We start from the raw sequence: 122,258 nt of genomic DNA, 5'->3' as shown, positions 1-122,258 counted from the left end.
ATCATATATGGTTTTCATATCATTGAAATGCTCTAAAGTGCTGAAAATGAGGTCTGAATGTTTTGTTATTAATATGAAATAAATAAGGAATTGAATTGGTAGAATGTAACCTGTTTCGTTTGGGACCAAAACTAGAAATTGCGATTTTTGTAGATATATTAAATACATGTACATAAAAAATGCACGACACTGTTACAACTTTTGGTCTCTTTAATCAGAACAATTCGTCAATTATGAACAGTTTCGGCCCTACGGCTTTTATGTACAGTGTCCCAACCCGACGATATCATAACGAAATCCCACCGAGGATACGCTCACGACGAGCTACATGCGGTAAGAGAAGTTTTAAAAAGGCTGTAGGATTTTCAAATGAATACACATCCAGTGTTTTGCGAAAGATTCAAGCATTCTGGCTTTTGTTAATACGGGCCTTATGGTTTGTGTTATATGTGTGCTTTTGCGACAAACTGTTTCATCTTCAAGCACATTTTAAGAAGATTCGACATGCGCGAAATAATGAATCCGACTCAAAGTGGACAGTCGGATGGACTTTTAGAATTATGGATCACTCGTAGGCAAATGCTAAATGTCAGATAGTTTATGCAAAATGTCAGATACTGACTGTCAAACGATAGTCGTGAAATGATAAATGCTAATTTGCTGAATGCTTATTCAAATAAAGAGCAGAATACTACTATACCAGCGGATGAATACATCCCGAAAGTTTATTACCTTCTTTACATAACTTTTCGCTGTTATTTTTTTTTCTTGTGTAAACATTTCAGACGAGTAAATTGCTTCGGTCCCATGTTCCCATAACCGGTAGCTGATATCATTACTTCTGTCAGACAGGTAGAACAATAAATATATTCAAATAATTAAAAGGAACATTTACTATTTTAGAGATACAGATCATTAACTCATATGGTTACTAGCATTTATCATTTAACATTAAGCATTAGCTATAATGGCATTTAACATTTGACGTCATAAGTTACCAATTTTGGTATGAAGCATTTAGCATTAAGTTATTGGCATTTAGTATTTAATATTTGTCATTAAACATTTCGAAATTAGCAGAAAAGGCTTGACCTCACCGATAAAAAGCGTAAAGAACAACCTTTCAAGTCTCAATGGGGTAACAGAAGTCGTTAAAGATACTTACTAGTATTGTATTGAAAGTTAAAGAAAAATGAAGTGTTTGCATATATAAGTTCACAATTATTCAATTAATTAATGTACAACATGTACCTCGTACTTTTCACAATTTTAAGCGTTGTTTCAAGGGGAATAACTATGTTACTTGTGCTTCACGGTAAGTTGCAACATAGAGCAATGTACAGATGTGTTGCAAACCTGAATTCTAATGAAAATGCTTTACTGAATATGCAAGCCCTGCGCCAAAAAATGCTGAAGTACGGAAAAGAAAGTGATCCCCTTTTCCTCTCCTTTATTCAGGATATTTCTTATTTTATATACATTTCGACGAACATTAAATGTGATTTTTAAATTACTTGCTCCTCACCCATGAGGATTTGGAACACTTTGTAGAATTCTTAAAGTGAGGAAGCGATCCCGCTGACCTATAGAAGGTCGGTGGTTCTACCAAGGTGCCCACATACGCCGGAAACAATGCCTCGAGGGGCACCTGGGATCCCCCCTCACCCCCCACCCCCCTCCCACACACACACAAAAGCTGAAAAAGTTGCCATGAAAGAACATTACATGATATAACAATGAACCGTCGATGATATCACATATTCGGCCAAGACAATTGGGTAAGCTCTTTTAATAAGTTCTATATAACATTTCTTTCATTTTTACATCCTTAAACAAAGTAAACTTTTCCTACAAAATAAATAAGATCCGTTTGTGGCATCTTGTAAAACCTACATATATTACATGAAAAGCTAACATACGATCATTGTAACAATACTGCTATGACATGGCAATGCTCGCTAGCTTTTTTGTTATATTATCATGTAAAGAAGTTGCCATTGGTCAAGCATTTCGAAACTTTAATTTATCACAGGTGAAATATGTTATGTATGGTGGCTGATTTCTGCCATTTCGTGTTTTTGCCCCGCGACCCCGCCGAACAAAAACACGTGAATTAACAAGTTAAAATGGCGGGGACGCGGGGCGAAAACTCGCTATCATGAAAATTGATAGGGAGGTTGGTCATGACTAGCAGCTGAACCCTATTGATTTTGAAGCTAGTAGGTCAAAGGTCAAGGTCACAGTGGTCCGGAACAGTTAAACAGTTTCCGAACACTTGGGCCTAGGATCATGAACGTGGATATGGATGTTGGCCATGGCCAGCAGATGACCCCTATTGATTCTGAGGTCAGTAGGTCAAAGGTCAAGGTCACATTGACGCAGAACAGTAGAACTTTCTTTGCCAAATAACTAGAGAATGCTTTGGTTTAAAATCACATTTGATACAGAGGTCACTTATGACTGGTAAATGACCCATAATTATTGATTTGAGGTCAGTATGTCAAATGTCCAGTGCACAGTGACCAAGTAATTTCTGTTCCTTGTGCAGTTACTGAATACATCAGGGGTGGGGGTGCATTTCGTGTTCTACGAGCTCTTGTTACAGTTTACTGTGTTTAAACACTGTAATGTTAGTACGATGTGAGATGCGGATAATGCCTTGCCAGGGTAGAACCAGTAACATCTAAATTCATTAAATGGCATTATAAAGGTAAAATGCAATTTACTGTTTTCTTTCTGAAATAAGCACTAATTATATACTCGTATGTTAATATATTTTAATTTCATTACATAATGTATCGCACACAATGTACAACATATATGTAGAGCTAAGAACAAAAACTACAATTATATCATCAATATTTAACAAAATCTTTGCGATATAGCTGATGATATCTTGAAACATCATTAGCACCAATAGCTTGCTGATACCAAGTTAAACAAACTTTCCAAATGTACTTTTGCGTGTTTCATTTCCACAAACAAATTCATTTGCCACTTCCATCATGTCAATTTTGTCCGTCATCCTCCTATGCACGTAGAATGTCATGAAATGGTTTAACCTTTTCTGTGTCATAGTGGTACGCAAATAAGTCTTAACTCAGAGCCGAGAAAGTACGTTGACTAGTCGCATTCGTCGCTGGCAGCACTTGCACAAGTTTTAAAACAGTCACAAAAAAAAAACAAAAAAAAAAAAAAAAAAAAAAAACAACACACACACACACACACACACACACACACACAATTTGTGTCGCTGATTGCACTTTCCGCATTCACTTAAAGAGTTTTCAGCTTGGTGAGTAGAGATGTCTGATCGATGTCATCCGACGTAGTTCATGTCATCGACAAAACAGTTCACCAGTCACACATTTCGAGTTGTCTGTAGGTCTTGTACACGGGTTGGTCGAACCAGCTCTGCACGCAGTTTATAGTTAGGTCGAGCACCTCATAATACTTAGTTTTGGCTGTACAAGTCCTTCACTGTGGCAGGCCGATTTTCATTGGGTGCGCATCCACTCAAATCGTTTTGGCACTTTTCGTCGGCGCGTCATAGTCGGTTCATTGACATCGAGAGTGTTGAGCTGATCATTCGCTTGGTCCTAGAATTTAGCTCTTACGCCCTTGCATTAACATCCTTTTTAGCTCACCTGAGGAATGCTGCTCAGGTGAGTTATTGTGATCGCTCGATGTACGACGTCCGACGTCTGTCTGTCTGTCTGTCGTCTATCAACATTAACTTGTGAATGCAATAGAGGCTGTATTTTTCAACTGATCTTCATGAAATTTGGTCAAAATAGTTACCTTGATGAAATCTAGGTCGAGTTCAAAAATGGGTTACCTGGGATCAAAAACTAGGTCACTAGGTCAAATAAAATAAAACCTTGTGTGTGCGATAGAGGCTGTATTTTTCAATTGGTCTTCATGAAATTTGGTCACAATGATTGCCTTGATAAAATCTAGGTCGAGTTTGAATATGGGTCATCTGGGGTCAAAAATTAGGTCACTAGGTCAAATCAAAGAAAAACCTTGTGTATGCGATAGAGGCTGTATTTTTCAATTGATCTTCATGAAGTTTGGTCAGACTGATTGCCTTAATGAAATCTAGGACAAGTTTGAATATGGGTCATTTGGAGTCAAAAAGTAGGTCACTAAGTTGAATCAAAGAAAAACCGTGTGTATGCGATAGAAGCTGTATTTTTCAATTGATCTTCATAAAATTTGGTCAGAATGATTGCCTTGATAAAATATAGATTGATTTTGAATATGGATCATCTGGGGTTAAAAAGTAGGTCACTAGGTCAAATCAAAGAAAAACCTTGTGTATGCGATAGAAGCTGTGTTTTTCAACAGATCTTCATACAATTTGGTCAGAATGATTGCCTTGATGAAATCTAGGTCGATTCGAATATGGATCATCTGGGGTTAAAAAGTAGGTCACTAAGTCAAATCAAAGAAAAACCTTGTGTATGCGATAGAAGCTGTATTTTTCAATGATTTCATAAATTTGGTCAGAATGATTGCCTTGATGAAATCTAGGTCGATTGAATATGGATCATCTGGGGTCAAAAAGTAGTCACTAAGTCAAATCAAAGAAAATACTTGTTATCAAGAGGCTGTATTTTTCAATTGATTTTCATGAAATTTGGTCAGAATGATTGCCTTGATGAAATCTAGGTCAAATTTGAATATGGGTCATCTGGCGTCAAAAACTACGTCACTAAGTCATATCAAAGAAAATACTTGTTTAAACTCAAGAGACCACATTTTTGGTCCAATCCTAATGGAAATTTACCAGAATATTTGTTTCCATGAAATCGCTAGGTCAAACATGTTTACACTGTTATGGTGTGTTTCTCAGGTGAGCGACCTAGGGTAATCTTGTCCCTCTTGTTTTTAATCGGATACAATAGATAATTAATTAAGCATGTTTTACTCGAATGACTAAAAAATAAAACCTTTTCTCGCATGCCGGACAGAATTTTCCTGTGTTTTGGTGGATGTAAGATGACTCTCGTGAATGAATGCATGTAGTCATACGTTACTATAATAACGTGAAAGAAACGCCTTTTATCGTTTATTTTGGTTATTTGAAGAATACGGCATGCAATTAAGAAATTTATGTAATAGATACCGACTGAAGTGGAGGTATGCATCGCTATATTAACATGAGCCCATGCGATGCGTGAATACCGAGCCACGAGGACCCAGACCCCTAGCTCCAAGGTCAATGTCACACTTAGACGTCAAAGGTTAACATGGTATGTTTCTTTTCTGGGCCATAACTCTGCCATTTATCAAGGGATTTGAAAATAATTTGACACAAATGTTAACCGTCGCGCTTATGACCAGGGTCTCAAGGTCAAGATCACAAAATGACATACCTAAACTATTCTGGCATATTTTGCGCAGACAACTGTAGCATTCATGTAAAATTCACCAAATCACTTAGCCTTATTTTATTTTTTTAAATTTACAAGCAAACAAAACTAGTATAAATATGTAATTTCTGAAGATTTTTCGAAGAAATCGGAACCTACCTAAATTTATATTACAATGTTTGTTTGATTGTTTGTTTTACTGGGTTTTAAGGAGGTTTTCAATACTATTCTAAATAGAAAACTATTGTCAGTTAACCTAACCGCTTTTTGTGGATTCTGCACCAGTAGTAGTACTCATGCACTTGGTCTCCGTAAATAAGTAACAATTGGCGCGGTTGACTTCGAATCACTAATACCCTCTGAGTTTGAAATCTCGCTTAAGAACTCTTTCACCGAGCTGGTTGGCGGAATGTCGATGGTTTTACTCAGGTGCCAGCCCGTGATGAAATAATGCTCGTATGGGAGCCTGGGGTCTTCCTCTACCATTAAATGCCGAAACGCCGCAACATGATCTATAAATATGTCAATGTGACGTTAAACCCAACAGAAAGTAGGTTACAACTGCATATGACTCGGATGTGGAGGACACTGTCCTGTGTAAAATTGTTAAGGAAAACATACAGCGATCCTGAGGGTCGAGGGCACGACCTCTTGATGCAAACTATTTTTCTATACTTTCTAAGCTAAGCAAGAGGGCCTACATAAAAAACGCACTATTGTGACCTATACGAAAACTAGAGAAAAGAAAAGAAAAAAAGATTAGTAAATTTCCAACACTTATTTCGTCAATGTACCTCTGCATTCACCCATTTTCTCTACTTATTTGTATTTAATGACTTGGAAATCATAAAAAGAATGTTTCAGCGTACTTGTGATTGGAAGAAGCAATTTTGATTTTGTGTACATGTATTATGTGTACGTTGCTTGCAAAACACAAGCGTAGATTGGTATTCAAATAATACCCTACGAGTCAAGTTAGTATTTGTTTACCAACCTGTGCTCGTGTGCTTTCATATGGGAAAATTAGACCCATCGTGAAAATCACCACAAAAACCGATAATACATTGGCCAGGTAAATCGGCTGTCGAGACTGTTCGCTAGTTTTCGGCCTACTCCGTATTTCAGGCCGATGTCTAACCCTTCTTCGCCAATGTACCGTTACATTAATACTTTTGATCATATGGATTTAGGGATATTGTTAAGTCTAATTTACAGTGATTGCAAAGATAGATTAGAAAATAGAAACCTAAATGGCTGTTGGTGGTTTAATCAGAATACCATTTGTAACGGTATTCTCAACAAACACATTATTATAAAACCAAACAATGACTTTCCAAAAGTAATTTCTACTTTCTTACAATCAGATGGAAACTCGCTTTTATAATACTTTTTTTGATGTTCATGATTATGAAATAAAGATTTCAAGTAGTTTTTTTATGTAATCAAATAACTGCACATTTATTATTATGTCGATAGCGGTGTCCAACTAGCTTAGAATTTTATGCCAGCTTGAAGATCGAAATTCAACTTCATAACTTATCGAATTTTAATCCTAAGTATAAGTACAACTGAAGATTGAAAAACGTGAAATTGCAAAATAGCTTTTAATTTCGGGCCAGCTCAATGATCGAAATTTATAATATTCCAAAAGCCAAATTTCGATCTCGTATCGAATGAACAGCCTGTTCCAAGATTAATATTGAAATGAAAAAGTCAAATATCGAGCAAACAATTAGTGTCGAGCCATCTCGAAAATCGTACTTATACTCAGTATAATACTGAAACTGCGATCTGCTAAAGATTCAAAGATTAAAAATCGTGCAAGATCGGATATATCGAAATTCAAGATTTTATGCCCCCGGCATCTACTGATGCGGGAGGCATATAGTGATTGTCCTGTCCGTCCGTTCGTTCGTCCGTCCGTCCGTCCGTCCGTCCATCCGTACGAGGTTAACCAAATGGGACCGTTTCGTCTAGCATCAATACCCCTTACTAGAATGACTTGATACTAATGCAGATGTAACCTGTGACCATTCCTCATCTTCAGACATCACCTGACCTCAGTTTGACCTTGACCTTGAACTTGACCTCGTTTTGGACTGAGGTTGCTTTGTATCGACAAGGATGCCACCGGGGGCATCAAGCGTTCATTGAACACAGCTCCTTGTTAAAGATCTAAATAGATTATTCTCGGTAATATATTTTAAGCATGCTCGAATTTTCAAAGCAATCGAATTTAAAACTGGTATTGAATGTGAAACTATCTTTTAAACAGCCAGCTTCCGGGAAAACCCAGTACTGGTTTCATATGAGAAGTCATGGTCGTGACCCCTTTCACGGATGCTCGAACCCACGACCCCTGGGTTGAGCGGCCGACACATTATTCACTGGACGACCGCTTCCCTCAAAATATTTGAATTTCTGTCATCCTTCTGGATCTAATTTCAATTCTACCTCGAAATTCGAAGATTTTTTTTTATTTTAATTTCGATTTCCTAGTCTGTGCGAAATTCAATGTAAGCGAAATTCAACATCATCCTTTCAAAATTTGAATTTTGATTTTCTACTTCTAACTTGCCCAAAATATGCCGCCTAAATTTTAACGTTTCTTTTTCAAATTTTGAACTTCGATCCTCAAGCTGTTTAAAATTGACTATTGGCTGTAAACAAATCATATTACGGAGCGTCCACTAATTTATAAATCCGTACATGTGTGCTGTTTAGCGGGTGAGAAGATATCAGCCTTTACCGTTAAGGAGCTTAAATTCCGTAAGAATTGACGGAAACATACGAGAATGTTCGAGTCTTTCCGATAAGGAAAATAAAAATAAACTAATCTGCAAAATGCTTAAAAAAGACCATTTTCTTCTTCACCTAGAAAACTGAAATTAGTATGAAACAATAGCTAAATGAATATATATTACTAAGTCGTTTGCAAAGGTCTTTAAGCACACATAAGAATCTATTTATTCTTTGTTAAACAGAAGAAATTTCAGCAAATTATCCATATTTTACTATATTTCTAATTGTAGATAGACAGACATAAAGTATACGCAGAAAAGACCATTTTCTTTTAAATTCATTTTTAAAATAAAATGTTCATAAGAAAGACAATGCATTGAATATTATCACATCGTTTGCAAAGCTAAAATATCTATAATACTTTTTCCATGAATTTAAATAAAGTAAAGGGTTCCTTCTTTGCGCTATATAAAATATTTTCACTCGTGTGAAAAATCGATGGGTCTAATTTTCCCATATGTCGGGTTGATACGCCGAATAACAACCCTATTAAACAAAGGAGCCATGCGGTAACGAAAAAAACGAAAGCGAGGCTCGCAAGAATGGCCGCCTAATTTTGAAAACTGACCAAATTGTTCAAATAAAAAGTGTATACAAAAAATCTGGGACTTATTTTGATCTTCGAAAAGTGGATTTGGTAGATAAATGTGGCTGGGATTAAATATAAATTAAATATAAACGGTAATTTGTGGATTTATTGTGTGATTTTGTGTCAACATGTCTCATTCTCAATCAGACTCAAACGGTAACAACAATGACAGACAAGTTCAACAGAACAATACAACAATGGACAACGTACAAAGTGGGCCAGGGTCAGTATGTATACCCCCCTACAGTGGACCCTCTTTCCTTGCACCACCATTTCCAGGATATCCTATGCCACCAGGTTTTCAAACATCACTCGCGAACTCTATGCAAAATGCCATGCTAAATCCAATGACTGACAATAATGTTAGCAGTTCAAAGGTAAATGTTGTTTCGCTTTTACAAGATATGAATGGTCGCCTAAAATCTATTGAACAAAGTGTATCTAAAATTGAACCTCTAGAAAGGTATATTACAAAACTATCAGCACAAATGGTTGAAATTCGAGAAGAGAGTAAATCCATGAACAAACGAGTGCGTGATGTTGAAGAATATTGTCAAACATTTCATGAATTCACTAATATAATTAGATGTGACAACGAAACAGAAACAACACATTTAAAACAAAGAGCTTCTGATCTTGAACGCCAGGTTGAGCATTTATACACACAATTCAGTGAACTCAATACACAATATGAAAATCTGAATTCACGCTCACTTGACCAACAGTGTAGGCTCATGGAAAATAACCTGATTATTTTCGGTATTGACGAGGCCCGGCCCGAAAATCCAAACTCTGACCAAAATGATAAAAGTGACAAAAGTCAAACAACCCGTGAAAACGTTGAACACACATTCAGAAAATTTTTAAACGACAAAATTCAGGGTGACGATGAAATTCAAGAAGAGATCCCAACAAGTGTTTCCGACATCAAATTTAAGCGTGTACAACGAGTTGGTAATCCCGCAAGGGCTGCTGAAACGAAACGTCCACGCCCAATTATAGCCCAATTTGACAGCGCATGTGATCGTGAAATTATTCGAAAGGCTGGTTTCGTTCTAAACAAAAAACTAACAAAAATTAAAATTCATGAGCACTTCCCGAAGGAAATTGAGGACAAACGCAAGATGCTTTATCCTGTCGTACGTAAATTGTCCGAACAAGGTGAAAAATGTGTTCTGGTTAGAGATCGCCTCTATGTGAACAATAAACTATATAACCCAGCTGATAGGAGATACATTGACAAAGTTGGGACATCACATACGTTATATCGTCCTGAAAATCCACCCAAATACGGAGAACAAAAGGCCTCCTACTCACTAAGATCTCAACGACAGGACACCGGACCCCCAAGACCACCCCGCCATGAAGGAACCAGTGTTTACCCTCGTGATAACGCTGCTGGTGCAGTTTCGTATCAACGTACAATTAACTTTACGACGCCAAATCGTTATGCTTGTTTGAGTGACGTAAACCGTAGTGAACAAATCAAGAGAAAAGACCGCTCCCCTCTTGATAATGAAACATCGAGTAAGCGATTTACTGATGAAGATTGTTATATTGAACCCCCGAAAAATGTTCCCAAAGACAAAATTGTATGTGACAATCGCATCATAGACAAAGATGCAAGCTATAGTGATGACATGGTAGATAACCCGTGGAAAAATATGACCCCAGTAGAAACCTCAGCAGAACCTCATTCGAAACATTTAACATGACAATGTCCTTAAGTAGGACAGGTGTGGAAGGTCACATAATACCGACAGTGACACAGAATTTGTATATCCGGTGACCAATCAGTACGAAAATTATTTTGAACTTTTTCATCATTATTATGATTATAACGGTAAATGGTTTTTATATAACGCAAGTATTGACCCTTATACGGTGTATAGACCAGGTTTGCTTTATAAATCAAATTATGTCAATCAGAATACAATGAATGACGGATTTATTAGTAGTAGTAGAGTTTCGCCAATTTTGTATTCGCACAATCTTTTAGATATTGACAATAATTGTAACACTCTGTCTATTGAAACTAATTTTCATCGGGATAATTCTCCATTTTGTTATAGAATACCGAACAATTATTTGACCATTTATAGTAGGACGTATAAAACCATTTTTGATGCGATGATCTGTAACGGTATTTATTGAACTATTCGTGCATGAGCACGTATTTAATGACCCTGTATAGTTATGATGTATCGTATAATGTCCAGATTTATTGTACATGTGTTTGTAAATACTATTATTTGTTAGCATTTTCGTATGCAATGTCTCATTATCTAGGTAATATTGCTATGCTGTTGTACTCATATATGTATGTATTGAATGCCGTAGTCATACATTTGGATAAAAATGTACATATTAGTAATTACCAATGCTGCTCGAAAGTTATATAATCCGAAACCCTGAAACATTATAGCTCTCGTACATGTAATAATAATGTCTCAGACTGTAAAATACCATTTGAAACTGCGAACCAATGCAAACCTCGTATATGCACAAATGACGTCATATATGCTAGAACAAACGAAGCCAGTGCATTGGGCACTCACATTTCTAATAAACAGTCGAATAATATAAGTTATCACCGTGATTCCGTAAATTTGGACGATAAAGCCGATCCTGATAGTAGTTCATCACCTCGCAACAGTGACTATAACATGGGCTCTCTCACTCATACAGAAAATCAAATTAAAATGTTATCTTTAAATGTCTGCGGTCTCCAAAGTAAACTATATTGCCCGGAATTTCTAGATTTAATTAACCAATACAGTTTGGTAGGAATACAAGAATCAAAACTTAATGATTTAGACTCAGTAGAGGTTAAAAATTTTGTTATACATGTTAAAAACCGTAAATCAATCTCCAGACGAAAGTCAGGGGGACTAGCGCTACTAATAAAGAATGAACTGTCCAATATATAACTATTTTGAATACAGAGAGTACACTCGTGCTATGGTTTACAATATCAAAACTGTTAACGAAAACTGAAACAGATTTACTCTGCGGTGTAGTATATATACCACCAGAAAATTCTGAATATGCATCTTCTGACCCTTTTCTGGAAATTCAAACCGATTTTAATAGTTTTGTTAACAAATACTCTGCTTATTGTATTTTTGGAGACTTTAACTCGAGGACTAAATCCCTTAATGACTATATTATATTCGACAATGAATTAAGTGAGATATTGCATTTAGATGAAATTTCCGATGAATATAATTTAGAAATGTCGAAATTTGATATCGCGCCAAACATAAATAAAATACGATGCAATAGCGACAATTCAGTTAATAATTACGGATATCGATTAATAGAATTTCTGCAAACTAATAATTTGTATATAATGAATGGAAGAATAAACGGTGACAAGAATGGCTTAACAACATGTAAAAGTGTAAGTACGATAGACTATGTCATTTGTAATTCACTTCTTTTTAAAGATATTTGTTCAGTTAGTGTACTCGACTTTTGTCCGCTCTTTTCTGATGCCCACAACCCGGTTGAGTTTTGTTTTAGTTTTGAAAATAGTCCGGCAGTGAAACCCAAAATAAATAAAAATCCATCAATAAAGCTGTGGGATAAATCTAAACAAAACGACTACATTAATACATTAGATAATAACAAAATACGTGAAATCAATGAAAAACTTTTAACATTCACACTTGTAAATGACTTTAATCAAACTGAAGCTGATGAGATCGTTAACGATATAGCTTCTTTATTCATAGACACTTCTGTCAAGGTATTTGGATATCGAAATGAATCAATAACTGAAAATAAGCAAAATAATAACCAAAACGCACCGAAATGGTTCGGATTCAAATGCAAAAAGGCTAGAAGAGATTTCCATCGAGCCAAATACCTATATAAACTAAGAAAATCAGAAGTAAACAAAACTAATCTGAAAACAAAAAGCAAAACATATAAAGATACATTAAAATTATTTCATAACAAATCAAAATCTAAAAATATTAGAAAACTGAAACGACTTAAAACTAATGATCCCAGACAATTTTGGAAAATTTTGAATGAGAAGAAAGCAACTGCTACTGAAGCACCCATCGACGATTTATATAATTTCTTTAGAGATGTGAACTACGCTGACAATATTGAAAATAATGATTTAAATATGCATTCAGATAATACAAATAACCATGAAACTGAAGAGATATTAAATGTAGAAATAAATAGAATAATTACAGAAGATGAAATTGAAAAATCAATAAAGACTCTTAAATCAAACAAAGCTAGCGGATATGATAAAATAGTCAATGAACACATTAAACATACGTATTCCCAAATGAAAAATATTTATGTAAAATTATTTAATCTCGTTTTAGATACCGGTGTTATTCCAGAATCATGGACCATTGGAATTATCAATCCTATTTACAAAAATAAAGGTGATATAAGTAAACCAGAAAATTACAGACCCATTACATTACTGAGTTGTTTAGGAAAACTTTTTACGTGTATATTGAACGAAAGAATCACAAAATATGTTGAAAGCAATAATCTTTTGCATAACACACAAGCAGGATTCCGGAAAGGCTACTCTACATCAGATAACATGTTTATTCTACATCAACTTATACAGTCACTAAATAATAACAAAAAGAAACTGTTTTGTGCTTTTATAGACCTAAAACAAGCTTTTGATACAGTTTGGAGAGATGGATTATGGTTCAAAATTGCAAATTTAAATATAAATGGAAAATGTCTTAACTTAATTAAAAATTTGTATAAGAATATAAAGTCTTGCGTAAGGGTAAATTCTGAACTATCAATTTTTTTCCCAAGTAACATCGGCGTACGTCAAGGCGAAAATTTATCGCCCTTATTATTTTCTATGTTTCTAAACGACTTACATGAATACTTTAGTACTAATGGAAGTACTAACGGCGTAAATATACCAATAGCACATGAAGATGGAACAATAGATCTAATAAAATTATTTATACTTTTATACGCCGATGATACAGTCATTATGTCTGATTCAGAAACTGAACTGCAAAATGCACTTAACACATATGCAGAATACTGTAACCATTGGAAACTTACTGTAAATACTTCGAAGTCAAAAGTTCTTATATTCTCAAAAGGTCGACAGCGAAACTTTAATTTTACTTATCATAATCAACCAATTGAAATCGTTAATGAATATAAATACCTAGGTATATATTTCAGTAGAAGCGGGTCTTTCTATAAATGTAAGAAACATATTGCATCGCAAGCAACAAGAGCTATGTACAGTCTATTGAGAAATTCAAATCGTTTACAACTGCCAATAGATATGCAAATTGAACTATTCCAAAAAACAATCAAGCCAGTTCTACTGTATGGTTCTGAAATTTGGGGATTTGGGAACATAGATGTTATAGAAAGGGTTCAGTTAAAATTTTTGAAACACATTCTTAAAATGAAACAGTCAACTCCGAGTTATATGGTCTATGGTGAAACTGGATGCCCCCCGTTACGTTTAGATATTGAAGAACGAATAATTAGTTTTTGGGCGCGAATATGTAACAGTGACAACAATAACCCAATGTCCAAGTTATCTTCAAAAGTATACCAAGGTATTATATCAACATCAAAAACACTAAATGATGACAATTTCAAAAAACAATACCCATGGTTATATAATATTAAGCAAATCTTTATAAAGTGTGGTACATTTAATATATGGAACGATCACACATTCCCGAACATTAAATGGCTTAAATTGACAATAAGACAAAAGCTTAAAGATCTTTTTATAAACGAATGGCACTCCAGCATTGAAAATTCATCCAAAAGTTCATTTTATAGAATATTCAAGACAGAATTTGGATTTGAAAAGTACCTAGCAAAATACTCAATTTCTTCATGTTTAACCTTTGCAAAGTTTAGAACTAGGAACCACCGAATGCCAATAGAAACAGGTAACTGGGCAAGAATTCCCTTAAGTGACAGAAAGTGTATATCATGTGATAAAATAGGAGATGAATTTCATTATTTGCTAGAATGTCAAGATCTTAGACAAGAACGAATTAGATATATTAAACCTTACTATTACAGAAGACCAAATACTCTTAAACTGTCCCAACTAATGACATCTGAAAACAAATCTGAACAAACGAAACTGAGTAAGTTTATGAAATGCATCCTTTCTAAGTTTGTACGTTGATTAAATTATATCTTCTATGTAAGTTATAGACTATACTTTTACTTGTTTTTGTCCATTAATTTAATGAATTGCATTTGATTCAGTCTTCTGTTTCGTTTCGTGGGCTTTTAAATAATGATCTATCTGAAATTCCACTTTATTTCCCAATTTCAATCCGAATCATATTACAAATAGTTTGACCACACATGCCACCTATATCAATTAATTTGACTTACTTATACCATACTGTCAAACTTAACAGACTATCAAATGCTGACAGATGTTTTGTTTGTTTATTTTTCTGTGTGGCCCTCCACAATTATATTATATTTTACTATTTTATTTAAAAAAAAAAATGATATCAAGGTATTTCATCATGCCTGATATAAATTATACTTCGATAAAGTAGATCGTTGGAAACCAATTTATAGATGTAGATTTTGTTTAGTGAGTATAATCATTGTTGTAGTGAATATTTTCTTTACTTAAATACACATAAATATAACTGTTTATATAAAGAGCCTCGATTATAAAATGTTATATGTTTTACCTCATGTTTTCATGTATGCCATGAATTGAGAGAATAAAAGAGTTTGAGTTTGAGTTTGAGTAACACTGGTTGTAGGTACGGATGGAAATATCCGGCACTCGGGTAATTATTTTGCGTTAACTCTGCAGAACCTCGTTACCATCTAAACAGATACACTCAAGCCGGATATGCCCACAGTGAAATAGTCTTATAATTTAGCATCAGGAAAAAACATACAAAGGAAAAACGACAACAAACTTGATTATAGTAACTACAGGTCACTGTTCTTCGCAGGAATAAAATAAAGAAATGTAACTAAAAGGACGTTCACATGGTAATATGTGTGCATTAAGGGTAAATATAGTGTAAAACTTCGTCATGGACGACTTTTTATGAGAAATAACGCTCGGCAAGTGTATCCACTTGATTGCGTTGCGTAGCGAAACACTCGAAACTACGTTGCTTGAGGTTTTGGGTCAATTGTTCAGAAACAAAACCGAATAATTCTATGAAAATATGCATGGGCATGGGTTGTCTTAAGAAGTAGCAGTTTAAATATCATTACCTTATCCCAACAAGCACTGCATATGTTGCGATATTCTCAAAAAGTGACAAAACTCAGATTACCCGCCGGACTGTACAAAAGCGTTTGAATAAACAGCACAAATCTCAGCTAAATGAAAACGGACACATTTGCGCTAACACATTTGCGCTCCAGGTGCACCCATTGTTTTCATTTAATTCAGTACATAACGGGTAGAAATTACGAAAACCGGAAATTTGTAATTTCGTCTTTTTTTCTCCATTTGTTCTGCGTAAAAATCACCATTCAAACAGCGGTGGAACCAGATAGGATGAACATTTTTAAGGGTACATCCTTTTCTTACTATTTATTCCATGTTCAAACTGTTCATTTATTCAAAGCTTTCTCGGAAACGACGATTTTTTTACTGAAAACTTCGATTTTTGTTTGTGTTCATTTCAGATTTTAATCAAATTATTTCAACTGGCGATAGTTTCATTCCTGGAAATGTTTTTTTAGCTGCGAAAAAAATGACGTTAATTTATAATTTACGTTGTGACTAAAGACATTTTCCCGACTTGTCAAACAATATTCATCAAATTTATTAATCTTTTTAATCCTGTACATGATGACCACCTACTTTTTCTTAAAAGTTGAAAAAAAAAACGACCTCGCGTTTTTCTCAGCATTGTCCGTATTTTTCGTTTGCAACATTCATGAAACAGAAGCGACATCAGCACTACCGAGCATCAAAAGATTTTGTCGTCTTGCATGGTCGCAGCGGCAAGTCTATGAAGTGCCGCGAAGGCGGAGCTTCGCTTTTTGATTGGCACCGCCGAAAAAATGTAGCTCTCAGCCTCCCATGTAGATAACTCAGACGTGCTTCATACATACAGGAGGGTGTTAGGTTTGGAATAAAATGGCTTCTTTAGCGTTGGATAATCCTGCTTTGTATCAAAATGCCCAGTTATTAAACTGGGTTTATATGGGCGATCAGACTCAACAAAATGGGGCGTCTCTTTACACAACAAGTGACCCTTGGACCAACCAGCCCGTCAACTCAAACGTGAGTACGGTCTCGTCTATGTTCAAGTACCAACGACAGCCGGATCCTTGGTCAACCAGCACTGTGAACACCATCAACGCTGTTGCTCCGGTAAATATTGTTTCTTTTCCACAACATTGTATATTATATTTCATCAGTAAATGTAAAATGTGCACTAATGTACATGCGTACAAGTTTCGTCCACTTAACTTGTTTTAAGAGTTAATTAAGAGCTCTTGAAAGTAATACATTTAACAAGTAATAAATTCCGTTAGTCCTTTGTTGGATTGCACAGCTTGTTACGAATGAATTCCGCACAAACTTTGTAAAAAAATAAAATGTAGTTTTTGTTCTACGAACTTTAGAAATGGTGGAGGGGATTTGGAAATATTTATGGTAATCTGATGAAGTCTGGAAATTAGAAAAAGTTACTTTAGAGGCTCGAAGCGGTGGCAGCTTAGTTGAAACAATAAATAGCATTGTTGTAAAAAATTACAATGCATGTACCAAATGGCATTTTTATCGAAATTTTACGTTTTGGAATTCAAACTATATCTTTTTTTCTCTCAGAAATTTGGTAAGGGCATTCTGGTAATGAAAATTCTTATCTCTGGGAAAATCAACATAGATCATGTTTCTGACACTGAAATTAATGATAACAGCCCCTAACAGAGCGTGACCCCCACGTGTGTGTGCTCTTCCAGGCTTTGTTTATAGGGGTCAGAGATAAAAACCACAGGGGACCAATTTGATGTTTATTGATATAAGTTATTTGTAGGAACATGAACATGTGTATTGTTGCACATCGCAAACTTGAAAGTAGGTCATGTTAGTTACCAGCAGTCAGGGTCTTTCAAAAATGAATTCTATTTAGAGTGGCCCTGTAGTTATTAACTGTAAAATTGGTATAACAAAGCTGTGTGTACAGTGCAACCACAATTAAGCAATTAACTGCCCATTAATGTTAAAAATTGATCTTGTTTTAGAGAGACTGTTAAAAATTGATCTTGTTTTAGACAGACTGTTAAAAAAATATCTAGTTTAAAGGCACTGACCTCTAGATTTTCCCTAGAAATTATCTTTTTTTTTAAATTGAAGTTTGGTCATATTATGAACATCAGAACATGAGTTTTTGTTACAAAACTGTCTTAAAAATGCCATATTAAGAAAAAAACATGCCTGAGTTGGGAATCAAACCTGTGCCACCTCAGCAATAAAAAAAATCTTGCATTCTTGACCAATACACCATCGAGGAACACATACATACATACTTAACACCTAATAAGTATATAAAGCTAAATAATTAAGGCAGTTTACCTGCAGTATCCCGTTACCAAAATTTAATGCTTTTTAATTTTGAATGGAAAAATGAGTAGAAACAATGAATTCTTGTGTTTCCATATATATATAATCTTTTAAAGCCTTCTTCAGAAATGCACTAGTATTATTATTCTTTATTATTTCCCTTATTATTATTTTTTTCATTAAAATAAAATAGAGTGAAAACTACAGTCTTTGAAACTTTGGTAAAAACAGTGATCTAGTCTAGTTTAGTTTAGATAATTGGAATGAAAATATTTTTGTCCTGGTTTTGCTGTGTGATGTTATAGTGTACTGTAGAAGAAATTTTGGCATTAATTTTATTAATATTGTACAGGAGATTCTACAATGATTGCAACACACATCTCTCAGGATTGTTCAAACTGCAGGGTTAAACGAAGGAAGAAAAATATAGCTATTTGAACACAACATTTTTTCATTGTTATCAAGTATGTAAAAAGGGAAGGAGCTAACTTCATGAAAATTTCAAGGTCACTTCAGGATGAATTTATAGTTAAAACAATGCTCTAGTTTTTTTCTTTTTTTTTACACATAAATCTCATACCAAAACTTGTGTGAGATATACATTGAAATTAATAATTTACATTATTTATTAAGAGTTTATGTATTGTTTTTCAGTATACATGCAGGAATTAATTTGAAAAAGTTAAATTGTACCAGGAATAAGTAGAAATAGAATGGTTAAATGTAGGTTAATATTTTGAGATGTTCCCCAAAATGTTATCAGCTGATACAATGTTATATTACACCAGTGTGTTCTAAGCATGTGTTGTAGGATTGCCAGATGTTTCTCATCAGATCTTGTGGATAAATTCTCCTCACATATGCAGCTTATGCATGCACTTATGTTTTATTATAAACCTACGAAGATACTCCATTTTGAGATAAGTCAAGAAACTTAGAATATGAGTCAAGTTAGCTGACATTTTTTAATTTCTATAAAAATGGTGGTGCCATTGAAAAATCACATTATATTAAAGAATATTTTTTGTGTTGAAAAAATAGTGTTTCCTGGAAACATACATTTTAATACAGGTAGGGTCAAATTCCTGTGAACCTGTAACATCAACTTAGAACAACTACAGATTTTTCCATAATTTGCAAAAGTTACACATTTAAAAATGTGTTCAACAAATTAATTTGTATATTCTAATGTGATGTAATATAATTTTTGTCAAATAAATAACCTTCGTTTAATGTAAATCGAACAGGATATTCTTTCAAAGTACCAAAAAATCATTCTTTAAATGCACTGACCCCCAGATTTTGGCTAAAATGATCTTTCTTTAAAATTGAAGTTTGGCCATATTATGAATGTTACAATTTGAGTTTTTGTTTCTAAACTATCTTAAAAATGCCAAATTAAGAAAAAAATAAAATAAAAAAAGATGCCCAAATCGGGGAATGGAAGCAGGACCGCCGCGGCAATACAAAAACTTTCATGCTCACAGTCTTGACCAATACACCAATGAGGACTATGTACTTAATGCCGTTAAATACAGATATTTATATAAATTAAGGCAGTTTACCTTGAGTAATTTGAGCATTACACTTTCCAATTTTCAATGTAAATTAGTAAAAACATAGTTTTATCATCAGTCAGTAATTAGTTTTAAACCTTTCTCAAGAATATAGCAGTATACTTTCCTGATACCTAATTTTGTTCTCTTTTTTGTTGTTTTTGTATGATCTTAGTGCCTTAAAACCAAATACAGCAGGAATGCAGTTTTTCTCATCCGTGAATTCTGCAACTTCAGCTTAGAGGCTGTGTTTCATTGCATTACCACATTCAATATGTCAGAAAATATAATGAACAAAAGCTGTCTGTAAAATACATGGCCTGTAGGAGGTAACTGTGTGTAAGTTTTCAATTTAAGGTATACTGTGTCCTTGACCTTTTGACCCCCAAAAATTTGAGAATTCCTCCAATTAACATAAATAAATATGCTATGAAGTTCATTTTAAAAACATTATAGACTCGAGGACACTTGTTACCTCGACTTCTTCAAAACCTCCAAAGCAATAGGGCAGACAATCATGCTATAAAGCATTATAGTAATGTAGGCTCTAGCATGTCAGATTTTGGTGTTTTGCTCATGGAGAAATTGCTTGATTCAGGTCAATTTTTACTTAATATAATTTTCTTATTACTTGACCGATCATAATATTATAAATATAAAAAGTGTTGAAGACAGGAAAACGAATGCACGAGTGCTTTCCTTGACACAAAACTTCTTCCAGACATTCTAAACACTTTGCCCAGATGTTTTTTCACAGACCAAGTATGAAGGTAACATGCACACTGAGCTCTTTGGGTGAAGTGTTCGAAGGAAGTATTGAGAATTTGTGACATACCAGCTGTGCCTAGGAAAGCACTCATTTGTTGTTATATTGTTAAAATCTGTTGAGGAAATTACAACCTGAATCAAATAACTTTTCCGTTGTGTACAATACCAAAAAGCCACATGGGTTGGTCACCCTGGCATTCTCCTGCTGTTGGTAAGAAACCATTGTAAGTCCCAGTGTTAGTGCATTATTGACCTTGACCTACTGAACTCCTGAAACAATCATCTACTAGCCATCTTAATTATGTACATTCAATATACCAAATTTAAAACATTTTCCAGTTACTGATTGGGAACGTTTCCAGTCTCCAGGTCAAAGTGACCTTGATCTTTGATCTACTGATCCGAAATACAAAAGGGGTCACCTACTGGCCATAGACAATAATGCTACGAAATTTGATGGTCATAGTCACAAGCTTTCTCAAGTTATTGAACAGAAGTTATCTACTGACTACTAAAACAACAAGTGTCATCTACTGACCACAGGAAGTCATGCCATGAGTTTTGACAGTTCTAGGTTAAAACATTGTTATAGTTATTTATTTGAAACTGTTTTCAATCTGTAGGTCATTTCACCTTTGACCTGTTGACTCCCAAAACAATAGGGGTAATTAGTGACCAGCAGGCAATCATCCTATGAAATTTGACTGCTGTTTGCCCAAGCAATCTCTGGTATTGAATGGAAACTGTTTTCAGTTTCGGGGGTCATTGTGACTTTGATCCTTGAACATCTGACCCTAAACAGTAGGGATTGTCTATTGACTGCAGGCATTCTATGAAGTACGCAGACATCCAATGTAGTACGACCTCTGTAGCCATAAGTTTCCTATAGTTTCAGATGACTGCTGGCCAGCAGACCAACAATGAGCAAAATATAAACCCCTAAAAATGTGGCACAATAAAATTGTTTGTTTTAAAAAAGCAATTTTTTTATTTATGGAATGCATCTTGTAGCGGGGTCAAAATGTTGTTAGAGGACCTCTTGTTATGTAAATACAGGGTTTTATACGATTTACTATATGTTTGGGCGATAGAATTGTCATGTTTTTCTGTATTATTTCAGAACCCATTCCAAGTGTCACCATATGGCAGTGTGAATGACCTTGCGGACCAGTTTAGTGACCTTTGCCTAACATTACCTAAGCCAAGCAAGCGCCCTCCATCAACTTATCTATGCCATCTTTGTTTTACAAAGGGACATTTTATAAAGGACTGTCCACAGGTATGCTATTGTAGTTTTTTCTGTAGGTGGCATGTAGCTTTGAGCTTTTCTGTCAGTCTGTTTGTTGTATGTCAGTTTTTGCGGTTTACCATTTATAGTCTGTTCATGGGTATTTTACAACTTCTCATTTGCCAAAAGGACAAATATTGCTCATTTCCCCTGCCTGTACCTATACCCTCAAAATTGTCTATCCAAATTTTTTTTCATCACAGATATTTTTTTAGAAGGTATAGCTCTTATTCTAAAAGAATCTTATTTACTAATCAAACTGATGATAAAGATTTAATACAGAGCTATTTATTATAATATTTTAATATGCAGGAGGCATTGACCATTTATTAATTACACATTATATTTCAAACGTTTGTTACATATTTATCTAAGACAAAAAAGAAATTTTTGAAACCTTATCATGCTACCTAACCATTCACAAGAGGGGAAATAAGGGCTTTATTTTAAAGTTGGCCTAGGAGGGCCCATATTTCAAGAGATAATTTATATTGACCCCTGTATTGACTATTCAGTTACTTAACAGCCAAATGACACATTAAAGAATACATGTTATAAAGTAAGACATTGTATTTTAATGAATAAATAGATATTAAATGAACATGGGTAGAGATAAGAGTACTTCTCGGTACATCCTGTAGTCAAAGATGTCGATAACTTAAAGATATTCAGAATGGTTCTTTCGCTAAAATAGTTTATTTCTATTAAAGGGTACGGAAAGCCTGACAATAAGTTAGTTCTATATTAAAGACATCTTCAAGCCATTCATAACGCTGAAAGAATTTTTAAAATCGGACCACTATTGAAAAAGATATGGCAGTTTGAAATTTAAGAAAATGGCTGATCATGGAGGCAGTTATGATGTCATTTACACACTGCTGAATTTTTATTTAACATTTTGAATAGATCTATTTTATTTGTTTCTGGAGTGTAAGGTGTAAAAGATGATAATTTCTTTCATTGTAGCTGGAAAAAGTGGAGAAACTGTTTTACAGAAAAAAGTAAATACAGTTCAAATGTGTATCTAAAATTTTAATAAATCCGCCATTTTGTTTTTTAATGTTAACTGTTTGTAGCTATAAAATACATTAATTCCCTATCTATTCTGGATACACAGCCAGGATATGCAAAGGGAGGTAATTTTACAAACTTGCACTTCAAATGAATATTGATTAAATATGTAATAATTGTCAATGAAAATATTTGAGAAATATAATACAACAGTTCTTATATCTTAAATTTCACAAGGCTATTAAAGAATGTTTATCAAGTTTATACTCTTGTGCTAAAATAACTCTTCATTTAAATCTTCATTTTAATTTTAGGCACGTCCTAAAGGTGAGGGTCTGACCCCTTACCAAGGGAAGAAAAGGTGTTTCGGAGAATACAAGTGTCCCAAATGTAAAAGAAAGTGGATGTCTGGGAACTCCTGGGCAAACATGGGGCAAGAGTGTATAAAGTGTCACATCAATGTCTTCCCTCATAAACAGGTAAACAAATAATTATACAGCAATATGATTCATGTCTGTATGTACATTTGAATCTAAATTCTACTTGGAATTGCAAAAAAAAAAGAAAAAAAAAAAAAAGAATGGGTATGCCGTTATAAAATTTGTATAACAGATAGCATTTTCTATAAAATACACAAAAAGTCTATTAAAAGACTTCGTTTGAAATAGGTAGAGCATTTTCATTGGATATTCAGTGAGTACCTGAAAAGGTGCTGTGTCGTCAAAAATCTAAGGAACTGTTATATGATGTAGATAAGGGAGTGATAGTTGATATTCTAAAATCTAATTTTCGTTGGTCAAATAATAAGTGAATACTAGCATGCCAATGTCATTTGACAACATCCAGCAGTATATTGTCTCAGACGAAAACATAACTTGCCACTTATAACTTGTTTTCAAAGCTACATTTTGCTAAAGCACTGGTTAATTTTGAGGTGAAACTGTTATGTCAGTAATACCAAATTAAAAATTTGACACGCAGGCATGTTGATTTTAGCTTTTGTGACCTCTCAATGTCCGTCGTGCATCGTCCGTCGTGTGTCTGTCAACATATTTTCTAAAAAAATCTTCTTGAAAACCACTTGGTAGAATTACACCAAAATTCACAAGAATGATCCTTGGATGGTCTCCTTTCAAAATTATTCAAAGAATTTAATTCCATGCAGAAATCTGGTTGCCGTGGCAACTGAAAGGAAAAACTTTTAAAATCTTCTTGTCCAAAACCGCAAGGAAAACAGCCTTGATGTTTGGCATGTGACATCATCTAATGGTCTTCTACCAAAATTGTTAAAAATGTGCCCTGGGGTGAAAAGAGGCCCCATCCTGGGTGTCCCGATTTTTACATAGACTTAATAGGAAAAAAATTTAAAAATCTTCTTGTCTAAAACCACAAGACCAAGGCCTTTGATATTTGGTATTTAGCATTGCCTTGTGGTCCTCTTCCAAAATTGTTCAAATTAATATTCTGAGGTGAAAAGAGGCTCCGCCCCGGGGGTCTCAAGTTTTACATCTTCTTGTCTGAAACTGCAAGACCTAGGCCTTTGATATTTTGTATTTAGCATTGCCTTGTGGTCCTCTGTGAAGGTTGTTCAAATTGTGCCCCTAGGGTGAAAAGAGGCCCCACCCCTGGGGTCCAAAGTTTTACCTAGACCTGTATAGGAAAATAATAAAAATCTTCTTGTCTAAAAGTTGAAGGCCTAGGCCTTTGATATTTGGTATGCTAAGCATTGCCTAGTGGACCTGTAACAGGATTGTTCAAATCATGCCCCTAGGGTAAAGAGAGTCCCCACCCTGGGGGTCATTTGTTATATGAGTTATATAGGAAAAAATACTTCAAAAAGTATCAGCTCATATTTCCTAGACTGTTTATATTTATTTACCTGATGTACCCAAGTGATTACAGGTCACTTTACTTTGACCTTGACCTACTGACCTAGTTTCTTGTTTTTTAAGATACAACCTTGAAATTTGGATGACATGTACAGTTTTGCATACGATATCCTAAAAACTGACTTTCAGTGACCATGAATATGACCTAATGACCTACTTTCTTAATATTTTAGTATCAGTTTGCCATTTGAAACATGTGGTTCATATTACTCAGGTGAGCAATTCAGGGTCATCATGACCCTCTTGTTCTTGTTGCCCGAGTATTAGTATTGAAGGAAGATCAGCGAAAACATTGTGTGTTCTGTATATAAGTTAAAGGAAAGAGACAGTTGCTTGTGCCTTAAAGAAAGCATTTTATCAGTGGTATATGAGAGATTTAAAGGTGATTAGGAATGTATCGCTGATGGCTCAAAGATCCTGGATGTTAGAAGACAAAATGCCAGTTAATGTTCTGATAATTAAAGAAGTTTTTGATACCGATGGAACACCACGGCTTATTGTCAAATTTCCTCAGTATCACAGGAATATCATGTGAATTGTTTTTACTTGTTTACAGGCAGGTGTGTATAAAATGCAGTTGATGTCATGATACATTGAACCATTGGTAAAACACCAGTTGTATTGATTTTAATTTTTTTTAAATATTTGATGCTGTCACATGTGATATAAATATTATAATACAGGTCAGCGAGGGTGATATGGGATATTGTCTACCTGAGAAAAGTTAGTATTGCAGATCTTGAGGCACCAGCCAAGGGTGTTAATTTGGTTTTTCAAAGGTTGAATAATATCCCACATCACCTGAGGCAGGCCTTAAAGATTATTTAAAAATTCATCTTATTTTATGGAAAATCAAATCTAGACTAAACGAAGAAGTAAGCATTAACAATCTTCCAATTCCAACATTGTTTTGTTTTCTTTGAAGTAGAAGGGCATGTTACTTTTTGGTGGTATGTTTATATGCATCTCAGTTGCATGATCAATTCATTAGAATGCTTTACGGCACAGGGTTCTGGATAAATTTGTCACTAACAACCGGCTGGGTGATTTTCAAAACATTACACACCTTGATAGTTTTCGAAATGTAGTATTCAAAACTAATTCCTGTTGGGTCTATGGTAATTTTACATTTAGTGTTTACACAAGGTGAAATGAATCAAAATGATGTTGGACTGGTTTAGCAGTAAAGACATTGCCTTAGAAATGATGCATAATATAGGGTCAGAAATAAAGATTTTAGAAGACATTTCAGGGTGCTTTTTTTTAGAATCATTCCTATTTTAGGTCAAACTTTTAATAGGTACTTAACACTATGGAGGATTTTCCTACATGTTGTACAGACTACATGAATGTTTTTTTTATATCACTTCTGTAGAATCACTTTCGATTTTATATTTTATCTACAACAACAGTGAAAGACTGCTCACTCTAGCACTGTAGAGCTGACTTGAGCAATTCATACAGTCCCTTGCATTTTTTCCGCCAGCAGAATCGATACATTTGACGTTACATGGTAGAATATGACTCAAACATATGGTAAATTATAACAGAGTGCACATGAATGCAGAAACTGTATGCATTGTATGCAGTGAACATCTTGAACTCATTAAAAACACAGTAAATTCCTAACTATCAGAACTACCGTATGTCTATGTTTTATAATTCATATTGTCTGAAACTTTATAGTATGTAGGAGTGCATCTGTCACCAGATTTTTCAAGTTACCATCTCTGTTCCTAGACTGTTTTAAAAATGGCTGCAGGATGAAATATGTTTTTTTCCCCTTGTCTGTTTTATTTTCGTTAAGCTAAATGCTTCCTGTTTTGTGACTTTTCTATGGTGAAAAATATATATTGTAAACAAGTATAAATTTTCCTGTCAGTCTGTGAATATTTGAGGAGTCTGAAAATGTTCACTTAATTTATCAAACATGTAAATATGTAGCTTGAAAGTGGCACGATTCCAGATTTATGTCAACTTTTTCAGAAGATACCCAGTTCTAACTGTTAATCTTTAGCCTGCAGGTGGCAAGTGATTCTGCCTTTGTGACCAGCACAGTTCGCTCATAATTCAGACAGTAAATTTATAGTGAAAACCCCTTTGAATAATAAATGGTTTTACCCAACTTGAATGATGGACCAGTCCATTTTAGAAATTTAGCAGGGTAAGGGTTAATATTTATATCAGAAATTCGGAATTGAATTGGAAAGCTAGTTTTGGGCATTGGTAATTTATATATTAAAATGTCTGTGTTGTCAGAAGAAGGTGTAAAATGGTCTAGACTGGGTTAGTAGCACAGAAAAGCAAGACGTTAAATCTGCTTTGAAAAGTTAAATATAACTGACAGCCAGTTAAATATTAACTGACAGCCATCAACAGTGGGAAAGTCATTATATGCCCGAAGGGACGTATTATGTTAAACCCCCGGTGTGCGTCTGTCCGTCCGTCCGTTAGCAATTTCGTGTCCGCTCTGTAACTCTTGAACCCCTTGAAGGATTTCAAAGAAACTTGACATAAATGTTCACCACACAGAGACGATGTGCAGAGCGCATGTTTTGGATGTCTCGCTTCAAGGTCAAGGTCACACTTAGGAGTCAAAGGTCATATCAGTTTGTTTCATGTCCGCTCTGTAACTCTTTAACTGCTTGAAGGATTTCAAAGAAACTTGGCACAAATGTTCACCACACTGAGACGACGTGCAGAGCGCATGTTTCGGAAGACTCGCTTCAAGGTCAAGGTCACACTTAGGGGTCAAAGGTCATATATGACTGCTTTGTGTTTATTGCTCTGCATTGCAGTGCTCTTGTTTTTATTTGGCAGATCCATTTTTTGTTCACTTGGAATAAAAAAATTTTGAATTACTTCCTTTATGTTACTATAAATAGCTTATTTTCAAACTTTTTTATTATTGGCCTTAGGGAAAAACCGAGACCATTTTTCTGTGGTACAACATGGATGGTACCTCCAATATGTAGGTGTTTTTTGACATACCGGTACCTGGTAAGTATTTTTTTGTGGACTTAAGAATTTTTTTTGGAATTTCTTCCCTTTGTTGTTCCTGTCTTTTGGGCTTCAACAGTCAAGTTCTTTAAATTTTGCACCCATCCTCTGGTGTAACCCTTCGGGCGTATATTGCCCCGCTTGGCAGTGCTCTTGTAAAACTTTTGAAATATATTGACATAAATCATTGATTTCTATACCAGTTGAATAGTCCAAGATGAATGCTACAGGTTTTCTAAACTGATGCAAAATATATTATTTATATTTTAACATTTTCAGCGCCCTCTCGAGAAGCCAGATGGTTTGGATGTATCTGATCAGAGTAAAGTTCATCCCCAGCATCTCTGTGGCAAGTGCAAGATGCTTGGCTATTACTGCCGTCGAATGGATTAGAGTTAACGTTTCGTAGGATGGACAACTTTCGCACAACTGATACACCCACAACTGTCTGAAGCGTCTAAATGAGCAACTGTCTGAAGCAACAACTAGATATATTGTCTACACCAACTGTTTGAAGTGTTAATTCATTGGAAAAAAGCTTGCAAGAAGGGCTTTTAATGGCAGAAAAATATAATTTTGAAAATTTTCGATCATAGACTAATGTACGATAGTTGTAGAACTACGAACATTTGTGCCTTGACTGAAATGGTGCTTAAAAACAACACATGTGTGATAGCCATTACCGGTAGTGCTTTTTGTTCCACTTCCATATTTTACCCATAGAAGTTAATTTAGATTAGAGATTAACTAAAATATTTGTAGAATGAAGAAATGTCTTTTTTTAAAAACCCAAATGTTTATTCAGTAATAGTTGGTATTACTAGTTGGCATTACTTCTGTTGTAAAGTGTTGAGCATAGTTTTATATCTTTCATGTCTTAGGAATTTGCAAAGAATGAAAACTTGAGCATTTAGAACAAACTGTATGAAGATAAAATATGTTTTCTTTGATGACACTATCTGACATGATCAGTATGTATTTCTAGATTTTTTTACCAGGAAATCTCCACATGGAATTCCATTTTATTAATTGTTGGCATCCTCTAGCTCTTGGCTATTTACTTTACACAATTAATAAACATGAGATGCTTACCGTAGATAAATTCTATGTCAGGGGGGAAACTCTACACTATGTAATGTTTCTTTATATCTCTTTAAGATCTTATTTATCATGGATATAAAAATGAAATCAAAATCTTTATCTTTGGTGCATGTGTTGCTAATCAAATGTCTTACATAAATGGTAGATTGTAAATAGATTTTAATAATATAGGTATGGCTTATCCAACTAAAGTTTTTTTTTAACCCTTACTCTGCTAAATTTCTATAATGACCTTGTCCATGTTTTAATTTGGACAGGATATTAACTGTTAAAAAAGGGTGCATACCAAAAAGATAGTGACTGAATGGCAAACAGTGCAGATCATGATCAGACTGCATGGATGTGAAGGCTAATCATGATCTACACTGGTGGCAAAAGCAGAGTCAGTCGAGTCCAGCATGATAAGGGTTAAGATAGCACCATATAATGTTTTAAATAAGTAATTATTACAAATTTGAAGGAAAAAGAGGGTGTAATCATATCTTGGGTAAGATGTCTATGGATAAATATGTCTTAAGGATGACTACCCGTAATAGGCCTCAATTTCACCAAAAGTGTACATACAACTTGATAATGTAAGCTTTAGAAATATCAAACAATAGAAATAAGGTGCATATTGACAAGTTATATAGTGACAGAAGTTCTCAAAATTTCCCTTTAGATTACCTCCCCTGATAATTATGGTTTTTCATGAGTTATCTCCCCTAAAAACTAGAAAAAAATAATTTTCTCCTTTTCCCTACGGGGAATTTTAAATTTCTTTTTGTTATTTGTATCAGAATCATATAATGCAACTTTCTACCGCAAAATTTTCTCGAAACTCAAGTTCAAATTCTCATAATCAAAGAAATTATATATTTCCCATAGGCATCAGTGTTAACTTCAATACCGATTATCTCCCCCAAAAATAATAAAATTTGAAACATCTCTCGGTGAAACGTTTTTAATTTTGAATGTCTTTAAAGTGACAAAATTTCTTTGAAATATTACCATCCAGTTACAAGATATGAAATATGGCTATTACACCATGTTATCCTTAAGGTAAATGATAATTTTTGGCAGAAAAGTTGCTCCTTAACTGTATGATACCATAATTTTAGTTTAAGTTATATAGTTTCCTTCATATTACTGGTACTTAAATTTTTGTTATATTCTGTTATATTACCATGAAATCACTTAATTTTGTGAGTATGAAATTTATAGGTTTTGATAAAAATAACTATTTAATGGGGTGATGAATTTGTGGAAATTTTGAAACATATTAAAATAAATGGGATTTTTCTTGGGTTTAAATTTCAAGGATTGAAACAACCATAAAATCCATGAAAAATAGTCCCCCTTGAATATTGATGATTTCACAGTTTTGTGTTATTAAAATTCTGCTAGATTGTTTTCCTTTGTAATTTAATAGGAGTTCCTACACATCTATGTATATTTTCTCCAAGTTTATAGTTCCTGTTCGTTTCATCATTTTTTATAAACATTGAGAGTGTTGAAAACACATTTTGATAGATGTCATATTCCAGCATACATTTTGATGTCTGGCATTTGACATATTATAGGTTGATCTGTAGCAAATGACAGGTGAGGGGCTTTTGGTATATTTTGGAAACCCAGATTTGTTTATATCAAACAAGGCGGAAGGAATAAACAGCTTCATTCATTTAAACACCTTCACAAAATTTCAACATTTTTTTCAATAATTCTAAGTTTTTTGTTTGGGAAATGGTATTTTTGAAACATACCCATTTTGAAAATTTCTTTTTGTTAAGGTATCCGACTACAACTGAATGTTAAGTATCTGACCACAACCAAATGTCGGGTGTCTGACCACAACTGAATGGTGGTTATCTGACCACAACTGAGTGTTAGCAATACTGGTTCATACAGGCTCAAGAATATCATATTTCATTACAGAAGGAATGGAGGTCAATCTTCATTGATACATGATCATATTTGGGAAAATAAAAGCATTATATTTGGATTGATTTGTAATTGTTGCCATGGTAACACACTTAAGGACCAGATTTTGAATAGTATTCCTATTTTGGCAGAATGATTCCTTTGTAAAATTTTGCAGTATCTTTTATTTTTTTGTATAAAATTTACCATAAAATGTTGGTATACTTGTGAGACAAGTGATTATCATAGGCTGAAGGCCGTAAGATTGGACCTTAGTTGGTAGTCCGTCCAGGGATGTTTGAATTTCTTAGTTAAAAACACAAGTGAGTTTGTATACAGTTAGTTAATTGATGAAAGGTTTTTCAATCAATTACACAGAGGTGTTTATTAATCTGTAAATTTTTGGGATGTGATATAAGTCTATTAGCAAGATTTTTATACAAGAAAGATACTTTTGACATTCGATTATTTTGGTAGCATGTTTTTTCTTTTCTTTTTTAAGCAAGGGAAGCAAGTGGTCATAGTATTTATTTGATAAAACTTGAAATGTATATATCCTGCTTTTAAAGTACTGATGGAAATTATATGAGACACATTTCCACGTTTTTTATTTGATCACTGTTCGGAACTTTTTTTATCGAAGGGATATGTATATATGTATATATTGTAGTTTCTATAAAAAGTGCATGCTTATATATTTGATGTGATTTTGAGATTTTGCTTTGGTATACTTTATAGTGTTCTTTCCAATTTTTATTGTTTTTATATAAATATAGAAAAAATGCTAGTCATAAAAAATATATTCCACTTTTGACCTTTACGCATTACATTTTGACAGGAGGTATTTCACATGTTTGACAGCTGAAAGAGTGTTGGGTTTTGGCATTTTGTTTGTGTTGTGAAAGTTAACCATTCTGTTTATTAATAAGTTTTTGTTTTTTTTTTGTTGAAAATAACAGATTCATTAGTTTTAAGTTCTTAATTTAAGATCTCTTGTTGAAACAATAGTTTGAACATTCTTCCATTTTATGAAAATTGGTGAATGTTTTAGGGTCCTTCATCAGTGATGTGCAATTAGGTTTCACATTATATTTATATCTACATGAGAAAATATGTAATTAATTTCATCACACTTTAAAAACTTCTGTTGAAGAAATTGATTACAGCGAGGAGTGTTCTTTAGAAACCAGTACTAAATAATTTAGTAAATTATGTTATTTTCCTTAAAGTTTCCTATTTTTGAAGGAGTTATTTTTAGTTGCATGTGTATATATTATACATGTATAGTTCATAATGGTTGTAGTATATTAGTTTATGTCTATTTAAATATATTTTAATTTATATATTTTTATCTTTCCATTATTATGTTCTTCCATTGTAGAAAGAAATTTGAAATGTTTCCGAGCAAGGTTGCCAAAATTTAACTCCAGTCTTTGAGAAAATGAGAAAAGCAGCAGATTTTCTTTGAAATAAATACAATAAAGAATTCAGGCTTCCATTCCTAGATTTTATAATCTATATAATTGAATCACATACTAAAAGGTAAATAGCCACACCTTGATTAATGACTTGAAAATATTTTGCTGAGTGAATTCTTGAATATTTTGCAAGAATTTGATTAAATTTGATGACTTGAAAATATTTCGCGGAATGCGACTTTGTTAAGATGTTTAACAGAACTCACCAGTTAAGAGAATAAATTATATAGATAAAGTTTGGCATTAAAACATCAAAGATATATTGACAGAAAACTTTTAATAGGCCAAATAAACTGTGTTAACAGAAGACTTCCGCTGTTCTCTAAATGCTTGAGACTGGAGTTCTGATGTATGTAATACATTTATGTGTAAGATAATAACGAGTGATGTACTTCGGCTGTATATGTAGCGATGTATGTACATGTGTATCATAGTGTTTTCAGTATTCGCTATTTTGTGATGATTGCTTGTCTATGCCAGTGTCATTGTGATTATTTGCATTTATTTTTTTTTTTCCTTTCAATATATAAAATGTACATTTTATAAGCATATATACAGTTAACTTGAATATTTACAGTGCTATTGAGTATTGAATTTGTATTAACAAAATAGAAACTTGACTTTTGGCCATTTATTTATAATATTTGAAATGGTATGAATTAGGTTTGACAGTTCTAGTAGGGCTTAACATTGAAACATAAAATGTGAATGTAACTAATATTGTACTATGTTAGCCCATGATCTAGATTTAAATAAATTGTATTATTGTTTTTATAAAATGTATCTTGATATATTACAAATAAATTATTCAAAATTCTGAAAAAAGAAATATTGTCACTTACCCATCAGCTGAAATACAAGTTCCGAGTACTTGAGTGTAATACCTAGATGTATTATGTCTTCTTCAACATATTATGACGGATCAGGCTGACTGTATTTTGTACAAAAATCTATTTGGCTAAACACATAGTGAACAGTTTGGTCCCCAATTCTCCCATTTCAACTTTGCCCAGAACTTTTATTGAGAAATTTTTTGTTTCTTTTGGTTAAAGTCACATCAACACAATTACAGGATCTACATGTATTTTCAATTTTCCAGCTTTTGATGCTGGAGGAAGACCCATGTTATTTCAGGCACGGGTGAGCTCCTAACCTTTTGTAAGCAAGCCGAGTGACATCCTCGCATGAAAAATTTTATACCAGTATCAAGATTTCAAACCAACAGCAGTGACGGGCAAGTGGTTTGAAGACATCAACCATAGCCATTTAACCATGGATGTCCCTAAAACATGAAGTCTGTTAAAAATAAACAATTACCAGTATCTGATGCCCAGACGTTTCTAAGCAAATGTTTCAAAAATTACATTGTTGGGGGAAAAAAAAACTGAGAAATATATATTTAATTTTAACGTACCAGGTAGACTCCTCCCATAATCTACAATGATTATATTGTTTGAAAGCAACCAGTTTCCCCACTAAATATACTTGATCTATCACAACAGATTTAATTTGAGATAAAACATGAAATTCTATTTTAAGCTCATTGGTGCACCACCCAAGTGTAATACTTCACTCCATTGTTAATTTTTGTACATTCACTGGAGATCTCGAAGATTTAGTCAAAGCAACATTCTATTGCGTCCACATTTTTACACCCTCTCCCCCTTTGCAAAGAATGTGCATATTGTTTTGCTCATCGGTCAGTTGGTTGGTCAGTTTGTCTGTCTGTCGGTCAGTAGACCGTTAATTTTGGTTTCAAATAAATAACTAGAAAATGCTTGTCTTGCCAGTGGTCCAACTTCATAGGATGACTAGTTAACCCTGTGTTTTTTTTGGGGGGTGGGGGGGGGGGTCAGTAAGACAAAGGTCAGTCATTGACCTCAAGACTGAAAAGTGTACGCTTCCAACTTCAGGATGACTGCCTGTGGTCAGTAGATGACACCGATTATTTTGGGGGTCATCAGGTCATCATTATGACCTTGAGACTGAAAACAACTTCCACCCAATAAATAAAGAATACTTTGGATTTTGGGTCATGGAGAACGTTACATTTTACTAAAGTTGAAACCCGCTTTTCAATAGCAGGTGCTAGAGGACTAGGTGGATGTCACACATTTCATTATCCATGGACAAACAAGTCTCAATTAAACAAAGTCTGCTTGGTTGTGTTCTATGCTTCCAAAGAATCTCTTCACAGATTTAACATGTTGTATATCAGTTGTCAAATTTCACAGGATGATTGCCTGTGGTCAGTAGATGACCCCTATTGTTTCGAGGGTCAGTAATCAAAAGTCAAGGTCACAGCACAGGTGCTTGAAGCTCTATCAATAAATATATGCATTATCATATTCCACCCACCTAATACTAATATACTACTTCAAGACATCTAGCCTGCATACACTTTTTTATTGACTGAGCTTCAAACACCTGTGGTCACAGATACTTCTACTGAACAGTTTCTGCTCAATGACTGAAGAGGACTTTGGCATACAATTGTCAGTCTTCATAGAATGATTGCCTGTGGTCAGTAGATGACCCCTATTGTCTTGAGGGTCAGTAATCAAAGGTCAAGGTCACAGATTCTTCTACCTGGCAGTTTCTGCTCAATAAGTAAAGAGCAATGCGACCAACAGTCATCAGTCTTCACAGGATGATTGCCTGTGGTCAGTAGATGACACCTATTGTTTTGGGGGTCTGTATGTCAAAGGTCAATGTCACAGTGATCTGTAGACTGAAAATGGTTTCTGTTCATTATAATGTTATGACTGTCAATCTTCATAAAATGGATGCATGTAGTCCATAGATATGATTAAATGTCAAGGTCATGGCATACAAAATTGCACCCACGCATTTGGCTAGACAGGCCATCATGAAGGGGGGTAGCATGGGTTTTATAAACAGCTCTGTTTATGCATTCGTTTCATGGATTGTCAAGCTGGCTTTGTACAATACATTTCATGAGGAAACCTCCTAAATTCCTGCACGATTATCAAACCCGCTTTTTGTTCTACAATGAATAGTTTTACATTAAGCTCTATAATGTTGTATGACTAAAACAAAACAAAAACAGCATTTCCCTTGTTAGACTGGATGCTCTGAATTGTTCAACTGTTACTTTTGGTAATAAAATGCAATACAAAGATAGAAGACATGCCTACAGTCTCATTTGAATTAGACAGAAACTGCAGGAGCTGAGTTAGACTAGTCACTCAACTGAAAATAATATGGAAAAAAACAAAAACAAAAACAAACCTTTTTCAATGTGGAATCAAAAGCCAGTATATTCTGGAGATTTTCTCAGAGAAATGAGGAAACAGTTGAAATACTGGCTCCATTTTGCTAGAACTGAATATAAACTGAAAAATATATCATGGTCTTAGAGCTAGTCTAGAGATGAGCTGTAAGTGAAATAAGCCTGAAAAGTGGGGAATACTCAAGAAAACGAGGGCCCTGAAGGCCCAGTATCGCTCACCTGACCTGTTGACCTAAAGATCAGATCATCAAAATTAACATTCTGACCAAGTTTCATTAAGATACAGTCATAAATGTGGCCTCTGGAGTGTTAACTAGCTTTTCCTTTGATTTGACCTAGTGACCTAGTTTTTGACCCACATGATCAAGATTAGAACTTGACCTAAAGATAATAATTTTAAAGATTAACGTTGTGATCAAATTTCATGAAGATACAGTCATAAATGTGGCCACTACAGTGTTAACAAGCTGTATGTTTGATTTGACCTGGTGACCTAGTTTTTGACCCCACCTAACCCAGATTGGAACTTGACCTTTAGATCATTAAGATTAACATTTTGACCAAGTTTCATTAAGATATGGTCATAAATGTGGCCTCTAGAGAGTTAATTAGCTTTTCCTTTGATTTGACCTGGTGACCTGGTTTTTGACCCCACCTAACCCAGATTGGAACTTGACCTTTAGATCATTAAGATTAACATTTTGACCAAGTTTCATTAAGATACGGTCATAAATGTGGCCTATAGAGAGTTAATTAGCTTTTCCTTTGATCTGACCTGGTGACCTAGTTTTGAACTTGGCCTTAAGATCATCAAGGTTAACACTCTGACCAAGATTCATGAAGATACAGTCATAAAAGTGACCTCTAGAGTGTTAACAAGATTTTCCTTTGATTTTTTGACCTGGTGACCTAGTTTTTGATCCCACATGATCCAGATTCGAACTTGACCTAGAGGCCATCAAGACAAACATTCTGATAAGGTTCATAGAGATATTGCCATGAATGTGTCCTCCAGAGTGTTAACTAGCTTTTCCTTTGATTTGACCTAGTGACCTAGTTTTTGACCCCCAATGACACAATATCAAACGCGTCCAAGATTTTATTGAGGGTAACATTCTGACCAAGATTGATTAAAATTGGGCCAAAATTGTGACCTCTAGAGTGTTAACAAGCTTTTCCTTTGATTTGACCTGGTGACCAAGTTTTTGAGCCCAGATGACCTGATATCAAACTCGCCCAAGATTTTATTAGCCCACCATCATCAGATGGTAGGCTATTAAAATCACTCTGCGTCCGTGGTCCGTCCGTCCGTCATTCCGTTAACAATTTCTCGTTATCGCATCTCCTCAGAAACTACTGGGGGGATTTTGACCACTTTGTCAGAATGATGTATTGGTACCCTAGTTGTGTCTCCCTGAAAATCAGACTGGTTCAACAATTTATGAGTGAGTTATGGCCCTTTGTTTATTTCTATATTTTACATAGATTTATATAGGGAAAAACTTTGAAAACCTTCTTATCCAAAACCACAGAGCCTAGGGCTTTGATATTTGGTTTGAAGCATCATCTAGTGGTCCTCTACCAAGATGATTCAAATTATTTCTCTGGGGTCAAATATGGCCCCGCCCTAGGGGTCACATAGTTTATAATGACTTATATAGGGAAAAACTTTGAATAACCCCTTGTCCAAAACCACAGGGCCTAGGGCTTTTATATTTTGTATGTGACATCATCTAGTGGTCTTCAACTAAGATTGTTCATATTATACCCCTAGGGTCAAATATGGCCCCGCCCTGGGGGTCATGGTTTACATAGACTTACATAAGGAAAAACTTTGAAAATCTTCTTGTCCAAACCACAAAGCCTAAGGCTTTGATACTTGTAATGTAGCATCATCTAGTGGTTCTCTACCAAGTTTGTTCAAATTATCGCCCTAGGGTCAAAAATGGCCCCGCCCCAGGGGTCACATGGTTCATATAGACTTATATAGGGAAAAGCTTTTAAAATGTTCTTGTCAATAACTACAACTTTGAAATTTGGACCACATGTATATTTTTGAGTGGCAAGATGAACCTTGACATGAGTTGACCTTGATTTTGACCTAGTGACCTACTTTCACATTTCTGTAGTTACAGCCTTCAAATTTGGACCACTTGTATATTTTTGAGTGGCAAGATGAACCTTGACATGAGTTGACCTTGATTTTGACCTAGTGACCTACTTTCACATTTCTGTAGCTACAGCCTTCAGATTTGGACCACATGCATAGTTTTGTGCACTGGAAAAAGCTTTGACCTTGATTTTGACCTAGTGACCTACTTCCACATTTTTGAAGGTACATGCGTCAAATTTGGACCATATGCATAGTTCCGTGTTTCAAAATGAAATTTGACATTGATTTTGACCTAGTGACCTACTTTCACATTTCTCAAGCTACAGCCTTCAAATTTGGACCACATGCATAGTTTTGTGTACCGAAAAAAACTTTGACCTTCACATTGACCTAGTGACCTACTTTCACATTTTTAAGGTAGAGGCTTCAAATTTGGACCACATGCATAGTTTTGTATTCCGAAATAAAATTTGACCATGATTTTGACCTAGTGACCTACTTTTACATTTCTCAAGCTACAGCCTTCATATTTGGACCACTTGCATAGTTTTGTGTACCGAAATGAACTTTGACCTTTACATTGACCTAGTGACCTACTTTCACATTTTTAAGGTACAAGTTTCAAATTTGGACCACATGCATTCCGTAATAAAATTTGACCTTGATTTTGACCTGGTGACCTACTTTTACATTTCTCAAGCTATAGCCTTCAAATTTGGACCACATGCATAGTTTTGTGTACCGAAATGAACTTTGACCTTTACATTGACCTAGTGACCTACTTTCACATTTTTGAAGGAACAGGCTTCAAATTTGGACCACATGCATAGTCTTGTGTACCGAAATGAACTTTGACCTTAAGATTGACCTAGGGACCTACTTTCACATTTCTGTAGCTAATGGCTTCAAATTTAGACCACATGCATAGGATTGTGTACCGAAACAAACTTTGACCTTGACATTGACCTAGTGACCTACTTTCACATTTCTCAAGCTACAGCTTTCGAATTTGGACCACATGCACAGTGTTGTGTATGGAAATGAAATTTGACCTTGAGGTAGTCAGTAAGTCTTGAAATTTGGAACACTCAAAAATTGCACATTGGTGGGCGCCAAGATCACTCTGTGATCTCTTGTTGAGGGTAACATTCTGACCAAGTTTCATTAAGATTGGGCCAAAATTGTGACCTTTAAGAGTGTAAACAGTCAAACTGTTGACGACGGACAACTGACAACGGACACAGGGCGATCACAAAAGCTTGAGTACAGGTGAGCTAAAAATGACTGGACATGAAAGCCTGATAATGCTTGCATGTTGAGTTCATGCTTGGACTGAAACTTTAGAAATTGAGTGCACAACATAGTGCAACTGACAGATGGACACTTCAAACACTAGAATCTCTTCCAACCAAAGGGGTGGGGACATAAAAATAGTAACAAAACAAACTAAAATACTTTCAAAAATATATATGAATTTATTTATTTTCCACAAAACAGTGTGAATGAAGACTTTCTTCATAAATGTATTGATAATTTAATGCAAAACTATTTTTGCTTCAAAACACACCATGAAATGTTCAAATTTCTGAATGTATCTTGCTGGATTTCCAAAGAAATTCTGAACAGACGTATCCAATAAAAGTCTGAAAAAAAATCTAAGATTTTACAAAGTCTAAAAATACAATCTTGGCACATTTACTGACAAGGGAAATTGCACAAAAAACGTAGAACTGTACATGTAAAGTACCAAAATATCAACATTTCAACAAAGGTGCAACTGGAGTATGATTCATCTAAAAATACAACAGTGTATGTATTTCCTGCACCTGCATAACATGTTTGGCACATCAAGTACTCTAACAATAAATATTTCCACGAGATTAAAAATTTGCTATTTTCAAAATTAGAAATTCATCCAAAGAATATTTGTGATATATTAATTGCCAGTCTGTGACTATTAATTTTATATAAAAATAAAAACAACTTCAGAATAAATTTTTGCTAAAAACAGTGAATATAGCAAAAATAAATCCCTTGTGAGAATTTCTAATTATACAGTACTAACATTTAAACAAGAGCTGTCTCCATAGGATGACACATGCCCCCGATGGCACTTTGAATGAATAGTTATGGCCGAAGTTAGAGTTTAGGACCTTTGACCTACGGACCTGCGTCTTGCGCGCGACACGTTGTCTTACTGTGGTACATATTCATGCCCAATAATTTTAAAATCCATGCATGAATGACAAAAATATGGACCAGACACGCCCATCAATGCACTATCATGAAATATGACCTTTAACGTCTAAGTGTGACCTTGACCTTTGAGCTACGGACCTGTGTCTTGCACGCGACACATCGTCTTACTGTGGTACACATTCATGCCAAGTTATTTGAAAATCCATCCATGGATGACAAAGATATGGACCTGACACGAATGCACTATCACCAAAAATGACCTTTAACGTCTAAGTGTGACCTTGACCTTTGAGCTACGGACCTGGGTCTTGCGCTCGACACGTCGTCTTACTGTGGTACACATTCATGCCAAGTTATTTGAAAATCCACCAATCGATGACAAAAATATGGACCGTACCCGAAAATTGCAGACAGACTGACAGACGGACAGACTGACAGACGGTTCAAAAACTATATGCCTCCCTTCGGGGGCATAAAAAAACAACACCTGATATGATTATCTTGCAATGTTTGATTAAAATTACTTCTTCATTGAGCAAAAGTAAGATATTACAGTTACAACAAAAAATAAATACTTGCATATTCATTCACATGACAGAATGATATAATTTTATGTAAATTCTTTTTAGAAATCTGAATTCATAAATATTACAAGGATCTTACATGTCTGTCTGTGAAAGACAAGGTTTTCCCAACCGTAGGGACAAACCAGAATGAAAATCTAGGCCCGGATCCAGAAATATTTGCCCTTCGGCCCAGCCCTGGATCTGGGCCTGCAATGCAAAACTTGTAAATTATAAAATTTTGCATTGTAGTTTATGATGTCATAATTATATTGTGACAATGTGCATGTGTGCCTTGGGAAACAATAACATGTTCTACTACAGGGGAGTCACTGTCTTTCCCTGTTTTAGATAGGCAAGAATTAAACAACCTACTACACAATATTAACTGCATTTAAACATCAAAAAGACAAAATGTGGTGTGTTTTTTTCATAATGACAGACAGCAATATGACATATTTGAATAGCATGACAGTCACTGTGTACTGTAAATTATTCTAAATTTTTAACAATGAGACAGTAAAAAAGGAAGTTTAGCTCTTGTTTTAGTACAAGGCTAAATTTTAGCTAGAGTATTTGTATAAAACTTGATTGCACTGAACATGAACAAATAAACAAGAGGACCATGATGGTCCTGAATCGCTCACCTATCCCCATATGACCCAGTGTTGAACTGAGTATGACGTCGTTATTTCTATTATTTGACATAGTGACCTAGTTTTTGAGCACATGTGACCTAGATATCATCAAGATAAAAAATTCTGACCAATTTTCATGAAGATTCATTGAAAAATATGGCCTCTAGAGAGGTCACAAGGTTTTTCTATTATTTGACCTAATGACCTAGTTTTTGAAGGCACGTGACCCACTTATAAACTTGACCTAGATATCATCAAGGTGAACATTCTCACCAATTTTCATGAAGATCCCGTGAAAAATATGGCCTCTAGAGAGGTCACAAGGTTTTTCTATTTTTCGACCTACTGATCTAGTTTTTGACCGCACATGACCCAATTTCGAACCTGACCTAGATATCATCAAGCTGAACATTCTCACCAATTTTCATGAAGATCCATTGAGAAATATGGCCTCTAGAGAGGTCACAAGGTTTTTCTATTTTTAGACCTACTGGCCTTGTTTTTGACCCCACGTGACCCAGTTTCGAACTTGACCTAGATATCATCAAGGTGAACATTCTGACCAATATTCATGAAGATCTCATGAAAAATATGGCCTCTAGAGAGGTCACAAGGTTTTTCTATTTTTAGATCTACTGACCTAGTTTTTAACCCCACGTGACCCAGTTTCGAACTTGACCTAGATATCATCAAGGTGAACATTCTGACCAATTTTCATGAAGATCCATTGAGAAATATGGCCTCTAGAGAGGTCACAAGGTTTTTCTATTTTTAGATCTACTGACCTAGTTTTTAACCCCACGTGACCCAGTTTCGAACTTGACCTAGATATCATCAAGGTGAACATTCTGACCAATTTTCATGAAGATCCATTGAGAAATATGGCCTCTAGAGAGGTCACAAGGTTTTTCTATTTTTAAACCTAATGACCTAGTTTTTGACCCCACGTGACCCAGTTTCGAACTTGACCTAGATATCATCAAGGTGAACATTCTGACCAATTTTCGTGAAGATCTTGTGAAATATATGGCCTCTAGAGAGGTCACAAGGTTTTTCTATTTTTAGACCTAATGACCTAGTTTTTGACTGCACGTGACCCAGTTTCGAACTTGACCTAGATATCATCAAGGGGAACATTCTGACCAATTTTCATAAAGATCCCATGAAAAACGTGACCTCTAGAGTGGTCACAAGCAAAAGTTTACGCACGCACGCACGGACGGACGCACGCACGGACGACGGACGCTGCGCGATCACAAAAGCTCACCTTGTCACTTTGTGACAGGTGAGCTAAAAATACTGTACTAAAACAATCCATGACAATGATGAGTTGAACACTAGTAAACATGTAGTGGTTGTCATTTCTGAACTTTAACACTTGAAAAACAAAATGTAGCATAAACAGCCCAAGTATAAACATTGATTAACAAAATTAATGCTTAAATTTTTATTGCACTGCAAAAGCACCAAATTTCAAAATACACAACATTTTTTAACTGAACAATTTATGGCAATGACTTCTTTGATATTGGTAAACATGGTTACAATTGTAAACATGATTTTTATGATATCACTTTCATAATCCCACCTAACTTAATAAACAATACATGGCATTTCAACATACATTATTAACCCTTAGCCTGCTGCAGGCGAATTTAACAGCCTTTGCAAACAGCTTGGAACCAGATCAGACGCCGATTAAATCGGCGTCTGATCAGGTTCCAAGCTGTTTGCTACTCTGACAATATTTCTTCCAATTTTGGAGCAAATTGAATGAACTTTACAATTTTAGCAGACGACATTTCCAGCAGACGACAATTTATCTAGCATGCTAAAGGTTAAAGTATCAACAGACTAAAAAGGACTATATTGTGACTAGGTAATTTCATTGTACAAAACAGAACAATTGACAGGATAATCACACTGAATTAAAGGCTGTAAGCCAATCATTAATGCAGGTCTTCGATGAATCTGAATGAGATCAATCTATGTGTCATGGAATAAATAACATGAAAGGCATCAATGTAATACGTCAATGTAATACTGGTAATAAACTTGTGCACTTAAAGCCAGAGAATTTAAGAATAGAATCTGCATGGTTATTCCTCTGCAATTCCTGCATGTCCTGGTTTCATTTTTGTATCAAACTGTATGCACGAAGATTATGAATTTCAATCATTTTTCTTCTGAATAAGTCACAGCCCATATTCATCAACATTTAAGTCTGGAACTTAGGCTTTCACTTTGAAATGCATAAAATTACTGTTTTAAACGGATGTCCATGAAATTTAGCATGAACGAAGTATATGCTACAGCAAAACGTTATGCAAAGTTTCAGCTAAAATAGCTATATATATAGAGATAGGAAATTTGACTCTTTAGTGAATACAAGCCTAGATTTTGTATCATTCAATAGCAGAGCTTTACTAATGTGAGTATCAAAGGTGGCAGCATTTTTTTGTAATTGTTTTATGCAAGATTAATGTCTGTAATTGTATTTGGACAGAAATAAGATCACAAATTTTTGTTCTGTAACAATTCAAGCATGATTATTTAAGATAAAAAAAGTTTATACATGTAGCACCAAGTCTGTAATGCATAATGAAGGCTCTAGTTTTTGTGAAGAAGTGTGTAGACATATCAAATATATGAAACTGTTCGATGAGGCACTAGTTTTTGGAATGACAAGGTATCCTCTGAAAATAGAAAAAAAATACATAAAGGTTTATGACTGGGATAAATCAACTTGCTCTCACCATACACTGAAAATGAAACTAACATGCATAATAACTCACAAATTAAGATGGATTTTCAGCCAAGTGAAATTGTTAAAAACACTCCCCCCACCCAACCACGAAATACAAATATCAAATACATGTACATTTTTCTGCATATTATATTTTTATATAATAATGTGCTAAGTTAAATTAACATCTATTGACAGTATGGAAACTGTATAGACATATGAGGCTCATCAGCTGTTACCTTCTATCAAGGTTTATCAGCTGAATATTTGTGATAAAACAGTACACTGTACTAGAATATTAATCTGCTATTTGACCCTTGTTATCAACACAACAATTTTTCTAATTTGAGGCTGACCACACCTCATATGACAGCAGTACTACATTCTTTTTACAGGAGCATTTAAAAGCATTGAAGCTAGGGCAGAGGTAGAATAAACTAACTCCAGTCTTTTTTACATTTATTTTTATCAGTTTACCAGAATGTGACAATCCACTGTGCTCTATCAACAAAACCAAAATATGATAAAAGTACAGTAAATTCTCCTAATTTGTAACTGGAGACATCCCTGATAAGCCAGTGATCTGGGTTTTGTATTTATTATCCAGCTATTCTACCCTAACACACAGAGGCTTCATTCACAAATAGTTCTCCTTGAAAAGCATTCATGCTGATTAATAGAATCACCTGGAAAAATGCATGCATTGATAAACAAAGGCTGGTGCATAACATTTTACTGAAATAACTCTATTGTAGTAACTGTTTATTCTTTTTCACAAATCCACATTCGTTTAAGAATTCATATTCCTCTGTCACAGAACTGGGGATCGAACTTGAGACCCATCTATTTACAGTCCTGTGCTTAACCCACCATGCTAAAAGGACCATTACCAAAAATTTATTATGAATTGAATCTGTTGTACCATACAGACAAAACTCAGAAACTTTATCCTGAAATGGCACATAAATGTACAACAATTTGTGCCTAGTATGCCTTTAAACATTAATAATAAAATCATTAAACTTTTTTTTAAGACCAGGACACTGGTGCCCCTACTTCCTGTCACTGTACAGTTACGCTACTTGTAAGTAACTTTTCATGTTACCTTGGTTTGTGGGTATGATTCACCAGGCAGGGGATATGTCCACAACAAAATTTCATCAAGGAAGACAAGATATAAAATCCCATATGCTAAACTTCACATGCTGAACAACATCCCTATAAAGTTTCAGGACTCCAGGAGGCCCTTAATGCATATTTCTGACTTAGTCAAGGCCCATAACTCTTGTCCTGCAAAGTGAAAACCTAAAGAAAACTCCAGTGGCACAACTTCACATCCTGATTAACAATTTTCTGAAGTCTGATAACTCTAGGTCAAATAATTTTTTAGATTTGCATGACACAAATTTGGACAGACAGATGTATGGACAAGGGCAAATCCAACAAGTGAACTTACTCTTTGCATTTTTATTTTCTGATTAATTTTCCATAATTTTAAAATTGTTATAGCTTTTTCATATTTTCTTCATTACCATTATTTCTCATTTGGAATACCTGCACAGCTGTAAAACCTCACTCTGCATAGACATCAACTTTGATTTCTTCATATTAAGAAAAGTTTTAAAACCTTACTTGGAAACTGAAATAATGCAAGACATTTATATTACTTGTTTGGAAACAAATAATTGGAAGTTGAAACAGTGCCATGCTTACTGAAACCCAGCAAAATAATATTTTCATAACCTGTACAGATCACTATGAAAAACCCTGCAATCTATCAAAAACAGTCATCTAAAGCACCCAACTACTACAGCACTAAAATCATGTCAGTCTAGAATTTGCAAGTTTTTAAACATCTAAAAGTCACTTTTTATAAATTATTTCCACCAGAATTATGTAGGTAAGAGGGTCAAACATTAGGTTTGTATAAATCACAGCAATCTGTGAACAGAGAGATAAATTAGTTACCATGGGAACAGTGTCTCACTTTCTCTCAAACAGCTGGTACAGAATGTAAGTTACAAGGACATCAATACACAACTCACTACAGATTATTTCTGGCTTGGCTTATCAGTTACCTGTCTGTAATGTGGTAGACTAGCAATATATACCACCTTTATTCTTTATATAAAACTCAGGGAGATTAAATACAATTACTACATAAATTGGTAGATTTTTTTTATTTGCAATGAGGGAGGCGGTTTGTTAGCTTTAACACTATTTGTATTTCTTAAAACCACTTACGGTAGGTACAAGTTATGTAACAGTTGTCAGTTTTCTTTACCAAATATAAGAGGTGGAGTAAAAACACTTTTTAAATAAAAACAGCACTGATGATGGCCATATTTTTCAACTTTGTAATTTCCTGTCATTTAAAATGTTCTTACTGCACAATGCAATACGAAGTTTGATAACATGACATTTGGGATAATGTGATAACATATTAAATGATTATCATTTAATTCCAAATATGGACATTTTATCATGACCCAGGCCCAGATCCAGGGGCTTAAATGGGTGGATTGGTGGGTGGTGGTTAGTGGGGGTCGGAGCAGGGCATGTTCCCCAATAGGCTGGGAAAAGTCTTTTAATCATTAAAGCAAAGTATAGACCCAGAAATGCACCAGAGACCTCAAACTCATACCTATATTCAAAACCTTTCCTGACCCCGCCCCCCATACCCCCCCCCCATCCCCTCCCACCCTACAGGAGAGGTAACTACACCCACAGGTTGAACAGCACTGGGGCTTTATAAAAATGATGTCTGCACTGAGGTTATTGTATGTCTCTGTCTCATCCTGCATCTACAGTATAGGGCCTCCGTGGCCGAGTGGTTAAGGTCGCTGACTTCAAATCACTTGCCCCTCACCGATGTGGGTTCGAGCCCCACTCGGGACGTAGAAGTTTTCATGTAGCTTACGGAAGGTTGGTGGTTCTACCTAGGCTCATGATGAAATAATGCATGGAGGGGTACCTGGGGTCTTCTCCACATCAAAGCTGGAAGGTCGCCATATGACCTATAATTGTGTCGGTGTGACGTTAACCCAACAAAATAAAATAAATAAATGCATCTTAACTAATCATATTTCAACGACCAAAAAGATCCACCAGAAAAAACTATTCCATATAATGATATGTAATTAATTTTCCAGGTTGAGACTCCCTGACTCCTGACATGAGGCAATACCCTCTCACATACTGTACAGCATTGAATTTCTGTCACAATGACATCTGCAGTGATGTCATATTACTCAGGAAGTTCTTATCGGTGGCCTGGGTAAAATAATTGACATTTATCTGCAGATGGACAGATGCAATCATATTCTGTCCCCACCTCCATGCATTTTACCTGTTAATTGATCTACAGTAGCAGTATATGAGGATATTCTTAAAATGTTAATCAACTGGTTTATTAAATTAGGTTTAATAAAGATCAGTCATTATTATTCATGTGGACAATGTGATTACAGAAAAAAACAAAGGTTTAGGTACTTTTCAACAGTACTTCATTCAATTCCGTCTTTTCCCAGTGATAACTGGAATCAGTAAAATTAAATGACTGTTGATACATATGTAACTAATAATTCTCCTAGACATTAAAGGCCAGGCATGCAAGAATTTGTCTGTTTGACCTGTAGTGACTTTTAAATGCAGACAAACATGCTGCAGTTTTATCCTGAAATGTCTGGAATATGAGCAGTTTACAGCCATTATGTATTTATAAAACATGCTTTTTCGAGGTTTCGCGGATGGGGGTGAAAATAGATATTTGTATATGTTAATATTTTGCAAAATCTGACTTTGCCTGGCCTGGCCCGACCTTGTCAAAAATGGAAATTTGGGCTCATCAGGCCAGGCTAGAGTTTAGAACATGCCATTATTCTGCCTTCAGAACTCAGAATCCATGCAAAAAAAATGCTCCAAGTCATATTTCTTAACTGTATTTCTAATATTTTCAGGAGATTCTCCTGTTGCCCTTACAAGAGGGTGTACCCCCTGAAGTACCTACCCCCAACTGAAGCTATACTCCTCACTGCTGAGGCCTCCACTTTCAACTTGTGCTCCCCAGTAAAACATTTCTCAACCCAGGCCTGTGATGTGTGCTATAACTTTTGCATTTGGAATTTAAAATCCTGAACAAAGGATGTCCAAATTTAAAACAATCTCTAAAAGGCTTTTTCCAGCAATTTCTTCCTGTTTCTCTAATGGTGTTATAAGTATGAACATTTACATGTGCTCTGCTGTTAAAGAAAGCATTAATATTGATAAACTCCAATAAACTGTAGACACCTGCAATTTAAGATTTATTACAATGTAAAATGTAATTCCCAAGGTTCATGAAAATGGCTGACCTCTATTAGGGGAATGTCACAGCCCATAGAGATTTCTATTAATCATGGCTGGTGCCAGACACTTGACATTTAATTGGCGGCAGATTGTTGTTTATATAGTCAGTGAAAGACACTTTCAATATGCAATGAAACAATATAAAGCTAATCTGTCAACATGTCATTTAATATAGAAAGTTTTATTCTATAGACTGGCTTTTGAGGCACAAAAATATTGAATGGGAGCTCTTCGTAAACTACATATTCTGTCACAGGTAAAGAACATATATAGCTAGAATACTAGGGCATTTTTAGTACGATACTTACATAAAAATAAGAAAAAATTCATAGAAATGGCCGAATTTTGATAAAATCAACTGTTAAATTTCATACAGCGCGATCATAAATATCTTTTCTATATAATGTGTAAAGTAATTAATACCAATATAATCATTAAATTTAGACTTTAGGCTAGAAAGTGCAAAAAACAGATCTGAAAAACATTAAAAAATGACAAAATGACAGCAATTTAAAAACATAGAGTAAAATGGTATCGTTAAAGTACATTGAATGTTTTAGATTATATGGAGTAAGCACATTTATCGATATGACACAATTATGCAGTAGGCGTGGCGTGTAATCTATAAATAACCTGTGTACTGACAACAATCGGACGTATATAAATGGTTCTTTTTAAAGGTGTTTTTAAAGTTTTTAAATTTTTAATGTTAATAAAATTAAGCTTAGAGTATAGATAGAGTTCATGGTTAGTGGCAGTTCTTCTCTGGCGTTTCATGTGTGTAAGTAAGAAAGGTAATCGCAGCTGTTACTCTGGATGATAATGTTTAATAAATTTAATTATATATCTCATAATCTATTCAATATTTTGGCAATTTAGACAAATTTAGGGGGATACAACAATTAATACATTGCAAAAACAACAAGAGATCACAGAGTGATCTTGGCGCCCACCAATGTGCCATTTTTGAGTGTTCCAAATTTCAAGACTTACTGACTAGCTCAAGGTCAAATTTCATTTCCGTACACAACACTGTGCATGTGTTCCAAATTCGAAAGCTGTAGCTTGTGAAATGTGAAAGAAGGTCACTAGATCAATCTTAAGGTCAAAGTTTAATTCGGTACACAAAACTATGCAAGTGGTCCAATTTGAAGGCTGAAGCTTGAGAAATGTGAAAGTAGGTCACTAAGTCAAAATCAAGGTCAAATTTCACATCAGAAACAAATCTATGCATGTAGTCCAAAATTGAAGCCTGTACCTTCAAAAATGTGAAAGTAGGTCACTAGGTCAATGTCAAGGTCAAAGTTTGTTTCGGTACACAATCCTATTCATGTGGTCTAAATCTGAAGCCTGTAGCCACAGAATTGTGAAAGTAGGTCACTAGGTCAATCTTAAGGTCAAAGTTCATTTCGGTACACAAAACCATGCATGTGGTCTAAATTTGAAGCCTGTAGCTACAGAAATGTGAAAGTAGGTCACTAGGTCAATCTTAAGGTTAAAGTTCATTTTGGTACACAAAACTACGCAAGTGGTCCAAATTTGAAGGCTGTAGCTTGAGAAATGTGAAAGTAGGTCACTAGGTCAAAATCAAGGTCAAATTTTATTTTGGAATACAGAACTATGCATGTGGTCCAAATTTGAAGCCTGTACCTTCAAAAATGTGAAAGTAGGTCACTAGGTCAATGTAAAGGTTAAAGTTTGTTTCGGTACATAAAACCATGCATGTGGTCCAAATTTGAAGGCTGTAGCTTGAGAAATGTGAAAGTAGGTCACAAGGTCAAAATCAAGGTCAAATTTCATTTCGGAACACGAAATTATGCATGTGGTCCAAATTTGAAGCCTGTACCTTCAAAAATATGAAAGTAGGTCACTAGGTCAATGTCAAGGTCAAAGTTTATTTCAGTGCACAAAACTATGCATGTGGTCCAAATTTGAAGGTTGTAGCTACAGAATGTGAAAGTAGGTCACTAGGTCAAAATCAAGGTCAACTCATGTCAAGGTTCATCTTGCCACTCAAAACCATACATGTGGTCCAAATTTGAATGTTGTAGGTTATTGACAAGAAGTTTTTAAAAGCTTTTCCCTATATAAGTCTATATGAACCATGTGACCCCAGGGCGGGGCCATATTTGACCCTAGGGGGATAATTTTAACAAACCTGGTAGAGAACCACCAGGCGATGCTACATTACAATATCAAAGCCCTAGGCTTTGTGGTTTGGACAAGAAGATTTTCAAAGTTTTTCCCTATATAAGTCTTTGTAAACCATGTGACCCCCGGGGTGGGGCCATATTTGACCCTAGGGGGATAATTTGAACAATCTTAGTAGAAGACCACTAGATGATGTCACATACAAAATATCAAAGCCCTAGGCCCTGTGGTTTTGGACAAGACTGAAGAGGTTTTTCAAAGTTTTTCCCTATATAAGTCTATATAAACCATGTGACCCCCGGGGCGGGGCCATATTAGACCCCAGGGAAATAATTTCAATCATCTTGGTAGAGGACCACTAGATGATGCTTCATACCAAATATCAAAGCCCTAAGCTCTGTGGTTTTGGGCAAGAAGATTTTCAAAGTTTTTCCCTATATAAATCTATGTAAATTATAGAAATAAACAAAGGGCCATAACTCACTCATAAATTGTTGAACCAGTCTGATTTTCATGGGGACACAACTAGGGTACCAATACATCATTCTGACAAAGTTTGGTAAAAATCCCCATGGTAGTTTCTGAGGAGATGCGATAACGAGAAATTGCTAACAGAAGGACGGACGGAAGGACACCGGACCACGGACGCAGAGTGATTTAAAAAGCCCACCATCTGATGATGGTGGGCTTATAAAATACTCCAGCCAACACCCAGACATGTTCCAAAACTAACACCCGGGCCTTGAATTAAGGTCCCCTCTTTATTATATCATACTGATCTAATTCTTTGGAATTAATCCAGGCATCGACCTGTATTTGGGTCTCAAAATTCAAATTTCGCTGGGCCTACGATTGATTAGTTTGACTGGAAACAGTCATAACTAGGCAGCGCCTCATAAACAAATAAAAATGAATAAAACAAAACAAAACTGTCACAGGTAACTAGGTAAGTAATTTTCTATTTCAAGTATGCTGCGATATGACCTTGACAAAACAACACAAAAAATGTAAATGGTCATCTATTGACCAAAGGCAATTACCCTGTTTAATATGAATATCATAAATTATTAAGTAATCTTTACCTTTGATCTACTGACCCCTAAGATCCTGTTTTCCTATGTTAAATGAAGAGAAAAAAATAAAATCATTAATTTAAACTGTAACCACCCACAGAATCACTAAAGTAACAACAAGAGGACCATGATGGTACTGAATCGCTCACCTGTCCCCACATGAACTGAGTATGACGTCGTTTTTTCTATTATTTGACATAATGACCTAGTTTTTGAGCTCATGTGACCTAGTTCTGAACTTGACCTAGATATCATCAAGATAAAAATTCTGACCAATTTTTATGAAGATCCATTGAAAAATATGGCCTCTAGAGAGGTCACAAGGTTTTGCTATTATTTTACATAATGACCTAATTTTTAAAGGCATGTGACCCAGTTTTGTACTTGACCTAGATATCATCAAGGTGAACATTCTCACCAATTTTCATGAAGACCTCATGAAAAATATGGCCTCTAGAGAGGTCACAAGGTTTTTCTATTTTTAGACCTACTGACCTAGTTTTTGACCGCATGTGACCCAGTTTCGAACTTGACCTAGATATCATCAAGGTGAATATTCTCACCAATTTTATGAAGATCCGTTGAAAAATATGGCCTCTAGAGAGGTCAAAAGGTTTTTCTATGTTTAGACCCAGTGACCTAGTTTTTGACCACAGTTGACCTGGTTTCAAACTTGACCTAGATATCATCAAGATGAACATTCAGACCAACTTTCATACAGATCCTATGAAAAATATGGCCTCTAGAGTGGTTACAAGGTTTTTTATTATTTGACCTACTGACCTAATTTATGACCGCATGTGACCCATGACCGCATGTGACCCAGTTTCAAACTTGACCTAGATATCATCAAGATGAACATTCTGACCAATTTTCATGCAGATCCCATGAAAAATATGACCTCTAGAGAGGTCACAAGATTTTTCTATTATTTGACCTACTGACCTAGTTTTGGACCGGACGTGACCCAGTTTGGAACTTGACCTAGATATCATCAAGATGAACATTCTGATTAATTTTCATGCAGATCCCATGAAAAATATGACCTCTAGAGAGGTCACAAGGATTTTCTATTATTTGACCTACTGATCTTGTTTTTGACCGCAGTTGACCCAGTTTCCAACATGACCTAGATATCATCAAGATGAACATTCTGATTAATTTTCATGCAGATCCCATGAAAAATACGGCCTCTACAGAGGTCACAAGGATTTTCTATTATTTGACCTACTGACCTAGTTTTGGACTGGACGTGACCCAGTTTCGAGCTTGACCTAGATATCATCAAGATGAACATTCTGACCATTTTTCATGCAGATCCCATGAAAAATATGACCTCTGGAGAGGTCACAAGGATTTTCTATTATTTGACCTACTGACCTAGTTTTTGACCGCAGTTGACCCAGTTTCGAACTTGACCTAGATATTATCAAGATGAACATTCTGACCAATTTTCATGCAGATCCCATGAAAAATATGACCTCTGGAGAGGTCACAAGGTTTTTCTATTATTTGACCTACTGACCTAGTTTTGGACCGGACATGACCCAGTTTCGCACTTGACCTAGATATCATCAAGATGAACATTCTCACCAATTTTCATGAAGATCCATTGAAAAATATGGCCTCTAGAGAGGTCACAAGGTTTTTCTATTTTTAGACTTACTGACCTAGTTTTTGACTGCATGTGACCCAGTTTCGAACTTGACCTAGATATCATCAAGGTGAACATTCTGACCAACTTTCATAAAGATCCCATGAAAAATGTAACCTTTAGAGTGGTCACAAGCAAAAGTTTACGCACGCACGCACGCACGAACGCACGCACAGACGGACGACGGATGCTGCGCGATCACAAAAGCTCACCTTGTCACCATGTGACAGGTGAGCTAAAAATGGCAGGAAAATTAAAACAAAGGGAGGTAAAAGGGCACTGACTGAATTTTTATAATGTTTATTACCATTACTACACTGTTAGTCTGTCCACTACTAGTATATCTTGTACTCCAAGGGCCATAATGCAACAGCCACATGGTTACTGAACTTGGAAAAAATGATGTGTCCATAAACAGTTTGACTAAGTTGTTGAACTCAAGAACTGCTTAACTTATTAAGGTGACATTGTCAATTTTTAAACTTCTAAGTAACCTAAGGGCAGTATGTTAAGAGTGACTGGGACTATCAAGCTAGTTATTGAACATTATGCCCCTATACAAGGTGCACAAGGTTGGTGAATATTGGTTATGAAATGCTCCATTTAGACAGGGACAACTTTTGCAGATGCCACCTACCATAGCAGGTGTCCATTTCCTGCTTTTACAAAATGGTTTGTGTCTAAAATCAGCATGTAAGCAGAGTTCTACAATGATCCATCTAAAATAACTGCTGAGCTTTTTCATAACAATGCTCTGTACTTTAATTACTAGCAATGAACATGTTTTGTTTGTTTTTGCAAATGAAATAATGTGTATACTAGTTAGCGTCACAACTGATTATTTTTGAAGAAATGTTTAATTGTAAGGTTTCAGGCATTTTAGCTTGAACAGTTTTTTCCACTAATTTGGGAATGGAGCCAGGGCCTTTACAATTGGGAAGAATGAGTTGTAAAACAGCTAAAACTGCATTAAGCTAGCACATTGCTTTGTGTTTCAAATGTTTAAGGTTTCATAGGTATAACCTTCGCTGATTTTTTCCCTTCTTTTATAACTTTGGGAATTTTAGACTTGAAATTGCGGAAAAAAACATAATATATGCCATTGGATTGGGGCCTGAGAAAAAACTGGCTTGTCTGATTTTTAACATGACATGTGTCCATTAGACACTAGTTCCTTACTTAGGCCAGAGTTTTTTTATTTTTCGTTTTACGGGAGATTTTTGAAAAATGAGCAGGGGGAGGAGGGAATAAAAACAAGAGCTGTCGGATGACAGCGCGCTCGACTATTCGAAGAATTGATTGAAGAATGGGGTCAAAATATTTCCATAGATTTTCAGACTAAACAAAAAAATGGATTAAACAAAAAATGTTCCTGTATTTGTGGATTTCGATTAGTCTTCCACTAAATGGCAATGTGTGACCATGATGGCAAATATGTTAAGTTATATGTTAGGCAAAACATGGACTTATATGAAAAATTTAACTTATCTCCAAGTCCAAAAGGGGCCATAATTCAGTCAAAATAGTTGACAGAGTTATGTACTCTTGCCTACAGATGGAAATCATGTTGATAAACTAGTGTTAAAAGTTTCAAAGCCACAGTTCAAATAGTTTTGACAAAACGCTGACTTGTAAGAAAAACTGAACAAATTTGAAAGTCCAAAAAGGGCCATAATTCAGTCAAAATAGTTGTCAGAGTCATGTACTCTTGCCTAGAGATGGAAATCATAATGATAAACAAGTGTTTAAAGTTTAAAAGACATATGTCAAATAGTTTTGACAAAACATGGACATATACAAAACAGAACCAGTTTCCAAGTTCAAAAAGGGCCATAATTCAGCCAAAAAAGAGGAGAGAGTTACGTACTCTTGCCTATTGATAGAGACTATTATACTGAACAAGATATAAAAGTTTCAAAGCCATATGTCAAACACTTTACACAAAATATAAACTGGTACGAAAAACTTAACCAAGATTTCTAAGTCCAAAAGGGGCCATAATTCAGTCAAAATGCTTGACAGAGTTATGTACTCTTGCCTACAACTGGAAATGGTGATGGTAAACAAGTGTTGAAAGTTTCAAAGCTTTATCTCAAAAGACTTTGTCAAAATGTGGACTGGTACGAAAAACTTAACCAAGATTTCTAAGTCAAAAAGGGGCCATAATTCAGTCAAAATGCTTGATGGAGTTATGTACTCTTGCCTACAACTGGACATGGTGATGGTAAACAAGTGTTGAAAGTTTCAAAGCTTTATCTCAAAAGACTTTGTCAAAATATGAACTGGTACGAAAAACTTAACCAAGATTTCTAAGTCAAAAGGGGCCATAATTCAGTCAAAATGCTTGACAGAGTTATGTACTCTTGCCTATAACTGGACATGGTGATGGTAAACAAGTGTTGAAAGTTTCAAAGCTTTATCTCAAAAGACTTTGTCAAAATATGAACTGGTACGAAAAACTTAACCAAGATTTCTAAGTCAAAAGGGGCCATAATTCAGTCAAAATGCTTGACAGAGTTATGTACTCTTGCCTATAACTGGACATGGTGATGGTAAACAAGTGTTGAAAGTTTCAAAGCTTTATCTCAAAAGACTTTGTCAAAATGTGGACTGGTACGAAAAACTTAACCAGGGTGTGACGCCGACGCCGGCGCCGTGGTGAGTAGGATAGCTCTACTTATTCTTCGAATAGTCGAGCTAATAAAAATAAAAAGCTTGAAAGTCAGCATCTCGGAAAAAAATAAAAATAAAATAGAATTTTTTAAGATTTTTTTTATTTTGATGAACTTTCGTTTCAAGTTTTGTTTACTTGTGTTTGTGTCCAGTATTTAATATTGTGATGTATTGTTATGTTTTAAGACTATAAAAGCCATTTATACAGGATGAACATTGAATAAAAGTTTCATGCATACTTGTGAATAAACTGCTTCAGGCACTGTAACTCACACTGGCAAGTCTTTAAAATTCAGAAAGCTTGTTTTACTTAATTTAAGTGGAAGACAAAAATTATTTTATCTGTTACAACAGCCACAGTAAATTTCAGTGACAGCAAGTAGAGACTAAACACGTCTGGTATAAAGTGGCTTAGTAGTATAGTAGTTTTGGTGGTTTGGTTTGCTTGCATCTTCTGCTGTGTAACCTCTGCTTTTTATACATAATATTTACTTATTGTATCTTTCACCCATATCATCTTTAACGAGCTAACTTTACAGTTTATGCCAGCTCATAATATACTGGATTTTATCAGCAAAATAAAGTATTTAATAACTTTGAATAACAGTCACAGTGCAGAGGGCAAGATTTTTTTTTCAGTGATGAAAAACGAAAGATAATCTAGCAAAAAGTAATCTGAAAATTTACCTCATTTAACTCATTTGCACCTTTTTATAATACACTTAGTTCAAGTACTGAAGTTGCTTCTGTAATTTGCACCTTTTTATACTACACTAAGTTCAAGTACTGAAGTTGCATCACTTTTTGTCAAAATATTGTCTCCAATAAAAAGTATTCTTTATTATTCTTTATACACTTATGAATTCTATTGAAGTTACAAAAGAAATGGACCATCTGTCTGAGATTTTGCCAACACTACCAGCTGCTTTATGCCAGACAGTCCCAAGCCTGTGTAAAGTGTGAGGGGTCACCATTGAAATAAAAATGTAAAAAAAATCTGCTGTTACAAACATTGATTTGTTCTGCAAACAACTAATTAATGTTTTGAATAAAATTTAATGTCAAAGCACCTTTGATATTGTATTACCTTTCTATGGCAAACTTGTAAGTTGAATCTATTGAAAACAAAATGTGAGTAAGACAATCTTTAGACAATCTAATACTTTTAATATTGTCACTTTTATGAAATGAGTATTATGTACAATAGTATTATTTCCCGAAAAATATATATTTTGAAAAGTGTCTAAAAAATTTTGGACACAATCATCGTCCATCCACCCGTGTAGAAAGAGAGAGAAAAAAACATTAAAGATTATCGGTAATTATTCAGTGATAAACTAAGTAATGTTGACCTTGTTTTCATGATCAATTTACACCCCCTCTAAGAGCTAAAAGAAGTGTGTCAGTATCTTGACATCTGAAGCGGAGATCAAAGCGGTATTTTTGCTCGAGATTGTCATGGCATTACGTCATGTTTTCGCGCCATGTGCATGTATCACTGTCTGATCGTACCACATCGGTTCTTAAAATTGCTGAGAAATAGAAATCAATAAAAAATTTCTTCTTTAATTTGTTATCAAAAGCGAATGTGCTATATCCCGTATAAAAGGTAAATGTCTCAAACGATAGTTACTATAGTGGATATCCTACCTCTGTGACCTATTTGCCCTCGAGGAATTTACATTATTGTTTGACAAGAAAAACTTTTAAATTGTTGGTCAAAAAATACATGTACAAAGATTCATTTAAAACTTATTAAAACCCGCAGTGACATCACATTGCTTTATTTTAAAATCGCATTTCTACTTACGTTCACGAGGTCGCGTAACCTATTCTGCCGCACTAACAGAAATCTGTTTGCCAAAAATCGTCTTACTCCATGTATTGTAATCGCAGCCGCTTTTTCATTATTTAAGATTTTTTTATTCTGTTTTTTGTACTTTATGGTCAAAAGTCTGAATTTTAAGCCCATAGTATTCATCATTTATTTACTTTTAGAAAGAAATAAGTAACTAAGATCGCGCTGTTCGAATTTTTACAAATGATTATATGAAAATTCGACCGTTTTTATAGAATTTTGCCTACATTTCTGTCGATATCTTATTAAAATCATTATAGAAATCAAAAAGTATTATTTCTCAAGGGGTGTTGAAAACTTGAAGCGAAAATTAAATAATGAATGCACTACGCACGGTTTTTGTGTACGTGTCGATGTAAATTAGATGTTACGATACTAAGGTCACACGTGCTTGTGGAATGGAAAATTACCGGCATGACGTTTTGATATCTTTACGATTCGCGGGTAAATTCCAGTCAATCCGGGTAGCGACTGAACCATCTCAAAGTTTGTTGACGTTTTGTAAATGTAATTTCTGAATTTTGGTAAAGTAAGGACATAAAAAAACCACTCGCCCGATCGTCCGAGTACACAGCGAGGTCAACTCGTCCTTAACTCGCCAATGCGAGCAGGCGAGTGGAATTTTACACCCTGTTAATGCCGATAAATGTGCGGCAAAACACGATATTTTGCACGCGTTAAACTCCCTTCCTGTGAAATTACGTCCAGGTGAATACACTAATTTTATTTTCTTTGGGGCTGTAAACAGCCGACCGGCGGAAAAAATAAAATAAAACTCGGGAAAATGAATTTTAATTTTATTCCACTTTTGCAATATTTAGGACCGGCGCTCCCGTAAAACGAAAAATAAAAAAACTCTGGCCTTACTGTCATTTTACTGTCATTATGTTACTTGTTGACAACGTTAGAGTAGGGGGAAGGAAGTATACTACAAAACATAATTATAAACACAAGATAGAAGAACTTGTCCTTTTAAGGTATGAAATTAGGGGATGGGGTACAGCATAAATAAAACCTTAGGTGCCCAACTTCACAAGCTAAATAACATTCCTACAAAGTTCTATGACTTTATGTAGACCACAATTTGAGATACCTGCAACACCCTTTTTGGATATTTTTGACTAAATTAAGGCCATAACTCTTGCTGAGTGAAATCCCAAATGAATACTGACCTCCCACACCCAACCAGGTGCAAAATTACACACACTCAATATTACTCAAATGTTTGGTATCTTGAGAACTGTAAGAGCTATAGCTTTGAAACTCTGTACACTTGTTTATGGTCGTTAACAAGTACCAACTAGAAGATGCTTTTGTAAAAAAGGGTATATCTCCCCCAGTGCATAGTCGTATAGGCAAGAAGTCAATAGGGGACAGGAGTGAAAGTCAAAGAGACACTGATGGTTGGCTGCAATAGGGATCATCTACTTGGTATGTCCAATTATACCACTAAGTTTTAACATTTTGAGCCCAGTGGTTCTCAAGTTATGAATTGGAAACAGTTTTCCATGTTCAAGCCCCTGTGACCTTGACCTTTGATTGAGTGACCCCAAAATCAGTAGTGAGTGGTCATCTATTCTGCATGTCCAATCATCCTAATAAGTTTCAACATTCTGGGTCAAGTGGTTCTCAAGTTATTGACTGTATAGAGTTTTCTTCGTTCAGCCCTCTTTGGCCTTGACCTTTGATGGAGTGACCCCAAAGACACTAGGGGTCATCTACTCTGTAAGTCCTGTCACCCTATGAAGTTTGAAGGTTCTAGGTCAAATAGTTCTCAAGCTATTGACCAGAAATAAATTTCCATGTTCTGTCTGCTGTGACCCTGACCTTTATCAAAGTGACCCCAAAATCAATAGGGGTCATCTACTCTCCATGTCCAATCATCCTATGAAGTTTCAACATTCTGGGTCAAGTGGTTCTCATGTTATTGATCGGAAATGGTTTTCCATGTTCAGCCCCCTGTAACCTTGACCTTTAACAGAGAGACCCCAAAAACAATAGGGGTCATCTACTCTGCACGACCAATCATCCTATGAAGTTTCAAGATTCTGGGTCAAGTGGTTCTCAAGTTATCGATCGGAAATGGTTTTCCATGTTCAGGCCCCTGTGACCTTGACCTTTGATGGAGTGACCCCAAAAACAATAGCAGCCTCTACTCCATAAGCCCTACCATCCTATGAAGTCTGAAGGTTCTAGGTCAAATGGTTCTTCAGTTATTGACTGGAAATGAAGTGTGACGTATGGACGGACAGGGCAAAAATAATATGTCTCCCCCAGTGGGGCCATAACTCCTACATGACTGAATGAATCCAGATGCAAAACCCCAGGTGCACAACTACACATGCTGACCAACATTCCTGTAAAGTTTTGTGACTCCATGTCAAATACATTTGGAGCTAGGCACAACACAACATTCTCGGAAGGACGGACAGACGGACAAGGGCAAATTTATATACCCCCACAAAAGTGGGGGCATAAAAAGGTCAACTATTTATGGTCATCTTCACATGAAGGTCCTTAATCTGTGAAATTTTTATTCAAAAATGTTTGCAGAGTTGGACACACAAGATTCTTCTCTATATTCTATATAGCAAAACGACCAAAGGACCATAACTACAGAAAAAAAAGTCACAGAAAATTTGTTTTCCTTTATGGTCATCTGCACATCAAGCTCGTTCATCTGTGAGAGATTGAAGCAAATCAGGCCAATAGTGTGAAAGGAGTTGGACACACAAGATTTTTCTCTATCTTCTATATAACAAAACTATCAAAGGGCCATAACTGCAGTAACTAGAATGAGTCTGTAGGATACAGGGTGTGCCCCCCACTGGTACATTTGTCACAAATAAGGGGAATAATTCAAATGTTTGCAGTCTTAAGGTGGTATAGACTCAACAAACATTTTATATAAAGGATTCATTATTCCAGGCCATATACTTTTTGAGCTATGAGCATCACAAACAAAAAATCTACTATTTTGGCTATTTCAAGGCCTTAATTCTGTAATTAGCAATAAAATCTCAAGAAGAATGTGAAGTGTGCAAGGTCACATCATGATAAAGACTCATGCAAGGTTTCATGATTTTACATCAAATACTTTTTGAGCTAGAAATGTCAATGTGAGAAAATGTGCATTTTTAACTATTTCAGGGGTCATAACTTTGGAAATAAGAGGTGGAGCCACAAGGAAAATAGAAAGTGTGCAATTATCATGATAAAGACTCATGCAAGTTTTCATCAATTCATGTCAAATACTTTTTGAGCTAGGTGCATCACAAAGTGAAAATGTGCATTTTTTACTAATTCAAGGGCCATAACTCTGGAAATAGGGGCAGAGCCATATGAAAAATAGGAGGTGTGCAAGTTCATATCATGATAAAGACTCATGCAAGGTTTCATCAATTTATATGAAATACTTTTTGAGCTAGGCACATCACAAGGTGACAATGTGCATTTTTGACTATTTCTGGGGCCAAAACTTTTTAAACAGAGGCAGAGCCAGACGAAAAATAGAAGGTGTGCAAGTTCATGTCATGATAAAGACTAATACAAGGTTTCATCAATTTATATCTGATACTTCTTCAGCTAGGTGCATCACAAGGTGAAAATGTGCATTTCTGACTATTTCAGGGGACATAACTCTGGAAATAGGGGGGTGGAGCCAGACAAAAAATAGAAGGTGTGCAAGTTCATACCATGATAAAGACTCAAGCAAGTTTTCATCAATTTATACCTAACACCTTTTGAGCTAGGTGCGTCAGAAACTTTTTTCGGACGAACGCACGCACAGATGTACAGCAGCAGCCGTATATGCCCCCCCACATAGAATCTGATGTGGGGTGGACACGCAACATTTTTCTGTATATCCTATTTAGAGAAACTATCAAAGAGCCATAACTGCAGTAAAAATAGTCATAAAAAAAATTCCTTCCTTTATGGTCATCTGCCATCAAACTTGTTCATCTGTGAAAGTTTGAAGTGAATCAGGCGAATAGTGTGGGAGGAGTTGGGAACAAGATTTCAGGACGTATAGAAGGACGGTACGTATGGATGTACGCACAGCAGCAATGCTTTATGCCTCCCACATTAATGTAGGGGCACAATAAAGCTATTTATTACTTAACCTTTAGCCTGCTAAATTTCTAAAATGGACTGGTCCGTCATTAAATTTGGGCAATACCATTTATTATTCCAAGGAGTGTTCACAGAAAATCTACTGACTGAAAAAATAGCAATCAGAACAGACCAAGATCAGGCTGCACTGGTCGCAAAGGCAGAATTACTTGCCGCCAGCAGGCTTAAGGTTAAATTAGTTGTAAAGGTCCACTTCTTTTATCACATTTTGTACTAGTTTTGAAAGTTTATATAGTTTTATAAAAAGCAGGGGTGCAGCAGAGTGATACCATTTGAACAACTCTTTAAGTGGACCATGTTTCATCAACTTCCATCAAATGATTTCAGAGATTTAAGAAAATGAAGACATTAGTGAACAAATAGGTGGAAAGACCAGAAGTGATCACAAACAATAACATGTCACACTGGTAAGCTAACAAGAGCTGTCTTGTCCATTTATTCTTGAGTTATCTAACCATCTAAGCTAAATTTAAAACCACTGATTTCCAGCAGGTACCTGACAAAATCTCCAAATACTGTCTCAATAGCAGTGTATCTGCCAACGTCTAAAAAGTACCTTGCAGCATGATGTTGTACTACATTTATACATAAGAACATGTCTGTTCCCACATACAACCACAGATGAGCAAGTAATAACTGGACACACTAACATATCAAAAATTTTAGAAAAAGCTTCATTCGCTAACTGTCCCATGGAGTTGGCTTTAGCTGCAATTAAACTAAGACCTCTATGAGCAGATTGTGCTACACTTTTCACAGTAAGTGCATAGCGTGTTCAAAATGCAATGGACCCAAATATTTGTAACTGTATGTGTAACGTAATACATCATTGCCAATTCAAAAATTATGTTCTAATAGTTGAACAGACAGATACCAAAAATGCTTAATACTGGACTTTGCATGATTCACATTCATGAAATTTTAGAGTATAAGTTATTGAAAACGTCTAACATACTTTAAAGATCCAGTTCAGATGCAGCTATGAGGGATATATCATCAGCATAGAGGGGAACAGAAACATTCTCACCATGAAAATTAATCCATTTACCAAGTACAGATAATTTCAGGTCAAGCCCAATAACGTAAAGGTTAAAAGGACTGGCAACAACAGAATCTTCAATACTCTAAAATCAGTATTATCAACCAGGCAACCCTTTTAAGCCTGTGAGGACTGAGTTTTCTTTAAACACCTCTAATGTGCACCTTTCACTAAAATAGTTTAGTTTTAGACACTAACTTCACATGTAGAAAATCTTCATCAAATAAATTTAACTTGACATAACTTACAAACTGACTGTGTTTGTACAGTGATATTCACAACTAAATGTAAAGTAAAACTCATTCGTTAAAAAAACTTCCAGCTTCTTTTTAAGTGATAGCACACATTGATACTGTGTTAAGCTATACATGTACCAGGTATTAAGAGTTCACTATTTCAAACTAACACATAGCACTGTTTACAGACTCAAACATGTTAAATTTATGTTTACATAGATACTAAGAAGTTATTGTTCATGTTTTCAAATACGAATTTTGGTCTAATATATCTTTAAAGTCTATGTACTTACCAAACAAAATTATTTGTTGGAGAGCAATGCTTTGCATTCTTCCGAATTCTTTTGACTAAGGAAATATGACAGGCCTTCTATATATGTTAATTTGCTAACTTTTGACTTGAAACTTCTGTCAAATCTTGTTGCTTTCTCATATTTGTCTACTGTATGTCTGAAAAAGAAACAATTAAAGTCATTATGCTCATTAATGAAATCAAATTTTGGGAGTGTTTGTGTAAAATTGAACAATTTACTTCAAGTATTCAGTCATGGGTAACATCCACTGATGTCCAATGGATTCAGTGTTGTTATATTTTACATTTTATTGGTCCTTGGGATCATGGAGTCCATTCAACATATGTGTAATACGGTTCTGCTTAAGCCGGTGCTAGGGGGCATGAGAGGTGTTGCACATTTCATTACCTCTCATGAACAGACTCAATCAAACTGAGTCTGCTATTATTCTTTTTTTTGTTGCATTCTATCATTCCAAGAAATCTTTTTACAGATTTTATTATGTACATTTTGGGTCCCGAATTATTTTGCCAACATACTGCAGAATGTATTATTTTTGCATCCCCTTTATTTTATGATTAGACAACTGACCTTTGTTCTTGTTAAGCTGGTTATTCTTTCAGAGAAAATTCTGAGTAATATTCACAAGTGTTTTGAATTAATGTGTTACTCTGTTTGCAATTACTGGTAAAAATAAAATATTCTCGAAAAATACCAAATCTACAACAGTTTATTGCTGGTTTGAGTTTTGGCTGGTATTTCCACAAGTTACTAAATAAATGGTAATATACACTGCATTTGTCCACAAATGACTTAAAAATAAGCTATTTCCTATCACATGCAGACCAACTGTGACTTGGGAAATGTATCTCTTTTCTTAGCTTCTATGTATACTTATAATATATCAGGAAATTAAGGCAAATTCTACAGCAGGAACTGATACTGTTGTTACAATGCTCAAATATAATTTATGCCTTTCAGACCTTAACCCTTACTATGCTGGGCATGATTGCCTTTGCGACTGGTGTAGATCATGATCAGCCTGCACATCCGTGCAGTCTGGATCATGATCTGCACTGTTTGCCATTCAGTCAGTATCTTTTCTGTAAACACCTTTTTTAACAGTTAATGGTACTGTCCAAATTGGAAAATAGAAGAAGTTCATTATAGAGATTTAGCAGGGTAACGGTTAATAAATGATTTCTGATTCATGCAAGTGCCCATTATCCGATACATTATTTGTGTTTCTTTGAAAATTTGAAAGACTGAAAAAAAAAGGTAGCTAAAATATTACAAAAAAAAAACAACAAACTTACTTAAATGCTGCTTTTGGACGTTTCATCTGCATACACATTTTAAATGGGGACTGGTAGAAATCTACGTCAGTTTCAAAATCTATAAATGCTTCCCCTTCAGCTGTAAAAACTACTCCAGCTCTACCCATCTCTGATGCCAGCCGCATTCCTCCTTCTATCACCAAGGCTCCACTGTATTTACAAAAAGGAAAATGTATTAGATTTTTATTTTATTTTGGGTTTAACCATTGAAGGGAAATTTATAAAATGTGACATGATATATGACAAAAAGGTGACATGCAAAGTGCAAGAATCCAAACTTTATCAAGAACGATTTTTAAATTATCTCCCTTTATATACTTTACTGCTGAAGGACATGTAATTAATCCTGATTTAATGATAGATGTCAATGGAAAGAAGTGCAGGAATCATATATCTGTCAAGAACAACTTCTAAATTACCTCCCCTATTATACTAGAATTTTTTGCAAAGTTAAATGTTATACCAATAGATGTTAATGACTAGATATGCAAAAACTTCTTTAACTACTGACTTGAAACTCTCTTCCAGTGTAAAACTCAAAGGCATGTCTATCAGACTACTCTTGTTTTGTTATTTAAGAAATAATATATCTCATTTAGTGATCTGTCGCTGAATAAATCATTGTTTGGAGTTCAGATGCGAAGGAATTATATCACGATACCAAGGACTTTAAAGTTCATCCTCGATGGCATTCATTAAATACATGCCCGTTTTCAATTGGTTTCTTTTCCAGCGCGCCGCTATGCCGTTTGACGCTATGACGTAATAATTGTGATGTCAGAACAGTTTTCAGCCTTCTTTGCTTAATAGGAAAATGAATCGGATCATGTTAGAATCAGAAATAATTTTTTCACTTTAAAGTTACTGTTTTTAAAATATGACCCACAAATATGACGATCTGGCTTAACCCAATTACTTATGAATATCTGCTAGTCAAAACATGTCAAAATGACAAAGTAACAGACTTCTTTAAACAATAAAAAAACCCAGTAGTTATTACTTTTCATATCAAAGAAATTATATTAAAACTAAATTGAACTGAACTGTTCGACTAAGTTTTAGACACAAAATGATGCTGTCAATCTTTTTTTCATACCTTTTTAATATCTTACCTATTTCTTATAAGAGATTCAGAATTTCTATTCCAGAGACTAATGCTAACCATCCCTGTTAAGTCTATGGAAGCAACACCAAGAACTTGTAAGTCTACAACAAGACCGTTAGCTAGATGAAATCTTTCACTATGATCCTGCAGAAGGAAACTCATCTGAAAATGAAACATCAAAGTTTAGATTTAGTATATGTATAAATTATTTTCTAATTCTGATTATATTATAACTGCCATTTATTTCTCATACTCCTTAAAGTGATGGCCATTTGGAATGAGAGCTTCCTGGTTCTTGTGATCTTGCCTTTCCTGATTCCCTGACCAGCAATAATCTGTTTTCTTCAAAAGTAAATGACAACTTCCTAACCACAAACAGTAGTTGGGGACAAATGCCATTTTTTATAGTCTTTGAAAGCATCTTATATGCCAAGTAATCAAACTATGAATAAGTCTAAGCTATCTGCTATATCTCTGCATATAGCCAAATAATGACAATGGCACCCAACTTCAATTTCCTAACCAGTCACATACATTTTAAAGGTATTCAAACCATCTCAAATTCTGCATTTAAACCTGCATAGTCCATTTTCTTTTCATAATTTGTCTGCTTTTAAAAGCTACAAATGGTTAAAAGAATTATTTTTACATATAATTCCCCTGAAGCCAGGCAATCTGTTTCCTTCTTTAAAGGACATTATCTCATCATTTTTTAGTTAGTAGTTCAATGCCTTATTGACAACCTTTAAACCCAGAAATTTATCATTAACATACTTCACACTGAAAGGTACACTGGAAGATTAAATTCATCATTACTGACAAGACATTTCTTCTGAATATCTGAGCAGTACTAAATGTCCATTCAGAAAGAGTATAAGGGCTTTGATTGTAAAAATATACAGTTGCATCTTCTCTCCATGTATAGACATGTGTTTTACCTGTAATGCAGTAACAGGATCAGATGGAGCATTCCATACAGCGGACATAAGACCACCCGAGCCTCGGAAAAACTCCACAGATGGCAAGGCAACATCAAGGATCTTAAGTCCTAGCCCCGCAGTGGCCTCCTCATCTCCAGCATCTGGGTCTGGCTCCTCGCCTAGCAAGGACTCCAACCCAGAAGCATAAATACCAAACTGAAATATGATGGAAATTACATAAAATGTACTGGTATAAAACAACAGGATTAAATAATTTCCTATTTAATCTATACATTCATTAAGAAGGCTTTTCCTAGAATTCTCTATAAACATAAGGCAAAACCATTAATATATAACATCATTTTAAAGAACTGCAAAGGTGGTACATGTAATAGCTAATTTTTAATTTTTTTAAAATATCTTGATTAGTTTAGAATTTATTAATAACAAGAGCTCGTAGAACACGAAATGCCCCACCACCCCTAAATGCATTCAGCAATTGCACAAGGAACAGAAATTACTTAGTCATTGTATACAAAAGTTCTACTGTTCTGGGTAAATGTGACCTTGACCTTTGACCTATTGACCTTAAAATAAATAGAGGTCATCTGCTGGTCATGATCAACCTCTCTATTAAGTTTCATGATCCTAGGCCCAAGCGTTCTTGAGTTATCATCCAGAAACCGTTTAACTGTTCTGGGTCACTGTGACCAGACCTTAGACCTACTGACCTCAACATCAATAGGGGTCATCTGCTGACCATGATCAACCTTCCTATCAAGTTTCATGATCCTAGGTCTAAGCATTCTCAAGTTATCGTCCGGAAACCATATAACTGTTCTAGGTCACTGTGACCTTGACCTTTGACCTGACCTTGAAATCAATAGTCATCTGCTGGTCATGATCAACCTCCCCATCAATTTTCATGATCCTAGGCCCAAGCGTTCTTGAGTTATCATTCAGACACTGTTTAACTGTTCCGTGTCACTGTGACCTTGACGTTTGACCTATTGATCTCAAAATCAATAGAGGTCATCAGCTGGTCATGACCAACCTTCCTGTCAATTTTCATGATCCTAGGCTTAAGTGTTCTTGAGTTATCATCAGGAAACCATTTAACTGTTCTAGGTCACTGTGACCTTGACCTTTGACCTACTGATCTCAAAATCAATAGGGGTCATCTGCTGGTTATGACAAATTTCCCTATCAACTTTCATGATCCTAGGCCCAAGCACTCTTGAGTTATCATCCGGAAACAGATTGGTCTACATACCGACCGACCAACATCTGCAAAACAATATACCCCTCCTTCTTCAAAGAAAAAAAAATTTATATATAAAAAAATCGTGTTCATCAGTGTCACTTATCCAACTGTTACAACTACAGCTAACTGATAGTAGGGTATAAAACATGAAAGCAAGTGTTCACAGAACTTACATAAGGGATCTGGTACAAGGAATATTTAAACTCACACTAAGTATTTTCTGTACAGCATCATTGTTAACAATGTTGATATCCATGGCACTCTTCTTCAGTACCTTGGACCTTGCCATCTCCATATATAAACCATAAGTTGCATTGGCATCCTGGGTTTCTGAAAATTTCAAAAGAAAAGAACTATTTTTAATCTTCCTGTAACCAAATCACATACACCCCTATGATTGCCAGTCTTATGTAACTGACTATGTAATACATTAGTGGAAGTGTTCTAAGAGATATTTACTGTTGAATATTTATACTCTGTAAAAACATTAAAAACTATGGAACTGGAAGAAAACTTTGTAGAAATACTGTAAAACCATTAATATTTGTGAGGAACTTATTTTCATGGATTCTGAGCTGAATCAACTCATGAAATTTGAATCCCAATGAACAAGTACAATTCATTTTATGTTCCAAAGTTGAAGCCCATGAATTCCTATCCCCTAAAATAGCCATTCTGACCAAATCTAAAACATTTGTGCCCATGATATTGAATAACTAGAAGATGCTTTTGTAAACAAGCGATCACAGAGTGATCTTGGCGCCCACCATTGAGCCATTTTTGACTGTTCCAATTTCAAGACTAGCCCAAGATCAAAATCAAAGCCAAATTTCATTTCGGTACACAACACTGTGCATGTGGTCCATGCATGTGGTCCAAATTTGAAAGCTGTAGCTTGAGAAATGTGGAAGTAGGTCACAAGATCAATTTCAAGGTCAAAGTTCACTTCAGTACACAAAACTATGCATGTGCTTCAAATCTGGAGGCTGCAGCTTGAGAAATATGAAAGTAGGTACCAGGTGAAAATCAATGTCAAATTTCAACTCAGAACACAAAAATATGCATGTGGTCCAAATTTGAAGCCTGTAGTTTGAGAAATGTGAAAGTAGTTCACTAGGTCATTCTCCAGATCAAAGTTCATTTCGGTACATAAAACTATGCATGTGGTCCAAATTTGAAAACTGTAGCTTGAGAAATGTGAAAGTAGGTCACAAGGTCAAAATCAAGGTGAAATTTCATTTTGGAACACGAAACTATGCATGTGGTCCAAATTTGAAGCCTGTACCTTCAAAAAATGTGAAAGTAGGTCATTAGGTCAATGTCAAGGTCAAAGTTTTTTCTGGTGCACAAAACTATGCATGTGGTCCAAATTTGAAGGTTGTAGCTTGAGAAATGTGAAATAGGTCACTAGGTCAAAATCAAGGTCAAATTTCATTTCGAAACACAAAACTACCCATGTGGTCCAAATTTGAAACCTGTACCTTCAAAAAGGTGAAAGTAGGTCACTAGGTCAATGTCAAGGTCAAAGGTTTTTCGGTACACAAAACTATGCATGTTGTCCAAATTTGAAGGCTGTAGCTTGAGAAATGTGAAAGTAGGTCACTAGGTCAAAATCAATGTCAAATTTCATTTCGAAACAGGGAACTATGCATATGTTCCAAATTTGACGCCTGTACCTTCAAAAAAGTGAAAGAGGTCACTAGGTCAATGTCAAGGTCGAAGTTTTTTCCGGTGCACAAAACTATGCATGTGGTCCAAATTTGAAGTCTGTAGCTACAGAAATGTGAAAGTAGGTCACTAGGTCAAAATCAAGGTCAACTCATGTCAAGGTTCATCTTGCCACTCAAAAATACATGTGGTCCAAATTTGAATGTTGTAGTTATTGACAAAAAGATTTTAAAAGAACCACTAGATGATGCTACATTACAAATATCAAAGCCCTAGGCTTTGTGGTTTGGACAAGAAGATTTTCAAAGTTTTTCCCGATATAAGTCTATGTAAACCATATGACCCCCAGGGCGGGGCCATATTTGACCCTAGGGGGATAATTGGAACAATCTAAGTTGAAGACCACTAGATGGCCCTGTGGTTTTGGACATGAGGTTTTTCAAAGTTTTTCCCTATATAAGTCTATATAAACCATGTGACCCCCGGGGCGGGGCCATATTTGACCCCAGGGAAATAATTTGAATCATCTTGGTAGAGAACCACTAGATGATGCTTCATACCAAATATCAAAGCCCTAGGCTCTCTGGTTTTGGATAAGATTTCCAAATTTTTTCCCTATATAAATCTATGTAAATTATAGAAATAAACAAAGGGCCATAACTCCCTCATAAATTGTTGAACATGTCTGATTTTCAGGGGGACACAACTAGGGTACCAATACATCATTCTGATAAAGTTTGGTCAAAATCCCCCCAGTAGTTTCTGAGGAGATGCAATAACGAGAAATAGTTAACGGACAGACGGAATGACGGATGGATGGACCACGGACGCAGTGATGATAGTGGGCTAAAAAGCGCATGTCTCCCCCATTGCATAGTCGTATATGCAAGAAGTCAATAGGGGAGAAGAGCGAAAGTCAAAGAGACACTGATGGTTGGCTGCAATAGGGATCACCTATTTGGCATGTCCAATCATCCCACTAAGTTTCAACATTCTGGGCCTAGTGGTTCTCAAGTTATGAATTGGATACGGTTTTCCATGTTCGGGCTGCTGTGACCTTGACCCTTGATCAAGTGACCCCAAAATCTCTGCATGTCCAATTACCCTATTAAGTTTCAACATTCTGGGTCAAGTGGTTCTCAAGTTATTGATTGGAAAGAGTTTTCTATGTTCAGACCCCTGTGACCTTGACCTTTGAAGAAGTGACCCCCAAAAACAATAGGGGTCACCTACTCTGTTATTCCTATCTCCCTATGAAGTTTTAAAGTTCTAGGTCAAATGGTTCTGAAGTTATAAACTGGAAATGGATTTCCATTTTCTGTCCACTGCGACCTTGACCTTTAACTGAGTGACCCCAAAATCAATAGGGGTCATCTCCTCTAAATGACCAATCATTCTAAAGTTTCAACATTCTGGGTCAAGTGGTTCTCAAGTTATTGATCGGAAATGGTTTTTTTCATGTTCAGGCCCCAGTGACCTTGACCTTTAACAGAGTGGCCTCAAAATCAATAGGGGTCATCTACTCTGCATGACCAATCATCCTATGAAGTTACAACATTCTGGGTCAAGTTGTTCTCAAGTTACTGACCGGAAATGGTTTTCCATGTTCAGACCCCTGTGACCTTGAACTTTAACTGAGTGATCCCAAAATCAATAGAGGTCATCTACTCTGCATGTCCAGTCATCCTATGAAGTTTCAACATTCTTGGTCAAGTGGTTCTCAAGTTATTGATCGGAAATGTTTTTTCATGTTCAGACCCCTGTGACCTTGACCTTTAATAGAGTGACCCCAAAATCAATAAGGGTCATCTACTCTGCATGACCAATCATCCTTTGAAGTTTCAACATTCTGGGTCAGGTGGTTCTCAAGTTACTGACCGGAAATGGTTTTCCTTGTTCGGGCCCCCGTGACCTTGACCTTTAACGCAGTGAACCCAAAATCAATAGGGATAATCTACTCTGCATGTCCAATCATCTTATGAAGTTTAAACATTCCGGGTCAAGTGGTTCTCAAATTATTGATCAGAAATGGTTTTCCATGTTCAGGCCCCTGTGACCTTGACCTTTGACGGAGTGACCCCAAAAACAATAGGGGTCGTCCACTCCATAAGTCCTGCCACCCTAAAAAGTTTGAAGGTTCTAGGTCAAATTTTTCTCCAGTTATTGATCGGAAATGAAGTGTGACGTACGGACGGATGGACAGGGCAAAAACAATGTCTCCCCCACAGGGGGGGAGGGAGACATAATTTCACAGTATTCTGGTATTTCTTTCAAGAAATATATTCATGGTTCATACCTACTATTTTACAGAACAAAAAGAAACTGTATTTTTAAGCTTAATCTGGTATAATTTTGGATTTACAGTTACATGTGAAGTTGCCAAAAATACCAAATCCGTAATTAAAAACTCTAATTATAGTAATGAAAAGTGTGCAACACATCCATGCCATCAATGCAAGAAATAATATTCTTTTTTTTCAACTAAGCATGCCAATAAAATGTGAGCAATATTGTTGCTACAATAATTAAAATCATTTTAAATTTCCACCCACTAATCCACCTCTACTAGTATATCCACATGTATATCTCTTTAAGGTTTTTTTTAATAATTGTCTGAAAATTATTCTGTATTAGCCTCTATTTGTTTGACAGCTTTTTGGATCAAGCCAATACAGTAAAATCTGCTTCAGCTGTCACCTCTATTAAGCAACCTGTCTTAAGCAGCCAGTGTATCATTTCCCAAAATGGTCATTCATTCTATAAATGACCTGCGTTAAGCAGCCACTTTTTCCAACTCCCTTGGCTGGCTGCTTAAGACAGATTTTACTGTATTAATAAATATACATTTCTTCCGAAGTTACCTGCTAATAAGCTGCTAAAGGCACTTGACTTTCCTTTCTGGGCCCAGATATTGTAGTTATTTATAGCTGTATCCTTCAAGATTTCCCTGGTTGTGTTCCTGAAAACAGGATCAGTCTGTTACATAAAAAATTCTTTATAACAGTTCTCTCGCATTTTTTCTTGAACGTGAAAAGTGTTGAAAATACATGGGAAAGTACCTCATTTCTTTAGATATCAGAAATGAAGAAATTGTTAGTTATATACATTTTGTGTAATACAGATATGTGAATGCCAAGCTGATGAATCATTAAACAATTTTGTTCTTGAAAAAGTAATCAGGAAATACATTAATACACTAGTCAACAGTGTAACATCATATATCTTTATCCATCCCAGTTTTGTTCCTTTCCATTTCTTTCAACTGACTAATACAATAGCTGCCACTAACTTATTTTCCAAGCAAGGATTTTCTAATGAGGGTCAAAAGTTAGGTAAAATGTAACCTTTATGCCAATGGCATTTAATCACAATGTTCTGCAGGCAGTTCGAAAAAATCTCCATTTCTATTCTGCTCTTACTGTAACCATGATTATACTTATAAAATTACCGCAAGAACTCACCTGAGCTCAGGACTATATTTGGCAATATCGACAATTTTTCTGAGTATAAATGTAGATAACTCAAAATTAATCTGGTCTCCTTGTGCTGCCAACATCAGATTACGAACAATTGAAGTTGAAGGTCGGAGGCTAAGCAACAATTCCACTGAAGCAGCTCTGACAGAAGTATCGTAGGTTCTTTCCGTTTGATGATAAATCTTCAGTAAAGACTTTATATCCTAAATAAAATCAATATATAAAATAAAGTTCATATAAGAACGTGCTGTCTTGCTTAATTCTGATCTTCGAAATGTGAAGAGATTTTAAAGATGCAACACGGTGGCTATCCAACATGACTATTTCTTGGACAACCATGCCATGCCTGTTACTATTTTTAGGACTGATTTAGGTTTTTTTATTAAGAAATCTAATAAACATGCACTTTTCAAGATGTGTCCACATCTATTACAGTTATGTGCAAAAACTTTCTGAAACAATATTAAGTAAAACAAGATATTACATAATAACAGGGTTAATAAAGTTTGAAACAGAATTCAATGTAAACACAATTTTTCAAGTAGATGTTATGAAAGCAACATCAGTCCTGTCTGTGATTTTGGGAACATGACTTTAAACATCTTCTACACATTTCAAAGAAAAAAGAAATAATAACACCATGAATAAATTCTTACAAAGATTTTATCTGTGTAAAATTATGCCAAACAAAACAAGAGCTGTCGGAGGACAGCAACGCTCGACTATTCAACAGCCTTGTCGATTAAATGAATACGAAAGTCGAAAAAGGGGCATAATTTAGTAAAAAAGCAAAATAGGGTTATGGAACCTGCTTAGTGCTTATCAGCTAATGACAGTGGACAAGTGTGTGAAGTTTCAATCCATTCCCATAAGTGGGTACTGAGATATCAGCTTACATATAAGAATTTAACCCAAAACTCCTAAGTTGAAAAAGGGGCATAATCTTGTAAAATGCGAAGTTGAGTTATTGACCCTTTGCACTGCATGTCATATCATGACAGTGAACAAGTGTGTGAAGTTTCAATCCTTTCCTATTAGTGGATACTGAGATACCAGCTTACATACAAAAACTTAACCAAAAATTTCTATGTTGAAAAAGGGGCATAATTTTGTAAAAAAGCAAAATAAAGTTATGGAACCTGCTTTGTGCATGTCAGATCATGACAGTGAACAAGTGTGTGAAGTTTCAATCCATTCCAATTAGTGAATACTGAGATACCAGCTTACATACAAAACCTTAACCAAAAAGTTCTAAGTCGAAAAAGGGGCATAATTTTGTAAAAAAAGCAAAATAGAGTTATGGAACCTGTGCAATGTAAGTCAATTTATCACAGTAAATAAGTGTGTGAAGTTTCAATCCATTCCCACCAGTGGTAACTGAGACACCAGCTTACATACAAAACCTTAACCAAAAATTTCTAAGGCAAAAAAGGGGCATAATTTTGTAAAAAAGCAAAATAGAGTTATCGAACCTGTGCAATGTAAGTCAGTTTATCACAGTAAATAAGTGTGTGAAGTTTCAATCCATTCCCACAAGTGGTTGCTGAGATACCAGCTTACATACAAAAACTTAACCAAATCGGGACGCGGACGCGTGGGCGAGTCCAATAGCTCTACTATTCTATGAACAGTCAAGCTAATAAAAAAAATGATAACAATAAACAATATCTCTCAAAACATACATAATATGTATTATCAAAATAGAAGTTTAAACACTCACCTTTTCCTCAATGTACTGGGAAGAAATTCTCCTCAAAGCTTGAACTGCTGTAAAACCTAGCATTGAACTGCTGTCCTTGTTTGAAATAGTTTCGAATATTTTCTCTTTAAAGTCAGGCAGACCCGAGTTGCCCATTGAACGTACATACAACAAATGACACTTCTCTTCTGGACATTGAGTGAAGAAATCCAAGATAGATTTCTTATAATCTTTAATAATCTGAAAATAGACAGGGTGTATCTCTTCAAAAAGTAAATATTTAAAGCCTGTTCAAAATCTTGTGTACTGTAAAAGTGATTTTCTGCAAACAATATAATGTTAAGTGTCTGAGACGCTTTTAAAGTGAGGAACAAAATAAACAATCTACTGTGAAATCATTAATATTTATGGGGGACTAATTTTTGTGGATTTTGTTCTTGTGTAAGTCAAAATAAAATTCCAACAAACAAGCAAAGTTCCTGTTTTTTTGTATCTGAAGAAGTGAAAACCCATCAATTCAAGTCCCAAAGTAATAGCCATTTTAGACAAAAGCACAACAGTTTCATACCCATGAATATTCAGTCATTTTTTATTTTTGTAGTCTGGATGATTATTGCATCCCTTTTATTCTGCCTCTTGAAAGGAAACAGCTACATTGGTGTTGTTAAGAATTTGCACTTTGTAGTTAGTTATTCTTTTGCAGATTAACTCAAGAGCGTAGGAGCTGGGGTGGCAGGGGGGGCACCCGCCACCCCAATATTTCGAGGAGCGGCGAAATGCCGAACTCGTAAATTTATGAAAAGGCTAGAAAATATAATTGAAAACAAGCAAATCTGATGAATTGGTATCCCCCACCGAAAGGGTCTGTGGTGAGGAATGGCAAAAAAATATATCCAGCAAAAAGTTAAGGATGTTAATAAGAAGCAAATAATTTCATTAGTCAAAATCAATTTAACAGAAAACAAATGTTTAATTAAAGAGTACATAATAAATGTATGATACTTTGATCCTGACTAAAGAATTTATTTTGAATGGGATATGCTTACTGTAATAAGCTTAGCTTTTAAAATTAAATGCAGTTAATTGAAATGCGAGGTGGGAGAATGGTACAACTTGCATGTTGATAATTATTCAAGGAAGTTTTGAAAAAAATCTAAAATAAGGCATGAAAAAAAAATTTTTTTTTTTTAGAGGGGGGTATGGAGGGGCAGGGGGTGTGACCAAGGCAAGTTTGTGACCAGGTGTGGGTGAAAAACTTCACATGTTAATAATAAATGTTCAGGGAAAAGAAATGAAAGAAATTTAATGAAATTCTGCCAAACGGTAAGTTTGTTATGTACAAATATGTGGATTTTTAGACAATTAAAGGGCAATAACTCTGAAGTTACAAAAGAAATCCCTACCCCTACCGAACTGTGTGCGCACAAACACATTATAGTGCTCTAAATTCTGTTTAAGTTTCATAGTTCTAGGTCAAATATATCAAAAGTTATGATGCAGAAATTGCCATATTTATAGTACCCTATATAGTTAACACTAGAAACTTCTAAGGGCCATAACTCCGGTGTTACTTGGGCAATCTGACTGAAACTTGATGGGCCCCATAACCTCATAGTGGTGAACATGTATATATGACGTTTGTTTGAAAAAGAATCTAAAATAAGGAATAATTTATTTATTTATGTTTTTTGGGGGGGGGGGGGGGGGGTCGGGTGTGATCAAGGTAAGGTGGTGACCAGGTGTGGGTACACAACTTCACATGTTTACAATAAATGTTCATGGAAAAGAATGAAAGAAAAATGAAATTCTACCAAATGATAAGTTTGTTATGTACAAATATGTGGATTTTTATACAATTAAAGGGCAATAACTCTTAATTTACAAAATAAATCTGAACGAAATTGTGTGTACACAACCACAATATGGTGATCTAAAGTCTGTTTAAGTTTCATAGTTCTAGGTCAAATATATCAAAAGTTATGGTGCAGATATTGCCATATTTATAGTACCCTATATAGTTAACACTAGAAACTTCTAAGGGCCATAACTCTGGTGTTACTAGGGCAATCTGACTGAAACTTGGCGGGCCGCAAAAACTCATAGTGGTGAACATGTGTATGAAGTAATATATAAATATTCCCAACCATTTCCTAGATATGGCTCCGGACGGACGGATGGAAGGACGGACGGACAACGCCAAAACTATATCCCTCCGACTTTCGTCAGGGGATAATAAATACAGCTGTCTTCCACTTATCATGAAGTGCATCAGCAACTGATATGTACACAGAATCTTGTCATATCGCTTAGATCTTGCTAGATCACCTTGGTGACAGGGTATTGTACAAAATCGATATTCCGCAATGACCTAGGTCGCTGTATTTTCACGCCCCGCAGACTCGGATTTTAGGCAATACATTAATTTAACTAATAAAAGTTAATCATATTTAATTGCTTACTGCCAAAATTGCAATTAATGTTGTGTCTAGAATTCTGCCGACAAAGGAAAGTATCTTGAGTAAAACACAAATGCAAATCGGGATCTTTATATGTCTTTACATAAAATATATTAAATTAAATATTTTTGACACTTAAACATATTGTTTGAAAATCAAAGGCACCAATAATAATGATAACTTCAACGCATAATATGTAGACAAATCCTCATAGATTTTACAGATCTAGTTAAATTTACAAGTATTACAGCTTCTACATAAAAATATAACAGACCAATCAGCCTAGCAATTTTGCATTTCCAAATCGATCATATGGTAAAAAGAACCCTGATTCCATTCATTCAACCCTCAATGGTTCAAAGAAAACAGTAAACTGCGTTTTACCTTTATAATGCCATTTAATGACTAAAATGCCAAAAGGATTGGATTACCCCTTTAAGTCAGGGTCTTGTGCTCGATCCCCTACTTAGGACATTACTGGTTTTACTCTGGCAAGACACTATCCTATCTAACATCGTACCGCCATTACAGTGTTTAAACATAGTAAACTGTAAATAGGGATGAAAACTCGAAAAAAAACCCGAGTATGTTCAACAGATACTGAGCAGTCCAAGAAGTTGCAAGATTGCACCAGCTATATGCAAAATTTTCCCGGGGCCAAAGGAGGGGGACCCCCCCACCCTCCGCCGCCCTAATGCTCAAATCGTCCCTACGCCCCTGTAACTGTTTAATGTTTATACAATGTACTTGTTTTAAATTCATTTGTTGCTTTCTTTGCAACAATTAGCAAAAATATCTCGAATATCACCCAATCTAAAGAGACAAACACACACACAAAAAAAGAAAATATTTTGCTAAAGTCCTGCACACACTAGATTCTCCAGAGTTCAACTGATCAAGTTTCAACTGTTCTATTTCTTAAGTCTCATACCTCAAACTGACATTGTTCTGGATCCTGACAGAAATTATATACCACAGCTCCAAGTGCTAGAGCCACAGCTTCTCTCACATCTGGACTAGGAAGCTGTTGCTTAAATAGTTTCTAGAAAGAGAAAGAAGATATTACAGTATACTGGTACATCCTGTTAATTCTAATCTTAGATATTCAGCTCTATGAAGAGTTTGCATTTTAGGGAATTTAAAGCATTACAAACAAACTTCTATCCAAGTTTCAAGTTAAGCTGTGAAATTCAGTTAGACTACTTTTAATTTTCTTCCTGCACACTGACAATAGTATCAGCAAGTCAAAGATATACTGAACCAATTAATAAATATGACGATGATAGTAATAATGATGATGATGACGTCAGATGATAATGATGATGGTGATGATGATGATGATATTAAGGGTCATTGTACAAAGTTACACTAGGTCTCCAAGAAAATTTAAGAGGGTCTCCAAAATCTGAATGTTAGGCAGTCCTGACACCATGAAACTGAATCCTAATGGAAGCTCTGCCTATAACAGAATTTCTTAAAACTTTGGATATTGAAGGACAAACATCATTTCAATACTGGTGACCTATGACTTTTATTGCATATCTTTGTTTCTCAGATGATTGTCCTTCAATACCCGAAGTTTGAAGAAATTCTATTATTGGGAAAAATTTTGCCCATGTCATATACAGAGATTCTAGCATACGCCTTTAAGAAGCCAGTCAGCTAACTTTCAAAGCAGAGCTTTTGTCTTAATCTCAACTTGTTTGAAGCACCAAAGCAGCCACCTGCCCTTAGCAGCCAGACTGTGTCACTCCATTGACAGGCTGCTTAATACAGGTTTGACTGTACATGACTTAAGCATATATCAGTAAATAATTTTCTGGAAGTACTTTGTCTAATGCATTACACTTGTGATCAAATAATCAAATAAAACCCCTGGATGGGATTAAACACTCAAACTTAAATCCTTATAGGTCAATAAATTTGTATTGAGAAATATACACAAGTTCCACAGTGGAGTTACATGATGACTTAAGTAATGGAATATTACTACACGAGAGAATAAGTGAATACTTACTTCTCCATGCAAAGCTTGTAATGTAATAAATAATACATTGTATTCATTTTTTACGAAGCATAACCAAAATTGAACAAGAGCTGTCTCCATAGCATGACACATGCCCCCGATGGCACTTTGAATGAATAGGTATGGCCGATGTTAAAGTTTAGGACCTTTGACCTACGGACCTGGGTCTTGCGCGTGACACGTCGTCTTACTGTGCCACACATTCATGCGTAGTTATTTTAAAATACATGCATGAATGACAAAGATATGGACCGGACATGCCCATCAATACGCTATCATGAAATATGACCTTTAACGTCTAAGTGTGACCTTGACCTTTGAGCTACAGACCTGGGTCTTGCGCGCGACACGTTGTCTTACTGTGGTACACATTCATGCCCAATAATTTTAATATCCATGCATGAATGACAAAGATATGGACCGGACACGCCCATCAATGCACTATCATGAAATATGACCTTTAACGTCTAAGTGTGACCTTGACCTTTGAGCTATGGACCTGGGTCTTGTGCGCGACATGTCGTCTTACTGTGGTACACATTCATGCCAAGTTATTTGAAAATCCATCCATGGATGACAAAGATATGGACCAGACACGCCCATCAATGCACTATCATGAAAAATGACCTTTAATGTCTAAGTGTGACCTTGACCTTTGAGCTACAGACCTGGGTCTTGCGCGCGACACGTCGTCTTACTGTGGTACACATTCATGCCCAATAATTTTAATATCCATGCATGAATGACAAAGATATGGACCGGACACGCCCATCAATGCACTATCATGAAATATGACCTTTAACGTCTAAGTGTGACCTTGACCTTTGAGCTATGGACCTGGGTCTTGTGCGCGACATGTCGTCTTACTGTGGTACACATTCATGCCAAGTTATTTGAAAATCCATCCATGGATGACAAAGATATGGACCAGACACGCCCATCAATGCACTATCATGAAAAATGACCTTTAATGTCTAAGTGTGACCTTGACCTTTGAGCTACGGACCTGGGTCTTGCACGCGACACATCGTCTTACTGTGGTACACATTCATGCCAAGTTATTTGAAAATCCATCCATGGATGACAAAGATATGGACCGGACACGAAAATTGCGGACAGACCGACAGACTGACAGACGGTTCAAAAACTATATGCCTCCCTTCGGGGGCATAAAAACAGGAACATAAGTAAACACTTTAATACAATATTAATAATGAATACAAAACTTACAGACCAACATCTAAAACATTTATGTCTTAGGTTCCATTGTATCTTAACATAAGTATGTTACAAGTTTTACACACTGATACTGTAGGACTAGACTATAACTCAGAATGTGACAAACTCATCACAATTTATAAACAAACAAAACATACTAGAAGATCTTTAACAAGGTATTCCCCAGGATGAGTTGTATATGCAGCACCCAGCAGGTATCTCAGGGGATACGCTAAATTCTTTGTCTCTTCAAAGTTCAGTAACTCCATCATGGCTTTCTGGGCAGACGGCGTCTGTGTTGCTGCACCAATATCCAACAACTGTGGTCTGATAATATACACATAAATGACTTAATTCATAAACTTACAGCACTACACATACACAAATCAAAAATCTAAAATGAAATGCAAATACTCATAAGCAAAGCAATCTGTATCATATACAACAATGTCGAAGTTTCAGATGTACTTCAAAATTTGGAGAAAATTTGTGTAAGCTGCCTGGTAGATACATGCTGTCATATTTTTGTCCCTTTTGGCTGGACATTTATCTCACCTGGTGACAATGACACTACATTTCATTTAATCAAATCTGATTATCTAAATAATACTGAATTTTATATCAATTTGCCGAAAAAGCCAGACGTATAAGGCATAATTTCTCACTGTTTATGGCTGGAAAAAATAACCCACTGAGTTTCTTTCTGAAATAATGCATGTGAACTAATATCTCACAATACAATTATTTCATACTTACACAGTATATGTGCTATCTGGACCAGTCATCGCTTCTGATATCTTTTCTTTCCCTGAAGTTCTAAAAGCTTTCAGGAGTTCTAAAAATGCTTTTCCTGACTCAGCAGTGCCTACTTTCTCACTAACCAAGCTGTCTTTCACTTTTGTAATCACATCTTGTGGCTGAAATAGACAGAGTTTATATAATTTTCATTAGAAGATTCACGACCTTCCAAGTGGCTTAGAAGATGAGGGGCTGGCACGAAATTAAGCTACATGTATTTGACATTCAAGTGTGACTTTGACCTTGAACTTACTGACCTGGGAGTTGTCTTGACAAGGTTAAAAACAACTGATACTAGTTTTATTACTTTAGTGGTAAACAAGATATAGAGCAGACACAATGGTCTTTATGGGGGGTGCTACTGTATTCTAAAAGTACTGACTGAGCAAATTTTACCTTCTGGCATGTATTACGTGTACAATGTTGAATTTCTGGAGCGCTTGGAAGTAACGTTTCCACCACTGGATAATTGGAGCCTGAAAATGGAAAATTTCTATCACTGCAGTGTGTTTTCTTGTTTAATTTTCATCATGACAATTTGTGATATAACTTTGAATGATACCAACCTATCAAGAATTTTAAGAACATTTTAAGGAAATTTCATCCATCAAATTTTATTCCTATTTTAGTGGCTGGTAGCAAGTTAAAAGCTGAAAGGAAACTAAATCTGACATAAGTGACCTTAAAGTTAAACATTGGCAATTCAGCAGTTAATAATCAGTTTGTTTAAATTCAAGTTTATTTAAAGTCGTCACAGATTTCTTGACCCCACCAGAAGAATATTCATTAGTTATTTTCGAAGATAGTACAGGATACAGAAGATAGCTTCCATTGTTTTTACATGCAAAGTGTAAAGCATACAACAAAGTCACATCCAAATACAACCTGACAGTAGTTCTTACTTAGAGGAGTAACTGTGGTATCAAACTCACAATCTCTTGTATCATAGTTCAGTGTCTTAACACTTGACTACTTTATTCAGTCTTAATAGTCAGTTGCTCATACATTTCACTTTAGTGAAGGATCTGACAAAGAAATAAACTGACTATGAAGTAACAGATTTATTTATATACAGTTGCAACTCGGTATCTTGAATTCTAAGGGATCAAGTGTTTTACCTCGAGATTACCAAAATTTGACTTATAATATTTTATGCATGTGTTTTTCAATAAGGAACTTGAAAATGTCTTCAAGACTGTCATAATTTTGAGATAAAGGAGTTTGAGATATTGAGTTCTGACTGTATTTAATTACTTTACCATCTTTAATGAATTGTGCTGCCGACTCGAAATCTTCAACAGGGAGTTTATCAGTATCAGCTGCTGGCTCTGTACTTAATAATGTCAACTTCTGTCTGAAAAGTTACAAAAAGTTTGTAATTGTCATCTCTCATACTTAATCATTCTTGAATAGAAATTCAAACTAGAGCTTGCTTTTCAGCAAAAACATGTCTTCCACTCCTCCAGACCTCTAGTACAGATAAAGCTGGTGAGGGAAGACATTACCTTAAACAGGTACTTTCACAATCAAGTTACACAGTTTATTCAGACTCTGTACTGAAAGCAGTAGATTACTCAAGTAAGAATTTTTAGGAAAAAACAACAGCCACAAGTAAATATTTATCAGAATGGTTGAAAATATTCATCTGAAGATGAATAAATTGACCATTTTTGCACTGTCTTGTAAACAGTACAACTTTTCATTTCACATCGCAATACTTGTTCCGGATGATCAATACACTTGGAACCTAAGGTCAATTCCGATTTGAAATACTGGTAAAGACTTTAATACCCCATCATGTATTTTATAATTCTTGGTGTACATGAATGTAACTTAGTAAAATCATGACATAATGTACAATTTGTTTGTTCACAGTAAGCAGTTAATTTTAAATACAACACAAAACATTTACTAGTATTATAAACACTTACACAGCTAACACCATAGCATTGAGTGTAGATTTAATATTAATTGATGCTACATGTCTGTTAGATCCCATCATGCTATGTACAACATTATTTTCCAGCTGATATGTCCATGTCCTACTGCTGCTTGAAGATACACCAAACACCTGTAAGATTCAGATCAAACACAATCTAATGTATCCTCTGAAATTACTGACTAAAGTTTGTAAAGAACAAAAGTTTGTGGATTTTGCAGTTTTTGTAGTCTACTAAATTTAATCCCAACAAAAAATGTAAAATCCCTTTTCTTCATCTTCTGATTAATTAATAACATGACCTACCTTGCAAAATATAATCTTAGGAGATTTTTACTACAATGTAATTGAGCTATTGATTTTTTTTCCATCAAAAGATTTATAAAATTTTAAATATACTTACTGCAGTATGATTAACTGAATGTGTATAGTCAACATTCAGCAACAGATGAGATGGCAAGAGATGCTAACTATACCCTTATTAAAATTAACTTTTCCTGGAACAGCTGAACCTGCCTTAGCGGCCACCTGTATTACACAACCAGATTGTGTTGCTAGCTGGCTGCTTAATACAAGGTTGACTACATAAATATATACTTACTACTGGTCTTTCTATAAAGAAATGGCACAAAATGCAAGGCACATTATGATTAGTTTTGCAGAGAAATCTGGGTAGAACCAACAACCTTATTAAGACAGACTTTTTTTAGACAGACCAATTCTTGCTCATATGGAAGAAATGGCTACAGGAAAGGTTTCAACAAACACATGTGATATCATATATATATTTACCTCATTTTCATTTTTATGCTGTCCTGCAATCTCCAGGTTTTCACACTCAAACTTCTGTTTCACAATTGTTGGGCCAGAAATCTCGTAGACAGTTTTACACTCTCCGGATACATCCAGCTAGAAGCCATGGAAAAACAGGCAAGTTAACATGTAATTATATATAACTAGCTTTGAACTTAAAATTCCCCATTTTCTATAAAATTCGAAAGGTTTACCATGAATATTCTGTACATCATGTTTAATTTTTACTAGTATTTTGTTTAAGCTAGAACTTCTGAGTCATTTAGACTCAAAAAAGATAGATATAGTGTTCAAAAGTGGAAGATATGGCGTTCATAAAAGAAAGCTACATGATCTGGCATCTAAAATATTTTTTTTACATGTTTTAAGTTAATAGATTTTACCAACATTTTTACAGTTTCTTACATGTAAAATATATATTTGATATACTTCATTGTGAAATGTCAGATGTATTTCACTCCAATAATTCCCCACAAAACATGTTGGATTTTTTCATTACTTTCTTAGTAACCTTTTACTCTCACCTCAGACCTCTCTCCAGGCTCGGACTGAACTTGGAACATGGAAATGAGACCTTTCTTGATGTTGGTACAGAATATGGAGTCATTTTCTATAACATACACTCTACCCACAGTTCCATCCATGTACTCAAAGTAAACAGGAAACTTCACCATGTCTAAAAGCTGCCCCTCCATTCCACCTCGATGAAGACTTGTGAGAGCAGCTTGACTGACCTGAAACAATACACCTCTTTGTTCATTCTTGTCTGTTATGAAAGCTTGAAAGCTTAAGATGCACTTTAGTTGTGAGATTAAATTAATGTCAAATATAAGGGTTCAGTAAGAAGTTTTATCACTGGTGTCACGTCACTGACATTTTTGACATCAGAAACTGATTTTTTTCACTAAGTAGTTACAAACATTAGTGCTGCAAAGCAAAGTTGACACTGTGAGGATGACACCAAATTTTTAACAGCAGACAACAGAAAAACATTAATTTCATGCAATGAGGCGTAACTGTCAATGCCTTAAGGCATGTAGGAGAAAATTTAATATATGTGCGTGAGAGCATGATTCGGACCTAAAATGTGTAAGCCTCATGCCCAACACTTGACAACGTCACAAGTATGATGAGGAACCAGAGCTTGACATTCTGTTGATGATTCTTTTTGTTTGTTTGCAGTGTATGTTTTAGCTTGCAGCAAAATGGAGTCGGTATACATTGCAATTCTATAAACTGTTAATAAACATGCACCTAAAATGAAACAATCCTAGAAAATAATATTTTACCCATGTAATTAGAAATGAAAAAGCATACAACTTGATACAGTTTTATAATGATACAACAATGAATGAATGCACCCTGGACACAGTGACATTTCTTCATGCTCAACCCTCGTAATTAGGTTTAAACCAAGCTTCGTTCTTTAAAAGCACTGATAAACCCACACCTGTAGTCTAACCATCTGCGATTCTTTATCCTCAAACATCGGGGTGAAATCAAACTCGAGTCGAACTCTCAGGCCAACATCCTGATATGCCCTTGTCTCCTTTTTAGGTGAATCATCATTAAACAACACCTTAGTTTCATAGGTGTACTTGTATGTCTTCCCAAGTTCATAGTGAACACATTCACCTGAAAAATTATTGTAGCTATATTAACATTTTCATTTTGTGACATTTGGTAATCAAACATCTGAAACAATATACACCATTATCCAGATAATTGTATAACCCAAACCTGCTCCCTAGCATTGGTCAGCATAATTATATAGACAGACAAATTCATTTCATTCCATTGTTTTCAAGCAATTTTAATCAGACAGTGGAGAATGAACCTGTAAGAAAAGGATGCTTTTACAACATGTGTAAGAGAGGCGGACCCAGGTCCCTTTGTTACAAACATGTTTTATAAATGTTCCCAATAATTTCCAGGTTAATCACTATGCTATCACTTTCCTAAATATTCTAAAATGTATGAATATTACTTATTAAAAGTAATTATACTATTTTGAAAATACCTTGACAACAGCCAAATTTTGCTAACAATTAGGAACATTTTCGGAAGTGCAAAAAATATCATTTACAAGTTTTAGTCCATTTTCATGTATTTTGGAACACTAGTAAATACATAATATTACATTGTACAATTTTGAAAATACTATTATGCGGCAATTTGCACTACATTAAAAATAAATCAAGTCCAGTGTAGTTTATCTGTTTTAATTTAATAAAGTTTCAATATTTTAACACAACAGAAATTTATCTGGTTCACCAGAAATGTGTTGGAACACCAAACACAAATTTAAACGCTTAAGTCCATGCGGAACACCACAAATAAAAATAGTGTAGTTAATCTTTATGAAGGAACACCTTCTACTTTGTCATCTAAGAGTAAAGTGCAAGAATATGCTATATTTTAAATTAAGAAACATCATGTTAAAATATATGAAGGATTCTCATTGGTTATGTGAAGTGACATCTGACATATTTACACATATGGCTTGAGTAATTACTTAGTTATCATGTAACACAATATTTGGCAGGTACTTAATGATTAAACAGAAGAACAGGAAAAACAACACAAAGCATTTTTACAAGTTGACAGCTTGGCTTCCTGGCTTAACAATCTTTTTGAGACTTTGAGAGTCACCTTAACATAATCTGACACTTAAGTAATTTCCTATAGTAAAAGAAAATGAAAATTTCCAATGACTGAAATAAACATAAGAATTTACAAAACTAATTATTAAATCAACTCTAACTTTAAAAGACAAACAGTTTGATACTAAACATGTCAGTATTCTATAAATATAAATATTATTTTAAATTTTATAAAAAATGCATTGTATAAAAAAAATGACAAATATTTGCTTCATAATAACTTCCCCCTGCTTCTTTTACTTTGGTCCCCAAAGTCAAATAAAATATTGAATATGAAATATAATTATGTATCAGTTCCAGTCACTAATCTTTTTTTCAAAATTCTATTAGTTCCAAAGTCACAACCCATAAGGGCCTGAAGGAGCTATGTAGAAAGGTCTAATGAATTCTTCTTTTGAGGTACATGCAACAGTGAAGTGGTCCTCTTGGTCACAGAGCTTGCATGTTATTCCAATGGAAGGACACTCATTCTGGGTGTGACTTATGTTACCAGTGCATCGTGTGCAGGCATACAGGAAGATGGAATTTCCTTTACTTTTATCTGTTTTATTTAATTTTATGATTTCATCTGCCAGGCTTTTTATTTCTCTTTCACAAGCCCAAACTATTTTCTCTAGTCCTTTAATTTTATCACACTGATTTTCTGCGATGGTTTCAAGGTGATTGTTTTGTATGTTTAACATGGCAACAACACGTTTTGAAGTATTGATGGTTTCTTCCAGCACTGAGCATTGATCCGTGATTTTAGAATGTTCAGTTAGTAAGGTGTCTTTACTTAGTTCCATTTCTTTCATCTGATCGCGTAATTTTGTGATGAGTTCAGACTGGATTTTAGACTTGTGAGTCAGATATTTGTTCTCATCCTCTAGAGACCTAATCATTTGGTTTTTGGATACATTTTCCTGTTGAATCGTCAACACAACTGATTTGACATCTTCTGCTTTAGCTGAGATATTCTCCAAATGGAATCTTGCTAATGAATTGAAACACTGTTTTTGTAGTTCTAAATCCTCCATTTGGTAGAAAGGAAGGTTTTCAGCATCCTTTCTGTTCAGGAATGCTGTCATTCTGGCAGTGTCCCTTAATTTCTTTTGTTTCTGAACAAGTGATGGTGACCTATAGTGCACACTGGTGTGATACAGTTGTTGTGATTGCTGAAGTATCCTGTAGTTCTGATTGATAGGAGATAAGTAGATCCAGTTTCCATGTTTATGAGTTCTTCTGGTAAATCCAAACATATTTCCTTGCAGTTTCATTTCAAGTTGACTTTAAAGTTCAGTAAAATATTTTCTTGTAGATGTGGGGAATAAGATGAGTAACTCACTTGGATTATGTCCTCAGAGGTACATGGAAAGTCAGATGAGCTAAAAAGTCATCTGGCCGGTTTCTCTCACCAAACTATTATGCGGCAATTTGCACTACATTAAAAATAAATCAAGTCCAGTGTAGTTTATCTGTTTTAATTTAATAAAGTTTCAATATTTTAACACAACAGAAATTTATCTGGTTCACCAGAAATGTGTTGGAACACCAAACACAAATTTAAACGCTTAAGTCCATGCGGAACACCACAAATAAAAATAGTGTAGTTAATCTTTATGAAGGAACACCTTCTACTTTGTCATCTAAGAGTAAAGTGCAAGAATATGCTATATTTTAAATTAAGAAACATCATGTTAAAATATATGAAGGATTCTCATTGGTTATGTGAAGTGACATCTGACATATTTACACATATGGCTTGAGTAATTACTTAGTTATCATGTAACACAATATTTGGCAGGTACTTAATGATTAAACAGAAGAACAGGAAAAACAACACAAAGCATTTTTACAAGTTGACAGCTTGGCTTCCTGGCTTAACAATCTTTTTGAGACTTTGAGAGTCACCTTAACATAATCTGACACTTAAGTAATTTCCTATAGTAAAAGAAAATGAAAATTTCCAATGACTGAAATAAACATAAGAATTTACAAAACTAATTATTAAATCAACTCTAACTTTAAAAGACAAACAGTTTGATACTAAACATGTCAGTATTCTATAAATATAAATATTATTTTAAATTTTATAAAAAATGCATTGTATAAAAAAAATGACAAATATTTGCTTCATAATAATACAATAAAAATGCTATACCAGTCAGTTCTATTAAAGTATTATTAAGTAAGGAAATTATTGAACTTTCAATCCAACATACATCTAATATCACAGTTTTTTTAACAGTTTATCTTGTAAATGTTATTGCAGCTTATACTTGGCATTTTCTCATGGACAAAGATGTTTTTATGACGGCTGAACAAAGTGTAGTCTTTTAAAAGATTTCTTTATTTTGTTGGTAAAACCACGTCGTGACCATAAAACAATCAAATTATAAAGACGTCTTCAGGATGTCTTTTGTTTGCTGGGTAACATAATTTAATGATTAAGTCCAAGTGGTGTTGGCTGCATGTGAGGTGGTTTATAACTACCCAACAGGACAGTGATGATGGGTATTTTCCAACACATCAATTTGTAACATAATAAAATCATGTTTACATGTTATACCATTAGGAATAATTACACCTTTCTGGAGAGATGTACCAAAAGGTTATAAACGCAAGCATTAGAATGTAGTGTTTCCTGCAGGCCTTTTTAACATGGCGCAGCGCCATGCCCCGTTTGAAGTGCCGCCAAGGTGCCCTTCAAGCTGCCCGTTTGCGCCATGTGCCCTTTTATTTTATCAGGCTTTTGTATTTATCTTGAAAAGTGCCCTTTCAAAACCAGCCTGGATAGCCAATGTCCGCGGGGCATGTTCCGTGTATTGTACCGTCAATTATCGGCTTTGATCAACAGGTCGACACGTGAGTGCATCAACTGTGAATGACCCTGATTAAGAACTGACAGGATTATGCAATCAATTACTGTTTTATGATTCTTTAATTGGAAACAGTAGATGAAAAATTGTTGTTTTTAGCACGTCGGCGGCGAAGCTACATTTAGCCTTTTTACGGAAGAGATGATTGAAAACGGTCAGTTAACACATGATTAAAGGATAATTATTTTAAAAGGTTGTAATCAATTAAAATGTAGATTGATTGTCGCACATTTTTGATGCGCTCATTAGGCCTTTAAAAATAAAATGTTGAATGTTTGCCCTTTGCCGATATGAAAAATGACCAGACTCAAAATGTTTTACATCGATTTTATCTACAAGATATATTTTATTCCTTCACGGGTATCATTTATTAAAATAATATAAGATAAACATTTAAGCTTCAGAATGATACCAAATTCATTAAAATCGTCAAATGTCTTGTTTAATAATTACGAAGTCGTACTTTCCAAAGCACATTCATAACGCGCCGATGCAGAAGTCGCCACCATTTTGAAAATTTGAAAACGTACATCGGTATGAAAATAACCGATAACCTAGCGATTAAGTTATAAAACCTGATCGAGAAGTAAATGAATAAACTAAAAATGCAAGGCCATAGTTTTGTTTTAGTAAAAATTTGTCAAAATGATTTTATAAGGCCGAAATTTAAGTTGAAAGTGCATGGCCGCTTTCAAGCAAGCCGAAGGTTTGAGTTACTATTCGCAATGAACCATAGGTATTCACATGTATGTTTATTTTACTTAATACTGTATGATTAGATAGAAAAAAAAAACAGATTCATAGTCAATCATTGATTCAAACTAGTGTATGTATCGCAGAAACTTGATAAAAAATAGTGGCAGAAGATCTAATCTAGCAAATTTCACAGCATGTACATTTTGCGTAGCATTCTACTTTCGTTTTCGTATGCCCAAAACAATAGAAAAATGTAACTTTCCATGTAGATTTGTCTTCTAAATCTTACTGACAACGAAGAACAATGGATTTAATCAGCGATATAGGTACACAGTCATTGATTACATGTAGATTTGACGAACTGCCTATGCTCTTAACGTAATTCAATGGTGAAATGGTATGTGATGATTGACAAAATAAAGTTGCGCATTGATAGTTGTTCAATAAAACTTGTTGCTTATTAAATTATCACCTGATATCTGTCTCTGAAAATGCAAGCCAGCACTTCATGTTGGTAACAAAATAAGAATATTTGAAAGTATGGTAAACATTACCTAAGGAATAATACAAAATATCTACCCCATATCTGAGATATGAAAGATTCTCAAATGCAATGTGAAAATAGTATGTAAAATGGTGTCTGTAAAATGATGCCAGCAAGCGTACTTAGACGAATGCCCTTTCAGTGCTAACCGCGCATTAAAAGTGCCCTTTTTCAAGGGAAGCACCATGCCCCTTTTAGAGTCTGCAGGAAACACTAAGAATGGTATAATTAGTTCAGGTTAAAATCTAGGGTGAAATTAATCATGAACAAGTTATGTAACTTTGAACTTAAGTAATGCATAATTATCTACCAACAAATACTTCTAAACAAAAGTTTTACTCAACATTCTGTTACAAATGAGTTAAGATAATTACTGAAAAAAATAACAACATACCTTGTAATGCTAAAATAGCAAATAAGAAGTAAATATACACTATATAACTGTATTCTGCTGCCATGTTGTAAATGTGTAGTTAACACACAAGAATGTATTAAATTTCCTCTTTAAAACAAAACCACACTGCTGTATCAAGTCTCAAGTCCAAGGTTCACATGCCCCCTACTTACAGTGATAAAATTATCACTGAATGTTTAAACCACTGATGTGTCAGTTGTTGAGTGGCTTTGCAACTTTATAAATGTTGCAACAAAGTACCAATACAAAGGGCAAACTATATTGATAAAAAAATTTTTCATAACTTTTCAACAAAAATTAACAAAATGAAATGCCAAATCCAGAATTCATGCAAACACTGCCAGCATCCTAAACTTCTAAAACTCCCCTCAGTAGCCTCACTAACAGAACAGCTGATCGTAAACAAAATATGAAACAAAGAACGAAGTGTCAAATCACTTCCTGGCCATCAAAAGTATGGATTACGGTAAGTATGAATTAATTACGTAAAATTATCTATGTATAGGCACCCTGGGGCACGACAATCGGTGGGAAATGTCTCGTGCAAATTTTGTCAATTGCAGACGACATCTCGCGAGATATAACGAGATCCAAGATGTCAGCGCCCATCGGTAAATTTTGCTCGTTTTATTTTAAAATAGATTAATGTATTGTAATGTAACGAAATAGGCAAAAATCCTGATTTTGTCATGTGTAATTACAATTTACAAATGATGGAGATGGAATGTCAATAGGTTTTGAATGATATCTAAGTAGAATTGCGTAAGGTGTCGACTGAAGCAATATTCGGACAATAGCGTGTAGTCAAAATCAATCGGAGAGATTTCAACAAGTTAACATTAGCTGCAGTCGGCGAACGATAATAAAAATGGCGCGAAAATGTCAGGCGAGACTAAGACAGATAATTTAGGTTTGTCAAAAGTCACCTAAATTAGATAGGAAATCATGATACTTGTCAAATAGAAATCAACATTTACTTGATTGGCAAATAACTCAGGTGGCTAAGCTGTCGGTTTTCAAATGCAGTGTGAAACAACACAAATTCGAAATGTGCAAGGGGTTTATTTTCTAAGGAAAAGTTTTATGTAGCCCTGCTTTTTTTTTATTTATTTCAGTTTGATTCTTAGTTAGTCTTCTCATTGTTTTCTTTTTTTCCTTTTTTCTTATTACGTTTGTTTCTTTTTTTCTATTTTTTCTATTTTGTTTTAACTTGTTTTAATATCTAAAATTCATTTCATTTCCGGCTTGTCCGCTGTATCTGTTGCAGAATCGTCGGCTGTGTCCATTTCAGAATAATGAAATCGCTCATCAGAAGCTTTTTTCAATGTTTGCCATTTCGAGCTATGGAATGGTATTTTAGTGTTTAATGTGGGGGTAATGTACTTACATTCCATCAGTAAAACTTTGACGTTCAGGAAGAACCCGTGTATGCTGTATTACCATATTATTTTTAAAGCCAGTTGAAAAACCGGTATTGTATCTATGCTGAAAAAAGGTAAGAAGTATACTTCAACCCAGTATTGAACTCCAGACCTCAGGTGTCATACCTAGCAGCCTAACCCATTGCGCTAACACAGTACTTCGTTCATCGAGTCTTAGTTTGAGATATTAATCCATATCGTCTATGCGTGATTTACCTAAACTGGTAAATAGTAAGGTCGACTGCGTTTGTTTGCAAATATCAAATTATCGTTCGATTACTGTATGTATAGGAAAGATCGTGTTTGTATACAAATCCGTTGTATTTTCTATTTTTAGAAATCAGGTGGGCATTCGCCGAACGTCCATGTTTTTAGCTCACCTGTCACATAGTGACAAGGTGAGCTTTTGTGATCACCCTTCGTCCGTCGTCAGTCCGTGCATCCGTCAACAATTTCTTGTCTGCACGATAGTGGTTTCATTTATAATTTTATTTTAACCAAACTTGCACACAACTTGTATCACCATAAGATCTCGGTTCCTTGCTTGAACTGGCCAGATCCCATTATGGGTTCCAGAGTTATGGCCCCTGAAAGGGCCAAAATCAGCTATTTTGGCCTTGTCTGCGCAATAACAGCTTTATTTATGATTTTTCTGACCGAATTAAATACAAAAAAGCAATCCTAGTATATAAATCGATTCATGACCAATGTCCTAATTATCTTACTTCAAATTTTACTCAAAAGCAAACATCCGATCGTGAACTTAGATCTAGAGAAAATGATGAACTAGTAGTACCTATGCCAAAAAAGAAAGTTTTCGCAAATCTTTGCACTATTCTGGAACAGTTATCTGGAATAACATACCTAAATATATACGTTCTTCAGACACCCTGGAGAAATTTAAAAGATCGTACCTTCAGTGGCAATACTCTGACAGTACAATAAGTCATAATTGCAATTAAATGTCAGGAAATACTGTCTCTACCATCTCTCTCCATTTTCATTGTAAATAGTTACTTCAGTTGTCCTGTATTGTATATAATCTTTCATTCTCATATTATTTTTCTGATAACATATAACTTTGTGTGTTTTATTTTGTCATAATTTTATCCGTGTTTGTATAAAGCCATGTATATGTGGACCATATTGTAAATTGGCTTAGCCAAATATGTTATCCACTATAAATAAAGTCGTTATTATTATTATTATTATTTGATTTTTACCAAACTGGCACACAACTTGTATCACCATAAGATCTTGGTTCCTTTCTTGAACTGGCCAGATTCCATTATGGGTTCTAGAGTTATGGCCCCTGAAAGGGCCAGAATTAGCTATTTTGACCTTGTCTGCACAATAGCAGCTTCATTTATGATTTTATTTTAACCAAACTTGCACACAACTTGTATCACCATAAGATCTTGATTCCTTTCTTGAACTGGCGAGATTCCTTTATGGGTTCCAGAGTTATGGCCCCTGAAAGGGCCAGAATTAGCTATTTTGACCTTGTCTGCACAATAGCAGCTTCATTTATGATTGGAATTTAATCAACCTTGCACAAAACTTGTGTCACCATAAGATCTTTGTTCCTTTCTTGAACCGGCCAGATCCCTTAATGGGGTCCAGAGTTATGGCCTGGGCTGAATGGACCAAAATTAGCTATTTTGACCTTGTCTGTACAATAGCAGCTTCATTTATGACTTGATTTTAACCAAACTTGCACACAACTTGTATCACCACAAGATCTTGCTTCCTTTCTTGAACTGGCCAGATTCCATCTTGGGTTCAAGAGTTATGGCCCCTGAAAGGTCCAAAATCGGCTATTTTGGCTTTTGCAGCCATAAATTAAAGAGACTTCATTTATGGTTTTATTTGATACAAACTTCCAAAATATCTTCAACAACAATAAATCTTGGATTCCATGACAAATCAGATCCAGTCGTAGGTTCCAGTTATTTTATATCGGATTACCTCCCCTGATTGTAATCAAAATGAATTTATATCGGTAAGTACTTATAGGACTTACTTGAAATTTCATTATTGTTGTTAGTTGGACTGAGACAATCAGGGTAGATAACTATGGACTGATTTTATGTAAAATCACCTCCCTTTATTTTAAATTAAAATGGGTATATCTCCGTAACTAATCAAGATACTGATCTGAAATTTCATTTATGCCAACATATTTATTTGGCAGATCCTTCTTTTGTTCACTTACAATATTTTTTTTTTAGTTATTCTTTTACGTTACTATAAATAGCTTATTTTTAGTAACTTTTATTATTGGCCATAGGGAAAAACCGAGACCACTTTTCTGTGGTACAACATGGATGGTAGCTCCGATTTTTAGGTGTTTTTTGACATATCTATACCTTGTAAGAATTTTTTTCTTTTTTTTTGGTTAAATTTTTTCCCTTTTTTGTACCTGTCCTTTGGATTTAGATATTTTTTCTGAGGACCTTCTTGTCCTCAAGTGCAATGATAACAGGTGAGCGATATAGGGCCATCATGGCCCTCTTGTTTGTAAACAGTGATGTTTTTCTAACTGTTAAAACTTTCTTAAAATTACAAATTATATCAATAATTTTTTGATCAATGGAAAGGTTATAAAATAAGCAATTTAATATGAATTAAGGCACCACCTAGCATGGGGATTTATCTTTTATGTATCCACTTACAAAGAAATATTCAACACTCAAAAGAAAGTGAAAGTGAAACTTCGCTCTAGACAGTGAACATTTAGTGTCATCATACCTATTACAGCGAATATCATACTTTGTGACGGTGACGTCATTCATCGCATCTTCACACTGGATTTAGGATTTGTTCTTGTTTGTTTGCACTCCACGCAGAAACATAAGTGCCTTTACACTTCCTTACTGTTTTACAAGTGTTTTTCAGTGCATGTACAGTTTTCATTAGGAAAAAGAAGTAAAAGAATCATGTTTGCGCGGTTTACGAATTTCTGTGACTGATTCGGGGTGCTCTGATGTTCATGCAGACAACCAGTCTGCGGTGTGTACATAAACCGGAACTGGAAATCATCGAAAAATATGCCTCAGTATATGCAGACAACAAAGACGAATAACTATATACGGACGTTACCGTCTCGGGGATTTTCATCCCCTATTAATCAGGGCTCCGGAAATTTTGATAACTCAATCGGTCCGAAACGAAAATCCTGACATCGGCGCTACCCCACCCACCGCATTCCCAATATTACATATTTTGTAAAACGTGATAGGGTAAAGAAATAAGCATGTCATGCATTAAAACTGAGTTACCAGTCACCGCGCGTTACCATACAATGAAGACATTTATTCAGTGTTATGTGTGATCGTTACTTTGTTTAAATTTCGATGTTTTTCCGAGATAATACAAGGCATTGACACCGTGTGCGTAACTAGTCTAAAAGCCAACGCACGTGACTTCGATACCGTATACACGGCAGATACTTTGTGATGTTTCCTCATTCTTTGACGGAATTCTATAAAATACAATGCGTCAAAGTGAGTAACACGACACATAGTCACTGCTAAACAGCCTCAGTATTTAAAGAATACTCTGCCGCGGACCGAATGTGTACATTATTTGAACGCTGAGATCGAATTTCCCACATGTATAGTACCAAAACGTCACGCGGGTTGGCCACGGATATTTCATTTCACTTACGTTGTACTTCAGTAAGCAACTACATTTTATAAAGTTATATGTTCTCTTCTGATGTAAACAAAATTTCATTTTGAAACGTTTTTTAAAAGACCGATTTGATAAACAGTGCCACTCCGGTTTTCTTTATCATTCGTGGTTGCCCGTCCATTTTTTTTCTTTTTTGTACAGTCGGGTTGCAAAGACGATTTTCTGCATTTGTTTCAACTGGAGCCCCAACAAATGAATCATGTAATTTTTTCAAATCAAGTAATTATAAAAATTATTTTTATCGGTTTTCCGTGTGATGTCTCATTAAATCAAATACCTATAATGTACAATTATAGCTCTTTGATTAAATGCAGCGACCATTTGTTTGTTACCGTGATCAAACATAGCCTTTTGAAATAATCCATCCATCGGATTCTAAATAAAAGAAGTGAATCCCCGTTGAAATGATTTGGATCGAGTCAGAAACGTTAGGAAACCAGTCAAAAATGATGAATACACCGCAGTCGGCTGTCTGCAAACATTAAAGGATGTGCCGCGCGAGCACTGATTGCGTCACGCGCTAATTACGAACCGATTATCAAAGTGACAATCAGACCGATTGACACGTTTTTTGATTATCTGAAGGTGCGACCAACAATTTCCTACTTGGCAGGTGATCGTGTATTGTGATATCAGACCGAAATTTATTCTTTTCTCCATTTTTACGGGACCGATTTTTTTCGTTTTTTCACTTCACGAATCGGTCTGAAAAGTCAAAAATCGGTCCAAAACCGACAAACCGGCAAATTTCCGAAGCCCTGCTATTAATTACTTACAATTACTATTTCGAAATAAAATGGATTAATTATGAACACTTAACTAACACTGTTTTTCTAATAGTTTTGAACATCACTACGCGCGCTATTAAAATTATATGTCATTCAAAACGGTTATTAATTTTAAGAAGATATTTGAATACGAAAATATGAAAATTGTTAGTATTTCAAATCTTTTGAATTTTAAAAAAACTATAAATGAGCGAAAAATTTATAAAAAAATAAAAATTCCGACCTCATACACAAACGATGTAAAAACATTTGTTTTGCCCACCACCAGATAAACAAATGTTATGCGTGACATCGCGGCAATCTCTCCTATAGCTTTTTACTGACATATTTGGACAAGATATTGCATGCAGACAATGCAATATCATGTCCAAATAATGCTACATATGATTTATCCAAAATGAAAGTTATGTATATATAGCATCTACACAAGTAGTCCAAATATTAGGACGTTTTGGGACAGCCTGATAACTTTTGACTGTCGCTGTCGCTGTCTCTGTCGCGTCCAAATTTAATCTGCATATTTCTGTTAGGAAAAGTCAGAAATTAAAAAGCAGCCACTCAGCGACAGTAAGCTTGTCTAAGCGCAAATGCAGCCACACAGGGCGCGAAATTCATTATGACTTTTTTGGATTTTTCAATGTCTTTGTTTTCCAAACTGTAAAATGCAGATACGGGTAAGGCTTAGAGGGATGAGCTATAAAGTATCAGATCGTAAAATAAGTCATACCGATAAGCCAAATGAGTAGAGCTGTCATTGATTCGGTCTGAGGCATATTGACGATATATTGGAAGACAGATATCAATGATACAATGATATATCGATTTCCACACATTTATATGAGCCAGTCAGTAACAGACTATCACTTATTTAGCTGTTTTGTGCACGTATATTTGACTGCTTATTACATATGTTTTTGTATTACACTATATTCTGTCTTATGGCTATGGTGCGAGTTTAGACATGACCCGATCTGACAGTTTGTCAACTTCATTTACCGAGCAAAGTACTTTTGGGCAGGAAAAACGAGGATTTCGGGTTGGAAAGAAGAAGCTTTTTAGCTCCACTATTCGGACTGTGTCGCTGTTGGCATCGGCGTGAGCTTTCTTGGTTAAAGTTTTTTGGCAACCTTTGTTTTTCTGTCATATCTTTGTTACTATTGCTTATATCTTATTGTAACTTCACATAAACATTGTCCAGCATGCAAACAAAGTATTTGCAGGGGCTGGGCTCATTATACCCAAGGTCAAGGTCACCAAGATGTTATACTTATTATTTTTAAGGTTAAAGTTTTTCGGCAACCTTTGCTTTTGTGTCATATCTTTGTTGCTATTGCTTATATCTTACTGTAAGTTCACATAAACATTGTCCAGCATACAAACAAGGTATGTGCATGGGCTGGGTCCATTATACCAAAGGTCAAGGTCATGAAGGTTTTATTCTTGGAATTATTTTCATGTAAATTTTTTTTGAAAGCTTTGTTTATAGACATATCTTTGGTTCTTTAAGAGATAATGACTTGAAATTGAAAATATTTCTTTATAATGTGTGTTACAAGCCTCATAACTCAGACAGAATTTTGACAGAATTATGCCCCTTTCATACTTAAATTTTTTGGCAAACTTCGCTTTCTGGATGTTACTTTAGTACAGTATAAGATAAAGACTTGAATTTTGAACTGTATCTTTATCATCATCATCTGCATGAGTGGTAACAATTCCCATAACTCTGATTTGTATTTTTGACCAAATTATGCCCCTTTCATGCTTAAATTTTTTGACAATCTTCGTTTTCTGGAAATAACTTTGATACTATATAAGGTTATGACTTGAAACTCAAAATATATTTTTACCATCATCATCTGCATGTGTAGTAAAAATCCCACAGTCCCAGTAACTCAAGTTTGTGTTCTTGACAGAATTATGCCCCTTGGTACATATATTCATTTTACTGTCAAATTGCCGAATAGCGGAGCGCGCTGTCTTACGGACAGCTCTTGTTTAGAGATTTTGTGGATCTATTTATTTGTAAGTGTATGGATATTTTTAAATGTGTATCGATAATCGATCAGCCAAAAAATATTATCGGTACATCGATATTGTTTCTGTCGATGACAGCTCTACAAATGAGTAAGGCAACTACATAAGGGAAAATTATGTGGTGAAATATGAGCTCCTTTCAAATGATATATACCACCCTTGTGTAGATATAAATCATTTGAAAGGGGCTCATATTTCACCACATAATTTTCATTTTGGATTGATTTAGGATGAAAACAGGGTTTTTTTTTATCTGTCTGGTCATATTGTTTTCATCCTAGGTTGGATATTCATGCCTGTGCTAAGAAATAGATGGCCAAATATCAACAAGCCAACAACACCCTGGCATTGAATATTATTTTTCAGTTTGCAGGTAGATCATTTACATCCCAATGTTCATTTCTGAGAAATAAGTTTTTAAACATTGACAAGATTTAACAGTTAAGCTTTGTCAGTCAGAAACTATTGTGGCGATGCAAATGTCACAACTAAACAGCCATTCAAAAGCTTCTAAGAATAAAATACAACCACATGCATGTAAGTTATATCAAATGATTTACTAAAGCTATCCTTCCCTGGCATCTGCCTTTACTAATGTAATTTGGCACTATTTTAAATATTGTTCATTTTGCTTTATTTTTTGGCAATTGGAACGTTTTGTTGTTTTGCTTCAAAAACATAAGCGGAATAATGCAGATGAAATGGCAATTAGCAAACGAAAGTGAACAAGATTTGAAAGAAGTTAGAATTGCATTTGTTAAAGATATGCAAGGTAAGCATAGGCTCAATGAATCATAATAATTTGTTATTTATGAATTACACAAACATGGTTGTATTTTATTTAAATTTACAGCTAAATATTTAAACGCCATTAAATCACTTGTCTTTGACAAACTTGATTTATAGCATTGATATGAGGTGCTCAACCAGCTTTATTCAGTTGGCTTCTCTATCAGCTTTTTAGGCTCAGGGTGAGCTATTGTGATCACTCACCGTCTGGCGTCAGACTGACTGTCCGGCATCCGGCCACACTTTCCTTTAAACAGCATCTCTCCCAAACCACCAGGCCAATTTTGAGGAAACTTCACAGGGATGTTCCCTGGATGGTCTTCTTTAAAAATTGTTTAAAAAATTGAATTCCGTACAGAACTCCGGTTGCCATCTTCTTGTCCAAAACCACAGGGCCTAGGGCTTTGATATTCAGTATGTAGCATCATATAGTGGTCTTCTACCAATATTGATCAAATTATCCCCCTAGGGTCAAATATGGCTCCGCCCCGGGGGTCACATGGTTTATTTAGACTTATATAGGGAAAAACTTTGAAAATCTTTTTGTCCAAAACCACAGGGCCTAGGGCTTTGATATTTGGTATGTAGCATCATCTAATGGTCTTTTACCAAATTTGTTCAAATGATCTCCCTAGGGTCAAATATGGCCTCGTCCCTGGGGTCATGTAGTTTATGTAGACTTATATAAAGAAAAACTTTGAAAATCTTCTTGTCCAAAACAACAGGGCCTAGGGCTTTGATATTCAGTATGTAGCATCATCTAATTGTCCTCTACGAAGATTTTTAAGATTATCCTCCAAGGGTCAAATATGGCCCCACCCTGGGGGTCACATGGTTTATATAGACTTATATAGGGAAAACATTGAAAATCTTCTTGTACAAAACCACAATGCCTAGGGCTTTGATATTTAATATGTAGCATTCTATGGTAGTCCTTAACCAAGATTGTTCAAATTATCTCCCTGTGGTCAAATATGGCCCCGCTCTGGGGTCACATGGTTTATTTAGACTACACACACAGAGTTGAACATGGCTCGAAGTCGGATCTTTCAAACACCCAGGATCGCTCGACCCGAATTTATTCCTTCCTTATTCTATATAGCTCTACCTTGGATTCTTGAACTTCAAAAATTCGAACTCTCGAACTCATTTGGTGGTCCCCTCGGCTTAATTACAGTGATAATTACACCTATTGAGTCGAACAGACAATTTGTCACCGAAATGACTTGTGTTTACAAAGTTTTTCACACCTCTGCCTGACATTCGCCAAGATTCCCCTTTAATATGCATAATTTTTACACGCTTACGTAAATTGGGCCGGATGATGTCACATGACGTTGCCATGGGGACTAGTATTTACTTATTATTTAACCAATGAAAACATAATTTTGTCATTTCAACTCGGTATTCCCTAATCTACATTTATTAATATGTAGCAGTTTCATTCATTTTTCATGATACATGAAGAATTGAGAGCACATTTCCGTGTATTTATTGAAAACCCCTCGTATGTCATGTTTGAAAATGAATAATAAAGCATATTTCAGCATTCGTTTTTTAGCTCATCTGATGTTTTGAGAAAAAAAATGATGAGTTATTGTCATCACTTGATCGGCGTCGGCGTTAGCGTTGCCTGGTTAAATTTTATGTTAAGGTCAAATTTTCTCCTAAACTATCAAATCTATTGCTTTAAAACTTGCAACACTTGTTCACTATCAATAGCTGACTCAGTACAGCAAAAAACATAACTCCATCCTGCTTTTTGCAAGAATTATGGCCCCTTTTGGACATAGAAAATACGTGTATCAATTTTATGTTTAGGTCAACTTTTCTCCTAAACTATCAAAGCTATTGCTTTGAAACTTGCAACACTTGTTCACCATCAGAAGCTGACTCTGTACAACAAGAATCATAACTCCATCCTTCTTTTTTGCAAGAATTATAGCCCCTTTTAGACTTAGAAAATCAGATTTCTTGGTTAAGTTTTATGTTTTGGTCAACTTTTCTCCTAAACTATCAAAGCTATTGCTTTAAAACTTGCAACACTTGTTCACCATCCAAAGCTGACTCTGTACAGCAAGAAACATAACTCCATCCTGTTTTTTGCAAGAATTATGTCCCCCTTTTGGACTTAGAAAATATCAGATTTTCTTGGATAAGTTTTATGTTTAGGTCAACTTTCCTCTGTAACGGTCAAAGCTATTGCTTTAAAACTTGGAGCAATTGTTCGCCATTAAAAGCTGACTCTGTACAACAAGTATCATAACTCTACATCGCTTTTTGCAAGAATTATGACCCTTTTTTGACTTAGAAAATCATGGTAGGACAATATATAGAGACAAAAAACTCAGATGAGCATCTGCACCCGCAAGGTGGTGCTCTTGTTTTTATTTATCATCATATCATAGTTATATTACACACATTTAGGTACAATATGACTATATATTACAATGTAAGGTTTGTAACACATCATGCTCCCAAATTCACAAATTCAAAATGGCCGCCATTTTGATGGCTCGAACAATGGAAAACTCGAACTAATTTCCATGGGACCCTCGAGTTTGAGCCATCGGAGTTCAACTGTATAGGGAAAACTTTGAAAATTTTCATGCACAAAACCACATTAGGGCTTTAATATTTGGTTTGTTGCATCATTTAGAAGTCCTATACCAAGACTGTTCAAATTATTCCCCTGGGGTTAAAAATGGCCCGCCGGGTGGGGGAGAGGGGCACATGGTTTAAATAGACTTGTACTAAAAAATTCTCATCTTAAACCATAAAGTCCAGAGCTTAGATATTTAATAGATATCATGCATTAGCGGTTCTCTAACAAGATTGTTCAAATCATGACCCTGGGGTCAGTATAGGCCATGCCTGGGTGGTCACATGTTTGTTTTTGAAGCTTTAGCAAAGAAATTTGTTCAAGCAAGCAACTAAACTCATGTGAGCAGTATAGGGCCATCATGGCCCTCTTGTTTTGAATTGGGGCACATGGTCCCTTATAGGGGCTGCTAGAGCTGAAAATATAAAAACCTTTAAACAACATCTTTTCATGAACTGCTGGTTGGATCTTCATCAATCTTGGTCTGTAGCATCGTTATAAGGTCCTCTCCTAATTTCTTTCAGAGAAATAGTTTTAAATGGCTTTTTCTCATGAACTGCTTGACGGATCTTCATCAGACTGGATTCGTAGCATTGTTGTAAGGTGCTCAGCCAACTTTATGCACCTGGGAGCACTTTGCCCCTTTTAGGGGGCTGCTAGATATTAAAATAGAAATACCTTAAAATGACTTCTTTTCATGAACTACTTGATGGATCTTCATCATAGTTGTTCTTGAGCATCATTATAACATCCTCTAACAAATTTATTCAAATGAGAGTACTTGGCACCTTTTAGAGACCACTATAGCTATAAGTAGAAATACCTTTAAACAACTTCTTATGAACCACAGGATGGATCTTCATCAAGCATCATCATAAGGTGCCCTGCTGATTTTGTTCAAATGGGGATGCTTGGCCCAATGTAGGGGCCACTATAGCTAAAAATAGAAATACCTTTAAATGAGTTCTTTTCATGAAATGCTTGATGAAACTTCATCAAACTTGGTTAAAGCATTATTGATAAGTCCTCTACCAAATTTGGTTAGTTGGAGATGTTTGGCCCTTTTAGGGGCCGCTAGAGTTAAACATAGAAAAAAAAACCTTTAAATGACATTTTCTCATGTAACACTGGTTGGACCTTTATCAAACTAGGTCTGTAGTGTCATAGTAAGGTCCTCTTCCAATCTTACTAAAATGGAGCACTTTGCCCCTTTTAGGGGCCATAAGAGCTGAAAGTAAAAAAACTTCTCTTGAACCGCTTGAATGATGGAGCTTCTGTAGCATCACTTTAAGGTCATCCCCAAAATTTGTTCCACAGCTAAAAACAGGAAAAGAAAATAAAACTTTAAATCTTGAAGTTTTATCTAATGGCTACACATTTTTGAGCGGTCACAGTCACATATAGAAGAAAAAAACAACTTTAAATAACTTTTACATTAATGAACTTCTTAAAAGATGTTCAGCAAACTTTGTCAGAGCCAAGGTCAAATGGTGAAGGTCTCTTCAGGTGAGCGAATTTGGCCCATTTGGGCCTCTTGTTAAAATCATACATCTTTTGAACTTAGAAATTTTGGTGAAAGTTTTCCATGGTGGCGTGCTTCTGAGCAACTGCTAGGCCAACTTTTAAACTTGACACATGTCTTTGGTACCATGAGGTGACATCACATGGTGGCAAGTCATATATCTGTAACTTTTATTTTGTTAAAATTATGCCCTGTTTTCAAATGAGAAATTTTGGTTATTATAAAAGGTCTGCATCAGAATTGCATGTAATTAGGTTTCTCTGAATTTATGAGGGTGAATGCTTTCTAGCTGAACATAAGATTTTTTTCCCAAATTCTACAGATATCTTTGCATCATGAGATGACTTCACTTGTCAGGTTTAACAACAGTACTTTGGCTTACATTTTTGCAAATTTATGCCCCTTTTCCACTTATAAATTTTGGTGAATGTTTTGCATATAAATGGTAATGCTTTCAAACTGGCATCATGAAATGACCATATTGACTGAGGTTCTATATTTCCATCTTACAGTTTTCTTCAGCTTAGAAAATTTTGCTAAAGCTTTTGTATATAAGTTAGTGTTAGGTGGAAGGGCTTCAAATAGCCAAGCATGCTGTCAGTATACAGTTAGGGCAGATGCAGCATTGACTATGAAACTAGGGGTCATGAATTCAAGATACTGTCCCTCCAAAAAAACCCAACTAACTTTGGGATAAGAGTCTTGGTTATGGGAGCTTTAAGATAAGATAACATAAGATTTTTTTGAGTCGGCAAGACAGCAACATATAAACATAAGCTCTTATGAGCTTTTACAACCGACTATGAGCATTTACAACAGACTATTACACCTGGAATGCTAAAGAACCAGGGAAGCATTTGGAATTGGAACATCATCAGTATCTTACACTAACCTCCAACTAACATTACTGACAGCCTTCTGGAGGAGTGGCCAGTATAGGTTACTAGTGGTGACAATAAATAAGCTTAAGAACAAACAAAGGTGACACTTCTTGGTTTACATGCTGAGGTGATAAATTGCCACAGTAAGTCTCAAAATTTGCCAATACCAGTTTGCAGGGTTTTTAGCTCACCTGTCACATAGTGACAGGGTGAGCTTTTGTGATCGCCCTTCGTCCATCGTCCGTCGTCCGTCCACAATTTCTTGTCTGCACGATAGAGGTTTCATTTATGATTTTATTTTAACCAAACTTGCACACAACTTGTATCACCATAAGATCTCGGTTCCTTTCTTGAACTGGCCAGATCCCAGAGTTATGGCCCCTGAAAGGGCCAAAATTAGCTATTTTGACCTTGTCTGCACAATAGCAACTTTATTTATGATTTGATTTTTACCAAACTTGCATACAACTTGTATCACCATAAGATCTCGGTTCCTTTCTTGAACTGGCCAGACTCCATTATGGGTTCCAGAGTTATGGCCCCTGAAAGGGCCAAAATTAGCTATTTTGACCTTGTCTGCACAGTAGCAGCTTTATTTATGATTTGATTTTTACCAAACTGGCACACAACTTGTATCACCATAAGATCTTGGTTCCTTTCTTGAACTGGCGAGATTCCATTATGGGTTCCAGAGTTATGGCCCCTGAAAGGGCCAAAATTAGCTATTTTGACCTTGTCTGCACAATAGCAGCTTCATTTATGATTTGATTTTAACCAAACTGGCATACAACTTGTATCACCATAAGATCTTGGTTCCTTTCTTGAACTGGCGAGATTCCATTAAGGGTTCCAGAGTTATGGCCCCTGAAAGGGCCAAAATTAGCTATTTATACCTTGTCTGCACAGTAGCAGCTTTATTTATGATTTGATTTTTACCAAACTGGCACACAACTTGTATCACCATAAGATCTCGGTTCCTTTCTTGAACTGGCCAGATCCCAGTATTGGTTCCAGAGTTATGGCCCCTGAAAGGGCCAAAATTAGCTATTTTGACCTTGTCTGCACAATAGCAGCTTCATTTATGATTCGATTTTAACCAAACTTGCACAAAACTTGTATCACCACAAGATCTTGGTTCCTTTCTTGAACTGGCCAGATTTCTTCATGGGTTCCAGAGTTATGGCCCCTTAAAGGTCCAAAATTGGCTATTTTTGCTTTTGCAGCCATATGGAGACTTCATTTATGGTTTTATTTGATACAAACTTTCAAAATAACTTCAACAACAATAATTCTTGGATTCCATGACAAATCAGATCCAAGCATAGGTTCAGAGTTATTTTATATCTGATTACCTCCCCTGATTGTAATCAAAATGGATTTATATCGGTAAGTACTTATAGGACTTATTTGAAATTTTATTATTGTTATTAGTTGGACTGAGACAATCAGGGTAGATAACTATGAACTGATTTTATGTCAAATTACCCCCCTTTATTTCAAATTAAAGTGGGTATATCTCCGTAACTAATGAAGATACTGATCTGAAATTTCATTTATGTCAACAGATTTTTTTGGCAGATCCTTCTTTTCTTCACTTACAATATTTTTTTTTCTTAATTACTTCCCTTTTACGTTACTATAAATAGCTTATATTTAGTAACTTTTTTATTATTGGCCGTAGGGAAAAACCGAGACCACTTTTCTGTGGTACAACATGGATGGTACCCCCAATTTGTAGGTGTATTTTGACATATCTGTACCTTGTAAGAATTTTTTTTTTCTTTTTGGTTAAATTTCTTCCCTTTGTTGTTCCTGTCCTTTGGACTTAGATAATTTTTCTGAGGACCTTCTTGTCCTCAAGTGCAATGATAACAGGTGAGCGATATAGGGCCATCATGGCCCTCTTGTTTGTTTGTTTTGTTTGTTTGTTTTGGGTTTAACGCCGTTTTTCAACAGTATTTCAGTCATGTAACGGCGGGCAGTTAACCTAACCAGTGTTCCTGGATTCTGTACCAGTACAAGCCTGTTCTCCGCAAGTAACTGCCAACTTCCCCACATGAATTATCAGAGGTGGAGGACGAATGATTTCAGACACAATGTCTTTTATCAAATCGTCACGGAGAACATACGCCCCGCTCGAGGATTGAACTCGTGACCCCGCGATCCGTAGACCAACGCTCTCCCTACTGAGCTAAGCGGGCGGGCTTGCAGGGTTTTTTCTAGCTAATTTGGGAACATAGCCTATACCTCCAAAATTGGGAATTTTGACGCGTAAATGTTCCAAATTGGGAAATATTTAGTCCCATAGGATATAGTAAGGATGTGTTTAAGCACTTTCTCATACACTTGTTTCACATTGTACAACCGCTTTAACATACTTCCATTACAAAATTGTCCATAATTTGGTCAGTGTTTGTGCAATTTTGATGAAATTTTTTTCAGAATGTAGATTGGGAATTTTTGCGCTCATTTTGGGAAAATACACACTTTTTGGCATTGGGAATATAGCCGAATAAAACTGCCGAAAAAAAACCCTGGCTTGTGTGATATTTCTCAGCTTACAGTTATAAATGGAAACTTGAGTTATTTTGTAGCAGTTTTTCTTAAACATTTTGTATTTATCCATGTTTAGAAATGTCAGAGGAAACACAAAGGGAAAACATTAATGACAAGGCTCATACAGCACCAGGAGCTATTACTGTTGAAGAGGATGGTAGTAATGAAGCAGAAGGAAAAAATAAAGCTGAAGTCGCTGAAACAGGGGGTGCAACTCTTTCAAAATCACAACTTAAAAAGCTGAAAAAGAAGGAAAAATGGGAACAAGTTAAGTCACAAAAAAGGTATTAGTTGTTCCACATTTTTTTGCATGTCTTAGTAGATTCTTTTACAGGTTAATGACAGAATAGAACTGCACACCAAACATACTACCATTTTCACCAACAGACTGTGAAAACAGTAAGTTATAGACCTTTAATAACCATTGGTAATTCCTGTTTGATTATGGTTCCTCTGAATTCTTCAGTTGTTATGGAAACCATTGCTCATATGAACTACACTTATTGCTGAAGAATGCCAGAATAACAGATGAGAATAAGAAACTGCACGGAAATTTTAAATGGACTCAAACCTACCATGTAGGAGCTAGTATTCTATCACACAACATTTCTATTTAAATCATAGTGGAATCTTTATATATCAATAATTTCCCTCTCCTCAAAAAGGAAAAGCGAGGTGAGCTTCTAAGGCTTGAGGACTAAAGATTCAGTGTTGATTGAAAAATATTTACTGGTATCTTTAGGAAAGCGGAAAAAGAGCGCCACAAAGCGCGAAAACGAGCATGTCGAGAGAGAGGAGAAGAAGTTGGACCAACCAGAAAGCAGCTACGCCACAACAAGATGTCAAAGTCCAACTGTAAAATCAAAGTTGTAGTTGATTGTGATTTTGATGACTACATGGCTGAAAAGGTTTGTGATTTTGATGACTACATGGCTGAAAAGGTATATCAGTGTAGATAAAACTCTCATACGGACAATAATTTTGATATAACATCTACATAATAATGACTTTTGTTAGATTACTGAAAATCAGGAAATTGTTGTATGCAAATATGGAAAACATGCCAGATTATATTTTATGTTTCTCAGTAGATTATTGAAATATAACAATGGGTTATATTTATAACTTTCACAGATTCAAACAGTGGGATTTTTATTTTATAATTTTCAGTATAACATAACTGTACTTTTATGTAAGAGAAAATAGTTATAAACAAATAAGAAATTCTTTCCAAAATGTAATTCAGTAAGAAATAGAAGTGTATAAATACACACGAGAACATAAATGTATGTTCTCCACTGTGTTAACATGTAAAAAATCTAAAAATCACAAAGAACTGATTTACATTTAGACCAGTATTAACATTGTAATGTTCTGATTTAGTGTATGACATTGCTCAATGAGTGTGACATTGTATGGATAAAACTGACATAATTTGATAAAAGCAGGTAAAAACATGAAATGAAAAAAAAATTTAACCATTTTACAGGCAGGATCAAAATATCTTTGGGTTGTGGAGGTCAGATTTTAAAGTTTCCCTTGTGGCTGGTAATTGCCTGTTTGACTTTTCAGTAATGTTTGCTGGCCTCAGTTTATATGTCTTCTTAGAGTTACTTCCCTTTAGGTTACTTTGCATTATCTGTTTTGGATAAAGATGGATAGAAATTCTGTTACCCACCCCGAAGTGTGCTAAAATGTCTTGACTTAACATATCTTGTCTAGTTGATTTAAAGATCCATATATTTTATTTCATTTTTAGGACATAAAAATGTTAGTGAAACAACTCCAGTACAGTTATTCTGCAAACCGAAGGGCAGAGAATCCTCTTCAGTTCTATTGTTGTGGTGTAAATGGGAAGACTAAAGAACGGCTTGAAAATATTGGAGACTACAAAGGCTGGGATGTAAGTAATCTGTAGATCTACATTTTCAGCTTTATGAATATTTTCACATGCTGAATACATTGTTTACATTATTATGTCATAGATGCTTTTTTTTTTTAGCTCACCTGTCACATAGTGACAAGGTGAGCTTTTGTGATCACCCATCGTCCATCATCAGTCCGTCCGTCCATGCGTAGGTGCTTCAACAATTTCTTGTATGCACGATAGTGGTTTCATTTATGATTTTATTTTAACCAAACTTGCACACAACTTGTATCACCATAAGATCTCGGTTCCTTTCTTGAACTGGCCAGATCCCATTATGGGTTCCAGAGTTATGGCCCCTGAAAGGGCCAAAATTAGCTATTTTGACCTTGTCTGCACAATACAGGGGTCAGATTTAGCAACATTTTCTACTAGCTAAAAGTAGCTAGTGCCCTTTTTGTTCACTAGCTAAAATGAAAAGATACCGGCTAATGTCATGAATGTTAAACTATAATATTTAATTACTTTATTAATATTTTACTGGCAAAACCTACTGATTAATCTCTGTAAGTAGCCAGTCACACAAAAAAATTCTGTTAGCTTAAAATAGCTAGTGCCATTTTTATCCACTTAACAAGCTAAAGTCAAAGCCTTCCATTTTAACTTAATGCCAGCTGCAATTATGCATTATATCAGAGATTACAAAAATATCATTTATAAACACAAATGATAACATTCCTTTCATGCAGAAAAATGTATACCTGCAGAACCAACTTTATTAAAGCTTTGAAGACATTTGCTTGGTATATTATTGACTAGCTGAAATTAGCTAGTACATTCCAAGCCCACTAGCTATTCTCAAATTCCACTAGCAATTAGCTTGTATGCTTGTCTAAATTTGAACCCTGCAATAGCAGCTTTATTTATGATTTGATTTTTACCAAACTGGCACACAACTTGTATCACCATAAGATCTTGGTTCCTTTCTTGAACTGGCCTGATTCCATTATGGGTTCCAGAGTTATGGCCCCTGAAAGGGCCAAAATTAGCTATTTTGACCTTGTCTGCACAATAGCAGCTTCATTTATGATTTTATTTTAACCAAACTTGCACACAACTTGTATCACCATAAGATCTTGGTTCCTTTCTTGAACTGGTGAGATTCCGTTATGGGTTCAAGAGTGATGGCCCCTGAAAGGGCCAGAATTAGCTATTTTGATCTTGTCTGCACAATAGCAGCTTCATTTATGATTTGAATTTAATCAAACTTGCACAAAACTTGTGTCACCATAAGATCTCGGTTCCTTTCTTGAACTGGCCAGATTCCATCATGGCTTCCAGAGTTATGGCCCCTTAAAGGTCTAAAATTACCTATTTTGGCTTTTGCAGCCATATAGAGACTTCATTTAAGGTTTTATTTGATACAAACTTCCAAAATATCTTCAACAACAATAAATCTTGGATTCCATGATGAATCAGATCCAATCGTACGTTTCAGAGTTATATCTGATTACCCCCTTGATTGTAATCAAAATGGATTTATATCAGTAAGTACTTATAGGACCTATTTGAAATTTCATTATTGTCATTAGTTGGACTGAGACAATCAGGGTAGATAACTATGGACTGATTTTATGTCAAATTACCTCCCTTTATTATCCCCCCGACGAAAGTCGGAGGGATATAGTTTTGGCGTTGTCCGTCCGTCCGTCTTTCCGTCCGTCCGTCCTTCCGTCCGTCCGTCCGTCCGGAGCCATATCTAGGAAATAGTTGGGAATATTTATTTAAAACTTCATATACATGTTCACCACAATGAGTTCTTGCGGCCCGTCAAGTTTCAGTCAGATTGCCCAAGTAATACCAGAGTTATGGCCCTTAGAAGTTTCTAGTGTTAACTATATAGGGTACTATAAATATGGCAATTTCTGCATCATAACTTTTGATATATTTGACCTAGAACTATGAAACTTAAACAGAATTTAGATCACCATAATGTGGTTGTGTACACACAATTTCATTTGGATTTATTTGTAAATTAAGAGTTATTGCCCTTTAATTGTATAAAAATCCACATATTTGTACATAACAAACTTACCATTTGGCAGAATTTCATTAAATTTCTTTCATTCTTTTCCATGAACATTTATTGTAAACATGTGAAGTTGTGTACCCACACCTGGTCACCCCCTTAGCTTGATCACCCCATCCCCCCCCCCCCCCCCCCCCCCCCCCCCCCCAAAAAAAAATTCATTCCTTATTTTAGATTTTTTCCAAACAAACTTCATATACATGTTCACCACTATGAGGTTATGGGGCCCATCAAGTTTCAGACAGATTGCCCAAGTAACACCAGAGTTATGGCCCTTAGAAGTTTCTAATGTTAAATATATAGGGTACTATATCTATTGATATGCCAATTTCTGCATCATAACTTTTGATATATTTGACCTAGAACTATGAAACTTTAACAGAATTTAGAGCACTATAATGTGGTTGTGCACAGACAATTTTGTACGGATTTCTTTTTGTAACTTCAGAGTTATTGCCCTTTAATTGTCTAAAAATCCACATATTTGTACATAACAAACTTACCATTTGGCAGAATTTCATTAAATTTCTTTCATTCTTTTCTTACATTTATTATAAACATGTGAAGTTGCGCACCCACACCTGGTCACCCACTTGCCTTGGTCACACCCCCCCCTCCCAACCCCCCTCCCCACCCCCTCCCCCAAAAATCTTTTTTTTTTCATTTCTTATTTTAGATTTTTTTCAAACTTCCAAGTTGTACCATCCCCCACCTCACTTCTCCACCCAGTCATGCCACCACTGATCATGCATCCTCTGCCTCCCCCTACTCCCCCTCCAATTCACCCTTTACCTTTTTTTTTTTCATTTTAATTTTCAATCATATTTATAATCAACATGTAAAATTTTGTTTCCCTCCCGTTCCCTGCACCCAACCCCCTAAAAAATAAATATAACATATATCTAATATAGATATATATATTTCCATTCCTTTTTTTTTTTTTTTTAAATGTTCAAACCTTCACATGTTAAGTGTGACTGCACAAACCTTGCCCTCAGCCATGTTCAAGATATCTTACCTGTGTTCTCTTAAGGACATCTGATCTTTTAAGTTCAAATGTACATGTAAAACAGCAACACCTGGTGCCAAACCACTCAAAGACAATATTTCATTCCAGTTAAACTTCAAGCTCATATTTCAATTAACTGCATTTAATTTTAAAAGCTAAGCTTATTACAGTAAGCATATCCCATTCAAAATAAATTCTTTAGTCAGGATCAAAGTATCATACATTTATTATGTACTCTTTAATTAAACGTTTGTTTTCTGTTAAATTGATTTTGACTAATGAAATTATTTGCTTCTTATTAACATCCTTAACTTTTTGCTGGATATATCTTTTTGCCATTCCTCACCACAAACCCTTTCGGCGGGGGATACCAATTCATCGAATTTGCTTGTTTCAAATTAAAATAGGTATATCTCCATAACTAATGAAGATACTGATCTGAAATTTCATTTATGTCAACAGATTTATTTGGCAGATCCTTCTTTTGTTCACTTTCAATAATTTTTTTTAAATACTTCCCTTTTACGTTACTATAAATAGCTTATTTTTAGTAACTTTTTTATTATTGGCCATAGGGAAAAACCGAGACCACTTTCCTGTGGTACAACATGGATGGTACATCCAATTTTTAGGTGTATTTTGACATATCTATACCTTGTAAGAATTTTTTTTTCTTTTTGGTTAAATTTCTTCCCTTTGTTGTTCCTGTCCTTTGGAATTAGATATTTTTTCTGAGTACCTTCTTGTCCTCAAGTGCAATGATAACAGGTGAGCGATATAGGGCCATCATGGCCCTCTTGTTGTTGGTGTCATCATTGTGTAGTATTTTTGCAGCTCATTTCCTTGATAGAACTGTAAAGCCAAAGAAAAGTGTTAGAAATATCTTAGGTTTAATTTTCATTAACTATTACTGTGACCTTTTTATGGAAGATAGTTGGTCATTTCTTCATTGGCCATATGTACACTGGCATCAAAATGTTAATGCAGTTAACACTTAACTATGTAAACACTCTAATAGGTAATTATTTTACATTTCAGATCAGATTTCATTCAGAGAGTTACACCGATAAGTTTGAAAAGTCATCAATAGTATACTTGTCAAGTGAATCTACAAACATTTTGCAAACATTAGAAGAGGACAAAGTCTATGTAATAGGTGGTCTTGTGGATCATAACCATCATAAGGTATAGAAGACACTTTCATAAGGTATCCATGCGTCTTTAAAACTGATGACTTTGTGTAGACATTTTTGTCTTTGATTATAAAGGAGATTCTCATAACTATTCATTACAAAGGAGATTTCCTTAACTATTCCTTAATATTATAAAGGATGTTCTCATAACCATTCAACCTCATAAAAGAGGTTCTCATAAACTTTTACTATAAAGGAAATTTTCTTAATTCCTTACACAGAATGTTCCCATAAACATTTCTTATAAAGGCTGTATTGTTAACCTTTCATTATCAAGAAGGTTCACATAGCCATTCATTCACACAGAGGTTCTAATTACCATTCATTATAAATGAGTTTTCTAACTATTTATTGACTCGAAGAAATTGCAGTATTTTACGTATACAGTGTCTAAACTTGTTACGTACATGCAGGCCTCGATGGTTAGTGTGACTCCTTTTGCTATCATGTTCAAACTTGGCTAGATTTCAGTGAACAAGTGCTAGAGGTTTTTACCAGGTCGTTTAATTAAGCACTGGGTTCTCCTAAGTAGTCCATATAAACTAATGGCGGTTGCGACGTTAACACATAATAACATGCAAGCTCATATCTGTCTAATTACTAACACAGGGGTTTCATGAAGGACAGGGGATTGGGAGCTCCCCCTGCTATACTATAATATAATAGTTGTTTGAAGCCTGCATCATTTTTCTGTTGAAATTAAAGTGCAGAATGGGGAAAACTATAAAATACTATGAAGTAGTTTAATAATATTCTAAGCATTGTCTGTCTGTTATTCCTACTGAAGTATTATTGCATATTTTGTGTAATTTTTATGCCCCCCTTCAAAGAAGGAGGGGTATATTGTTTTGCAGATGTCTGTCGGTCGGTCGGTCTGTATGTAGACCAATCCGTTTCCGGATGATAACTCAAGAACGCTTGGGCCTAGTATAATGAAAGTTGATAGGAAGGTTGGTCATCACCTGCAGATGACCCCTATTGATTTTGAGATCTGTATGTCAAAGGTCAAGGTCACAGTGACCCGGAACAGTTAAACGGTTTCCGGATGATAACTCAAGAACGCTTGGGCCTAGGATCATGAAAGTTGATAGGGAGGTTGGTCATGACCAGCAGATGACCCCTATTGATTTTGAGGTCAGTATGTCAAAGTTCAAGGTCACAGTGACCCGGAACAGTTAAATAGTTTCCGGATGATAACTCAAGATTGCTTGGGCCAAGGGTCATGAAAGATGATAGAGAGGTTCATCATGACCAGCAGATGACCCCTATTGATTTTAAGGTCAGTAGGTCAAAGGTCAAGGTTACAGTGACCCGGAACATTTAAACCGTTTCCAGACAATAACTCGAGAACGCTTGGGCCTAGGATCATGAAACATGATAGGGAGGTTGGTCATGACCTGTAGATGGCCCCTATAGATTTTGAGGTCTGTAGGCTAAAGGTCAAGGTCACATTGACCCGGAACAGTTAAACCCTTTCTGGACGATACCTTGAGAACGCTGGGGCCTAGGATCACTGAACTTAATAGGGAGGTTGATCATGACCAGCAGATGACCCCTGTTGATTTTGAGGTCAATAGGTCAAAGGTCAATGTCACATTGAACCAGAACAGTAGAATTTTTGTTTACAGTGAGCAAATAATTTCTGTCCCTTGTGCAATTACTGAATGCATCAAGGAGGGCATTTCGTGTTCGACGAGCTCTTGTTACTAATATCTTAACCCACTAGGAATAGTTATTTTATACTTCTGGGAGAATTAAGTTATAAAGTTTCCTTCTTTAACATTCATTCTTTGAGAACATTCCCATTTACCTGTGACAAAAGATAGTGAAAGATTGTGAAAAAGAACTCACAAAAGAGCTAGTCTTTACCTCTAGCAAACTGCTAAATATCAATTTCAGCAGGGGGGCCTGAACCTTCACTATAGGAGCACTGCCCTCTTCACCACTGCTGGGTGAGAACCCCTCTGTACATCAAAGAGTACATCTTGCTGTCATTCTGTTATCACATCCACAATAATAGACATATTTCTATATTATCAAATTCAAATTACTGTAGGCTACATTACACTGACCTGAAAAAGCATCAGTGCAGCTTAGTGCCATGATGTTTCAATCATAAAAGTTATAAACTGGCCAGCTGATAGCAATTATAGTACATATAAGACAAATCATTGTCATTGTTTAATTAGGAGACAAAAAGGAAATGAAAACACCTTTGTCCATCAGCAAACTAGCCACCCATTATCAGTAATAGTACAGATAAGGCACACAATACTTTCACTTTCATTAGGAGAAATGTCAAAACAGATAAGGAAATTAACACACCTTTGTCTGTCCCTGTCTAGAGTATTGTTGAAGTGTTTTGAAACTCTGCCTCAATCATAGTGACAGTGTACATTAGTGTGACAAGATGCATAACTCTACCTGCAATTTTTCCAAAATAATGCCCCTTTTTAACTTCAAAAATTTTGGTTTAAAGTTTTAATAAATTTCAATGTCTCCTTTATTGGCCATAAATGCTCATGGTGACAGTGTACGTTAGTATGATGTATAACTTTACCTCCAGGGTCTCCAGAGTTATGCCCCTTTCTAATTTATGTATTTTCAAAGTGTACAATACAGTGTTTTCAACCATTGCAGATACTATGTTAAAACTTCACACTAATCTTTTAGGTAACAATACATGTCAGGCAGGTGGATTGATACATATATCCAGACATGAAATAAAACTTTTCTTTGTAACAAATAAATGCGGAAACATAAATTTACAGACACATAATGCCCTTGATTTTATTTTAGGAAAATTAAAGCCCACTAATAATAGTACAAAAAGCTTTTGTTTCAGATGAGACAGTTACTTTTGACTTAAGAATTTGAAACATTACTTGACGGAATTGATTGCCTCATGTATCAGTGTGATACATGAAAAGAGAAATATTGATGTTTGCTGATTTTTTTAAACACTTTATCAGTGTATATTATTATCTGCTAGCCATTTGGCACTGGAATATATTTTGTGTGTCAGTGTAGAGAAAAGGCTAGCATATGCCCCATATCCAAGGTCAGACTTCTTTTCAGGGTCTTTGTCACAAGCTGGCTGAAGAAAAGGGTCTTGCCCATGCTCAATTACCAATATCGGACTATATTGACATGAAAACAAGAAAAGTACTGACTGTTAATCATGGTTTGTACCTTTACGTACTTTCTCATAATGTACAAATAGAAATATTATTATCATTATTTAAAGGTGCTTTACATATAGCAATTGCAGCCACACTGGGCACAAAATTCATCCTCTGCTAGACAGACACAGAGCGATCTGACTAGAGTGAGATAAAGCCTCCAGAACAGATAGAGAGAAATCCTTTTTAGATACAGGCCTGTCTGGCTAACTTAGCCTAGCTTTTTGCGAATATGACAGTCTGGTTCTTTAACGTACCCAATGTATAGCACCGATACAGTAAAGCCGTCTTTCCTGGGAGGGAAGAGCCAGTACATGCCTCTTAGTCATGAAATACATATACATGCACTTGTTAGTTGTACATATTATTTTAATTGTCATGTTATGTCCATTTTCTTTAGATAAGATAGGTGGATAGATAAAATAAGGTGAAAAACATAACAAGAGACTGAAAATATTATTTTCTGGTAACAATATTTTTTTATTTATCTTTTCAGTATTTGAAATATTATTACATTATACTGAAACAAAAGACTGGCAAAAAGCATTTTATACCGTGTTACCACCAAGGAAAGGAGCTGTATTGAAACCACCAAGTTCCTCTGAGATAGTCAAAAATATATCAGCATCTCAGGAAAACATTGATACTGAAAGTGATTGCAATGACGACCAGCTGGAAACAAGTGCAACACAAACAGTACAGAGTAAACAGCTGCATAGTGATGTGTCTGAAGATGCAAGCGCTGATTGTGAAAGTGTGAAAAGGGAATCAGAGGATGAACATACAAGCGCAGATTGTGAAAGTGTGAAAAGGATATCTGTTGATGAACATACAAGCGCAGATTGTGAAAGTGTGAAAAGGGTATCAGTTGATGAACATACAAGCGCTGATTGTGACAGTGTGAAAAGGGAATCAGTGGATAAACATGTAAATAATGATGGTGAAAGTGTAAAAAAGAAAGCAGTAGAAAAGGATGACCCTGTAATTGTGACTTAGATAGTAATCTAGTAGGATAGTAATCTAGTAAAAACATAAAAGAAGAGTAATCGAATGTTACAACAGAAAAACTGGATAGTTTAGTACTATAAACCACTGATGTTTTATTTCGTCTCGGGAATAGGCTCTTATGAATAGGTACAAGAGCAGTACAACCTATCAGAATAACATACCAGTAGTAATGAGTGATAGTAACTTTCTTTTCATTGATCAATATCAAAAAGAATCTTTCAACAAATTAGCTCCATATTGCTCACTGTTTTCACACTGATTTACACAAGCAGTGTGGGGTGAGATCGTAACGTCTGTTAAAAATTAAATCTGAGTGAATATAATATTTTGTTCTTGAAAAATGACATTAATTGTGACAAGAAATCAAATATATATAATAAAGCATAGTAAAAATGAAACAGTATCTTTTTGTCTAAGACAGTCTCAAACATACAGTGATTCTGAAATGACTTGCATGGAATCTCTGTTCAAATTCTGTTGCAAATATTATCCAATTTTGATTATTTAAAAATGTGGATGTTAATTTTTAATTACTATTTGTATTAATATCTTAATATCTATCAGGTTGGTAACTTCTTTATTTTAGGGCTTTCAATAAACGTGTTTCGAATTTTGGGTCAGCCATACTTGCTGTAACATATTTGTTTAAGTAATTTTCGATTTCATTAGATAAGTAAGAAGCAATGATATTTTCAGATGTTAATAACAATAGATAATTGTCTTTACATAGCACAGATTTCGAAATTACAGTCGATAGAATGAACATTTTAACCTCGTCTAGGAGATTTTCATTTGAAAGAATGAATATAAAATGTCTTGATTGATCCAGCTTTTCCTGAATTTCATCACGAATGTCTGTACCAGGGGCAAACTCATTTTCAAAAATTCTTATATCTATATTATTTACTTGTAAGTCAGGAATAAGTTTTTTTCTTATTTCATTGTCTAGTTCATCTGGATATGTAATATACACTAAATTGTTTTTAAAATCAATATCCGAGTCACTTCTATCCTCAATCATTGGTATACTTATTTCTTCGATGTTTTCATCTTCTCCATTCTTGTTACTAGTCTGCTTTGGCATAAGATACAAAACGCTCGATTGCAGAATTTTAGATTTCCTTTTGATGAATTTGCCAGTCTTTATATATTTTCTAAGATTTATGTCTTGGCATTTATGCACTATTTCGCTATCCACTATCAAAATGATAGAGTTTGAATAATTGTTAATAGCTGTTTCGTAAGCTATATTCCATGCTGACATCAGCAGATCATCGTTAAACGTGTCTTCCGTCACTGAGAATATGATTTTTCTTGATTTGTTAATTAATTGTTCAATGTTGTTCAGAAATGTGAAGCCAACAACAAGATCTTCATACAGGTTCAAAACAGTATACCCTTTGATGACTAGACCTTTGACTATATTCTTTTGCACAAAAGCATCGTCATTGTGTGAATAAAGCACAAAAGCATCATATTCCATATTTGCATCATCGTGTTTTTGTTTATCAAATGAATGAATCCCAAAGTGCATAAAGAGTAACACTTTAATTGTGAATCTTTGGAAATATATCAGCAGAGATATTGAAACTAAAACAAATAAAGTACAACCTGTTACAACTGATGGAAAAATTATATGTTCGGAAATACTCGTTGTAGACTGGGAATGACAAACAAAAAATGATTCCGACACAGATACCATTTGGTTTACTTTGCTTGTATTATAAGAACATTCAATTGCATTCCAGTCTGTAACTGGGCTCGTTCTTTTGAGGAGCCACGTTTTCATCCAGCGGATGCGACAGTCACAGAGAAAAGGGTTGTTTGCAAGTGTTAGCATTCTAATATTGGTTGACATTATTTGAACAGGAAAACTTGTTAAGTTATTATGGTCTAATTTTAAAGATGTTAAATTTGTCAGTGCAATTGCTGCAGTTGGTGTAATTACGTTTATTCTGTTGTGTGAGGCATCAAGTACCGTTGTATTTCTGAAGTAGTCCCTAGCAGTTAACTGTGTTAGACTTGTGTTTTGAAACCAAAGTTCTAGTTTCCCAGTTGGCATTTTTTCAGGCAAATGTGTAATGTTTAAATTTCTGCAGTCGACAATGATTGTGCTGCTATAATTATTGTGTCCATTTGCAGTTTGTCTGGTTTCACGCGCAAAACAAGAGCAACAGTCTGGGCAGTTTTCAATTAAAATTGGACAGTAAGTCTCGTCTGTTGATATACTCGAAACAAGTCTCCCTTTCAATTCCAAAGGGTACACACATATCCACTTTATACCCGTCACTGAATCTTTATTTATCTCTGAAATCAGTTGTGGAATATTTGGCATACATGTGCAGTCTATTGGATTTCCGGTAAGGCTTACATAAAAAGCTTTGATTAAATCTTGAAATTTAAACATCAGTGATTCACTCGTCACAGCATTTTCAATAGTTCCTATTTGATTGAAAGATAGGTCGAGAATGGCCCTTCGTAGGAAATATTTATTGTCAGGTGAAAAGTCAGATCCAGATCGTCGTACTGCATTGCTTACGTAAGCTGCAGTAAGGTCGTTGTGACTTAGACTGTCTATAAATGCTTGAAAACTACTTGAATTTATTCTACAATGACTAACAAATATCTGAGCAACTCCGTCGGCATACAGAGGGTAAACTGGAATCTTTTCAAGAGGATTCCACGATAACTTTAGTGTCCTTATAGAATGAATTTGACCTTTTAAAAAATCGTCTGGTAATTCTGTGATTTCATTATTTTCAAGATTTACCTCTTCTAATTTTGTTAGGTGTTTAAATTGACCTTGATTTAAGATTTTAATTTTGTTGTTAGACAAATCAAGGAGAAGCAGATTATGTAGCCAGTTAAACACATCGGGGAGTAAGACTGTCAGTTTGTTCATTCTCAAATACAAATACTTCAGTTTTGTTAACATTTGGAACACGTTTAGATCTATCATCTCCAGGTCATTGTAAGATAGGTCCAGTCGCGTTAAACCACTAACATTTCTGAATGTATTGTCATTCAGACTTTTCAAATGGATACTGTTTAACGTAATTATAGATATATCTCCAATGAATTTCACGTTGCTGATGTTTACATCGCTACTACGTATTGTTATTTCTCTTGGGAATGACGATGCATTCTTTACAACACTTTCATAATTTGAAGACAGGTATGATATATACTTGCCTTCTGGTGTATCAATATATACATTTGTCCATGGATATGTCACAAAAGATTTTGTCAAGTTAACGTATTTCAAATTTAATGTTTGAAGTTTTGGAAATGTGTGTTGTAGTAAATCTTGTTTAATTTCATATTGTTCATGGAAACAACCTTCTAGCTTTAGATTGAAAACTGTTTCAAACGGTTTGCTACAGAATTCCCAAAAAAATCTTGCTGCCCTGATAGCAGAAGATCTGCTGTTTGTATCACATGGAAGACGGGATGAAAGAATTTGTAATTGAGCAAGACTAGAGCAGTCGGATTCTGGATGTATTATTGAAGAATTTGTCTGAAGTATGGACCATATTCTTCCATGGTTCTTCAAGATGTGTAACTCATTTACAAACAGTGAACAACTTCGTAACACTATTTGTACTGCTACTTTAACTTTGTGATTTTTGTTTTGTTCCAATGAAGAGTTCAAGTGAATATCGTTTCCCACTGCATCTTCATAACAGAATATTCTTAAACTGATGAACAATTCCTTTCTATTGTGCCTAAAGCTTGAATTGTATAAAGTGCTCAGATTCGTGTATAATCCACTCAGATCAATTTCACATCCAGACTGATTTTCTGCAAGCAAGTATGTTATTTCTCCATCCAATGAGCTATTATATCTAATGGATGTATCCGACCCAATCACCTTGTACATGCACGGTTTCCTATTCTCCTGTCCAATAGCTAGACCAAGTATCGCTCCAATAATAACTAAGATCATATTCTTTATATTAACGTTTTGTCATCCAGAGGTTCAAGTGTTTTACACATCAAATCATGCTACATTCGTTTTCACTCTGTTAAAACTGAATTATTTATCAATACGTTAGTATTCAACAGTACAGAAATTACCACGCATGACCTTTTTGTTCGACCGGGTACAGAAAGACATAAATGTCCCATATTTGATTAAATGGGTGTAACTTAAAAGATTTTAACACTAGCATTTATCGGGTTATTCAAGCATATGAAATATATAGAGCAACCTTTACTAATACTTTTTAAGTTAACATTAATTAACTTTATATATTGTGTAGAATATACAATAACGAATCAGATTAACATCAACTGAATTGAAATGGAAATAATGCAGTTAGATATTTCAATAGAACAAAGCTACGCAACATTTTCATTATCTGTGATACATGATTATTTAGACTTTAATTGCCAGTTTTGTTCAACGTTTATAGAGTGTCACATGCCGGGTCAT

General features: G+C 35.2%; 4 protein-coding genes across 7 annotated transcripts; 2 read left to right on the top strand and 2 right to left on the bottom strand.

Moving 5' to 3' along the window:
- The first annotated feature begins 16,827 nt into the window (after positions 1 to 16,827).
- Positions 16,828 to 33,147, top strand: LOC123564603 (zinc finger CCHC domain-containing protein 24-like). The gene is made up of 4 exons (XM_045358305.2): positions 16,828 to 17,131; positions 21,770 to 21,928; positions 23,263 to 23,427; positions 28,117 to 33,147. The coding sequence occupies exons 1-4, from the start codon at positions 16,895 to 16,897 to the stop codon at positions 28,228 to 28,230; spliced, it is 675 nt and encodes a 224-aa protein (XP_045214240.2). The 5' UTR covers positions 16,828 to 16,894; the 3' UTR covers positions 28,231 to 33,147.
- A 5,989-nt stretch (positions 33,148 to 39,136) lies between these two features.
- On the bottom strand, positions 39,137 to 91,551 carry LOC123564602 (microsomal triglyceride transfer protein large subunit-like). 2 transcript variants are annotated; one of them, XR_008369946.1, is made up of 20 exons: positions 91,163 to 91,551; positions 85,458 to 85,642; positions 84,532 to 84,741; positions 83,987 to 84,103; positions 83,187 to 83,326; positions 82,515 to 82,609; positions 81,652 to 81,731; positions 81,214 to 81,374; positions 80,616 to 80,784; positions 78,145 to 78,255; positions 74,779 to 74,997; positions 73,044 to 73,261; positions 72,444 to 72,541; positions 68,123 to 68,244; positions 66,669 to 66,866; positions 65,738 to 65,892; positions 64,605 to 64,775; positions 63,289 to 63,445; positions 41,213 to 43,780; positions 39,137 to 41,182 (listed from the first exon to the last, which is right to left on the bottom strand). XR_008369946.1 is itself a non-coding variant. In XM_045358304.2 (19 exons), the coding sequence occupies exons 1-18, from the start codon at positions 91,224 to 91,226 to the stop codon at positions 63,298 to 63,300; spliced, it is 2,661 nt and encodes an 886-aa protein (XP_045214239.2). In that variant the 5' UTR covers positions 91,227 to 91,551; the 3' UTR covers positions 39,137 to 43,780; positions 63,289 to 63,297. The 2 variants fall into 2 exon arrangements, 1 of the variants encoding a protein (XP_045214239.2); XM_045358304.2 differs by having other exon boundaries at positions 39,137 to 43,780.
- A 136-nt stretch (positions 91,552 to 91,687) lies between these two features.
- Positions 91,688 to 118,221, top strand: LOC123562380 (tRNA methyltransferase 10 homolog A-like). Of its 3 annotated transcripts, none has more exons than XM_053537250.1 (7): positions 91,688 to 91,794; positions 107,552 to 107,759; positions 108,218 to 108,416; positions 109,235 to 109,378; positions 113,479 to 113,625; positions 116,712 to 116,817; positions 117,312 to 118,221. In XM_053537250.1, the coding sequence occupies exons 1-7, from the start codon at positions 91,779 to 91,781 to the stop codon at positions 117,809 to 117,811; spliced, it is 1,320 nt and encodes a 439-aa protein (XP_053393225.1). In that variant the 5' UTR covers positions 91,688 to 91,778; the 3' UTR covers positions 117,812 to 118,221. The 3 variants fall into 3 exon arrangements, with proteins under 3 accessions (XP_053393225.1, XP_053393224.1, XP_053393226.1); XM_053537249.1 differs by lacking the exon at positions 91,688 to 91,794 and adding an exon at positions 91,922 to 92,093; XM_053537251.1 differs by lacking the exon at positions 91,688 to 91,794 and adding an exon at positions 91,948 to 92,093 and having other exon boundaries at positions 108,218 to 108,383.
- A 179-nt stretch (positions 118,222 to 118,400) lies between these two features.
- Positions 118,401 to 121,769, bottom strand: LOC123562379 (protein toll-like). The gene has a single exon (XM_053527307.1). It carries the CDS (start codon positions 121,767 to 121,769, stop codon positions 118,401 to 118,403), a length of 3,369 nt encoding a protein of 1,122 aa, XP_053383282.1.
- Positions 121,770 to 122,258: the final 489 nt, after the last annotated feature.

This window comes from Mercenaria mercenaria, chromosome 2 (genome assembly GCF_021730395.1).
Source record: "Mercenaria mercenaria strain notata chromosome 2, MADL_Memer_1, whole genome shotgun sequence".
NCBI classification, from domain to species: Eukaryota; Metazoa; Mollusca; class Bivalvia; order Venerida; family Veneridae; genus Mercenaria; species Mercenaria mercenaria.
Note: the sequence above shows the minus strand (reverse complement) of the source record. Positions and strands in the feature narration are given on the sequence as shown.

Excerpts from the sequence above, each read along its gene's own strand:
- LOC123562379 (XM_053527307.1), bottom strand. The coding sequence starts at position 121,769 with ATGATCTTAGTTATTATTGGAGCGATACTTGGTCTAGCTATTGGACAG.
- LOC123564603 (XM_045358305.2), top strand. The coding sequence starts at position 16,895 with ATGGCTTCTTTAGCGTTGGATAATCCTGCTTTGTATCAAAATGCCCAG. Across the intron at positions 17,132-21,769 it reads CCATCAACGCTGTTGCTCCG|AACCCATTCCAAGTGTCACC; the intron begins GTAAATATTGTT and ends GTATTATTTCAG. Across the intron at positions 23,428-28,116 it reads ATGTCTTCCCTCATAAACAG|CGCCCTCTCGAGAAGCCAGA; the intron begins GTAAACAAATAA and ends TAACATTTTCAG.
- LOC123562380 (XM_053537249.1), top strand. The coding sequence starts at position 92,063 with ATGTCAGGCGAGACTAAGACAGATAATTTAG. Across the intron at positions 92,094-107,551 it reads GACTAAGACAGATAATTTAG|AAATGTCAGAGGAAACACAA; the intron begins GTTTGTCAAAAG and ends ATCCATGTTTAG. Across the intron at positions 108,417-109,234 it reads ATGACTACATGGCTGAAAAG|GACATAAAAATGTTAGTGAA; the intron begins GTATATCAGTGT and ends TTTCATTTTTAG.
- LOC123564602 (XM_045358304.2), bottom strand. The coding sequence starts at position 91,226 with ATGGCAGCAGAATACAGTTATATAGTGTATATTTACTTCTTATTTGCT. Across the intron at positions 81,732-82,514 it reads AGCACAATTCATTAAAGATG|GCTCCAATTATCCAGTGGTG; the intron begins GTAAAGTAATTA and ends TTCCATTTTCAG. Across the intron at positions 72,542-73,043 it reads AAATATAGTCCTGAGCTCAG|GAACACAACCAGGGAAATCT; the intron begins GTGAGTTCTTGC and ends TCCTGTTTTCAG.